We start from the raw sequence: 122,563 nt of genomic DNA, 5'->3' as shown, positions 1-122,563 counted from the left end.
GTGACTATAGGTCAATGGTTCTTAGCCCTGGCTGAACATTACAATCATATGAGGTCTTTTTAAAAATATCCAAAATGTGGGTCTGGCCCAGTGGTGTAGTGGTCAAGTTTGCATGCTCCACTTTGGTGGCCCAGGGTTCGCAGGTTCGGATCCTGGGTGCGGACCTATGCACCACTCATCAAGCCATGCTGTGGCGGCATCCCATATAAAGTAGAGGAAGATGGGCACGGATGTTAGCCCAGGGTCAGTCTTCCTTAGCAAAAAGAGGAGGATTGGCAACACATGTTAGCTTAGGGCTAATCTTCCTCACCAAAAAATATATATATATATCCAAAATGCCAGTGCTATAATTTGGTTTGTTCGGCAAATATTCACCCCCTCCCCCTGGAGGCAGAGTGCCCCGCCCCCTCACTCACTGAGATTAGACTTGGCCTTGTGACTTGCTCCGGCCAGTAACTGTTGGTGGACATGACAAAGCAGCCACTTGACATGGGCTTGTGCGGTGGGGCTGGCTTTGCCGTCATCGCCAAAGCAGAGCTCCCCCTGGAGCCACTGCCCTTTAGCTGCACCCCGGAGTAAACCCCCCTGGGGCAGTTCACAGAGTCCAGCTTGCACAGAGGAGCCCCACCCGGCAGGGCCTGCAGCCCGAAGCTGAGCAGAGCAGCCTGGGCTGGCCTCGATTAGCCTGTCTGCAGTCTTGCAGACCCAAAGCACAAGAGTAGGTGGTTATTTGGGGTGCTTTTTATGTAGCATTCCTGTGGCTCTAGTTAACTGATACCCTAAAGATTCGGCCAAGTACTTCACAAAGAGGACATCCGAATGGCCAATAACCAAATGGAAGGGCGCTTAACTTCGTAAGTGTCCGGGGGGAAATTCAAATTAAGACCCCCATGCAATACCACTATACACCCACCAGAACGGCTCAAGTGAAAAAGACGGGAAGTAGCAAGAACTGGGGAGGATGTGAGCGATTGGAATGCTCAGCACCGTTGGTAGGAGTGTGAAATGGTAAAACCGCTTTGGAAAATGAAAGGCATTCGCTAAAGCTAACATGCACATGCCCTGTGACCCAAGCGCCCACTCTTAGCTCTACGCGCAAAAGAATTGTGTACATATGCTCACCAAAGGGTAAGTTCAAGAATCATAACGGCGCCATTCATGGTAAACCCAAACGGACACTCCCCAACGTCTCTCGTGGATGACTACGTTGTGGTGTATTCACGGGATGATTAGCATGCTCTAGTGAAAGTGACAAACAGCCTCTACACACAACAGGATGCATGCCACCAACCACAGTGAGCACGTCAGATAATGAGAAACATGTATACTCAATTCCATTTATACAAAGTTCAAGAACAGGCAAAACTAAACTGTGCTGATAGAAGTCAGAACAGTTGTTCCCTTTGGGAGGAGACAGGAGGGAGATTCCAGGGAGCCGGTCATGCTGTGCTTCTCTTTTTGGTGAGGAAGCTTGGCCCTGAGCTAACATCCGTTGCCAATCTTCCTCTTTTTGGTGAGCAAGATTGGTCCTGAGCTAACATCTGTGCCCACCTTCCTCTATTTTGTATATGGGATGCCTCCACAGCGTGGCTTGATAAGCGGTGCGTCAGTCTGTGCCCAGGATCCGAACCCGCAAACCCTGGGCCAGCAAAGCGGAGCATGCGATCTTAACTGCTACACCACTGGGCTGGTCCCCATGCTGTGTTTCTTGAACTAAGTCGTTACACGGCTGGTTGGTTCCCTTTGTAAGACTCCCAGGAGCTGCCCAAGTTTGGCTTGTAGACTTCTCTGTGAGCACCTATACTGCAAACACAGCTACTTAAAAAGTGTATAAAATCAGCTCTAAACAGTATCAGTGTTTGGGCCCCACCTCTGACCAATTAAGTCAGGATCTCTGGGAGTGGGGCCGGTATCATACTTCTCTGAAGAGCCTGCCAGGTGGTCGGGAACCACCACTTTGGAGAATGACCAGCCATAAAGTACAAATAGAGGCGGGACAGCCATGGGGGGAGGGGACGAGGGGTGGCACCTGACACCGAGCTCTTGGTAGATATCCTTTTTTCCAATTCCTGTTACCACCCTAAGAGTAACAACTGTTGCTCTATGAAGCCCTAGCAAATGAGAGTTGTTACCATTAAACAAATGTGTATGTTTTCCTTTAGCAAATACCATCAATTTACCAAATACCACAGTGGTTTTGCCCTTCGAAATCTAGTCTTCGCCCTCCCTTCACCCTCTTCCTTCACACACCTGACATCCAGGTAAGGCGGGGACACACGTGTCCCCCAACCCCCCTGCGGTTCCCACTCCAGTGCCCTTGCTTGGGCTGTGCCTGACACATCTCCCTCCCTCCTGCACTCTTAGAACTCCTTCTCATCCCTCAAGGCCCAGAGCAAGTGCTTCCTCTTCCGGGAAGCCTACCCAGATTCTTTTAAGAAGTGTTTCGATGCTAGAACTTCTCCCTCTGGGCTGTGGTCAGTAGTCCATGTGTGGACATGACCCCAGATCCTCTTCACCAAGGCCAGTGTCTTATGCAAAGAGAATGCCCAGTTAAAGTCAACTGCACTGGTGGCCAAATGTCTCCATATGGTAGGGTGTGGCAGACTCTCTTGATGGCCCACCCAACAGCCATTTCCCCCATCTTCTCTGCCAGCAGAACCTGGCTTTGTTCAGGCAACAGTGTGCTCTCTCCCATGGCCAGTTGGGACAATCTTATCCCTTGGCCAGTGACTAGTTTAGGAGTGGACATATAGCGTAGTTTTGTCCAAAGAGACATAAAAGAAATTCTGCTGGGGTCTCCTAAGAAGGACTTTCCCTTTCCTAATAAAAGAGAAAGCAGTGAAGAAGTGACTCTGTGTCCACACTCCTGCTTTGTGCTTGGAGGACTTGATGCTTGGAGCAGCGGCAGCCATCTTGTAACCATGAGGGGGACAGTGTTGATACAATGAGTTTGACAGAGTGAATGATAGGTCTTCTGTGTCCTTCATTATATTGTTGAGCGGCCGAACCAATGCTGGGTCTGCCCCCAGGGCCTGCTTGCTAGGTAAAGCCTGAAGATCCTTATGGTTTCAGTCATTGTTAGTGGGGTTTTCTGTTATATGCAGTCAAAATCGTCTTAACACATGGTTCTCAGGCCTGGCAGAGAGTCTTGAAAACATGTCCCCCCAGACCATGAGCTCACAGTCTCCAGGGGTGAGGCCCAGGCACTGCTGTGTTGAAGGCTTCCCCGGCGATGTGAGTGTGTAGCCAGGTTGAGAACCACTGCCCTAGATCAGTACTCTGGCGGCTGCTCTGTGTTCCACTCTAGGGAGGGGAAAGGGGCACTGTGACCTCAAAGTCATTTTGTGCCTGATGTTTGGGGTGTTATCATTATTATTATTTTTGCAGCAGCAGCAGTAGCACCAACCTCAGTTTTGTTTATTATGAAAAGAGCCCAAGACTGGGAATCAAGAGACTTGGGTTCATGTCCCAACTCAGCCGCAGCACCTCTTCTCCTCTCTTGGGCCCTGGGTTTTCCATCTGTTAAATGGCAGGATGGTCTAGAGCCCATCCTCTGGCCCTCCCGTCCTGGCAGGGGGTGCTGTGCAGCCAGTTGGTCCCCACCCAGCTGGCCCAGCCTGGCTTCCTGCCCCGTCCCTGCTTCCCTGTGGCTGAGGTCCCTGCAGGGTCTGGTGGGCCCAGGTCGGCCTTCGGGGGTGTGGGGGAGGGGCTCTGCCCAGTGAGGAGTGACCCCCTCCGCTTCTCCAGGGCCAAGATCTGACTCTACCCCCAACCTGGCACAAGGCAGGGCTCAGTGTATGTGGTGCTACGCTGACCAGAGTGCTGGTGCCCAGTGCCCGGCCCAGCATTGAGCTGCTGCTGTTTGAGGGCATCTGCTCCAGGCCAGGGGGCAGGGGGACAAGCACTGGACTGAGAGTCAGAGACCTGGATTATAGTCTCCATGCTGATGCTAGAGTGCTGTGTGACCTCAGCCAAGTCCCTATCCCTCTCTGGGCCTTAGTTTTCCCATTGCAAAAGGAGGGTTTTGGCTAGAAGATTTCCAAGGCTCTTTCAGTTCTAAAGCTTCTACAGCTCAATGAGACGTCTGATTTAGCTCTGTGCTATTGAAACTCAAACTCTCTGTCCCTGGGGGTCCCCTATGGCCACCTCAACAGGTCAGCCATATGTAAAAAGCTTAGCATTGGTCACAGGGGAATAGGGAACCAGGTGAAGTGGAAGGATCTCAGATCCGGATGTCAGAACTCGAGGGTCTAATTTCAATTCTGCAACTTACTAGCTGTGTGACCTTGGTCAAGTCACTTCCCCTTCTGGGGCTTCGGTTCCTTTATCAGTAAAAGTAGGAAGGAGACAACCCACTTCACCATTTGTAGGAGCAACACACTAGCTGGGGCACGTGTGGGCGGCTTGTAAGGGGTGGAGTAAGCTTTTGACGGGGATCCCTCCAGCCCCTCACCCCAAGGCAGCTGTTGGCCCCGCAGCCTGGCACGGGCGATCAGAGACGTGTGGACAGCTCCTGGCCACTGTGCCCCTTCCCTGCCCAGGCGCCTATGGGAGGCGAGGGCAGCCAGGTGACGGTCGCCTGGAACCGCCCATCTCCTGCGGCTAACTCCACTCACCAGCCCTCCCCCACAGCTCGGACAGTGTCCAGAGACTTTTCCATTTGTCCCTTGTGTCATGGCATTGCCCTGACAACTGCCCTCGAAGGTCAGAACGTTTTTTGTTGAATTAACTTATTAATTCTTCAACACCCCTGCTCCTTTGAAAAGGGCTTGATGCCCCTACGTGATTCTCCCATTTCACAGATGAGAAAGTTAGGGTTCAGAGAGGGAAAGGGGAGGGTTTGCTTCACACTCATGGGTTCTGAGCAGGCGGGGGCAATATTGCTGTCCTCGTCCAGCCCGGGCACCTGGCCAGCCCCTGCGCAGTGGGCACCACACCAGGCCCTCGGCCCACACAGAGGAGGGTACACACAGATGGGCGAGGTGGGGGTTGACCTGGAAGGGACCTTGAGGGAGAGGATCCCTGCCTTTGAGAGGGCGAGCTCCCACCACACACTGTGAGCCCAGACATCTCTTGCTTTTCCCACTGAGATCCGCAGCCTTGGAGGGTCCTTGGGTAAGTTACTTGGCTCTAGAATCCTCAAGTGCAAAATGGGGACTCTAGTAAGTACTGTTATTAAGGGCGTGGTGGTGGAATCGAGAGGGCTCAAGCGTGGACACCTCAGCACTGGGCCTAGCCGTTAGCAAGCGTGTGATCCCAGGCTGCCTCAGGAAAGGGCTCTCCGTCCCGGGGCCTAGGCAGTTATAGGCTGGGATGCCTGCCGGGGACACTGGGGGCGTCTCCCCGGGGGCAGTCGGGGCTACTCAGCTGTAGCGTAGGGGGCAGTTACGAAGCAGCCGATGGGGTCGGCTTGACCAGGTTCAAACCACAGCTTTGCCAGCTGTTAGCTGTGTGACCTCCTAGAATCTCAATTTCTCCACCTGTAAAACGGACATGAAATGAATACCTATTTCATGGCAGAGTGAGGGTGGGGTTGGGGGAGATTCTGGGAGATGCCCTGCCCCCTTTTCACTTCGGTTTCCCCTCATTGTCCTGCCGCCCAGTTTGATTTCTGAGGCCTCTGCCTGGGGCTGGGCAACCTCCCAGGCCTGAGTCCTGGAGAAAGGCCAGCAGTCTCCAGGGACCCTCTGGGAGGCTGATTGGGACAAAACATAGCCCTTTCCCAGGGAAGGCGGGAGTGCAGTGGGCCTTGCCTGGTCAAGCCAGGGGCCTGCAGAGGGAGCGGTGTTCGAGGGTGGCCAAGCCAAGGCCAGCTTGGAATAGGGGAGACAGGGCCACCCCTGGGGTCTCCAGGGGCTCCTCTTTTGCCTCCTTTGCAGTGCCCCAAATATTGGCTCCAGGGGAGCCGCCACCTCTCCCAGGCGGCATCTGTGAAATGGGGATAACCGGCTGTGACAGCGTTCCTTGAGTTAACACACGCAAAGCACTGAGAACAGTGCCTGGCCCACCATAGCCAGTGTTCTTCTAAAGTGGGCCTCAGTTTCTACATCTGTGAAATGGGCACAGAAAAGTGGGCCCTTGCAGGCCTGTGGTGAGGATTAAATAACAGCATTTGGAAAGTGGTCCTTCTTCCCCCCGGTTCTTTCCCCTCCCCACAAATCCAGGCTCTCTGACAGCTAGGGTCTGCCTGGGAGCCAGCAGTGGGGGCGGGCTCCTGTGGATGGGGGGATCTCTGTGGCTGTTCGGGGGGCTGAGGTCGGGGGGGTGGCTCCCTGATTGTCTTATCAGAAAACCAGGAGTGGGGAGCAGGGCTGGGAAGGTGGGGGGCAAGAAGGAGGACTGGCAGCTGGCCTCCAGCACACCAGGCTCCCTTCAGCCGGGGACTTGGGTGGGGAGTGTGAGCCTGGACAAGCCGCTTCATCCTCCGATGAGTCAACACAGCCGCTCATCTGCCTTCCCTTCTCTGCCCCGTCACCTGGCTACTCATCCTTCCAGACACCGTTCATGCGTCTCCTCTACCGGGAAGCCTGCTGATCTGATGGCTGCAGCATCCTGAGCTGCCTCCAACGGCACCCCTCATCTTCCGTTGCTCTGACTGCCTGCTGTGGGCCTGTCTCCCTGTACAGTGCGGAAACTTCTGAAGAGCAGGACTGTGTCTTAACCCCGGGACAAACCCGAGGCCCGGTACACAGTAGATGTTTAACAAGTGCTGGATGGACAGGTGAATGAATGATAGGGTCAAACCTTGGAAGCACAGCTGTTACTGAGAGGATAACCGTGCGTGGTAGGTGGCGCGGCCGCTGGTCTCCGGCTGCCTGGGTTCAACCCCGGCTCTGCCACCTGCTGGCCGTGTGATGGGGAGCAGGCTACTGCCGCCCTTGGTGCCTCACTGCCCATCTGTAAAATGGAGGTAACAACGGCATCAGGCCCGTGGAGGTGCTGGCTGGTGAAATGAGGTTATGCATATAAACGTGGAGAGGGCACCCGGCACATAGCCAGCGGCCTGTGAAAATCTGCTCACGTTATTCTATGGCCCCCAAGGTGCTGCGGTTCTCTGCTCTGACCCATTCCTGCCAGGACACTGTGCACCTCGACCTTGTCCCCACTTGGCGGTTTCCAGGGAGCCCAGTCCGAGGGATGTGGATCCTCCCACACTCTCCTCCATTTAAAAAGAGCGAGAGTGAAAGTGACAGTGAGCTGGCCTGGTCTGGACAGCTGTGGTCAAGAGGTGAGGCTGCGCCATCAGCAGCCCAGAGGCCCCGTGGAGCTTCATGGGACCCTGCGGAGCCCCACTGGTCGGGCCCATGGGTCGGTCATGGGGCCGCAGCTTGGGAAGGAAGAAGATCTCCACGCCCTCCCCCAACCCAGCCTGGTGCAGGATGCGTTCTGCCCACTCATCCCCAATCCTCCATCCCCAGGGCCCCTCCTGCCCCCTCCTCCTCTCCTGTTCACACGACCTGCTGTCCTGGGAGTGTTGGATGGACCCACAGCCCGTTCCACTGCACTCCTCTTACTCCTGGGTCTGAATTTATGTAGACTACATAAATGACAATGACAACCGTGGATGTTCAGTGAACACTCGGTTCATTTAACAGTGCCGGGCACGTAGTGAGTGCCATATAAGTGTTCCAGCTAAGGTCTACTTGTGTCTTTTAGGTGTGACCGTGGAGCGTGGACTGTTTAATTTAGCTGTGATGCAGAGCACTACGGGTCAGGCCCCCCTGTCACTCAGGTCACTACAACAGGTGCTCGGAGAACCACCACCATGACGCACCCCCCTGCAGTTAATGCACGCTCTCACACACCTTGTCACTTTGAACTACACGATAAATCCATGATAAGGTATTGTTAGTCCCATTCTACAGATGAGGAAACTGAGGCACATGGGGAGAACCCAACGTGGAAGAGACTGGAGGCTGCATCTTCTGACTTCACACCTAGTCCTCATCCCACGTAACGAGCAGCAGCCTCCAGCCGTTTGTTAGCTTTGAGTAAAGGCCCGAGTTAAACTGAAGACGATACGTGTATATGTAAAAAGACTACGTATATGTGTGTATATATGTATCTATATTATACACGTATATATGTACGTATATAATACACTCTCTAACTCTCTGTTTCAGAAGTTTCAGGTTCTCCCAAATGTCACATGACCCTTAGCCTGAGGTCACGGCTACTTGGGCTAGCCTGGGGCCACGCAAGGAAGTAGGGAATTGACCTGGGCTGTTCCTTGGCCCCCAGGGTCCTCAACCCCATTCCTTGCAATGCCCGATAAGTTTATGTCAAAGCTTATCTTTCTGATGTGCCATTCCTCCTGGATGCAGATGGGTCCCGGGAAATCTGAGGAAGCACTTCCAGCTGGAGGGCTCGTGGCTGTGAACCACTGGAATGTTCTCTCCCCTTCTTGGGTCCTGTTGCTTTCAAACCTAACCATAAAAACTGCTGGAGCTTGTGGGTCCCTGTCCTGTCTCCCAGCTGCATTCATGCGCTGAGCCTTTCGACCTTCTCAATACCTGGGGGGAGTAGGATTGTCCCCATTGTGCAGACGGGGAGACTGAGGCTCAGATTGTAACTTGCAGGGGGGACTGGGACCAGGCCAGCCTGCCCTGCTTTTCATCAGATCCTCTGATCCTGAATATTTAGGGCAGCAGCCTGGGGTTAGTTACTCTGGAAGTTTCTCCTCTGGCTAAGGGGTGAGCCGGCCTTGGGGAGCAGGGGAGTGGGATCCAGGCCTCCTCACTTGGTCCCCTAGGAGGGGCCCAGGTCAGAGTCCCAGGGGGGGCCTTTGCACCGGGCAGTGCTGACAGGCCTCTGGCTGCTGGTGTCCAGGGCCTCACAGCTGCTGGGGGTTTGAGCCTTTTGTTCAGACTCTAAAGATCCTGAAAAGCTCCTCCCAGCTCCGCTAATCCCGGCTCCTTTGATGCTGGTTACAAGCTCCTGGCTTCCCTCAGGCGCCGGGCGGGACTTTAGGCTTCTGAGGTTGGACCAGGGTTGCTGGGGGTTACTGAGGGGATCTGCTCAGAGCTGCAGGTCTCCACTGACCCCACAATATGGGCTCCTCTCCCCGTTGTATGGAGAGGAAGCCGAGGACGGGGGGGGGGGGTGACTGGCCCAAGGTCACCCAGGTAGGAAGTGATGATTGGGCATTTGAAACTGTCCAAAGTCTGCTCTGCTCCCGCTCTACTATGCCCCCAGACACTGTGTGCCCATTGCACGGAGGGGCAGACTGAGGCTCCATCTGAAATGGAGGTGAGAGCCCTTGCCGACCTGAATTTGAGTGACTGTCTCCCAAGTGGTCTGGGACCCTGACGGCCAGTCTTGGTAGTTTATTTATTTATTGGTGTACACTGAGGAAGCCACCCAAACCATGAGGGGAGAAAGAGAGTGTGAGGAAGAGGGGGGAAAAAAACAAGGGGAAAAAAATCGCTTTCCTGTTTTTTGGTTGGAAACGTTCTGTATTCCGAGGAGAAGCGTAAATTCCACGCAGGCCCGAAGGCCCGCGGTCTGAGGCGGTGCCACGAGCACGAGCTAAGAAAAGCGTCAACGAATGCCAAGTTTCCATTTTATTTCTTTGGGTCCCAAAGCTATTGAGTCTCCAGGCCTGTGGGTCACCTTCACCTCAGCCTCCCAAGTGGAGGGCCCTTCTCTCGCCTCCAGGCCCTGCAGGGGGCTGGCCCCAGCACAGTTAGCCCCCTCCCACACCCCTCTTGGCCCATGTCCCTTTCCTTTTCCTGCTGCAGCCAGACCCATCAGCGAGGCTCGGCCACATACAGGTCTGGACATAGGATTCCAGGCCCCTGACCCAGTTTCTGCCCAGGGCTCAGCGAACGCCAGGCTCTGCCATCTGTGCCCGCAGCCTGGGGTGGGGGTGAGGCCAGCAGGGCTACAGATCCAGGTCTGAGCCTCCAACAGCTGCTGCCCCTGCCCCTCTGCAGCCTTACCCAGCCCAGTTCTGGGCACCTGGAGAACATGGACCCTCCCCTTGGGCCCTGGGTGACAGGGGGTTCTGGAAGCTCTAGCTCCAGCCTGCAGATGGGGAGGGCTCAGGAGGGACAGGGGTGCCCTCCCGGAACCCCCTTCTCACCCCAGCCCCCCTGCAGGCTGGCTGGAAATCTTTTAGTCAAGATCACACCAAATGAGCTAAGATCTTTCTCCTTTCTGTTTTTTTCCCTCTCCTGCCTTTATTTAAATCTTTTTCTTCTCCTCTCGCTGCTTTCCCCCCGTTTCCTCTCTTTTCCACCCCTCTCTTCTGTGTCCTTTTCTTTAAAAAATTCAGGCAGGTTAGGAATCACTTGACTTTTACATCACCAACACCTTCCCAAAACACTTCCCTTAACCACAAAGCCCTTGACGACTTCATTTGTATTCCTGGGCATTAATTTGTCCCAAAGAAGGTGCTAAGGATGAGAAGTAAAGATACAAACCAGTCTTGTGACAGCCGCCGCCTCCGGGCAGCCTGGCCCTCCGCAGCTCAGAAATGGAGGGAACGTTGGGCGGGTCCAGAGATATTTTTGTGCCTCCTTCGGGAAGATTCTCTTGGATCTAGCCTGTCCACAATATACGGGCACCTTATGATGCCTTGGCTGTGCCAGGACGGGTCTATTTACCGCTGTGCCGCTCCCCTGGGAGGCCACGGGAGGCTGCGGCTTTGACTGTGGGCGCTGGAGGCCGATAGGCCAAGAGGCCAGGGTTTGATTCCTCCACCACCTCCTAGCTGTCTGGTTTAGACAAGACCCTTAACCTCTAGAACTTCAGTTTCCACATCTGGAAAATGGGAGTAACGATCACCTCTTACAATGCCCTCCAGAAGAGGCAATGAGAGACATCGCCCCAAGCATCCAGCCGGTGGCTGGATAGTAAGCGCTCAGTGAACGCCCATGGATATTCATTGTGTTATTGTTAAGGTCATCATGAGTGGATTATATGAGGCCCCCACCCCAGGGAGGAGGAGGAGGAGGGTGCCCCCCCTCTCCCATGAGGCACTCGTGCCTGGCCTATTTGTGCAAGAATGGATGATGCAAACTAGAATGGTGCCAAGTGGAGGCCCCTGCCAGCTCCTCGAGGAGGCTGTGCTGTAAACAGGCCTGCCACCAGCTGTCGGGACCCATCCAACTGTTTTGGAAGTGACCGGAGCGTCTGCCACCGGCTGCCTCCCTGTGCTCTGCCCCAGGCCTCCGATGGCAGAAGTCGGGGGCTGTGGCTGGTGTGCTGGCCCCAGCTGGCTCTGCCTGGGCCCCACGAACTCCCTCAACTGCCTGCCTCACGCACGAGCCTCCCCTTGGCGAGGGGAGCTCTTTGGTCCTGTACAGGGGACTCCGCCTCCGCCCTGCCTCGGCTCCACCCTGTACCTGTCCTCCGTAAGAGTCCCTGCCTCCCAGCCTCCTCCTTCCAGGCCATTCCCCTGACCTCCTGAGGAGCTGCCTGTGGTCAGATCCCACTTGCCCCTCCTCTGCTCAAAAAAAAAAAAAACATTTGATGGAATGATCAGAAACTGTTCCATTGTCTTGCCTGGCCTGGCGGGAGCTGCATCTCCCTCCCGCTTCCCCTCCCAGCTTCCCCCCACTTCTAATCTTCAGGACGCCTTGTGGTAGCCACACTGCCCTTCCCACCCACACACCCCACACCCACCCTGACTGTCTGCCTTTGCCCGAGCTGCCCCTCCACCTGGAGGTCCCTGTCCCCCACCCCTCTGCTTGATGACATCCCATCCATCCTTTCAAAGACCATCGCCTCCTTGAATGTGTCCCCTGCTTACACACACACACACACACACACGAGGTATATTCTTCCATCTCTGCATGCCCACAGCGTTAAATCTCACATAACATTTGTCATTCTTTACGTTGAATCATACTTTTTGCTTGCAAATTCTATTTCCTCTCCTAAACTCCAAGCCTTGCAGGTACAACCCACAGCACCTCGACGGCTGTCGCCCCCCACAGTACTGCGCCCACATAGGCACTCCATAAATGTCCCATGAAATTGACGCCCCCGTGCACGAAAATATCCATCTATTCATTCAACCTAAAAGCATTTCTGAAAGGCACTTGTCTGACACAGATATTGCCGGAGGCCTATGGAACCAACAATAGCATCATTGATAACTGCTTTTCATTTCCATTTTTAGAAGTGCACAGCAGAGTGATATTCTGAGCGAGAGTCCTCTGGAAGGAAGGATAAGTACACGCAAACGGCTGATTCTGTGTCCCCCAAATCCAAAATGAAAGTCACCAGCATGCAGAGAGAATAGCAGAGACAGGGAGACGCAAGAAAGTAGTTTGACTATAAGAGATTACGAATAAGCCCGGCAGTGGGTTAAGTCCCAGCCAGACAACCTTCCTCCAGGTCTGTATAAGAAAGTTGAAAGCATGCGTTACCTGTCAGGCTCTGAAACAAGGGTACAATTCAGGGGTAATAGAAAAGATTTTCTTGAGAGTGTCTTAATTCAGAACATGCTCCCTGAGTTTTCCTTCTGCCCTGGCCCTGAGCTTCTGGTTGCTCTGCCAGGCAGTTCTGAAACACTCTCCTTTGAAGCAGGGAGTTTATTTCAGGCCCACCGCATGACCAGCGATGGCGAGCCAAACTATAAGATGTTATGAGTCTCAGATTTCCCGTTTGAAGGTTGCACCGAGGAAGCTGTGATCCTGCCTTCAGTTCCTCCGGGGTGCATCAATTCCAGACCTCACTTCAGAGAGCATCTCAGAGCTTGGGCCCTCAAGTGACGTCATCATTTGTGATCCTTGACATGGAGGCCATATATGGGTATGTTTCTGGAACTACCCAGGAGGGAGCAAGAGAGGAGAGAGATGCAGAGGGTGAGAGACAGAGAGATGGGGAAAGAGAGTGGAGAGACACAGAGCTGGGAGATAAAGAGACAAGAACGAGGGAGAAAGAAAGTGTGGGAGAGATGAGAGGGGAAAGAGAATGAAGGAAAAAGAGGAAAAATGGAAAGAGGTGATGGAGAGAAAGAAGGAAAAAGAACAGAGTGGAGAGGAGAGAGAGGATAAAGCATAAATGCAGAGAAGAAAGGAAAGAGGAAAAGAAAATTGGAAAAAACCAGAGAAGACAAAGGGGAGAGACACTGTGATAAACTAAGAGATGAAACGGGGAGAGAAAATGAAGTGGGCGAGAGAGAGAGACGGCATAGACTGGGAGAGAGAGAGAGGGAGGCTAATGAGAGAGGAGAGACGGAGGGACGAGAAATAAAGGAAAGGAGGGGAGACAGGGCGGGTGGGAAAGAGGAGAGAAGGAAGGGAGACTGAGAGCCCTCTGGAGAGAAAGAAAGAAAAGGAGGGAAGGTAGGAAGGAGGATGGAGTGAATGAGAGAGAAGGGAGGGGGGAGGGAGAGCGGGAGGAAGGGATTCCGTGGGAAGGCCTTTGCAGGAGCCACAGGGCATGCAGCAGGTGGCAGAGCCTGATGTTTGGAGGTACCAGGGATCCAGCTGCGGGATGCTGTGGGTGGGGCTGGAGCTACAAAGGGCAGGGGAACAAACAAACACATAAGCTTGTGGGCAAGCCCTGGGTAGAGGCGCACGGCGGGAGGGAGCCTTCCTCCAGGGCCAGGGAAGAACATCCCCTGTTCCTGGACTAGATCGAATGGCACAAAATGTCAGCATCAGGTGGCAAAGACAGCACACACACAGCCACATGCATTGAGCATCCAGGATGCTCCTGGCACACTGCCAGATGCTTACGTGCCCACATATGCGTTCAGATCTCAGGCTGCAGGGGTTGGGAAGGTCTCTTGCTCTATTCCTCTAAAGGGAAAAAAATGTCAATTTCAAGGGCCCATTCCCCTTGGAGGACATTGAATTTATGACCCCACTGCATGATTTTCTCCCTCCCCAGATGTGGCCTGGGAGGGGTGGGCCATGGCGGGCACGTGGCTTCTTCCTGGGTGGCCCTCTGCCTTGCCTCTCCCTCCTAGTCCAGACAAACCTCCTGTAGTCGAGAAAGCCGGAGAAACTCACTCCAAATCCTGCTGCCTTATGCCTGCACTCAGCTTTTGACAATCAACAGCCCAAATTGCGGGTGAAGAGTCACAGGGAAGAGAAAGCAGACTGGGGGTGGACAGCAGGGGAGGGGCTGGCCAGGCACACACGGACTAAGATGGGACAGCAGCCTGCTGCGCTCACACCACCGTCCCAGCCAGTGCTCTCATCACCCCGTCTCACAGAGGAGGAAACCGAGGCTCAGAGAGGTCGAGAGACTGTCCATAATCCCACAATTTACAAGGGATGGTTTAGCAGTCTGAACCAGATCTGCCTGACACAAAAGTCAATGCTTTTAGCCACAACTCTGTCCCCCACGTAATGGGGAATACAAATATTGGGGCAGAACAAGGAGCCCCACAAGGCTACCAATACGAACTGAGGAATATTTGTTTTTCCCCTGGTCCTTAGCTCATCGCAGTTGGGAGACTGCTGCGACTGGTAAAGGTCCACGAAGCCCGAGACAGACAGGTCGGCCTGTCTGTTGACGTCACAGGTCGCTCATGTCCAAACTGAACAAGTTGGGCTAACTCAGCAGGTCCCAACCCCAGCTGCACAATAGAAACCTATGAAACTTATCTATGCCTGCCTCTACCCCAGAGAGGACCGAACAGCACTGATACTTAAAACTTTTTATTAAAGTATAATATACCCACAGAAAAGTGCACATAAGTGTACAGCTCCATCGCATTTCACAAACTGAACACACCCAGCATTGACATCAAAGAGAGAATATCAGAAGCACCCTAGAAGCCTCTTTGCTCCCCACCCTCGTCTCTACACCACCGCCCACCACCTCCAGCCAAGGGTGGCCGCTCTCCTGACCTCTAGCGGCACAGGTTGTTCTGAATTCACGTGCATGGAGCCAGACCCGTTTCTTCCTTCATTCAACAGTATCTTGTGAGGTTCTTCCATATTGTTTCATGTAGTTATAGACTGTTCCTTCTCATTGCTGCATAGTATTCCATGCTATGAATACATCACAATTCATCCATTCTACTGTTGCTGGACATTTGGGTGGTTCCCAGTTTGGAGCAATTCTGTAGTGTAGCTATGAACATTCTAGTACGTGTCTTTTTGTGAATCTATGCACCCATTTCTGCTGGATATACACCTGAGATGGGAATCGCTGGGTCACAAGACAGGCGTATGCTCAACGGTAGTAAAACTGCCAAACAGTTCTCCAAAGGCGTTGTTGCAGTTTACATTCCCATCAGCCGTGGACAAGTTCCAGATGCTCCACATCCTCCCAGCACTTGGTGCGTTCCATCTTTTTTCATATTATCCGTTCCGATGGGCATTAATGATACCTCCTGCAGTTTTAATTTGCATGTCCCTGATGACAAATTATGTTAAGCATCTGAGAAGCCCTGGCCTCAGTGATCTCTGGAGCCCTTGTACAAGGCCCAGAAGTGGTCCTGAGGAATGGTCCTCCAGGGAGGCTTTTTATGGGGACAGAAAAGGGTAAGGGAGGGAAAGATGCAGAGGCAGAAACCAAACAACTGGTCACCCTGGAGGGGAGCAGGAAGCAGGATGTGACCACCCAGAGATAGCCCTCAGGGCTCACACAGGGCGCCAGGGGCGTTCTACTCTCCCAATCCTAAATAGACCCTCCCCTCCTCACTCTCTAGCCCCTCACCCTGCTTTATTTTTCTCCCTAGCCCTTATCACCCCCTTACCTGTTATATATTTGTTATTTGTTTATTACCTGTCTCTCCCATCTAGAATAGTCTTTCTGTTCACTGTTGTATGTCAGTGCCTACAACAGTGCCTGGCACATAGTAGGTGCTCATTAAATAGCTGTTGACTGTATGTGCTCACAGCTCCTGGGTCTGAATTGGGGAGGGCCATCACACTGCCTGCCAGCCTCAGCCTGGCTCTTGGCCACACACACACACACACATACACACACACACACACACACACACACACACACACGCACCAGGCCTCTCCCTTCCAAGCTTCCCTCCATGTTTATTTTAATCTGAATTCCCATGAATAAAGGTGTGTGTTTGTGCGTGTGTGTGTGTGTGTGCGCGCGCTGGGGAGGCATTCATGGTGCCCCACACTTCGTAAGGGCCAATACTAGCACATTTTCCTTACGACAATGACACCTCTTCCAGGAAGGAGAGAAAGAGAGAGGAGAGGAAGAGGCAGCCGAGAGAGGGAGGAGCTGGGATGTGGGCCAGCGCCAAGTCCTGGGACGGCTCCGACCGGGCGCTGGACCGGCACCTGCTAAAATCAGCGCCCGCGGCCTCGGCATCCCGGCCCCCCGCCTGGCTGCCTCCTGATATCAGTTTATTTTGGTTTCAAGAGATGAAGAGGAACAGATAAGAGTTGGATCTTCACCCAGGGCAGCGTTCTGGAGGGAGGTGGGCAGAGGCTGACGGCAGGGGTGGGGAGGGCCCACAGAGGCCCCAAGTCCCCAAAGGGAGGGAGGCGCATCTCCGGAAGGGAAAGAAGGAGCGAGGAGAGGGCAGAGAAGTTCCAGCCTCCCCTCCTCTCTTTAAAATGGGCGCTGTGCCCTGGAGGCTGGGCTGACTGAGTGCCTTTCCTCGGAGCAATCCAGATCCCCCTCAACCTCCCAGCTCAAGGGGCCAAAGCAAACCCCAGGGAGAGAAGACAGACAGTCTTCCCCATTCACAGGGAGCAGAGCTAGGGCATTACCCTCACCCCCAGATGGGAGAGAAGGGCAAGTCAGCCCCACGCGCTAGCAACAACTAGATGTGGGGCTGACACCAACTGGGGTGAGGCTCACGACCCAGCAGGGGCCCTACGGACTGGCGAAGGGCTGCCTGGTCCTGGTCCTGTTCTCTCCAACACCCCACATGCGTGTAAAGGGAGGAACAGTGGGATCTTATAAGGGTTTCCATCAAAATCAGCAGATCTGAGGTGCAAACTCAATTGTGGGACATTGGGCTGTCTGCAGCCACCTGGGGCCTTCCTGGGCCATGACTGACCCTTCAGACAAAAGTGGCCAGGACAGACCAGCAGGACAGCAAGAAATGGCAGAGCCACGGCCTCAGCCAGCCTCACAGCTCTAAACCCCACGCCCCCCTCATACAAATCATCAACCCTCCTCAGCCGGCAGCTGCTGAGTTATTCCCGCCCCAAGGCGGGGCATAGTAAGGTCATCTCGCTCCGCTCCTGGATTTCAGCCCTTGGGGAAGGAGCCATCTGCAGCAGAAACCCTGTAGCCCCGGTGCCATCTGTCTGTGAGCTTTGACTTTCTCCAATGGGAGTCTTGTCCCTGGAGGGTGTTCTGGGCGTGGTGGGGACATGCCTGGGGCATGCTGGGTCAGCCCTGTGCAGATGGTGTCTTCCTTGCTGGGAGATGCCATTCACGTGCTATCCCAGTTAGCACGGCCTCCTGGTTCCAGCATGGGCACTGGTGTCAGATAATCCCAGCCCATTCCTCACTTGCGGGACCCTGGCCGTGGCCCTGCTCCTTACTGCCTCTCAGTTTCATCTCCTGAGGATAGGGCAGCGACAGCTCCTCTCTCCCACGGCTGTAGGGGTTAAATGAGATCCCAGGGCTCCAACAGCCCCCCAGGGCCCCCACTCTCAGGAGATGGTCATCCATGGGCCTTCTTCCTCCGCCTGCCACCTGCAGGTGGGGCGGCATCTCCCATGGGCCAGGCGGGCTCCGGCGGCCGGTGAAACTTGGGCTGATCCGTGCTGGAGGCTGCTGGCTCTGTTGGCTGCCCAGGTCACTCGGCCTCTCCAGGGCTTGATCTCACTGTGCCTGGGTCACACTTGGGAACCTGGGAGCAAAGTTCAACCCAAGTTAGCTGCTGTCAACAGGTTTTCCACGAACAAAAATATGTTCAGAGCAGAGCTGGGAGCTTTCTAAGGCCCTGAGCAGGGGGGAAAGCCCTCTCCCAAGCAAGACTAGCACGCAGCAGGCCCGCCCTCCTTCCTGGGGACAGCCGCTGGCTGTGTTGGACACTGCACGTCCTGCTGGATGCAGCAGCTCCTGCCGGCCCCTCGCTATCCGGGTGGAGCTGGGACCAGGTCGGGGGCCCATTCCCTCCATTGCTGCGGTGGAGACGGGAAGCAGATGCCTCTCCAATGCAGGCCCTGGCCCAGCACTGCAGAGGCCCAGCTTGCAGGGAGCGAAGTGGCTACTCCAGGTATGCAGCTTTACCCATTTGGCAGCTCTGCAGGGGCAGCCAGTGGAGCGCAGCTGTCTGCTCTCAGGTTTCAGCTCTCACCTCGGCCTTGCTCTTGGGGGAATCCAAAGTGGCCAATGATGTGACATTGCAGGGTGTCAGCCAGCCCTGGCACTCTGGGGAAGCCCCTGGGCTTGCTCTGTGAAGAGGACCCAGGTTCTGAGTGTGGGGCAGGCCTGGGGACATAGGTGAGGGGACCAGGGATCCCGACATCCTGGGTGAGGGAGGGATGGGCAGACACCCCGACTTACCAGCCCTTCCTGGGGCCTGGACACTTGCATGGCCGTCCTGTGAGGGAGGCGTTATCGTCCTGCTGTGACAGATGGAGGAACTGAGGCCCTCCTGGGACTCGCCTGGGCTGGTGGTGGTGACACCTCCACTACAGCCTCTGTCCCACAGAGAACTGAAGGAGCAGACGAGCAAAGGACGTCAGAACTGAAGGTCCTCCAGGTTCCTCTGCGCCAGCATCCTTTTTCTGAGGAGGGGAAGCGGAGCCTGGAGAGTGAGAGGAGCTGTCAGGCTTTGCAGAAGCCATGGCTTCCAGAAATCTATTCAGGACTTTTCCGCAGCTCCTTCCCAAACTTACAGCGTGATAGGAGCAGTTGAAAATCACACCATGACCTAGACCCTAAAACCCAACTTACTGGGGTAACTGGCAGGAACCCCACCACACCAGAGGGGCACGAGCCCAGAGGGCAGGCCGGACTTCCTCAGGGACACATTTAAGATGCCTGCTGGCCCCTGGAGACTCCCAGAAATGCGTGGGGGTGGGGCCCCTGTGGTTTGCCACAGACCACAAGCCCCGGTGAGCAGCTACAGGCTTCAAGCACCGGCAATTTGAGTGTCCATGTCATTGTGCCTCCTTGTTCCCGCTCCAGGAGGTCAGGCTGGGGCCCCTCCCAGCACAGAATCGCTTGTAAAGTGTCTGCCCCAGATCTCCCTGCGGAGCCCAGTGGCTAAGTGCCCAGATTCTGGAGTCATCTGCCAGCTCCAATACTTGCTAGCTGTGTGATCTTGGACAACTGACTTAACTTCTCTGACTATTGGCTTCCTGATCTATAAAACGGAGGAAAAATGATTGTACCCATACCTCATAGGAAGGTAGCAAGGATTAAATTATATATATATCTTCCTTAGAATAAAGACTTATAAATGTTAGAGGTTGTTATCAGCTTAAACTTCCTGGTGGAGACAGAGGGGATGGTGGTTGGTTGCAAACAGTGGTTCTTGACTTGGGACACTTTCCCCCGGGGACTTTTGACGATTCCTGGAGACATTTTTGGTAGCCACAACTAAGGGTGGGGGGTTGCTACTGGCATCTAGTGGGTAGAGGGCAGGGATGCTTCTAAACACCCCACAATGCACAGGACAGCCTCCCCAACATAGAATTAATGGTCCAGATGTCCACGGTGCCGTGGTAGAGAAAGCCCGGCTGGAGGGGCGGCGCAGGGTGGGAAGGGGGCGTGTGGAGTAGAATGAGGTCTGCACTGAGGGGAGGAGGGGAAGGGGCAGGGGCCTCTCCCTTGATCCCTGAGGATGGCTTTGGATTTCAGGAACAGCTGCCATCAGGAGGGCCAGGCGTTTGGATTTCAAATGGCTTGGGCCGGCTCCGTGGCTTAGCGGTTAAGTGTGCGCGCTCTGATGCTGGCGGCCCGGGTTCGGATCCCGGGCGCGCACCAAGGCACCACTTCTCCGTCCAACGCGAGGCCGAGTCCCACGTACAGCAACTGGAAGGATGTGCACCTATGACATACAACTATCTACTGGGGCTTTGGGGGGAAAAAAATGAATAAATAAAATCTTTAAAAAAAAAAAAAAATGGCTTGTGACTGTTGTAGGGATGGCTCACTGAACGGGGCTTGTAAACCAGCCCTGAAGGTCACCGGCAGAGGGAAATGCAGCCTTTGTCTGAGTAATGCAGGAGGAAGGTGATCGCCATGAAGGTTGGGGTTTCTCCATTAAGCAGGAAAGGGGGCAGGGGCCTAGGTGGGTCTCAGCCCTGCTAGGGCCAACCCCCGCTGCTGGTGGCTGGTGCACTCAGACACACTCACACACGTGTACTGACCATGCTTAGCTCACACACTACACACACGGCTCACGTTCTTTAAGTGAAAACAAGAGGCGAATTTAATCCACCAGTTGGCAGGACAGTTGGCCAATGAAATAGTCTTATAAAAATATTAAGTAACAGGGAGGCCGGCCTGGTGGCATAGCAGTTAAGTTCACATGCTCCATTTCGGCAGCCCAGGGTTCGCAGGTTCGGATCCCGGGCGTGCACTGATGCACCACTTGTCAAGGCATGCTGGGGAGGCGTCCCATATAAAGTGGAGGAAGATGGGCACGGATGTTAGCCCAGAGCCAGTCTTCCTCAGCAAAAAGAGAAGAATTGGCGACGGATGTTAGTTCAGGGCTGATCTTCCTCACAAAAAGAAAACAACAAAACAAAACCAAAAAAAATACTAAGTAACTGTTGAAGTCTCTTGTTTTCTAAAAACACAGCTCTCCATCTCTTTCTTGGTGCACAGGTGTGTGTGCACATGTGGTGCAAGGCATCCGACACATTAGAAAGAGCTTGGGCCTAGCCACCAGAGTGCTGGTCTTGGCCTTTCTGGAAAGTTCTGCATGACTCTCTGCAAATCTTTCCCCTCTCTGAGAAGTGGAGGAAGAAGCTGCACTGTGGAGCTGTGAAGAATACAGGCCCCACCACGGGGCCGGCCCAGTGGCGCAGCGGTTAAGTGCGCCCGCTCTGCTTCAGCGGCCCGGAGTTCACCAGTTTGGATCCCGGGCGTGCACTGACGCCCCGATTGTCAAACCATGCTGTGGCGGCGTCCCATACAATGTAGAGGAAGATGGGCACGGATGTCAGCTCCTCAGCAAAAAAGAGGAGGATTGGCATCAGTTGTTAGCTCAGGGCTAATCTTCCTCACACACACACACAAAAAAAAGAATACAGGCCCCCCAAACTCTGAGTGCCTCTGAAACCAGAAGGAGTAGCTATAAGTTGTGCACCCACATATCTTTCTTTGTTCTCTGAGTATAAAAGTTCTAATTGTAAGTCAGTTGGAATTCAAATCAAGCCTACCTAAATATTTTCAAAATCAGAAATAAAAGGGGCCGGTCTTGTGGCTTACCAGTTAAGTTCAGCGTGCTCTGCTTTGGCAGCCCAGATTCGACTCCTACACGGCGCAGACCCACACCACTCATTGGTGGCCATGCTGTGGTGGCAACCCACATACAAAACAAAGGAAGATTGGCACGGATGTTAGCTCAGGGTGAATCTTCTTCAGCAAAAAAAAAAAAAAAAAAAAATTCAGACATGAAAAATGGGATAACAATGATTTTACAAGAATTTCTGAAGCCTGGGATTCAACTTTCTATCAAACGTAGTTTCAAAATAACTGGCTGTTGGGCAGAATTCAGTGAGTGTATGTATTTGCTGCTAATCTTTGTGCACAAGGACTCTCTCCTTACTCATGTGCACACATGTGGTCTTGTATGTGTCCCAGTGAGGCTGACCCTCCAGGAAGCCCTCAGGGACCCCTGGGGTGGGCTGACCCTGGAGTGAAGTAGACAAGACACTGTCCTGTGGGGTGGCTGTGGCTGTCTCCATTTCACAGCCCAGGAGATGGAGGCTCAGAGACTTTAAGACATATTTCCAAGTTCACTTGATTAATACAGGGTCCAGATTTTAAATTTTCTTCATCTCTGTTCTTGCCCTTCTTCCCTTCCTTCCCAATTTTCCTGGTGCCACTGAAGCCAGCAGCATCCGCTACGAACTGCACTGTCATAGCTCCTGGCCTGGTCCCCGACGAGCGTGTGACCCAGGCACACACGGCGCCTGCCAACCGCCCGGGCCATGCTCTGGGGGCGGATGTCCTGCTGCTCCTGGGCACTGCCAGCCTGGGCTCCGGGATGAGAGCTGAATGCGGGTGGGTGCAGGGCTTTTTTCGTGGCCCTTCCTGTCTGGCCAGCTGGCCTCTCAGTCTTTGCCCTTCTCTCAGGGCCTCTGGGCCTATATTTAGCAGCAATGCCTGGCCCAACGGGATCAGGTGTCTGTGGTGCCACACATCCCCAGAGTGGGACTGTTGGGGCCGAGAGGTAATCTCCAGGCTGCGGTGCCTGGTAGCCTGGTGTCTGACCCAGGCAGTCTGGTGCCTGTCGGGCTGAGGGCTCTGCGTCCCCTGGGGGAAGGTGGATCCCGGGAGAATCAACACAGGCTGCATGAGGCGTGTTGCCCAGTGGTCTTGGTAGGAGCTCCAAGTTTCTGTGGTCAGCCTCACACGCCTTCCACAGCCTCACTTCCACTCGGGGCCCGACCCTCACTCACCTGTCTGCACATTCGAGCCATTGGACCCCCTGGGACCTGGAATGCCCTTTTCCTCCACCCACTGGGCAGGTTCTGCGGAGCAGTGGGTGTGGGGTTGGAGTGGGTCCTGGCAGCCACTGGGCAGGTTACTTGGCCCATCTCCGCACCCCAGTTTCTCACCTGTAAGTCAAGAGACATAACCAGCGCCTTCCTCACGGGGCCAGTATAAGGCTTAAATGAGGTAACACACCAGGAAAGTCTAGGGCAGCGGCTGCTTGAGGCAAGTGCTCAATAAATGTAACTATTACTATTTTTATCCTCAAGGCACAAATTAAATGCCATGAGCCCAAGAGCCAGAAGCAGGGTCAGCTGCTGGTGTGTACAACCTCTACCCATGGGGAGGCACAGCCTCAGGGGCTGGGGAGGGAGTCAAGGGCCAGGGAGGAGGAGTGGGAGGAGGTGGGGGTCAGGGAGGAGGAATGAGGTCAGAGAGGAGTGGGCAGAGGGGTGGGGTCAGGGAGGAGGGGTGGGGTCGGGAAGGAGGCGTGGAGTCCGGGAGGAGGGTGGAGGGAGGGTGGGCTCAGGGAGGAGGGCGGAGGGAGGGTGGGCTCAGGGAGGAGGGCGGAGGGAGGGTGGGCTCAGGGAGGAGGGTGGAGGGAGGGTGGGCTCAGGGAGGAGGGTGGAGGAGGGTGGGCTCAGGGAGGAGGAGTAGAGGGAGGGTGGGCTCAGGGAGGAGGGTGGAGGGAGGGTGGGGTCAGGGAGGAGGGTGGAGGGAGGATGGGGTCAGGGAAGAGGGGAGGAGAGAGGGGTGGGCTCAGGGAGGAGGGCCGTAGGGAGGCTGGGGTCACGGAGGAGGGGCGGAGGGAGGTGTGGGGTCAAGGAGAGGCATGGGGTCAGGGTGGGGTTGGGTAGGCCTTCCAACGGAGGAGGCACAGGCCGCCCAGAGTTTTGGCAGATGCAGGTTGTCGAGGTGCACAGGTGGGTGCAGGGCATCCTGGGCAGAGGGTACAGCAGGAGCCAAGCCCTGCGACATTGAAGCCTGTGGCCCTGAAGCCTGGGGCCTTGAAGCCTGTGGCCAGTGGGCGACCACAGGAGATGGGTGTGGCCAGACCGCAGGGTGTGGGGAAGGGCAAAGTGGGGCTGGAGGAGTTGCCAGGCGCTGGATCAGGAGAGCTTTGCAGGTCATGCTAAGGCTTGGACTGTATGAGGTCGGCAATGGGGAGGGTTTTTTTTTTGCCTACAAAAGATTGACCTTTATTTCTCTCGTATATCAGTCCAAGATCAGCATCCAGGTCGGAGGGCAGCTCTGCTTTTCAGTCGTGACCCGGGTTCCCAGGTTGTGCTGTGGTTCCCTAAAGCCTTGTCATCCTCTGTTGGTTTGAGGCAGGGTTGCCACAGGTCCCAGGGTTCTGGAGTCTGGGAAGACCAGGATCAAGGTGCCAGCAGACCCGGTGTCTGGGAGGGCCCCTTCCTGGCTTGTGGATGGCTGTCTTCTCACTGTGTCCTCACATGGCAAAGAGCAGCCTGGGAGGTTTTCAAGCAGTTCAGAGGCACTCGGGGTGGGGTGGGGGGGAGGAAAGAGGGAGGGGGAGGGATAGAGGGAGTGAGGGAGGAAAAGAGAGAGAGAGACACAGCTGTCTTCGTTGGGAAATACTTGGATAAAAGTTGGGGGTGGCCGTGATTCCCACCTCATCCTGGGCCTTGAGAGGAGGGAGGCAGTTCTGCACAGCAGAGGGAGAGGAGCTTGAACCCAGGAGGGAGGGTAGTGGGAGTGGCCATTGTGGGGGCCAGCCCTGCACTCAGGTGGCCCTCCCACCCCGCCTGCACTTCCCAGGAAGCTCGGGCTCCTGAATTGTAGACAGCGAGCCTACCTTGGCAGGTGTCCAGCCTGAGAGCCAGCCTGGAGCAGGGCCCTGGGGGCAAGAGAACTGGGTAGAAATCTTGGGAGAGGCTTTGGACACAGAAGGGCCAGAGAACCCGACCAGGTTAGAGCCAATCAGAGCCACGTCTTGAGGGATGAGAGGCCCCCTGGCCATCTGGCCACATCTGCTTGGCCTCCACTCTGTGCCTCTTCCTGGAGGACTCTTAATGGAGCCTCTTAATGAAGAGTAGGTCTGTGTATGGCGTCGATGACTCAGCCCTCCATCCCCGCCTGCCTGGCAGGGAGAGTCCTCTGTAAGTATCATCAAGGGGAGTAAGAAAGCCTGGTTTCCTTTTTGACTGTGCTGGCTGCCCCATTTTCTGTCAGATCCCTGCTCTGCCCTTCTGTGCCGGGCTCTGTGCCTGGCAGACTGACCAGGACATCACCTAAGGTGTTTGCCCTCTGACTTTTGACTGGGTCCAGCCAAGGGGAGGCGCTGGTGGGTGAGACAAGAGAGAGAAGTCAGGATACTTATTTCTCCAGCTCCTCCTCTGCTTTGGGCCACGGTTCTGACTGTGACTCCATCCTCTGTCGCTACAGCTCCTGTCAGGCTCCAGGGTCATCATCCCCTCCCCTTGCCCCCTCGGCCCTGGGCGCTAACAGCCTCCCGTTGTTGCTGGATCTGGGTGCCTCGCTCTGTCTCGGTGCCCTTGACCGTGCCCACACCTCTGTCCCTTTATCGACTTCTCTTCAACCTTTCATATGTGCCTGCTGTGTCTTGCTAGGGTCATCAGATAAAATACAGGATGCCCAGTTAAATTTGAGTTTCGGATAAACAACAAATGCCCTTTACTATAAGTATGTCCCAAATATTGCAGGGGACATACTTATACTAAAGAGTTACTTGCTGTTTATCTGAAATTCAAATCTAACTGGGAGTCCTGTATTTTCATTTCTAAATCCGGCAATCCCACTGCAGCCCCCTGATTGATACGCTAATGTGTCCCTCGGGTCATGGGGCACGTCCAGCCGCCCCTGCCCAGAGGAATAGGTGGATTTGAAAGCCCTACACTGGAGAGATGGAGCAGGGGCTGCTGCTTTCTCCCGCTGAGGGCAGTGGGGGGCTTCCCTGGGGACAGGAGTCGTAGCCCAAAGATGAGGCGATGAGGGGATTGACCCAGACATCTCCCCAGGCGACTGGCATCATCCCCTAAAATGCCCCCAGGGCCACGGCAGAGACATTCCTTGTCCCTGCTCCCATAAGCAGGTCCTGGCCATTGGCAGTGATGTGTCGAAATCTCAGCATCAACTTTGAGGTCACAGCAGAGCCCTGGGGGTTGGCAACCAGGAGAAGGACATTTGGAGAAAGGGGGCATTAGAAGCATCAGAGCCGTTCTGTGGACTGTACGCTGGGTTTGGGGTGAGATTGAATTCCCTTTCTATCACCTCCTAGCCATGTAACTCTGGGCCTCAGTTTCCTCACCCATACAATGGGCACAGTGGTTCCTATAGGACAGTCTGCAGTGAGGTTAATTAATGACCCGCTCATGGCACTCAGACAATAAGGAACAGGGTCAGGACTGAACTGAGGTCTGCCCACCTCCAAGGCCCGGTCTCTTATCCTCTGAATTGGTAAAGATTTGCTGCTGTAACAAACCCCACAGCATACAACGGCTCAAACACAATAGTTTATTCCTCTCTCTTGAAAATCTACACACAGCCGGTATTCTTAATCAAGAAATGGCTCTCCTCCCAGTGGTGACTCAGGGACCTGGACTGCTTCCATGGGTGGCTCCACCATCTTATAAACGTGTGACTTCTGAGGTCTCCGTGTTCATCTGCGTTAAGGTGGAAGAGGAAAGAACGCGGAAATGACACATGGAAAGTTCTATCGGCTGTGCCTGGAAGTGGTGGATATTACTGACTCGCACATCATACTGGCTGGTACTCAGTCACCTGGCTACTTCCAACTTCAGACATGCTAAGAAATGTTTTCCAGCTCTGTTCCCGGGAAGAAGGGGAAGCCAGCAGCCTCGGCCACACTTCCTTGCCCCGAGAAATGAACCACCGATGACTCTCAGGAGAGCTTGCAAGGACGCCCCAGGAGAAGGGAGCTCTTGGTGGTCCCAAAGAAATGAGGCCATGATGCTTGGTTTGGGGCCCCAGGAGCAGACCCTGAGACCAGGGTTGGAGTTTACACTGCGTATGTGGGAGGAGCTCCCATCATACACAGCAGAGGAGGAGGGAGGTGAGGCAGAAGAGGGAAGTCAGCTAATAAAGGATGTGCTCTCAGGCCAGTTACCACTGTGGGCAGCTGAAGCTTAACCTTGCAGGGAACTCCAGGAGCCAGTGTGGAGCCACAGCCTCAGAGTTGTTCTATTAAAGGAGTGGGGGAGCTGGGGTATTTATACACCCCCATCAGTTGGTGGTTGAGGGCTGCTCCCGGGAGGTGTTAATTCCCTGGTAATATGGCCTCCATTGTTGCAAAAGGACATGTAGGTGGAAGCCTGGAGGTGTGCACCAAGTGGTCAGGGTGGGGACGTGAGCAGAGCCCCAGTGTCTGCTATACTCAGTGAATGCACAAGGGATGCTCAATTCCTTCTTGATTGGCCCCCTGAAGGGACAGGACAGGGGTCAACTCCCAGCCTGCAGCTGTGTCCATCACCTTCACCCCTGGTCCAAAGGCTCCTAGAAGCAGGGCCACAGAGCTTGGAGGCAGCTGCAGGGCCAAGGGGTGAGCACTTGACTCGGAGTCCACTGACCTGAGTTGGAGCCCAGGTCTGCCGCTTATTGGCTCGAGACCTTGGGCAAGTCAGTCATCTTCTCTTCCAAGCTCAGTCCACTCTCTGTTCATTTAACAACACTGACTGGGCACCCACTGAACACGTGGCTTGCACTGTGCCGGGCCCTGAGGACACAGCTGAGGACACAGTCACTGCTCAGCCCTCCTGGGCTCACAGGCAGTTCCAGCTCTGTGCCAGGGCTGCTTTGTGGGGAAAATAGTTGGGGTGGGGGTCTGAAAAGCAGAGAGGACTCCCAATCCAGTCTCGGGGGGCAAATTCAGTTCCTTTGCTGAGCATCTCTCCAGACCTCATGCCTGGTGCAGGGGTTCCTACACTGGAGGCGCCCACAGGTTCCTATCTGTAAAATGGGTGTGCTCACTACACCCTGCTGAGATTGTGGTGTGGGGGAGATGAGATTGGAACTGCCTACATGGCTTGCAGGGCCCCGTACAAAATGAAAATGCAAACCCCTGTCCAAAAATTATCAAGAGTTTCATGACAACAGCAGAGCTTGAGAACAAGCATTTCTGAGTACAGACCCGTGTGCCTGCACCTCCATGAGATCTTGCTGCGGAAAGGGCTTTATAAACTGTAAAGTGCAGAGCCCACATGAGAGATGGTGATTAGCTGAGAGCAGCGGGAGTCCAAATGAGCATGTGGGTAAATGGCACCCACTCTGTGTAAGGCCAGGCCCATCCTCTGGCCAGAGGCACTGAGTCAGACAGACTGTCCTCAAAAAAGGCCGGCTGGTCCCCTGACTTTGGCCGAGGCCCAGACACCCTGCCCCCAGGTCAGAGTGGGTGGCAGCTTCAGGACCCAGGATTGGAGGCACAGACTGTACGAGAACTGCAGGCTGTGCTGGGTGACGCACAATGATACCTGGTACCGGGAAGCCTGTCAGGGCCAGGGTACTGGCTGCCTGGTCCCACACCTCCCTCTGCTCAGGGCAAATGCTACTCAGAGTGTGGTGCCCCCAGCATGCTCAGCTGTGCCCCTGGGTGGCCCTCCTAGGAAGCCCTCAGGACTTCATCTGGATGCAAACACTCTCCTTAGAATAGGACTGGTGGAGTGATGGCCGTGAAAAGCACATTGACCTTGCTCCTCATGTCCATCCAGGTCCCTGGACCCCCCACGATCTAGCCCCGAATTCTTAGCCTGTCTCGTAAGGTCTTACCTGGCGCAGCCCAGAAGTTCTGTAGGTCAGAGGTCTGGGAGGGCTCGACTGGGTTCTCCTCTTAGGGTCTCCTGGGGCTGAAACCGAGGCCTGGGCTCTTCTCTGGGGCCCCTGGGGCAGACTCTGCTTCCAGACATGTCCAGGTTGTTGGTGGAGTTCAGCAACTTGCAGCCGCAGGACTGAGGTCCCCGTTTTCCTGCTGTTGGCTAGGGACCAATCTCAGCTCCCAGAGGCCCCTCAGGTCTTTGCCCCAAGACCCCTCCATCTCAGCCAGCTGGAACTGCCCTCACCTTGACTCCCTCTCACACTGTGAGGCTCTCAGACTCACTCTTCTGCTACCAGCCGGGGAAGACGCTCTGCTTTCCAGGGCCCGTGTGATCAGATCAGACCCACCACGTCATCTCCCTGTCTCGTGGTCCGCTGATCTGTAACCTTAGTTACAGCCGCAAAATCCCTTTTACCATGAAAGGTGACATAATCACAGGTGTGACCGCTGCTCGTATTCACATTTCCGGGGCCCGGGGGACTCTGGGGCAGGTTAGGATTTGGTGCGCCTCCTGACCCCGGCTCCCTGCCTTTCAGGACACCACACTCCCTGGCTTCTCCTCCTTCCTCACCTCCGCTCCTGCTCGGCCTCCTTCGCCGCATTCGCCCACCACCGCCAGCATTTTTAAGCACATCAGGACTCCCTGAAAAAAATGACAATAAAAAGCCGCTGGGTCCAGGCTGCCCAGGGAGCTGGCAGAAGCCACTCCAGCTGGGGACTCTCAGGCCCCCACTCAGGGCAGCTCGTGTCCCAGGGGCTGGGGCCTCGCCCTCCAAGCTCAGTGGATGGAGTGACTGCCCAGGGTCAGGTAACCCCCCGGGAGATTTTGGAAAGTGCTGAGTTGCCCTCTTGTCCACTATGGGGGGGCCCCTCTGGCAGCTGGGGGTGAAGGGGGGGTGGGTGACTTAGACAGAACTGGCCCATTTTCCAGCTTGGTGGAGAGTGTTCAGGAGGGGGCCTGGCCTTAGCTAGAAACGGCTGTGGACCCAAAAATGGCACAAATGCTGGATCGGGAGTGGACCCGCACCAGGCAGAGTTACAGTCATAATAGTGGCTTTTTTTTGAGCTCTTTCTATGTGCCAGGTGCTAAACTTGTGCATCAGCTAATTCAATCCCACAGCTACTTTTGAGGTGGGTACTATTGCTAACCCCATTTCACAGAGGAAGAAACTGAGGTCTGGCGAGATTAAGGGACTTGCCCAAGGCCAGGCAGCTCATGGCTGGAGAGCAGCTGCCGAGGGACGTCACATCTGCCTTTGGCGTTCCTGCCGTGCTGAAAAATGACTATCCATCTGTGCTCCAGCGTTAATAAGGTGGTTATTACAGCAACAGACTTTCTCTGGGGGGGTGGGGAGCAGTTGAAATAGGACTAAAGGAGGGACACTACAGGGAGACATATTTGGACTCAGGGTGAGGAAGGGCAGATGTTCTGGAGTCAGAGTGGTCCAGAGGTGGACAAGGCTACTTGGGAGGGAGGAAGCTACCTGTCGCTGAATATATGCAGGTGAAGAGGCCATTCATACTTTCTGAGGCCCTAGTAATAACAGACCCTGTACCGGGCACCTTACGTAGGTCGTCTTTAGGTCCTCACAGCTCTATCACATAGGCACTGTTGGACCCAATTTACAGATGAGGAAACTAAGCCTCAAAGAGATTAAGTGACTCATTGATGGTGTGCCAGTGGTTAGTGGGGGAGCCGTGACTCGAGCCCAAAGCTGTGTATCTGCTGGTACCACACCTCTCCTGAGCTCCCACTGTGTGTTCAGTTCTGTTCTTCTAGATGCTGAGACTCTAGCAGGGACAATGCAGTCCCAGTCCTTGCCCTCACGAGATCACATTCCAGGCGGGAGGAAGACAATCCAGGTTGATGAGGACTAAGTAATGAGTGCAGAAACAGTGGCTTTGCCCCTGCGCAGCAGGTGGGTGAACAGTGACCTGCACGGCACTGGTTTTAGGCAGGGAGATGGGGAGATTGGGTCTGCACTTTAAGGAGTGCTCTCTCCAGCTGCTGGGTGGAGAAGGGCCTGCAGGGGACGGAGAAGCAGGATGACCAGCGGGGAAGGCTGTTGCGTTGGTCCACGCTGGAGAGATGGGTGTGGACCAGGGTGGGCCAGAGGATGGATTTGAGAGACTCTGGAGGCAGAACCAAGGGGCCTTGCTGAGACGAGCCCCATGACTGAAGCTCAGAGTGCGGAGGTGACATGGCCAATGCCACACAGCTGGAACACAGAGGAGGTGTGATTTGAGCCCAGGTCTCTAGGCCCCTAAACCCATTCTATTCCCTACATCTCAATGCTTCCCCAAGTTGCCACGAAGATTATTCCTGGGGACCAAGAGGAAACAGTTAATGGCTGCCCCTCAGCCCTGTGGTCAGAGCAGCCTCTTCCCACCTCTTCTCAGGAGGGCAGTTCCTCCAAGATACTGCAGGATGGGAGTTGGGGGGAGCTGAGATGTCACCATCATAGACATTGGAAGGCCCAGCCCCCAGTGGGTGGACCCCGGAGCCATGGCTAATGCCTCTGTCCTCCCTTCTAGGAGGGCCCGAGGGCCCTACCTCTGGAGGGCTGCCCCAGACATGGCCTCAGAGGGTCCCAGGACCTGCTTGGGCGTATCCCCAGCTCTGGGACCTGGAACGTTCTCTGGTGCAGGGCAAATGAGGGTAAGAACAAGGGGCAGCTGACACTGGGGGCCTCAGAGGAGCAGCGGCCACAGCACAGCCTCCCGGGCCCTGGGCTGCTGTGGGTTGTGCGTCCTCTGTACCCGGGGTGGGAAGGAGGGGATAGAGATGGATCTCTGAGATTCTAGCTCAGTCAGGGAGGGAGGATGCAGTGCCAGGTCTCAGCACAGTTCCGGCAGATTCCACAGGGCTTGCTTGTCTTCCTGCACCCATTCGGCCCCCACCCCACCTCCGGGCTTCACAGGGTCCCCATCCTTCCCTGAAGCCACCGTCGCCAGCCAACCAAGAACCAAGGCTCCTCTACTTCCGCCTCTCCCTCTGTCACAACTCGCTCTCAGAAAAGGGTTCCGTGCTAGGGGATCACAGCCATTGCCATCTTCTGGAGGGAATGAGAGGGGAGGAGCAGGAGATAAAACTAAGGCTGACTGTGTGTCAGGCACTGTGCTGCCTGCTCTTCTCAAAGGGTTACGATCGTATACAAGTTTCCCCTCATCCTCTGCCCCCAAGATAAAGCCTACAAAATTTGTTCATACCCTTCTAGACTTTCTTCTATGCACACAGACACACAGGTTAATTTTAAAAAATGAGATGATGCTAAGTGTTCTACATGGATTATCTCATTTAATCCTAGGTGCTGTAATCTCCACTTGCGTTTCAGGAAACTGAGGCTCAGAGAGCTTATGTACTCCTCCGAAGGTCACACAGCTGGTAGCCCAGCCTGGCCCCTCAGCCTCGCTCTGCATTCTGAGCATCACCTATGGCTGGGGAAGGCTGGCCTTGTCCCTGGCGGGGGCATTTGGGGCTGCAAGGCAGGCGGGGTTGGAATTCTGGGCAGGAAGCCTGATCTGGCTCTCCTTTCTGCTGTGCTGTGTGACTCAAGCTCTGGGGTCAAATTCCAGCCCCACGAGTCCTTATTAAGGCTTAAAAAAAAAAGGGGCTCTATTGCCATTTAATTGTGGCTCTGCCCTTGAAGCAGGCTCCCAGCTCCCAAGGCTCCCAGCGGTCTGCAACAGCCTTGCCTTAGAGTTCTCGCGCCCAAAGCCAGGGGCTAGAGGCGGGCTGGGGGTCTGAGACCTGGGCCCCTCACCAGCTGCGTGACCTTGGCAGTTCCCTCCTCTCTCTCAGCCTTGGTCTTCTCCTCTCTTCTGAAGTTCCTTTCAGCCCCAGTGTAAACCCACGATTCTTCCCCTAATGGGGGAAGGGTGGGGCTGCAGCTTCCTGGGTGACGCTGGGAGTGGGAGAGGAGGAAGAGGAAGCACCAGAGCAGCGAAGAGGGCTCTGAGGCAGGTCGGTGGGTTTGGAAGGGAGGGGAGTTAAACAACATGTTCTGGAATCCCTAGATGTGGGTTCAAACCCCAGCTCAGGACCTATGCAGTTGTGTGGGGCCACACTCAGAAGACCCCATATTTTATGAGCCCACAAATTACGTAGCCAGCCCTGCAACCGGTTATCAGCCGTGTGCCGTGGCAAGTTACTTCACCTCATAGATCCTCAGTTTTCTCATCTGCAAAATGGAGCAATGCTTCCACCACTCTGAGGATTGTTCTGAGAATTAAATGAGAGACGTCAGGCAAAGAGCCAGGCAGCGGTAAAGCCATGGTGTCAATCCTGGTAATTATGGTGATCGCTCTACAGGGAGAAATACCTCAGGAGCAGCCGGTGTCTCCCCCAGCTTTGTCCCAGTGCTTTCTGGGCACTTCACAGGACGCTTCAGGACAAAAATAAAATCCTCATCGGGAAGCAAATCTTTCCACCATCGCACAGCCCCGCTGCCTGTGGCGACACTGGGTCAAGTGGTTTACGGCCTACACTACTGGGAGATTAGGTTGCGGGGATTTTGAGCCTGGGAAGAGAAGAGGGTCTGGCGAGGCTGCTCCAGGGTCCGCTTTCAGCCAGGGGAGGGTCGGTCGTCTGCCCTTCACAAATGAAGTCCCAACACCAGAGGTGCTAACGGAGCACCTCCCGGTTCTACCTTACGTCTTGTAGGACCCCCACTGGATCTGTTTCTAAGTGCCGGCAACCCACCCTCCCAGATGGTTCTGGAGTCCTGACCTCCCGGATTAACATCTCAGCTCAGCAACTTCCCCACAGTGAGACCTTGGGCAAGTTACTAAACCTCTCTGGGCCTCGGTTTCCCCATCTGTAAAATAACAGCTTTAACCTGGTGGGCGTGTCATATTTAGTTAACCCCTGCGTGGGAAGCGCCTAGCACTGTGCTGACGAACGTCAGCCACAACTGCTGGGCCTCCCTGCCTGACCTCCGCTCCCCGAGAGCACGCTCTCGCTGGCCTGGCTTACCTGAGCCTCCGCACGGTGAGCTCCTGCTCAGCACCCCTTTCCCCTTCTCCAGCCCACGGCCTCGGGATTTGCTCTGGGAAACCGCCAGCCCCCACTGCAGCCCCTGTGATGTGGCTGTCAGTCAAGCCCAGGGGCGGGCCTTGACCCGGGCTCAGCCAATTGGGCACCCTCTCTAAGGGCCTTGATTCTTGAGGGTGGAGAGGCGGATGGAAGGGGCTGGGGAGGGGTCATTTGGGGGGAGCCCCCTGCGTTCTTGCTGGCTGGATCCCCTGGGCTGCCCCGGGCCCCTGTCCTCTCTGAGCCTGGGTCTTTAGCTTTTCTTGGGATCCTGTGCCCCGCCTCATAGCCTTCCACTGACCCCCTCTTTGCCCAGAGTAGCCTGGTGGTTTCTGAAGCAGGCAACCAGAAAGCCTGGCCCGTACACTCTGGCTTCTGCTGACAGCTTCTCCTGAGTGCCTGAGCTGCAGACACCCAAAATCAGGTAGAAGGAGGTAAAAGGGGGAGTCCCAGGACACGCCAGTGGGATTTGGGCAGCCCACGAAGTGGGAGCATCAAGAATGACCCCCACCTCAACTACAGATGACCAGCCTTGAAAGAGGACACAAACAGCCCAAGTCTCCGCTGGGGTTGCCAACGCCTCTCCACCCTTCTCCTTGGGAGCTGAACCAGGGAGGCAGGGGTGGGGAGGGCCACTGGACCACGCAGAATCTGGCCCTCCACCCACAGGTGGCTCCTGCAGTGGACACGTCACGAGGACGGAAGCCAGCATTGTGATGTCGCAGCCTGGCTGTGGCTTTGTGCTCCTGGAGCTGTGAGTGAGTCAGCCGGGCCCCTTCCTCCTCCCCAGGCTCATGGACCCATGTCCGATGCTTGGGGCTGGAAAGGCTGACCATGTAGCCCCTCATCTTCTCTCCCTGCTCCTCCCATGTGCTGGGGCTGGCCCAGAAGATGGCCAATGAATGGCATGCCTAGGGAGACTTCCTTCTCCTTTTGGCCATAACTGGGAACCAGACTTAGGCGAGTGGCCCAGGAACTCTTTGCAAGGCTGTGTTGAAACTACCTGTTAACTAGGCCACCTTCCCAGTTTGACCATGAGCTCATTCGAAGCGTCTGTTTCGGTCTCCACTCTAGTGTCATAAGCTCGATATATGCTCGGAGGACATGATGTGGGTTCAATGCATAAAAGGGTGGAGGATGGGGGGTACAGATGGATGACAAAGGTGCCCCTCCCCGTATGGGCTGCTTTCTGAACCAGCCCCAGCTCTGACCCTGGGACTCCTTCCTGAGTGCTGTTGGAAGCCAGCACCTGTTGGAATTCCCAGGCATCTTGGTGCCCGTGGGACTTGGTGGTGATGGGCCATCCCAGTTATGGGGTGGCAAGGGCAATAATGCTGCTACAGAACATCACATTTGTTCCCTCTAGAGCAAAGGGTGCAGTTCAAAGACCCTAGACTTTGGACTTAATGAGCCCCAAGTCCAAATCCAGTCCTGCTGAATGTCCTTGAGCTGGTCGCAGACCCCTCTGAGCCTCTGTTTCCTTTTCTAAGAAGTGAGAATGTAACCTGGCTTCTGAGGACTGTCAGAGGATCAGAAGAGACAACTGCGGCCCTGATTGTGACTGTTGCCACCTGTCTTCTTCCTGCCTCATCACGTGGCCCTCGTCCTTCTGGGGTTCTGAGGGACAATGCCTGTGGCCGTGGTCACAGACCAGGCGGATGGCCCAAGCAATACTGGTGACAAGGATGGGGACCTGCAGGTGCTGTTACAGGAACTCTGCCAGCTCCAGGCCAAGTATGAATTGTCTCAGGCTCTTCTGTGCCCCTTGCCCCAGCCTCAGTGCCACCTGCAGTGGGCTAAGTGGCTGGGACTGAGCAAAAATGCCCGCGGAGGCCAGGCCAGGGAATGGACGAGGAGGAGAGTGATGCCTGGAAGTAAATTGGGAGGGGCAGCTGTGGTGAGGGGGATGGGGGCTGGGCTTCCACCCTTTGACCTCAGCCCCTGGGCCGTCCTGGCCCTGTGCAGGCTGTCTCCCATCACGAAGGCAGGGGGTGGGTGGCCATCTCTATGCATTGTCAGCTCAGCCCCTCTAAAATCAACCTGCGAGGCTGCCAACCTGGCTCTGGGTGGAGATCCTGGGTCCTTGCCTTTTGGGTGGCCCTTCGATTTCTAGCTCCCCACGAAAGTCTGAATTGGATGCAAAAGGATGTGTCTCTGAGCAATTTTATGGAGAAAAGGGCCAATTCTTCCATCAGATTCTGTAAGGGCTTCTGATCCCAGTAAGGTTTAGCACCACTGTGGCTCATAGGGCCCCACGTGGTATTTGTGTGGAAAGACAATCTTTGTCCACATTTTTCAAGATTGTATGGATGATAAAATGGGGCCCGAGAGGCAGAGTGGCTTGCCCTATGTCACTCAGCGGTCACTCAGAGATACCCACCACAGCCCCAGCCTCAGCCAGCTGGCCAGGGCAGGCCCACTCTCCCCCCTGCCCTTGATCGCAGACCTTGACTGGGCCCAGAGCAGGCGACCTATTGGAGACTCATCCTGCTTGGGGGTTCCCCCAGGAGTCAGGCATGACGGGGCAGCGGCACGCAGCCATCTCCCCTCTGGGGGCTGCTGGGGCTCCGACCTCAGACTGAGTGCTCCCAATGTGCTGGGCACCCCAGGCGTGGTCCCGGCCAGCCTGTGAGGGAGGGTCTCTCATTACCCCTGTTACAGGTGGGCTACCCAGGCACAGAGAGGTGAAGCACCTGGCCAGGTCACCAGCTAGCAGGGGCTCACGCCACCCACCACCTGCTCAGCCTCAGGAGAGGCTCCACAGACCCCCACGCCAGCAAGGCCTGGCTTCACTCTCCCCCGTGCCCCTTCCTCACGGCCCGACACTGGCATCTCTGTGACCTGTTTGTGGCTCAGTTTGCTGAGCAGTAACATGGGGGTGGGAGGCTGAAGTCAGCGGCCCACTCATGGTGGGGTTGGACCCACTGGCCCGGCGCAGGTCTGAGTAGGAGACCCACAGAGAGTGGCCTCATGAGGGGTCCTGACCTGGGAGCCTCTAAACCACGTTCTCACGTCTGGCTCTCGCCATCTCTGAACTGTCCCTACAGGCAGAGGAAGCTGAAGAGACAGGTCAAGGAGCACAAGCATTTTGAAGACTACCTGATCAAGGTCCTCGAGGAAACCCCCAAGGTTCATATGCAGCTTCCTCAGAAAGCCTGTCGCCGCAGCCCAGTCCCGGCCTGGGCCTGGGGCCTGGTGGGTGACCTCACTGAGCCTCAAGCATATCTACTATTATTTTGTCTTTACCTTTGGCTTTTGTTTTGCTATTTTTTCCAGTTTTATTGAGATATAGTTGACATACAGCACCGTGTGAGTTAAGGTGTACAGCATAATGACTTGACTTGCATATGTTGTGAAATGGTTACAATAAGTTTGGTTAACATCCATCATCTCATATAGAGACAGAAAAAAAGAAAAAAAATTTTTTTTCCTTGTAGTGAGAACTCTTAGGATCTACTCTTTTAACAACTTTCAAATACACCACACAGCAGTGTTAGCTGTAGTTCTCAGGTTGTACGTTACATCCCCAGTACTTCTTTATCTTATAACTGGAAATTTGTACCTTTTCCTCCAATTCCCCCTCCCCCAACCCCCTGCCCCCAGTGACCACAAATCTGATCTCTTTTTCTATGAGTTTGGTGGTTTGTTTATTTTTAGATTCCACATATAAGTGAGATCATACAGTATTTGTCTTTCTCCATCTGACTTATTTCAATGAGCATAATGCCCTCCAGGTTCGTCTGTGGTGTCACAAATGGTGCAGGATTTCCTTCTTTTTATGGCTGAATGATATTCCAGTGTATATATACACCACAACTTCTTTATCCCTTCATCTGTCGATGGGCACTTAGGTTGTTTCCACGTCTTGGTGTTTTGCTGTTATTAACTGAGATTACGCCAACATCTGAAATGGGTTTTTGTGTTTTATTTTGTTTTGTCATGATATGTACCAGAGTCCACTTTTATAAGTGCTGGAAGGAAACCTGTTAGGAAAGGGAGAGGGAGACACACGTATGTATTTTTATCATCATCATCATTATCTCAACATCATCAATAATAACAATAACTATTACCATTTACTAAATATTGACTCTGTGCTAAGCTCTTTAGTAAATCTTTTCTACACCTCCTTATGAACTTCTGAGAAATGTTTTACGCAGGCTCAGAGAGGTTGAGGAACTTGCTCAAGGTCGCCCAGCTGGGAAGCGGTGGGGCTGGGTCTCAGACTCTGGTCTGACTTCATTGCCTCTGCTCTAAGTGCTATGGAGCCGTGGGAGCCCCGAGAACTCTGCCCTGGAGGTCAGGGAAGGCTTCACGGAGGAGGCGGCCTCTCGTGGGGCTCAAGTGAGTTCAGCAGAGGGGAACGGCATTGCAGGCAGAGGGAACAGGCTGGAGCCACGGCCTTGCATGGTGGGGTGCGTTCCAGTGTGCTCGAGCGCCAGAACCTGGCAGGGGCTGCTGGGAGATGTGTCTGGAAGGTTGAGCAGCACCAAAGTGCCTTGAGCACTGAGCCAAGGAGGGCTGCAGGGCTCCGGGTCAAGCATGGGGCTTGAAGCAGACCCCACACCCAGTGCTGCTTCTGGCAGCTTCCTGGCTTGGGGCCCTCCTAATTCAGCACCTCACCCTGTTCATCCCATCCAGAATGAGTCACCCCAGATCTGGGACCCCGTCACTCAGGACAGCAACAATTCCTGTCCTCTCTTGCAGGCTCCCCCAGTCAGCCGTTTGTCCCCAGGGGCAGTCTCCTGCCCCACTGGGCAGTCTCCATCCAGAATCCGTGTTCTCAGCTGATAGGCAGTCTTTGGCGTATAGAGGCTTCTCCTGAAGAGGCGGGAGGTGGGTGACGGGGCCGGACGCGGCAGGACCTGTCCCACTGTCTTGGAGTGAGCCCTGCGTGGATCGTCTGGCCCCTCTCAACTTTGGGGCTCCAGCCAGAATTCTGGGGCAGCAGCAGTAGCCGCATCCACGTTGTTAGCGTCACCCGCTGCAGGGGGCAGGTGAGGGCTGGGCTCTGTCTGCCCACCCCCCCTGCCACGGCTCTGTCTCCACAGGCTACAACAAAGAGGAGGAGCAGGAGGAGGCCCTGGTGGATGCTGTGGTAGAGCACTCCGGGAAGCTCTTCACAGTCAGCCAGGACGTCCAGAAGCATCTGGAGGCCTTCTCCGGGACGAACCAGGCTGTCCACCAGAGCCTGGAGTCTCTAGAGGAGGGCCACAGGGCTCTCATCCCGGTAACAACTGCCTGCAGCCTGGCCCATTCCCCTTGGCCCAGAGAATTGGGGGCATAGGGGTCCCCTTCCCTCCATACCCCGGGGGAGGCCTGGAGCAGTGGGGGGCCGCTGAGAGGGTCTGCATGGGGCTGTCACTCCAGAGTGGAGTGTGCTGTATCCCTTTCTCTCCCTTCTGCTGGCTGACTCAGGGCTTCCCCTGAGTGAGGCTCAGCTTATGCCTAAAAGGTGTTCTTCATGGCAGAAAAGACACGAGTTCTGGATTCAGACAGACTGGGCTTCAAATTCCAGCTCAGCCCCTGACTAGCTGCATGACCCTGGGCGAGTCTGTACCCTCTCTGAGCCTCAGTTTCTTCATCTGTCAAATGGAGGCAATGCAACCATGCTAGTAGGTTGTTGTGAGACACCGAACACAAACTGTCTCAACGTACGTGTCCCAAGAAAACATCTCTCTCTCTTTCCTTTTTGGTTAATTTGTAATAAGAACTTTCGCCAGGAGGGATGGGCACCCTGTGCAGAAGAAAGTGCCCCTGCAAAGGCCCGGCATGATGAATTTGAGTGCTACAGCTGCGGTCTGGGGACATGGAGGGGAAGGGGAGACGGAGGAGAAGGGGACACAGAAGAAGGCTGACTGGTGGGTTGATTCTTGCAAAGGACCATTGTGTGGCTTTTGCAGCCAGTCTCTGCCCCCTAGTGGCAGCACTGAGAACTACACATTTCGTACTTTTTTTTCCTTTGGAGAACAGGGATCCTTTATGGTTGGGGCACGTGAGAAGCATTTTACACGCTTTACCTCATTTAAATCTCACCCCAGCACCTCGAGGTAGGTGCTTTTATTCCTAAGTCTGAGACTAGGGGAGGTAAGTGAGGTGAGCATACAAGTGCAGGGTTGGATGTCATCTTTATTCAAAATTTTAATATTTTGTCCATCATGGATATTTTTTGGTGTTAACTTTGATTTTAAAAACACATTACATTAAAATATTATTTATCTTAATTCCTGAATTTTTTGACTTCCCCTTAAATTTTGCACCTTAGTCCCAGCCATGTTATTCTTCCCATTTTCGAGGTGAGGGAACTAAGACTCAGAGAAGTGAGGACACTGTGTATGTCCTGTCTCCAGACACATCCCCCAGGGCCTGGCGGGGAGTGTGCCCAGCGCAGCCCTGTGCCTCGCCCGCCTGGGCCATAGAGGGCCTCTCACAGCCTTGCTCCCCAGTGTCCTCCCAGCAGCCCCCGGGGCCAGAAGGGCACAGACTGGCGGCTCTGGTTATGGTGAGGAACACAGAGCTCCGGGGGCTGAGTTGGGATTCAAACCCCAGGCAGCCTGGACACGCCCTTTCCTGGGTCTCCTGGTGCCTTGAATAGCCCCGACCACCCAGAACTTTCCCCTCCTCCCACCCCCATTACCGCTCAGACCACCCTGAGCAGTGAGCTCCTCGGGACCAGGCCCAGTGCAGATGCCTGGGAGGGTTTGCGGCACTGAGGTGACCCAGCCCCTGTCCCCGCAGAGCCTCAAGACCCAGCTGTGTCCACTGCAGAGGAGGTGTTACCGCAAGCAGGAGCAGCGGTGGCGGTTGGAACACGGTGTCACCGACCAGAAGGACACGGGCAGCTGTAATGTGAGTCCAGTCGGCTGGCCAGGGGGTGGGGGTTGGGGCAGGGGCTGCGGGCTACTGTCTCCTCAATAATCATCAGCCCCCAACACACACACACACACATGCCCCACTTACCCACTCACCTCTCCTTGGCGGTGGTTAGCTTTCCAAGGGCTTCTCTAAGATGGGGCAGATGTTACTGTTCTATTCAGATGGGAAAACTGAAGCCACAGATAGTTGAGGACCGAGCTTACCAAGAACCAGAGCTGGGATCCCCGGGCCCAGTCCCAGGGCCTGGCATGTGCACTCTTGAATATTGGTTGATTCTTACCCATACCTATTTCACAGATGAGAAAAGTGATGCTCAGAAAGAGAAGTCATGGCCGAAGTCCGTGACCAGGGGCCAGGATTTCTGGGCTTACTCTCTTGAGCTGCTCCTCACTGGCCTTGGTGATGTGGACTAGTTACACTTTGGACCCCTGAGTCCTCCCCATAACCAGAGTCTGTGCCCTGCTGGCCTCAGGGGCTGCTGGGAGGACACTGGGAGCAAGGCCTGGGGCACAGGGCTGTGCCGGGCACACTCCACCTGGGCAGGGTGCGGCCAGTGAGTGTGGGACCTTCTCAGGCCTGGTGGGATCCTAGTTGGAGGACATGAGTTTGGAGTCTGTAGGCTGCAGACCTCCCACCAAGGAACTTAGAGGAGGAGCTGGACTGGAGTTTATAGAGCCCCTTCTGGGCCTTTCTCTTTAAGGTGGGAAGCAAGGCTGCTGAAGCTGACCGCAGCCCTTGAGGCCTGAAATCCAGGACTCGGGCGCTGCCCCAAATGAGCAGCACTGAGTTCCTCCATGCCCCTTCCTGGCCCCCACCCCAGGTGTGGACCACAGATGTCTCCAGCCAGGAAGTTAGTCTGTCCAGCGTCCCTCTTTGCAGGGGAAGACGCTCAGGCCCTGAGGTGGGGAGGGACTCGCCCAAGCCCCTGTGGGAGTGGAGCACAGACCAGGATGAGAAGGTGGCTCCTGGCTCCAGGACGCTTCTCTGGCCTGAGTGAGCTGGGGGCGGGGGCTGGGGGATGCTGGGAGAGGGCCTGAGCCTCCCCCTCCCCCTCTTGCGGAACCAGCTGCTCAGCTGCATGCAAACAGCCATCAACAACGTGGCCCAGCAGTGCCGCTCCTCTGCCCACGGCGTGCCCGAGAGCTGGGCCTCGTCGCCAGGCTCGACCTGATCCAGGTGAAGACTCCCCGCTCCCCAGGCCGGTCTCCAACCTGAGCCTGTCCTGGGCCTCGGCTCAGGGTGCATTCGTGGCTAGCCGCCCCCATTAGCCTCTCCCTCCGTGGCTCCATGGGCCCCTTGTGCAGTAGGTCTCGGGGTCTCTATTAGTCTCTCGACAGACTTATAATGAGCACCCATTAGGTGCAGGGTCAGAGGGGGTTGTAAAGGAACTTCTTCCCAGCCTGGTCTTCATGTGTAGCCCCACCCTGGCACATCACACACACAAACACACACACACACGGTGTGCACACTCATACAGACATTCACATGTGCTCTCTGCACACCTAACAATACACACGAAACATACAAGATACACTTGACAACAAACACGCCAAGATGCACACAGTTGTGGTCACACATTTACACACACATGCGCGTGCTGGGCGGGGGCGTTTCAGTGACGGAGGGAGCCTCTGCACAGGGTCCTCCGTTTACACTTCAGAGTCTCGGTCAAGTCCACCGAGCTTCCCCTTCTCACGGCCCCCACCAGGACCAAACCCCATCAGTCCTGATGCTGGTGCTGCGGTGACAGAGAACGCGCGAGCAGATTGGCTTCCAGCAACAACAGATCACGTCTGTGTGATTAAAATTAAAATTAAAAATTAAAAAATTTTTAACAATAGCTTTATTGAGATATAATTCACATGCGATAACATTTACCCTTGTAAAGCAGACACTGCAGTGTTTTCAGTAAAGTCAGAATTGCACAACCCTTGTTAGTATCTAACTCCTGCACATTTTCATCACCCCCAAAAATACATTTTGCATCTGGCTCTTTCACTTAGCATGTCTCCAAGGTTCATACATGTTGTAGCATGAATCAGTACTTCATCCTTTTTATGACTGACTAGTATTCCATTGTGTGGATGGAGCCCATTTTATTTATCCGTTTGTCAATTGATGGACATTTAGGTTGTTTCCATTTTTTGGCTATTATGAATAATGCTGCTATGAACATTTATGCACATGTTTTTGCATGGACATATCTTTTCAATTATCTTGAGTATATACTTCAGAGTGGAATTTCTGAATCACTTGGTAACTTGATGTTTAACATTTTGAGGAACTGCCAAACTGTTTTCCAAAGTGGCTGCATAATTTTACACTCCCATGTTCAGCGTATGAGGGTTCTAATTTCTCCATAACCCTGTTAACACTTGATATGTCTATCTTTTGTAATTTAGCCATCCTGGTGGGTGTGAACTGGTATCTCATTGTGGTTTTGATTTGCATTTCCCTGATGATTAGTGATGTTGAGCATCTTTTCATGTGCTTATTGCTATTTGTGTATATTCTTTTTTTTTTTTTTTGAGGAAGATCAGCCCTGAGCTAACATCCATGCCAATCCTCCTCTTCTTTTTGCAGAGGAAGACTGGCCCTGGGCTAACATCCGTGCCCATCTTCCTCCGCTTTATATGGGACGCCGCCACACATGGCTTGCCAAGCAGCGTGTCGGTGCGCGCCCGGGATCCGAACCTGCAAACCCTCGGGCCACCGAAGCAGAGCGCGCACTTAACTGCTGCACCACCGGGCCGCCCCCATTTGTGCATATTCTTTGGGAAAATGTCTATGCAGCTCCTTTGCCCATTTTTTAATTGAATTGTTTGTCTTTTTACTGTTGAGTTGTAAGATTTCTATATATACTCTCAATTCAAGTCTCTTATCAAATATATGATTTGAAAATATTTTCGCCCATTCTGTGGGTTGTCTTTTCACTTTCTTGATGGTGTCCTTTGAAGTATAAAAGTTTTTAATTTCGATGAAATCCAATTTAGCTATTTTTTCTTTGGCTATTTGTGCTTTAGGTGTCATATTTAATCCAGGGTCATGAAGATTTACACCTAAATTTTCTTGTAAGAACTTTATAGTTTTTGCTCTAATATTTAGGTTTATGATTCATTTTTGCTTAATTTTTGTATATAGTACGAGATCCTTTTGCATAAGGATCTTCAGTTGTCCCAATATCAGTTGTTGAAAAAATGATTCTTTCCCCATGGAATTGTCTCCTCACCCTTGTCAAAAATCAATTGGCTGCAAATGTGAAGGTCTATTACTAGACTTGTGGTTCTCTTCCATTGATCTGTATGTCTGTCCTTACGCCAGGACCACACTGTCTTGATTACTACAGCTTTGTAGTATATTTTGAAATTGGGGAGTGTGTCCTCCAACCTTGTTCTTTTTTGAGGTGGTTTGCCTCTTCTAACAGGCGTATCTTGCATCATAAGTAAAAGTTCAGTCGCTGGGTGGGTTTCAGGCATGGTGTGACTCAAGACTCAGTGGCACCACCAAGGATCTGTCCTTTCCACCCACTCCTGTCTGCCGTCTTCAGTACTGGCTTCATCATAGGACGTAACTTCCTTCCTCACTTGAGGCAGGTTCAGTGGAGATGGTCAAAGCCAGGATTCTTGGCTCCTCTGGAATACTGAGGAGGAGGCCCCTTCTCCAAAGTTGTCCAGTAGCAACAGTCAACAGCGGGTGAGCCTGCGTCTTAGCTGATAAGGACTTCTTACAAGAATCTCACAGGCAGTATCAGGGCTGCACCGTGGCACAGCTCCAGGGGCACCATTCACGTTGAAGGCCATAAAATTGACATCCCTGGGGCATATCCTTCACGTTGTGATATGAGTGATGTAATTTTGAATAAGAGCACATTTGTCTAAATAGTCACAGGGTATTAATTTCATCTTCTTCCCCAGAGAAAGGAAGAAATTACACAGTGATGTCAGGGGGTCCCAAGGGTCCCCCGCAACAATCACGCACCCGAGACTCACTGAGTCACCTGCCTGTGCTGGGCACTGTGCTAGGTAAAGAGTTGGAGGTGGGAGGAGGTCACCTGGTCCTTAAGAAATGAATGCCTCTCAGAGAGAGAGGCTGGGGGCAGTCGGGGTGGGCTTCCTGGAGGAAGCAGTGAGAAGAGGCAGGCAACCACATTCAGGAAACCACACGAGGACCTGGACTCTGAGTCGTCCAGCTCTGCTGCCACTGGGCTGTGCAGCTTCAGGCAAGTCACTTAATCTCTCTGAGCCTCGGTTTGATCATTTGCCAATTGGCATTGATACCACATCCTTAGCAGGGCCCTTGTGAGAGGAGATGTCAGTACCTTTGATGGTGCTTCGGTACCTGGGAAATGGTATCCAGGGGCCAAACCCCTGTCAAGTAAGAGAGATTTCTTTTTCCTCCCAGGACTTTATGTTGGACAAAACGGAGACTGTGAGATTTATCTCACTGCTCATGGAACCCAGAGTGTGCTGGTCAGGGGACAGCCTTGGGGACCAGGGGCTCAAAAGGTACCCCAGACCCTTCAGAAAATGTCCAAGGAGTCCAGCTTCGACCTCCAGGACCCCCCTTTCCCAGCACCCAAACATCACAGTGCTCCAGCCTGTACTGACCCCTCTGTGGCCACGCGAGCCCTGACAGCATCACGACCATCTCCTTACCTGCTCAGCCTCCTTTTCTTACCACCACCCCCGAGTGGGTGGGAGCCGGCCTGGGGCAGTGAGAGGGTGGGCAGGGTCCTGGGGCCAGCAGGGGGTAGGGAGTTGCTGTTCCCCATATTGGGGGATTGGCAGGCATCACGGAGAGGCCTGCCTGGGACCGTGGGAGAGAGAGACGGAGGTTCCCGAGGTGGAGGCAGCAGCCGGGTGGGAAGTCCAGGTTGGGGATCTGCACCCGGGAGCTGGGGCTGCATTTCTCACTGTCAGCGGTGGGTTCGTCTGAGACGGAGGAGTGTTGGGTAGATGCCTGGCTATTGGGAATGTCCAAGTCGTAGGAACTCTCGTAAAGAGCGACCCAGAGCCAAAGGATGCACGGGAGCTTGCCTGGCCCACAGCACACTGGTGGCACAGCAGACAGGGAGTACTGCATTTGTAGGGTGGCATCTCATCACTGGTTCCCAGAAGCTGAATGCCACTCAGTGCCTTCTGCCCACCCCAAGGGTCCCCAGAGTTACCTGGAATGAATGCTGCTGTCAGGGAGACCTTGGCAAGGCAAAGCCCCTCCCTGGGCTGGTTTCCCCCCTATAAAGTTGGGTGAGAGGCTGTCTAAGGGAGTCCCCTCTCCAGTCTGACGTTCTTAGGTCAAGGTTGGAAAACCTTTGTCTGCATGGAAGGCACTGGCTTGGTTTTATTGTACCACTCAGGTAAAATCATCCTAGTAACCCCCAAAAAGAATTCACCTCTGGAGGTCACTGATGTTAACTGATTTACGAAAAAGTTAAGAGCAAATGATGAGCTGTGAATAGTGGTGAGTCACCAAATTAACTTTCAAAGAGGAGTTTCAGAAAAGATGCTACTATTCAGTCAACAAATGTGGAGGGTCTGCTGTATTCTAGGTGCTGTTGGGAGAGGGCGACAGGAGGCTCAGAGGGAGGGAGGGAGGGTGGGGGCTGAGTAAGACTTGGCCACTGAGTTAATTAGGGAAGCTAAATATAATAAAGAAGGCTGAGTGTGGTCAGGTCTTAAGAGCAGTTTGAACAAAGGGGAGCTGAGGAGGGGCATCTCAGGTAAGGCTTGAGTCAGACTTCAGGAGGGAGAGGTTGGGAGAGGCTGAAGAAAGGGAAGGAAACACAAGGGTAGGACTTCCAGTTTGGCTGGAGCATGAAGAACCTGATGGGCACTCTGAGAAGGTGGGCTGGGGAGCCATCATGGGGTCCCACAGGCCAGCCAGAGGCCACACGTGGGGGTGTCTTAGACCATTCGGGCTGCTGTGACAAAATACCGTAGACCAGGGGGCTTAAACAGCAGTTTATTTCTCACAGTTCTGGAGGCTGGACGTCCAAGATCATGGCACCAGCACGTTTGGCGTCTCGTGAGAGCTCGCTTCCTGGTTCATAGACGGCCATCCTCTCTCTGTGTCCTCACGTGGTAGAAGGGGCGAGGGAGCTCTCTGGGGTCTCTTTCATAAGGACGCTAATCCCATTCCTGAGGCTCCACCCTCATGACCTAATCACCTCCCAGAGGCCCGCCCCACCTCTAAAAACCATCACATTGGGGGTTAGGTTTCAACATATGAATTTTGGGGGGAGACAGACATTCCATTGCAGAGAGCCTCTCACAGTCACACGTCTCAGTTCTCTTTCTCTACCCACAACATCCACTTTCCAGAGAGATCTAAAGCATCCCATTACTCTCCTTGTAATGCGGGCACACGTCAGGCGACTGAGCCTTAGACTTGAACGTTCATCAGGCAGGTTTGTTACAGCACAGACTGTGGGCCCGACCCCCAGAGCATCTGATCCAGCAGGTCTGGGGTGGAGAGACCTTAGAATCTGCATATCTAACTAGTTCCCAGGAGATGCTGATGCTGCTGGTCCCAGGACCACACTCTGAGAGCAATGTCAAACCCTAAATGTCTAAGCTGGCTCTGCTCCAACTGCCTGGACTAGGGTTTCCCATCTGCATGATGGGCCAGGCATGATGGGGACCTGGCATTCTGGGAGGGCCACCCCCACCCCGTCTAGCCTCCTGGGTGGTACTGGACATAATAGCCTCTTACAGGCCCCGGGCATGGTCTCCTGGCTTTGTGGCTTTGCCTGCTAGGGCTCTGTGGCGAGCCGCTGTCTCTGTGCCCTACCATCTGCCTGCTGTGCACCTGATGTGCATTTGTGGGTCTAGTTCAGATGTTTTGTCACACTCCTTGGGGAAGAGGACAATCAGAACAGATGCCTGGTGTGGCCATGGCCTGGCCATCAGTCTAACTTTGCAGCCGGCATCCGAGTCCTTTAGGAGCTCCCAGCCTGCCCTGGGTCATGGGTCATGAAATCGACTGAGGGGCACTGCGCGTAGGGGCGCTGCTCTCTCAGCCTGCTGGCGTTACTAGAACGCTGGCATTTATCCTTTCTGACTTTTTTTTTTTTGTCAGACAGAGAGCTCTCTCAGCCCTGCTCCTGCACTTTTAAAGCACTTTCCTCTTGGGTTCCATATGAGCTGGTGAAAGTCCTTCAAGTGCACTTGGAGAAAAAAGCAGTGGTTCAGGTACCTTATGGAACATCATTTCGTCTGACCACCCATCCAGACCCTGAGACCCAAGACACCAGGCAGGCCAGGGCTTGGACAGTTTCTGAAACTGAGAGCTCATTACCTGCCAACCAATTCCAGCTTTAAGCAACTTCAAGTGTGAGAAAATTCTTCCTATAGATCATCCTAAAAGAGTTGGGTTATTAGCAAATGGCTGATGCTCAGAAAATTGGCTGTTTGACAGGAAAATCAAATTATGTCCTTTTTTTACACCATACACGGTAGTATATTCTAATTCCTTTGAGTGGTGATTTTCCAACTTTATTGTTCATGAAAACCACCTGTGACACTTACTAAACATGGAGATACCTAGGGCTTATTCTCAGAGGTTCTGATTCTGGGGTGGGGTCTCCAAATCTGAATTTTTAACAAGCTTCCAGGTGGTTCTGATGGAGATGGCTCTCCAATCACAGAGTGAGAAACACTGGGTGTCTACATGTCAAAAAGAAGAAAATCTGGTCCACATTTAGCTGCTTGTCAGTCGGGAAGGACTTTGGAAGCATAAAAGCAAGAGAAGTGACGCAAAATAATTTGACCACATAAAAGTTAAAAATACATCTACCTCAGAACACATCAAAATATTTGCAGACAATAAAATGGGGGAAAATGTTGAGAAATTTGAAAAAGGATCAATGTTTTTGATATTTAAAGAATGCTTACAAAGTGAAAAAAAAAATTGACACGGATTGTTCATATTCAGAAAATCACAAAATAAATAAAAATGGCCTATAAACATGAAAAATATTTCACCTTACTAAAAATAAATAAAAATAAAGTAAAACCATGTAATTTCTGCCCATCAAAAAATTTTAAGCTAGGGGCCGGCCCGGTGGTGTAGCAGTTTAAGTTCACGTGTTCCGCTTCGGTGGCCCGGGGTTCACTGGTTTGGATCCTGGGCCCAGACCTACTCACTACTCATCAAGCCAGGCTGAGGTGGCATCCCACATAGAAAAGCTACAACTCTACAACTATGACACACAACTATGTACTGGGGCTTTGAGGAGGAAAAAGAAAAAGAGGAAGATTGGCAACAGAAGTTAGCTCAGGGCCAGTCTCCCTCAAAAAAAAAAAATTTTTTTTTTTTAAGCTAATACACTGTTTGTAAGCTAAGCTCTCCAGCATTGCCATACTGTTTACACAAACTCTCTGGAAAGCAATTTGATAAAAGGTCTCAAGAGACTTAAAAAATGTTTATGTCCTTTGGCTCAGTAATTCTAGGTCAAGAAATTTAAGTGAATAAAACCAGAGTTATTTGGTTTAAAGTGACAGGACACCCAATTCAACTTGGCTGAAGCCAAAAAGAGAATGCATTGGCCAATAAAACCAAAAGACTGAGGACTCCAACTTCAGGCACAGCTTAATCAGAAAGTCAATGTCAACAGAATCCAGTCTCTCTGTCTCTGGGCTCTGCTCTCCTACGTGCTGGCTTCATTCTCAGGCTCAGTGTAAACAAGATGGCTGCCAACAACCTCGGCCCAGCATCCTCTAAAGGTGAAGTCAGAGGAAAAGAGAGAATGTCTCTTCCCAGTCACTCTGATTGGTTCACTCTGATTGCATCACCTTAGGTCATGTGCCTCTCTTTAAACAAATCCCTGATTGGCGAGGCCCAGGCCGTGTGTCCATCCTGAACTAATCTCTGTAACGAGAGGGGATTCCATACTTTGATTGGCCAGGCCTGGGTCAAGTTTTTGTTTGAGTTTTAGTGAGGTGGAGTCTCTTTCGTAGCTAGAGGCCATTCCCCTGGGCTCAGCCACATGAACTGAAAGAAGGGGACAGGTGGATTCCCAAAGGAAATCAGGTGACTGTCATCACAGGGACCTGGCACTGGGCAAGCAAAAGCCAGCAATGCCCATTACAGGTGCCAACAAAGTGTCTGTACAAAGATGTTCGCCGCAGTGTTATTTATAGTAGCCAAATTGGAAACAGTGTAACTATCCCACAGGAAGAGTTCATAAATGATGTCAAAACTTTATGATTTTATAATTCTGCAGTCATCGAATTACATGGTTTCAAAAATATCTAATGTAAGGAAAAATACCTATGGGGTGTAAAGTTAAGTGAAAAAAGCAGCGATAAAAAAAAGTAGAATATAAACCCAATTTAGTAAAAATGATAGATAAAAAAGAAGGAAATAGACTCAAGTAGTGGTCCTGAGTGGGAGGATCCTGATCATGGGGAGAGTGGGAGATTGAATTAGTGGTCCCAAGTCTCCCCACTCCCAGTGGTGGTGTCTACACCCATACTCTTGTTGAGGCTCATGGCAGCAGAGTATTCATCTCTACCTCTTGACCTTGGCTTGACCATATGACTTGCTTCGGCCAATAGGATGTCAGTGGATTATGACACGAGCAAAGGCTTAAAACATGATTGTGCAATGGGGCTTACCACCCCGGAGCTTTGCCATGAAGAGATCGTGTCTTGGGCGGCCCTCTGGTTCCAGGGGGATGAGAGCCATGTGGAGCAGACGTAGACCCAACCCACAGCTTGGATCTACCAAAATCATTCAATCCTCAGCCAACCCATAGACCCCTGAGAGAGAAATAAATGCTTATGATGGTAAGCCAGTGAAGTTTGAGGTTTGTTACACAGGATTATAGCAATAGCTGTCTGATACACCTACACACTTCAAATTCCATGCTCCCTCCTACCCAAGAATCACCCCAGTGGGGGCCACCTGATGGGCATGAATTGTGTCCCGGAGGAACGCTGGGACATAGAAAAGTGGTGAAGAACTTTGTTCTGCCATGTTAACAGTGGTTAGCTTTGGATCGTGGGATTCTAATTTTTAATTTTCTTCTTTATACTTTTGTATATATTCCAAAGTTTCTGCAAGGAGCATGGTTAACCTTTATAATGAGAAAAAAAAATGCTTTATTCAAAAATTGTAAAAATTAATTGGAAACCCACTCTTCTTGGCATCTCACTGATCCTAACTATTGGTGTCCCCAAAAACAAGGCTAATTGTCAAGTCCTTTGCCACAGGATTTTCTTCAAGGCTCTGAAGATGGGGTTCTTAGCCCCCTGCATATTGTCTTTTCTCCATTTTATCAACTCTGGTTTCTTGAATGTGGCTCTGCTCTCTGAATGGGTTCCCCTTGGTCTCTAGCCTTAAAATGTGGTGTCCCAATCTGAGTTCCACTCTCCAAGTAAGGAAGTTGGGCAGATGGGGATGACAGGAAACATCCGGAAGAGACTTCCTTCCCAGCTGTCAAGGGGCTGAGCACTCCAGCCTTCACTCCCAGCCCTTCCCCCTGGGGGCTGCCCTGCCCAGCCCTGCTCTTGGCTCAGGAACGGCAGGCTACTTTGAGGCTTGTGCTCCGAGGCTGTAAGTGCCAGCCAGCCCATGAGAACGTCTCAAACATCTTACAACCCAGCTGCCTGGCCCCAGCACGTCCCCATTGCTCTTACTAGGCATCTCCAGAAGATGCCGCACTGTTTCTTGCCTTTTGGTGCTGAAGCTCACTGTCTCTGGCTGCCAGCTGCTCGGGTTCCCTGCATGATTTAGGACTGTGTGAGTCGCTGCATTCAGGTCTGCATTCAGGTCCAGAGGGAGGGAGCCCTGGACCCTCCACTGCTCTCCAGCGCTGTGGAAGGGGGGGTGTGAGGGCTGGAGCTGCGTCTCCTTCACCTCTAACTCTCCGTGCTGTGCAGGGCCTGCAGCAGAGCAGGTGTTCAGTGTTGGACGAGCAGGTGTGTGTGAGTGAATCGAGAGGGGCTCCTGATAGCTCTCCCCACGGTGAGCACTTCCCAATGGGGTTCCAGAATGCTGCTTACAGGCCGCTGTGGCTCACTGAGTCATCCCCACAACCCGTGAGCTAGAAAGCGTCGGTTTCCTAGCTCCATTTTACAGGGGGGAAGCTGCAGCTCAGCGTGGTTATGTGGCTTGTCCAAGGTCTCACAGCCGCTCGGTGGTTGAGCCGGGACATTAACTCTTCCATCAGGTCCAAAGAGAACAACTGTCACTGTCACTGGAAACAGTTTTGTATTAAAAAGAACTATAAGAACAAAAGCTAACATGCACGTTACGAAGCTCATCATCACTCATGCAGCCCTCATACTAACCCTGCGAGAGAGACTATCCCCATTTTACAGATGAGAAATAGAGGCTTAGAGAGGTTGAAGAGGCTCCAGGTTGCACAGCCCAGGGGATGGGCGCTGTGTCTGTCTCCTTTCAGAGTTGGTGCTACCGGCTGAAGGGAGCACAGGCATGAATCATGAACTAGAGGCAAGAGACAATGGGTCGAGTTCAAATCTGGGTACCAGTTCCCAGATGGGATCAAGGGAGAGTGCTACTGCAGATCCCTGCTACTCAGAGTGTGGTCCAGGGGCCTGCATCGTGGGTGTTACCTGGGAGCTTGTGAGAGGCAGAGTCTGCATTGTAACAAGATCCCCAGGGATCTGGGTGCACAATGAAGCGCCGGTCTCATGTGCTCTGCGGTAAGCCTGGCATTGCCCTCAGGTGACAGTGTGACTCCTGAGGATGCCACCAGCTCTCAGCATCCGGGGTGCTGCTGGGAGGGGCTGGGAACTGGGTGCAGCGATGTCTCCGACAGCCACTCAGCCACTGAGCTCCCACTGAGCACTGTGCCTGGGCCTGTGTGTGCTTCAAGGGAGGTTCTTCCCGCCCGGACTGCCCCCTCCCAGCACCCCCCTTCCGAGGCCACTTCCAGCCTCACCTCCTCCGTGAAGCCTCCCCAGCTGGCCCTGCCCCAGGCAGAGAGAGTACAGCCCACTCTGGGCTGCCAGCCCCTTTTACAAGGCTCTCGGGAGCACCTGCCTCCTCATAGGTGTGACTTGGTTGTTCACATTTCTCTCCCCCACTGGAAGAAGTTCTCAAGAGGAAAGGCTGTGTGTTAACCACATGTCCAGCACCCAGTGTGGAGCCCAGTATGGAACAGGCCCTCAGAAAATATGTGCTGGGTGAATGCATCCTTATATCCTCAGAGTAAATGAAGAATGAATGAACGAATGAACAAATGAACGAAAGTCTTGAGCAAAGGAGTGAATCTCTAAGTGGAAATTCTAAGGAACATATAGAGGCCCAAAGTGAGGGATATTTGGGGAGCAGAGTAATCTTGGTTACCACTTGGCCCTCCAGGTCATCTGTGTCCCATGCACAGGTGCCGATGGATTCCTGGGGCCATGCCACCTCCCAGGATGAGCTGTCTCCCAGCGGTCACCCAGGGTGAGCCTTACTAAACCAGGCAAGGGTTTATGAGTTCTCCTGGGGAATTACTAGGGGAAGAACTCCCTCTCTCCACAACATCATAAATCATAGGAATGCTGTAGCCAGTCACCCTGGGTTGTTCCAAGGAATGAGGGAGGAGGGGCTTCAGGACAGCCAGTGCCCCACCCAAGCCAGGGACAGCGCCCATCTCTCCAGAGCCAGCAGAGCCCTGCTCTGGGGTGAGCGAAGCCACGCAGGGCCACGGGCCCTTCCACGCCTCTCAGTCCTCGCTGGTCTTCAACTTGTGGAGTTGGGATGGGTGGGATGGGAAGGGAATAGAAAAACAGGACGGGCTGTGTGTGTGTGTACATTTCTGTCTGTTTCTACTTTACTCACAAGTGGCTGGATAGATTATCACCAACTCTGGAGGATGGATTTGGGAAGATCCGACTAAAAATAAGATCTCATGATATGTATAGAATTGGCTGATGGGGCAGTCGGGGGCTCTCAAATTTTCTTCTTTTCCTTTCATACAAGATAGAGTAGCACATCACTTAAAAGGTTTTAAAGAGTTGATCTAAGACCTTTATACAATTTGAATTTTACTATCAAGTCCTGCATAAGATATGGTGGGGGCAGTGGGGACCACCCATGGTTATTTATTCCTGCAACGACTGATTTTCATTTTTCTATTTCCTGTGATCTCACATAAGAAAGTGTTCTAGGCAAGATGCTGCCATCTAGAAGATGAACAAATTTTAATTCTCCTTTAGCAAGTGGTAAAAGGTGAGAATTGTGAGAATCCAAAAGCCAATCTGAGAGGAACGACTGCTCAGAGTCCTCCTGGGAGTGGCAGGGTCTTTCAAGGGCAACCAAGACCGATGCCTCAGCTCAGAGAGGCGCAATAACTCACTCAGGGTCACACAGCAAACAGGTGGCAGAGCCCAAGTCTGGCTGACCTCAAAGCAAGGGCACTTTTCCTAAGCTTCTAGAACTTTCCTCAAATGTCTCTAATGGCAGAGGAGAGTGAACTCAGACTTTCAGGGGCATGGTGCTCAGGCCTGAGGGGAACTGAATATCTTTGGACTTTTGTGTTTCATCTGAAAACGTTATATAGGCGAATTCACATTCTATTTCACAATACATTGTTCTCGTACGAAAAAAATCATGTTTTCTCCCTGTAAAAATCTTTGAGGAAAATAGATGATCCAGGAAGCCACTCTGTGTTTATGTGCCTGGGGCGGGGATCTAGCACTTACCGCACACCACCTCCATTATCTGTGAATACAGGCTCGAGTTTCCAGAAGCTTTCACCAACCCCCCCAATGCCAGGCTTCTGCGCACTGGGCTCTCTGGGGGCCTAGCAAGTTCCCGGGGATCACAGAGCTCTGAGCTTTCCCATTTCTCAGGTCCTGGGGGATGGGGAGTGGTATCTGGGGGATTCACTCAGGCACTGAGCTCTGCTCCATCTAATCGAGGCTGTGCTGGCCTGCTGCCGGCTCAACCATCACCCGGCCGGGCGGGCGGAACCTCAGCCTCTTCCTGGACCCTCCCTCTCCCGCCGCCCCACATCCAGCCCACCGCCAGGCCCTGTCCACGTCACCCTCTGCTCTTGGATACCGTCCGCTTCCCCCATCTCTGCGCCCACCCTAGTCCCCGGCCCTCACCCCTCTGGCCTGTGTGACTACAGCAGCCTCCTTCGGGTATTCTGCTTCTACCTTGCCCTCTCAGGCCCATTCTTCTCACAGCAGCCACAGGGATCTCTCAGAAACGAGATCGCAGGGGCCGGCCCGGTGGCGCAAGCTGTTAAGTGCGCGCGCTCCGCTGTGGCAGCCCGGGATTCGCAAGTTCGGATCCCGGGCACGCACCGACGCACCACTTGTCAAGCCATGCTGTGGCGGCATCCCATATAAAGTGGAGGAAGATGGGCACAGATGTTAGCCCAAGGCCAGTCTTCCTCAGCAAAAAAAAAAAAAAAAAAAGAGGGGTATTGGCAGATGTTAGCTCAGGGCTGATCTTCCTCACACAGAAACGAGATCGCATCCGCCCTCCCTCCTGCCCCATCCTAGGCTCCCTATTGCCCTTAAGATAAACCTCTCCCCAAGGCTTCAAGGCCTACATGTCCTGGCCCTGGCCCTGGCCCCTCTCCACCCTGATCTTGAACCACTCTCCCTTCTTTCCTGGCCAGCCTGGGCCCTCCCAGCTCCGAGAACTCACTCCTCTTTCAGAATCTTCACCAATGCCATCCCCTCTAACTCTAAAGCTTTGCCCCCTCAGTCTTTGCTTACACCTACTCATTCATTTGGTGCATTTTTCTTGAGTACCTACTATATACCAGGTACCGGTATACTGGGGTGACCCAGTCCCCGCCCTCTCGGAGCTCACCCAAGGCAGGTACACATGAATAGTTATGAGCTGTGATAAATGCTGGGACGGGAAATCACAGAGTGCTGAGAAAGACTTACAGGGTGGGGACAGGGGCCAGAAGGACAAATGAAACCTCCTCCAACTCGTCCTTCAGACCTCAGCTCAAAGTTCACCTCCTCTGAGAAGCGTTCTCCCCAGACAAGGCCGGGGCCCTTGGTTACCTGCTCCCACAATATCCTGTTCTCTTCCTTCCCAGCACTTGCCATAGTTTGCAGTTAGGCATTAATTTGTGTGACTAAAGCAGTAGTAAGGAACAGTGCTGTGGAACATCCACTCTGCTTCTAGTGGGAGCTTGAGGAGGTGACCCCCAGAGCTGGGTTCACCCAAACAATTACCCAGAGATGTGAGTATCATTCACCCCCATTTACAGAGGAGCAGACCGAGGCTGAGAGCAGGAGTTACTAGTCATCTAATGCTGTGTAGCAATCACCCCAAACCTTGGCAGCTTGAAACAATGAACATCTATTATCTCCTTACTATTCCTGTGGGTCAGGAGTCTGGGCCTGGCTTTGCTGGCGCCTCTGGCTCAGGGTATCTCCACAGGGCTTCAATCCAGCCATCCACCAGGGCAGGGGTTTCATCTGAAGGCTCGACTGGAGGAGAATCAGCTTCCAAGCTCACTCAGGCAGCTGTGGACAGAGGAAGTTCCTCACAGGCTGTCAGGCTGAGGGCCTTGGTTCTTCGTTGGCTCTTGGCTGAGGGTCTCTCTCAGCTCCTGGACCTATGGGGCAGCTCATAATGTGGCAAGTGAGAGAGAAGAGAGAGCAAGCAAGACAGTAGCCACCATCTTTGGGTCTTTGGGTAACCTAATCTCAGAAAGGGCATCCCATCGCTCTTTTTTTTTTTTCTTTTTCTTTTTGTGAGGAAGACTGGCCCTGAGCTAATATCCATTGCCAATCCTCTTTTTTTTGCTGAGGAAGATTAGCCCTGAGCTAACATCCATGCCCATCTTCCTCTGTTTTGTATGCGGGATGCCGCCACAGCACGGCCGGACAAGTGGTGCCTTGGTCTGCGCCCGGGATCCAAACCTGAGAACCCAGGGCTGCCGAAGTGGAGTGCGTGAACTTAACCACTACGCCACCAGGCCGGCCTATCCCATCACTCTTGTACTTTGTCACAAGTAAGTCACTAGGTCCAGCCCACACTCAAGGGAAGGGGAATACACAAGGGCTTGAACACAGGCGACAGGGTCATTGGGGGCCCTTAGGGGCTGCCTATCACAGAGGTCATGTAACCTGCCCCCGGTCTCATAGCCAGGACACCCTCCAGCCTCCTTCAGGAGCTGGGCTCTCTGCCCCACCTCAGGGAGGTAAGGCCGGGGCTGGGACAGGCAGGCCCCCAACCACCACTGGCCTCGGCTTTCTATAAACCCCACCCAGTGCTTTCTCCTCCCATGAAAGCCTCAGAGTGTTCCCTGCTCAGCCCAGGAGGCTGCATGGGGTACAGCACTTGCTGTCTGAGCTGCAGCAATGTTAGCTTTCAAACCTCAGGCCCAGGGGAGCCCACAGATGGGCAGTTGGCTGGAAAATCAGCCCATCTGTTACCCTCCTGGGGCTGTGGGTCATGTTTACACCAAAAAGTGAGCTGTGACATGGTAGAACTGAGCCTTGTAAAATGATTTCTCTCCCAGATTTTCTTGTCTCACATTTGAAAAGCCGGAGCAGCCTGTCGTGCGACTGGCTCTCCGGGGCCCTCTCTGAGGGTACAAGAAATACCACATTCCTTTTGTTTTTCTGCTAAAATGATTTCTCACTGTGTCCCATCTCCCTGGGCTGGCAGAAAATTGAATCATTTGGAGGGCTCCCTCCCTGTCCTTCCCCTGCCCTATGGGGGTTGTGTGGTCCTAGGCAACCGATCTAGTGCAGAGTACCGGGGTTACTTCCCCACCAGAACAGAAGCTGAGCGAGGGCAGCAGTTTTTGCCAGGCTCGTGCACAGATGTGCATGGTCAGCGCCCGTCACACGGTAGGCGTGCAGGACATCTTTGTCGCATGTTGAATGAACCATCTTTGGTCCTATTGCTACACTCCTCACCCAAACACATATGGAGTCTTGAAGGGAGGGACAAAAGGGGTCTTCGCCAGCCAGGCCAGGGTCCTGATTCCCTCCAGCAGTACAGGCCTTTCCTTTCAGGTTCAACAGGTGATGCTCTAGTGAGAAGGAACACTAGGAGTGCCCCCTGTTCTGGGACACTTGCTTCCACCCCTTCTCTGCTCCAGAAAGTTCTCCCCATTCAGCCAGATTCACCTCCCCATTCTCCAATCCCCCAAATTCCATTGTTCTTCCTGGAAAGATCTTTTCTCAAAAATAAAAGCCTCTTTCTCAACTTTGCCCCTGGGGGTGGGAGCCAGGGCAGCCCACTGACTCCAGGGCTGGCCCACAGCTCTGCTCCCTGGGGAGGTGGGGGGGTGGGCGAAGTGACGAGGCGCTCACTCTAATTCTTTCTGATCTTCCCCAGCAGTGAAACAAACACGAATTTGTATCTCAACAAGTTTTCCAGCTCAAGGCTGCAGGCTCTGATGCGCGGGGTGGGGGCAGCCAGGAGGACGGTGTTAGCATCCTGCAGGAAGGTGCACAATGTAAAGAGAACCAGGAAAACGGGCCGGCATTAAACCGCTCCTGCCAACATGGGTATGGCTGCCTGAGATCCCTCCATCACAGCTTTCTGTTATTGATTAGGGAGAGGGCAGATGACCCCCCTTTCAGGCATGCAGATGCAAACCTCCTTGGGGTTCCTCCCTGCCACGTGCAAATCCCCACCTGTCCTCTTTAGGCTTAGTCACAAGGATGAACAAGACTCAGGGCCCAGTAGCCACCATGCAAAGTGCACATGTATTGGGCACTTGACAGACACCAAGTACAGTGTCAAGTGCTTTTCATGATCATTTCATTTAGTCTTCCCGACTGCCCTTTGAGGTAAGTATGAATATCCCCACGTTCCAGATGAGGAAACTGAGGCTCAGAGAGGGATGACTTGCTTGAGGAGTGATGCCATGGGAATCCTGACATGACTATACTTGATGCCATTGCCCACCCTGGTAATTACCATGTCCTGCCACCTCCTCCAAATCACAGTCGCAAGGGATCAGCACCATGGAAAGACAGATGGTATGGTGGAAATTCAGAGGAATTCATGACCAGCCCAGCCATCTGGGGAGGCTTCATAGAGGAGGAGCCAGAATGGGAAGGATGGGTGGGATGTGACAAGTGGAGCCTGTGAAACGGGCCTTCCAGGAGGAGCAAAGGCCGAGAGGAGGGGCAGCATGGGAAGGGCGCTTGAAGCCATCCTCTTAGGCTCATGTATCGTGGATGTTGGGAAGTGAGGGAGAGAGAGTACGAGAAAAGTGGGCTGGGGCCACATGGTAGAGAGTGAGGTGGGGTCCACCTGGGCCAGCTCTGGGTCTGACCAGCCTGAAAAAGACCAGACCACGAGTCACATGGGCCACAAAGCTGGGTGTCCATCACCCAGGTGCGCAGATCCTTTGCTGGAGGACAAGATATTGTTCTCTGAACCTGTGAGGCCACAGCAGCCGTGCCCTGACCCCTCTACCCAGACACCTGGACGCCAGGTAGAGGCAGTGCAGGAAGAGGAGAGCCAATGCATTCCAGACAGAACACGTTTACCCCCAGCCATGGGGCGGCCCCTAAAGTGACCGCTCACATTTTCAACTTTGACCCAGCTTGAAAACCAGCTGGCCTTTCCGTAAACTTCTTTTCTCTTCTAACCAGCCTCTTGAGAGCTCAAGAAGAAGCCTGATGAGTTACAGACTAAAGAGATTACGTTTTCCCCACTCAGACGAGTTGCTGTTGAGGACAGATTCCGTTACACATATACTGAGATGCTGGGTGAGATTGTGTTTTTGTTTAAAGGCTTCACTACTAAAAATATTTTTAAAATATCTTTTTTTAATGGCCCAGATTGTCCAACTCTCTCATTGAGTGAGGAATCAGAGGCCCAGAGAGGGCCTGGAAGTCACCTGAGGCCACACAGCAGTGAGTGGCAGAGTCTAGAGCCAGCCTGGGGCCCAGGATTCCTCGTGAACTCCAGTCCAGTGCTCCTTCCACACGCCAGTGCTGGCTCAGTTTGGAGCTGCCATGGCCTGGGGAGGGGAGGGGAGTGGGCCAAGGGCTCAGGGTTTATTGCAGCCCAGAACGACAGCTGCTAGAAACCTCAGTTTGCTCAAGGTCTTCCTCCTGAAGGCCCCAAATGCCCCGGATGTGGGCTTGACCAGGGCTGAGCCTGAGACCCGCAGGCCCCTCCCTCCTCTCCTCAGCAAGACTCCTCACCGCATGGAGCGCACCCCGCTCAATCATTCCTCTGTTGAGTGAAGCCTAACACAGCCTGGAATGAGCACTGGAGGAGGAGTCAGAAGTCTGGGGATCCAGACCAGCTGTGCCACTTCCTAGCTGAGAAGCACTGGGCTGCTCCTGTCACCTCTCTGGCTTCCTTGGCTGTAAAAAACAAAGAACAGAAACCACCCAGAAAGCAAATAGGGGCATGGGAGTACACGGCTGGCAATCACGCACAGTTCCTGAGCAGAGTGAATTCAAAACCGGCTCTGGAGTCAGGCTGCCTGGGATTGAACCCCACTGTGTGGTCTGTGAATTTGCGCAAGTAGCTTAATTTCCCTGTGCCTCAGTTTCCTCATCTGTAAAATAGGGATAATAGGACCTACCCCCCATAAACTAGTTGTGAGAAGATTAAGATAACATAGGTTGAGAGTTTAGGACAGTGCCCGATAGATACACAGTAAGTGTTGAGTAAAAATTCGTAATTATTGTTACTGCTCCTTGAGCCTTTACTGACCCCACACTCCCCTCCTAGTAAATGATACGCACTTGGAAGACGGATGTTTGTTTCCCTGAGAGCCTAGCCTGGTGCCAGGGGCAGGGGAGTGCGAGTGCGGTGGGGAATTGCTTAATACATGCACCTGGAAGTATCAATACTTGTAAAACGGGCGCACGCAATGCTTTGCAGCCTCCTTCCCCACAAACCCTCACCCACCCAAAGCACCTTCCCCAGGGGTCGAGGGCTGGTGAATGAATCTCTGAATGATACGTATTCCTCTGTTTGATGTTCAGTAATAATGAGCTTGTATGCAGAGTGAGTCACGAAACCTGGTTCACCGTCTGCGCCTCATACATAGCCATACAATTCCAGAGGCACAGCATCAACGATCCTGGAAATTCATTCCTTCAACAAAACATTAATTGGGTAGTTGGCAATCTACTGATTCATGAGTTGGAAGGGGGTAAATTATTATTTAGAAGCTACACAAGGGCAGGCGGGTAACAATGTTATTGGACGTGTATTTCCCTAAGCACCTGTCCTCTGATCTTGAGCAAACTACATTTATGCCATCTTGTTTAGGAATTAATGAGGGCCAGCTAATCTTTCAGAAGACCTCAATTTGCAGTTTTGGTCAAAAGCCCTTCAGCCTTTACAAATGAAGACCTGTCTTTCTGGGTTGGGCTAACTCCTTTGCTAGTTAAAAGCTTTCTGTGTCTTTAAAAGGGGGCGGTACCCTGTCAAACGGACCCTAAAGCATAGGCTGAAGGCACGTGAAGTCCCACCCACTTTCTGTGACGTCCTGTGCCCCGGCTTCTGATTGCCCGCTTCAGACGTCAATCGCGGGGCGTCTGTCTTGCTGGGACACAGTGGTGGTCTAACCTCTGGTTTGCGGAGCGGTCGGGTGTATTCTGCGCTCGCCCCCACGCCCTCGAGGCCCCCGCCGCCCAACCCAACAGCGGAGCCAGCCAGTGGCTCCCGCGGCGCCCTCCCGCACCGGATCGCTCCTCGCTGGGGCGGGACCTGGCCCGACAGCTCGGGTCACTATGGTCAGTGGTCGTGGGGGGAAGGAGGAGGGGGAGTGGGAAGGGGGACGCGGTGGGCGGGGGTCGCCGCCGGCGCGCATGTGCACTCGCGGGACGGGGGTCGGGCGCAAGGCTCCTCCTCCAGCGCCCGGCCCGCGGCGTTCGGACCCCCGGGAGTACTGAGTCCGCCCGCATGCTGGGGTCCCGGTCTTTCCTCGGAATGCCCTGCAGGGCCCGGGGCGCGCCCCGCCGTCCCCTGAGGACGCACAGCGGAGAGGACCCAGCCCAGCCCCCCGCCCCGGGCGCGCTCGTCCCCGGTGTCCCCGACGGTGCCGCCCCGACGGCGCAAGGTAGGCGCCCTCGACGGGAGCGGGGACAGGGAGGCTCCAGGGCTTAAGGTCGCCCCCTCTTTGTTAAGTAGCCTTCCACTCGGCAGCTCACGGGCCCACCTACCCGAGGGCTCAGCCATCAGAGACCCCCTCCAAGCCCCACGAGTGGACCTAGGGGGTGGCGGGGTGGCCGGGTCGCTGGACATTCTCTCTGTGCCGCACGTCAACAGAAGGTGTTTGGAGTTAGGTCCCACATGGAGAGGCTGTCTCAAGTTGTGAGGCACGTAAATTAGGGGTCCAGGCAAAGCAAAGATTAGAAGAACCCCTGATTCAGAAGAGTCCTGTCTGAGCAGAAAGGGCCCCAGAGACCCCCTGAGCCAGGCCAAACCCTGGGCGTGGCCAGGTGGGGAAACTGAGGCCCAGACAGGGAAGGGACTGGGACTGGTTGTGGTGGACCTGGGACTTGAACTCGAGGCTCTGGACTCCCAGTCCAGTGCTCTTTGTGTTAGGTCAGTCTACCTTCCAGGTTGCAGGGGAGGGGGTCAGGCAATCTGCAGGAAACTGGAGTGATGACCGCCTAAAACCCTTCACCCTAAAAGCCCCGTGCTCCGGGGAGCCTAGAGAGTGTAAGGGGTGGTGCCTGGCTTGTGGTCTCACCCCCTTGAGTTCAAATCTCACCTCCGCCCCGTGGACAGCTGAGAGGCTCTGGGTGGTCCCTTCCCCTCCCCACCTGTTTTGCACATCTGCACAGTGGGCTGCTGTGAGGACCACATGAGATGATGTGTGTGGAGTGCTTGGCCGTGGCTTTTCCTGTGATAACAGAGCCCTGGGAATGGGTGTGCACAGGGGCCTGGTTCTTCACGCTTGGCCTCCTCCCTCCCATGTCTAGGCCGGGAAATGGGTCACCACTGCAGGGTGCTGCTGGCCTGGGGCGTGGGTCAAAGCCTGCTCATGGCCTGGCACATTGTGAGGGTGACGTGGGCAGCCAGGTCATCCGAGCCGAGCTGTCCTGGACAAACCAGCCCGCTGCTGGGGCGTGGCTGAGGGCCTCCCGGGCATCTGGAAGCTCCAGCTTCCTGCTTCTTCCCAGTGCCCAAGGGTTTACCTGGCTCTGCTGCTCCTGGAAGGGGGCCCAGGTGTTTCTGCGTGCCTCACTAGGGAGTGGCAGGAGCTGGGCTGATAATGTGTTTAGCAGCCCTGAGCTGAGGCTGTCACGCCTTCCCGCCACCGCTGGGTCACTGAGAGCATGGCAGGGGCGGTGGGGGCTGGGACCTGAACTTTCAGCCTCTGTGCTGCCCAGTGAGGCCTCTGGCTCCACCTTCCCGTCTGCCCTGGACTCATGAGACTGGAAGTTAGGGGGCAGATGGGGTCAAAACACCAAGCCCTCACCCCGTCAGGGGAGGCTGGCGTGCCTAGGAGAGGGTGAAGGGGTTAACCCACTAAAGAGGATGTCTGCCTGGGAATCATGGGGGAGGCGGCGGCTGTGCAGCGTCTGTTCTCTTCCAGTCACCCAGCATTTATTGAGCACCTACTGTTTGCCATGGAACCGTGCTGGGCCCCGGGCTGTGTGGTGGTTTCTTGTGTTGAGTCTGCGTGGTGTGGATGGTGGTGACTGGGTGTGTGGCGGGCAGAAGAGAGCGTCCACAGAAAATACAGCGTCTCCTTTCCTTTCCCATTTTAAAGTCGCTGGGCTAAGTGTGGGGAAGGGTCCCAGGTAGCAGACACAGAGCCCCGTGGGAAGCAGAGGCTAGGACGAGGACCGGGCCTGGGGCCCCCACTGGCGGGGGCCATGGGTAGGGAGTGGTCTCGTGCTCACTCAAAGTGCGTTTAACATTCGGTGAATGAATGAGTGTCAGGTGTGAACAGGAAAACCGCAGGACCCTTCTGGGTGGCTCTTTTATTTGTCAGACAAGCCCCCAGCAGGCACCCTTGTCGGCCCTGTACAGGACGCTGATGAGAAAGACAAGGAGCCTGTCCTCTTTTAGGAGCTCACTGCCTGTTGTCAAGACAGAGCTGGACACAAGCAATTCCTGAGCTACTGGTCAGGGCCTAAGAGGCCTGCCCAAGGGCTTTGGAAGCACAGCAGGAAGTCAGTGTACTCTGAGGGTGTAGGGAATGTCAGGAAGGCTTCCCAAGGGAGTTTTTTGAATGGGGTGTTGAAGGATATATAAGAGTGGTCAGGGAGGATTTGGGGAAGAGTACATTCTAGGTTGGGACAGCATGCTTAAAGCCATGGAAACATGGTTAAGAATGGGATATTCTGGGAAAGGAGAGCATCTGTGTGGATGCAGGGAGCTTGAGGGAGGGAGGAGACAAGTCTAGTAGGTGAGGTCAGAATGTGCTGTGAAGGGCTTCATGTGCTGCGCTGTGGGGTTTGAGTTTTATTCTGCCAGTGGGGGGAACCGTAACATTTTTTTGACAAGTAAGATGGTTGGCTTGGATGATCTCTCTGTTGATGGAGTGGACACAGAGCTGGAGGTGGCAGGCTGGAGTCCGAGACCGGCTCATCCATTTTTCCACTCATCCACTCAGGATGCATTTTTGAAGCATTACTGTGTGCCAGGCACTGGGGAACTGGTGGTGACAGGCAGGCAAGGTCCCTGTGCTCATGGCGTTGACATTCTAGTGGAGGGAGGCAGACAGAATGCAAGTAAACGAGTGAACCTACATGTCAGAGAATGTGCTGGAGAATAAAACAAGTCAAGGCAATAGGGTGGGGGAGGGGCAGCTTTAGACAGGGTGGTCAGGGAAGGCTTCTCTGAGGAGGTGACATCATGTGAGTCATGTGAAGAGCCAGAGGAGCATTCCAGACAGCAGGAACAGCATGTGCAAAGGCCCTGAGGTAGAAATGGGTGTGTCTTGTTGGAGGAAGACAGAGAGGGTCATTGTGGCTGGAGCTCAGAGAGAGTGAGGTGAGCAAGGCTGGACAGCATAGGACCTGGGAGGTTGTCATCAAAGGTTGGGTCTTTTCCTAAGTGAGGGCAGCCACTGGAAGGAATTGAGGGAGGGCGTGCCCTGGTCTAGTTTACATGTTAACCAGCCTGCGCTGGCTGCTGGGGAGGAGGGTGAGGATGGGGACAGGAGTGGAGCTGGGAAGTCAGTTGGGCAGACACTGTTGCAGCCTCCCTGGGGGCCGATGGTGGCAGCTCAGGTTGGACCCAGGAACAGAGCCGTCGGGGGAAGAGAGCAGTGGAAGAGGACTCCCGGGGCTTTGTCGTGATCTCTGGCTGGATGGAGGGGCCTTTTGGGGGGCTGGAGACACCTGGGCAGGTGGAGCGAGAGAGCAGTTAGGGGCAGTAATTCGGGGATGCTGGTCAGACATCCTGGTGGCTGGTGGCAGCTTGAGGCCAGAGCTCCAGGGGAGGTCAGGGCCGGAAAGGAGCTGAGGGTCCATTAGGAGGACGTTGTATGGGTCCAGGTGTCAGTGGGAGGGGCCGGCGTCTGAGTTCAGGGTCTCTACAAGGCCAGCCAACAACTGGGACGCAAGGGGGGGTGGGGGCCCAGATGCAGGTTCTTCCGCATTTCCTGAGCTGAGCAGCAGAGAAGGGGCATGTGGGTGGCTGAGTGATGGCCCCCAACGATGTCCACGTCCTAATCCCCAGAACCTGTGACTGGAGTACCTCACATGGCAACAGGGACTTTGCAGGTGTGACAAAGTTCAGGGATGTGAGAAGGGAGATTCCCCAGGTGAGCTAATGATGTGATCGCAAGGGTCCTTATAAGGGGGAGGCAGGAGGGTCAGAGAGACCAGGAGACGCGACAGTGAAGGAAGGGATCCTGAGCCTAGGAATGCAGGTAGCTTCTAGAAACTGAAAAAGGTACGGAGATGGGTTCTCCCCTCGGGCCTCCAGAAACGCACGGTAATAGATCTGTGTTGTTTTAAGTCACTGAGTTTGTTATGGCAACAGGAGGAAACTGATTCAGGGCACTAGGTCTCCCCTAGATCTTTGGCCTCCAGACATTTTCAATCAGTCATCAATAAAACATTTTTGATCGTTCCACATATTCATATATTTTACATCATACCCTAGGGTAGACATTTAAAAGGGCATTTCCCTCCAGCCCCTGCAACAGCCGGCTGTGGGGGCCTCCGGAAGGGACGAGGACCTTCTGAGAGGGGAGGTTGGCCGGTTTCTGGACCCTGTGCTGCTGGCGGGTGAGCCTCTGCTGAAGGAGTCCAGCCAGCGGGGAGTTGTGGCTTTCGGGGGGCTGGGCCTGGTTAACAAGGCTGACTCAGCTGGGGTCAGCCCTGCCAGGAGAGGGAGCTCGGGCTGGCCGAGGGCCGGCATTGCCCGCTGGGGCCCGGGGGGCCTGTGAGAGGCCCGTCAGCACCTCAGAGCCCGGCCCAGGGGGTGTGCACAGATGCGCTGAGGGGTACGTTGAAGCGGGGTTTGCAGGCAGAGCCATGAGCCCGAAGCCTGGCTGTTGAGTCATCAGGAAGTGACAGTAGGGCACAGGCGAGGGCAGGGTGGATTCTCTTGGTGGAGGGTGAGTGGGTGCAGAATACCTTTGATGTGCTGGGTGACCAGGGTCCAAGCCCCTGCCTGAGATTGCCTCACTGTGTGACCTCGGGCAAGTGGCTTGACTTCTCTGCGCCTCAGTTTCCATTGGTAAAGCAGAAATATTGCGAGGCTGAAGTGAGATAGTCCGCAGCACCTGGCCTCCAGGACGTGCCCAGCAGAGGGGGCTGCGTTCAGTCGACGAGCGAGTACTGAGCGCCTGCTGGGCGCCAGCTGCTGTTCCCGGCGCTGGGGGTGCCCCCGTGGACGGAAGTGACAAGGGACCTGTGCTTGCGGAGCTTCATCCTCCTGATATTTCTCGTCACATGAAAGCCCGGAGAGGCTGGGTTCACGCCCCGAGCGGTCCCTGTCAGGAGGGCCCACCGAGAGCTCACGGGAGGGGCAGGGATCTGGCTTGGGGTCCCACGTCGTGTGATGGGACAGGCCTTGAGCCGCCAGAGCCCACTGCGTTCAGCTTGGCCCCTCCCCGTCCTGCAGCTCCTTGTCACCCCCCCGGCCCCGTCTCCTGGGGGTACCTGGGGATCCTTGCACGGTGCTGGCACGTGGGGTTCCCACGGGTGGGGGCGCAGCAGCCGTGGGACGGGAGCTCCTGCGTCTCCCTGGCGTGGCACCGCTCCCCGGCTCCGCTTGGAGACATCCTTACCGGAAGCTTCAGGGCTTCGAACCAATGTGGCTGGACCTCTGTGGACCAGTGTGGCTGCCAACGAGGACTCAGACCTGGTCTGAACCCCAAGTCCACTAGTTAGTGCATCGGGCTAGTCCCCAGGGTCGCTGAGGAAGAGCCAGTGATTGAAGAAATGTCCTTTTCTCACCTTGAAATATATTCCTCCACTTAACCTGCTAGAAGCTGTTTCCAAACAGAGGTGCTACCTGCCTGACTTAATTAATTAGCATCTATTTGCAAACCAGCAATTAAAGGCTAAAATCCTTTCAGGTGGCTTGAGTAGGGCTGACAGGGCATTGTCAAATGTGGCCTGTCTGTCCTTTCCCCATAATATCCTGGAAATTTTCAGCCATAATTTAAAAAACAAACCACCAGTTAGAGTCAGCAAGATCAAACCCAGAGCATTGTTCCTGATTTGTGGCTGGTAAATTGAGGCCGTGCCCAGGTTCTCCCCGGAGCTGGAGACTCTAGTATTTCCCCGGGGTGTGACCAGGGCCCTGCTGGTGGGGAGGGGGGTGGGGACCACCTCTGGCTGACTTGGTTCACTCTGGAGGCGGGTCAGCAAGGGACTTGAAGGGGCCAAGGTAGAAAGCCACTTGGCTCCCAGGTGCCTGATAAACACACCTGCGACCACTGGGGGGCGCTGGAGCCGACCCAAGGCTCCATCACCTGGGGGTGGAGGAAGCCGACCCCGATCCATATGTCAGGAGGGGTAGATCTTAAAGAGTCGTGAGTAAAGGGAAAAAAAACCTTGATATCTATAGAATAACAAGTGTGCACATTTAAAACACATGCAGATGTAAAATAACTATTTTTAGAAAGACAAATACGTTGCACTTAGGTGAGGTCCCTAGGATAGGCAAATTCGTAGAGACGGAAAGTAGAAGCCTGGTTGCCCCTGGCGGGGGGGGGGGGGGAGAGGAAATGGGGAGTTAGTGTTCACCGGGTAGTTTCCGTTGGGGATGATGAAACAGTTCTGGGGTGGCTGGTGGTGATGGTTGCACAACAATGTGAATGTACTTAATGCCACTGAACTCACTGAACTTACACTTAAAACGGTTAAGGTGGTATACTTTGTTATGTATATTTTACCACAATAAAAAAAAAGATACATATGGAAAGCCATACTATGGGCACTACGTGTAGAGGGTGGGGGATGGAGGGGTGGGAACAGGGATGGAGGGTAAAAGTGGACGGAATACCTTGCAGAGGCTGCTGCTAGCAGCGGGTCCCGTGAACCACCCTCACCAGCTGAGAGGCCCCTTGAGTGCTGTTTAGTATATTTCCTTTAAATTGACTGTTTTAAATAGCATAAGTAAATTCATCCAAAATGCCAAGTTTGGGCCGGCCCGGTGGCACAGTGGTTAAAAAGTGCGCGTGCTCCGCTGCGGCGGCCCTGGGTTCGCAGGTTCGGATCCCGGGTGTGCACGGATTCACTGCTTGTCAAGCCATGCTGTGGCGGCATCCCATATAAAGTGGAGGAAGATGGGCATGGATGTTAGCCTAGGGCCAGTCTTCCTCAAGGAAAAAAAGGGGAGGATTGGCATCGGATGTTAGCTCGGGGCTAGTCCTCCTCACAAAAAAAAAAAAAAGGCCAAGTTGGTCTTCCGAGGGCTCGTGGAGAACCGAGACATGCTTCCCTGACAAATGGCGCGTTCCCCCTTCCTCATCCCCCTTTAATATTCTCTCTGTGGCTGTGGATGGTGGTCTTCTGCACTGAAGAACTTATCTCTGCATATTGAAGATTAATTCCTTAAACTCCCTTCTACTCCTCTGCTGACATCATCTCAGAAACTGCTCATTAAATGAAACTGACTTTCTGCCCTTCTCTGGGCCGCACCCTCCCCCCGCCCCCGCCCCGCCCCGTGGCATCCCCCATTTTCTTGTTTTCTGCTTGGGGCCATCCAAGCACGAGCAGCATTAAATACAATTGTACTACTACTGAGTCCATCGTTTAAAAAGACCCGAGCCATCATTTTAAGTCAGCTGTCTGTGAAAACAAGACTTTTTGTTAGTGAGCTGAATGAGGGGACTTGGGAATGAGATGAGACCGGGAATGAAGGAGTGAGAAGGATGTCGTAGGGCGGGTACACCTGCTGTTTTTAAATATTATCTGTTTGTCATCTTGCCGTCCCCTCAAGGCAGAGAGGAGGATTTTTAATTCTGAAACATGGGGGGTCCCTGGATATCTGCTTTATTAGCACGCAGTATGAGTGCAAAATTAACCGTACACCAGCAATTGTTACTTATGTCAATGATGTAAATCTCCCATGATTTAGAATAGATCAAAACGTGTTAACTTTTTATAAGTATGCCACTGAAGTGAATAAAGCTGGCTCGTTTGAAGTTAAAAAAAATGCAAATGAAAATGGATCACTTGTAGTCTCCAAGTCCGAGGACTGTTCACTGCTCAAAAGAGACCAGCGAAGTGGAAAGGAGTCAGAGGTACACGCGAAGCCGACTCTGTCCTTGGCACGATTAGTAGGCTTGAAGGAAATTGAAAAGAGAATAACTTTCCCTCCAGCTGTTGCTGATGTCTTTTAACCATGTCCGGACATCACCTATAAATCGTCTCTCGTTCCACGTGTGACGAGCGTCTCTCAGACTGGGGCGCTGCTGTGGGCGCTGAGCCCTGAGCTGGATGGGGGCCCGCTGTCTGCTGGCTGGGGGGAGCTGCAGGGTGGGAGGCTGGGACCCAGCCTGATGGTGAGAAGGCCCCAGACTGCCCTGCACACAGTGTTCCTGTGAGGTCTAGCAGCCTTGGTCCCTCAAGAGCTCCTGGACTCTGAGCCCTGTCTGCCTAGCAGTTTGGCTTGATAGAATTTCCACAGGCTTCAGAGTCGGACAGATCAGCATTAAATCACTTCCTGGCACGAGAGACCTGACCTTGTCAGTAGAATGGGTATGATAGTTGTTAGTGAGGATTAAATGAGGTCATGGGGATATGTAAGCCTCTGTCCAGAGCTGGCACATAGTAGGTGCACAGTAATGACCCTTGCTGTTATTTCACACCTCTTGGGCTTAGGGTTGCAGCAGATCATCAACCATCGTCATTGTGTTGGCTTTCAACCTCATAGTCACAGGATGGCTGCTGTAATGTAGACACTGCATCTGCATTAAAGGCAGGAAGGGGGAGGAAGGAATAGGACATGCCGTCTCTGTTAGTTTTATCCAAAACCAAAGCCTTCCCAGAAGTTCCCAGCAGACTTTTCATGGATCTGGTTGGCCAGCCCTGGTCAGTTGGCTGCCCATAGCTGCAAGGGAGGCTAGGAAAATCATGGAGGAAGAGGTTAGGCTTGTCATGACTTAACCAGGGCGTTTTTCGTTGTGTTGCCTGGAGTACAGTAGGAACTCCTTAAGTAGGGAAGATATGGGTAGTGGCTGATGGGAAAGCAGCCCACAGCGTCTGCCCCAGAACGGTTGTTTGATTCCTCCCGATGGTTTCCCACTGTTCTGCCAGCCTGCCACTGTAGTGTCAGATTGGGAGTGGGGAAGGAACCTGAGGCTGACTTAATTTTGCAAAGGAAGAAGGGTAGGTATAGGATGGAAGCTTCCAGAAGCAAACCTTGGAATCCTTTCCCCCACCCCCAAGCATTTGCATGCTCTGTTCCCTCTTTTAGAAACACTTTTCCTCCTGTTCTTTGGAACAGCAAAGTCATCCTTCTTCACTCCTAGGCTTTCCTCTGAGAAGTTGCCCTGATCCCCCGAATCCAGGGAGGGCATGATTGGGACCACCAGGCAGGGAGAAAAGAAATAAAGTATGAGTTCAAGAGAGAGCCCAAGCCTGACTCAGATGGGGTGAGGAAACCAAGGAGGTTTCATGGAGGAGGTGGCTTTTATTCATTCATTTAACAAACATCTCATTGCTTGCTCTGTTCTAGGCCCTGTGATGGGCCTGGGGGAATCAGACTGGTGAATGGAAGGTCTCGGATGGTTAGACAAGCTGTCCTGTGCCAAGGGAGGCCTTTGTGGCTTTGGAGACTTTGATGGGTAGGGGCATCCAGACTCCCCAGAAATGCCCCTTCCCAGTCGCAGTGCCTGTCCTCTGTGCTGGATGCTGGGTGTGGGAATCGGGGCCAGAGAGGCTCACTGTCAGAAGTTTGGAGTCTGTCCCATGTGGAGCTGCTTCCACCTCATCGTGTGATCTCGTGGCCCCGTGCTCTCCCTCTGGCGCTGGGCTTTGGAGAAATCTAATCATTAAAATCCAGACGTTTCTCCAGATGGAAGGGGGTTTGTGACATCAGATGGCATTGGGTCGAGGTCATTATCTAGTCAGTGCAGAGGCTGAGAGGCCCCCGGGAGAGGCCCTGCGGTCGCAGGCATAAAGTGAAAGTGGCGAGCTCTGGTGACAGCTCTGTCAAAGGTGACAGCAGTAAACTCATGGAAAATTAGGTTTCCATTTACGAAAACCCCAGTTACTGTCACCTTTCAGCTGTGCACTCTTGCATAAAAACTGTCTCCTTGGGTTGTGTGCAGGTACCCGGGCCACTTATTTTAGACTATAAACTCCAAGTGGCTTTAACACCGATTTCTCTTACACTATTTTCCTGCTGAAATCAGAGCTGCTCCGGGGGCGGGTTGGAGGCAGGGGTCCGTTCCCCAGTTGTCTGAGCCCTGAGTCTGGCAGGAAAAGCACAGGGCAGAGACGGGGCCGCAGGGAGCTGGCTGTCGGAGCAGAGCTGGCTCCTGCGCCTTCCTGGAGCTTCCCCTGCCACTCCTCCTCCCTGCCAGATGATTCCTCTTCAGCCCCCCAGAGGCCCTGACTCGGGGTCAGAACTGACCTGGGCTGGAGCTGGGCTGCAGTGTGAACTTGCACCAGTAGGCGGGGCGGGAAGGCGCCGCCCCACCCTGCCTGCTCCGTGACCTCGGGTCGTGAGACCTTCCCTGGCACCCCCGGACCACCGTAGGGGGCCTCACCCCATGTCCTGCACGGTGTGGCCTCTTCTGATGACCCCGCGTCATTACAGTCTCCCCCCAGACTGTGAGCCCTGCTAGGGGGCAGATGTTCTGGCCTCTGTTTCCAGCACGTAACAGTGCTTGGCGCGCGTGGGACGTTTGGTAATTGTTGGATGAATAAAAGAAGGAACGATGGGTGAGATGGGAAGGACAGACGGAGATAAAGGGACATATCGTACCCCAGCAGAAGGTCCACTAAGTGTGAGGTATATTCTATAAAACGAATCTGTTCGGAAGTTACAAGATGACACCCCCACAGGACGGGGCCCGCCCTGACCCCCTGTGCGGGGAACCTGGCACCCAGGACGCCGGTAACGTACTCCCACATGCCTTTGGGGGAAGGTGACATTCACTGTGTCGTGTAGCTAGCAGTTCAGAGGCTTTCTACGTGGTGAAACCCGTCAGTTGCTTTTGAAATTGTCACAGCTTTGCTTCTTTCTATCTTTTAGAGTGAAACATCTTTCAATCTAATATCAGAAAAATGTGACATTCTCTCAATTCTCCGGGATCATCCTGAAAACAGGATTTACCAGAGGAAAATCCAGGTGAGGCAGGGGGCAGGGAGGAGAGGACCCTCGATTTAACGGGCTAGAGCTGGGAGCGGAGAAGACGGTGCCGTGTTGAAGGCACAAAAATGGCTTAGGGCTTGGACCAGGTTCCTGGGCAAGTTGAAGGGCTCCCCGAATGTTTTGATGTTAGGCATTTGCTTTAGTGAGAAATCCTTTAGATGCAAAAAAAAATAGCAATTTTTTTTAAAGCTAGGCACTAAGGGCTTTATTGACTCACAGACACCTCATTACAACACGGCAAGGTCGGTACTTTTATTACCCACATTTTATGCCTGAGGAAACCGAGGCGCGGAAATGAAATGGCAGGCCCACAGTCCTACAGCTGGTGCAGGGCCGAGCTGGGGTTTGGACCGGCAGCGTGATCCCGTGAGCTGCCTGTGTGACCACGCTGCCAGGGCGCCTCTCAGGAGGGAAGGCCGCTCCCGCTGGGCTCCGGAAAGGGGATTTTGCCGGCAGGAGGCAGGAGGAGCCTGGGCACGCCCCATCTCCGGGGCAGCACGCCTCTGCCTGTCTCTGCTCCTTGGCAGGACTGCCTGTCCCCCGTGGCTGCAGGGAGCACTTCCTGGGGCAGGAGCCGCGGCTGGGCGGCACAGTGACCCTCGTGTCCCCTGAGCCCTCTCGGGAGATGAGAGCAGGGTTTCCGAGGAGCACGTCCTTTCCTGCCTGCCTGGGCTGGGCCCGGTCAGCTACGAGCCTTTTGTTGCTGGTGGTGGGAGTGGGGACTCCCGACCCCGTGAAAACCAGGCTCTGCCGTCAAAACCCTGACTGTAACCCCATGAGGCAGCAGAGGGGACTCCGGGCCGTTTCAGAGGGAAATCGATAGCTAGGAGCCGAGCCTGAGGGCCGGTGTGGGGAGGGCCACGCCTTTTGAGAAACGTGTGAAGGACTGGCTAGACTGCGTGGTGGCGCCCCTTCCCAACTCTGCAGCCCCTGGCCCTCCGCCCAGCCACACCCCCTCACACGCCGCTTCTCCTCTCAGCACTGTTCCTCCAGGAAGCCTTCCCGGGCTTCTGAAGCCTGGTGTGAACATCCTTGCTCCGCGGCACCACAGCTTCCCCGTCCTCCTGTCCCCGTCGCCCCACTGTCTATCTGCCCCCCAGACTGTAGGCTGCTTGAGGGCAGGGCCGTGGTCCCATCACCACTGACCCTCAGTGCCGGACACACAGGTCACACTCGGCGTATTTTTATTTTTGTGGGACAAATGAGAGTCGGGAGACTGTGAAGGGGCAGCCAGTCTGAGAGGAGGGAGGAGTGTTACCTGGGGGAGGTGGGCCCGGCCCTGACAGGACACGACACGACACAGAGGGGGCGTTGCTGTCACAGACGTCCACGTTCCCTTCTCTCCCCCGCAGGAACTCAGCAAAAGGTTCACTGCCATCCGCAAGACCAAGGGGGACGGGAACTGCTTCTACCGGGCCCTGGGCTACGCCTACCTGGAGTCGCTGCTGGGGAAGAGCAGAGAGATCCTCAGGTGAGTGGGGCTGCGGGCCGAGGGCCGCCGGGCGGACTCCCTGGCTCCGAGGCTGTGTTCTCTGCTGCGGTGGCCCTGGCTCTCCCTGGGGTCTTTCCTCGGCATGGCCTGCCTAACTGGGGGAGGGGGCTGGAGAGCTGCCCGGCCGCGGCACTGATGTGGGGGATGCCAGCTGCCTGCTGTGGTGGAGTTGGGGGCAGCCAAGGGGCCGGGGATGGAACCAGTGCCCTTCCAGGCTTTCCAGCCCCCTGGTCTGCGTTAGCCTGGGCGGGGCACAGTGGGTGCATTCGTGAAGACACGCTCCAAAAAGAAAACAGACGAAGGAAGAAGCTCTGCCCGCTTGTTCTGAGTCATTTCAGCCGGCCTTGGTCATTTCAGCCGGCCTTGGTTTTGAGTGTGAGTAACCCAGGTGTGTGCCTGGTCAGGCCTGGATCTCAGGGTCAGTGCCGGAGGAGATCTCGTCCAGCAGCTGCTCCCCATGGCGATCCTCCATTAGGCCTTCGTGTTTTGGCTTGGTTCAGGGTTGCTCGTACTTTACCATTTGTACAAAGCATCTGGGATCTTGTTAAGATGCACATTCCGACTCAGTCGGTCTAGGCGGGGCCTGAGATTCTGCATTTCTCTCAAGCTCCCAGGAGATGCCCCCACTGCTGCTGGGCCTCAGCACACACTTTGAGTAGCAGGGAGCTGAGAGACCTGCTTCTTAACTTGGGGGTCTCACAGCCCTTAGAGGATTTGATGAAGGCCACGGGCTTCCTTGTCAGAGACACACGCCCCACGCACACTCCGAGAACGGTGCAGAGTGGCCACGGGTCACAGGGCACTTGGGGTTGATCATGGTCCCTGGGCCAGAAACCCTTTGCCAAGGCAGATTTCTCAACAGCAGCGCTGCTGACCTTCTGGGCTGCGTCTTCTCGTTGGGGGGCTGTCCTGTGCATTGCAGGTGTTTAGCAGCATCCCTGCCTCCACTCCCTAGATGCCAGTAGCACCCCTCCCCAAGTCATGACCGTCAAAAGTGTCTCCAGACACTGCCAAGTGTCTCCTTGGGGTAAAAACGTCAGCCCTGCTTGAGAACCACTAGGTGGGGGCCATCATCTCCTCTCAAAATTAGCCTCCCTCAGAGCGGGTAGAGATTATGCCACCTGTTCCTGATTTTGAATGAGCCATTTGTATCATTTCCTGAGTGACAAACTGGCTGAGCCCCTTTTGACCGAGACTCAGTATCTCAAGTCACTCTCCTCCCCACAGCCCTTGGGGATCAAGACAGTACGGTGCAGTTGCCCGCCACCGTTGTCCCCCAGAGTTGTGCCACACAGAGGCCCTGGGCTCTGAGGTCAGACCTCACTCTCTTGCTTATTTGCTGTGTGACCTTGGGCAAGTGACTAGACCTCTCTGAGCCTCAGTTTCCACGTCTGTGGAAGGTGGATAATTTTGCATGGCTCAGGGGGTTGTCATGCGGACTCAGCAACGTGATGCTAGCAAAGCCCAGACCCTGTCTCTGTACCAGCCCAGCAAGCTCTGTTCTCACCTTCACCCCTACCCTCCGTCCCTCCATCCAGCCCTCACCCAGCCCGGTGCCACACGCAGACCATGTTGTAGGCCCTGAGGATGCAGCAGTGAACAAGAGACAAATCTCCGCCCGGGGAGCCTGCATCCTGACGGGAGAAATGGACAGGACATATGAACAGTGTTTGATGTGCCCGATGGTACCAAGTGTTGTGGGGAACAACCAGGCAGGGCGGAGGCCAGGCTGTGCAGGGGTCGGGGGGGTGCGGTTTTAAGTAAGGGCTGGAGAGGTAAGGGGGCAGGTCATGTAGGGCCTCGTAGGCCTTTATAGGGACCTTGAATTTCATCCCGAATGAGATGGAGCCACAGAGGGTGTGAGCAGAGCAAGGGGCCTGACCTGCTGGCTGCCGCGTGGGGGATGGGCCGGGCGGGAGCAGCAGGGACGCGCTCGGAAGGGACCCAGGGGAGAGAAACCATGATGGCGGCCTGAGCAGGTGGAGGGACGTGGTCGGATTCCAGACACCTGGGGCGGTGGCGTGGACAGGATTGGCACGCTCGGGTGTGGTGCGCGGTGCACGAGTGTGAGCAAGAGAGGAGGCCAGGATGACTGCCGGGTGTTGGCCCGAGTTCTCAGGACGGAGAAGCCACTCGCTGCAGAGCGGGGCAGGGAAGATCGGGAGCTCCATTTGGCGATGCTGAGTCTGAAATGTCTGGGAGCACCCGAGCGGGGGTGTCTGGTGGGCATGGGATGTACGAGGCTGGTGTTACCCCCATTTTACAGTTGGGCAAACTGAGCCCGGAGAAGGTTATACGACCTGCCCGAGGTCGCACTAAAACTGGTGTGCAGCCGAGAGAGCCTGCGCTCCGAGTCCTGATGCCGCCCTCCTTCCCTCCCTCGCCTCGTGGGGTGTGAGTCCTGGGTGTTTGCCCCTACTTGGCTGGGCCTGTGGTCACTCTTTCTGTGTCCCCGGTGCCGGGCACAGCGGGGTCAGCAGTCACTGGGGAGGAGTGAATGTGGGAATGCGGTGGAGGTTCAGGGGCGGGTGGCGGGGGAGGAAGAGGGGTAGGGCAGGAGAGCCAGGGGCAGAGCTGTGCACATCACAGCCTCACACGGAGAAAGTGAGCAGAGGGGCCCTCACGGCACCCCCATGGAGGTGTGTTACCATCACCCACACTGCGTGGACGGGGGCCAGCGGCCCAAAGCCGGAAACGAATTAACAGCAGGGCTGCGACTCCCAGCACAGTGCTCATTCCCACACCTGCCCTAGCCAGGTCGGACTGAGATACAGCTGGGCCCAGCCAGAGGGCAGGTTGCCCTCCAGCAAAAAACGCCCCACCTTCTGGTTTAGGAGATGTTTCCACTCCACAGACCCTCCCTGTCCACCTCTCTGTCTTCCACAAGGTCTCTAAGCCTCTTCAGGCCTCTCGTGGGGCCATAGTCCCTTGTGAAAACCCCCTCGTGTGTCCTTGGAGTCTGGTCTCCCTTCCCTGGGGAGGGGCTGCAGTTCTGCCCATGCTGGTTGGTCCCCCAGAGCCTCTCCATCTGGTCCTTCTCGTGTGGGTGCATCCCTCCCTCCATGGACCAGTCACTTGGTCTGTGTCTGGTCTCTGCTCCTAAATTGTGCCCTGGGGCCGGGGGCCGCGTGGGGCTCCTCACTGTGCCCCCTAAGAGTACCAGGACACGCCCCAGAATGGGGCCGTGCCATTAGGGGGCCTGCAGTGGGCGCAGAGAGGGGCGATCCAGCACTGACCAGGCAAGGGCACTGGACGAGGTCTTGAAGGGTGTCAGTGCCAGCAAAGGTTTAACGGCCGCGGGGTGGGAGGCCTGGTGTGTGGTGTTAGCCGATTTCTGTGAGATAAATACTCCCGTCGTGACTGATTTTCAAGCTACATCCTGGGGTCACTGAGCAGGGAGCTGGGAACAGACACAACACACGCTGTAGTCCAGATTGTATTTCCTCCATCCACACACAGTAGACACAGATAATCTCAAGAGCGTGGATACAAGTAATTAGGAAATGATGAGTTTTGAATATTCATTATCTTTGTTTTTAGTAAATTTATGTAGTTGTAAATTTACATAACTTGTTTTTTAAATAATGGCTGTGTCGAACACCTGGCTGGCAAAATTCTTGAGAATTTAACAATTAAGTAGCTCTTGTGAGCGGGTACAGACTGGCACCAGCACACTACAGAGAAGAGCATCCCTGGCCGAGGGGATGTTGGGTGCTAATGGATGGAATGGCTGTGGGGCAGGAGGGGGCTGTGAGACTGGACTAGAGATGAGGTTGGTGAGCTCAGCAGGGACCCCCGCCCCGGGCGTCTGTGCTGAGGAGCTGTATCCTGAGAAAGAAGGCTGTGGTAGGTCACTCCGGACGACCCTGTGGAGAAGGGACCAGAAGCGAGGGCAGGCCAGAACCCTGGGGACAGGAAGGAGGGACAGAGTCAAGAGACCTTTGAAAGTCAGAATCAACATGTCTGGGAGTGGGTGGTGATTACCTCTATTTCCTCGTTTGTGAAATGGGTGTAATACCCGCCTGCTGGGATTATACACCATAGGGAGGACAGAACAAGTCAGGTGTGGTCCAGGCGGCAGTGCTTTGAAAGGTAGGAAAGTCCTTCACCTGTTAGTGACACCCACTGTCTCAGGTGTGTAGAGGGCAGTGGGTGAGAGTGGGGTGAGAGTTGACAGTCGCTGCGGCGCCCCCTGTATTTCCCTGGAAGCCTCAGTCTACTCTCTTTAGGTTCAAAGAGTGTGTACTGCAGACCCCAAATGACCTTCTGGCTGCTGGCTTTGAGGAGCACAAGTTCCGAAACTTCTTTAACGCTGTGAGTTGGCCGGGGCACGATGGCTGAGGGATGGACCAGGTCCTTTGCTGCTGGCAGGGCGGACAGGAGTGGGCGCTGGCCGGAGCCCCCTCCCAGCCTGCTGCTCTGGGGTTGTGCCCCTCTTGCTCCCTCCAGCTGCGGAAGGACTGAGGGTTGCTTCCTGCTTGTGGGGACCTGAGGGCACAGGGAGCCCAGGGCCCTGCCCTCCCTCTGGGAGGAGGCACCTCCTTTGGGGCAGCAGCTCTCAGGCTGGGAACTTCCCCAGCCTCCTTCCCCCCTTCCCTCTCCACCCCTGTCCCCTGGATCCCATTAGTGAAGGGGGTGGGGTTGGAGGACGCTCAGTTCTAAATCTGTAAGAATCGCAGCCACGCCAGTGAGGGAGGGAGGCCCCAGCTGCGTTTCCCTAGACAGGACTCCGGGCTGAGGTACTCATTACAGAGTACTTCTAACCCTGTTCCTTAGCTTTGGTGGGTGGCAGATTGATAGATTCTGGTGTCTCGACTTGAGGATTTAAAAGTGAGCGTGCACGTGGCGGGACTCCTGTGGCGGGCGGGCGGGTCTGGCCTACGCCTGGCCTGGCTGACGCCGGTGGCCCAGTTTTACAGTGTGGTGGAGCTGGTGGAGAAGGACGGCTCGGTGTCCAGCCTGCTGAAGGTGTTCAACGACCAGAGCTCCTCGGACCGAATCGTGCAGTTCTTGCGTCTGCTCGCCTCGGCCTTCATCAGGAACCGTGCAGACTTCTTCCGCCACTTCATCGACGAGGAGATGGACCTCAAAGACTTCTGCGCTCACGTAGGTCCTTGGGGTCTGAGGTTTTGGGGACTCAGCCCCAGTCCAGGGCTCTGTTCTCATCCCTCTCTCCTTAGGAGACTTGAGCACCAGCAACCCCAGCGGGGGGCACTTGGGTGTCGTGTCCGCATTTGCAATTCAAAGAGCACTAGATTAGCAAGCCAGAAACAGATCCTCCTGCAGCTGCCTGAACTGTGTGGCTTTGGGCAAGTCTGTTTCCCTCTCTGGGCCTCAGATTTCCCATCTGAGAAATAAGGGCTTTGGACTGGACTGTTGACAGAATTGCAGAGAAGCAGCCCGGGAGTCACATCTGCCTCAGACGTGTTTTGTGTATGATGTATGGTATTTACCCGGAAGAGCTGCCAACGTTTACACTTTGGGCAATTCGCATGTGAATGTCTGGATTTCTCTGGAACAGTCAGAAGATCCAGCTCCCCAGGCCTTATACCTGCAGGGCAACGATCAGCAGGAGCTAAGTGGCGGCTGCCCTAGTTGGATGGGACACACTTGTCAGCTTGCCACCATCGCTGTCTCTTCAGCATCCTGCCTCACTCACTCACTCGCCTGGCCCCCTGTACGCACTGAAGCTGGAAATCCCTTGATGACTGAGTCCCTTTCTGTTTGGAGATTCTTGGATTATGTGTATTAGGAAGCCCAAGCTGAAAAATTCCTGCCCCACTTTCCAGACTCCTCAAAGTAGTGTCTTCTTCTTAGATATAGCTAAAGGATCTGGAATCAGTAAGATCTAGATTTAAGCCTTGCAGTTCTAGCGATTTCCAGCTGTTCCTTCCTTACTGCACCCCACTTCCTCCTCTGTAGTGGGTTGTTGTGAGGCTCTGACCTGGGACCCTGGAAGCCAGGGTTGGCCGTCTCACTTGTCCTCTGCCAGGCCTCCTTCCTAAACTGGGTCTGTTTTTTCACTTTGGCCTTTGCAGGAAGTGGAGCCCATGGCCATGGAGTGCGACCACATCCAGATCACAGCCCTGTCGCAGGCACTGAACATCGCCCTGCAGGTGGAGTACGTGGACGAGATGGACACGGCCCTGAACCACCACGTGTTCCCCGAGGCGGCCATCCCTTCCGTTTACCTGCTCTATAAAACATCCCACTACAACATCCTTTATGCAGCCGATAAACGTTGATTAATTTTAGGCCATGCAGTGGAGCCTGTCACCTAACGAGACTGCATCCTGAACGGACCATTCCGGCTTTTCAATTTTTTAAGCGATTTAGACTGTAGTTAAAAAAATGTACAGCCTTTTGGGCAAAGTCACTGGAAATGAGGCCTACCCATTATGGACTGTGGTAACTTGGCGATATTTTTAGTATTTATTTTCATGGAGGATCAAATGCTTTCTAACTCGGGACTAGGTAGTCAGGACCCCTGGCTCTGCTCCCCGTTCCCTGTGACCTTGGGTAGGTCACCTCTCCTCTCTGGGCCTGTTTCTTCATCTGGAGGAGGTTCCTGCCAGTGTTGACACTCTATTGTATAACAGTGAGGTCCTCTGGTTTCTTTTCACAGGGGCAGTGCCTCTGTAGGGGAGGAAAAGCTCAAGGTCAACTGTCTTGGACTGAGCAGCGCTATAAAACAGAATCAAGTCCAGGCAGCTGTTGGACTGGACTCTGGGGGATGCAGACTGAAGCGTGGGCCAGTTGAGACCCACTTGAATGTGAGGGCTTCAGTGTGGTTCCAAAGATTCACGATGGGAGTGTTTTCTTACCCTTAACTTGAGGAAAAAGGCTTTTATGCCAAAGTCTGGAAAGGGGCCTTCAGCCTTCAGCATGAAGCTCAAGTTGTTGGGGCTCCCTCTACCTCTCTCAGGGCCAGGACTGCCTGCCTTTTGGAGGGCAGGCCCTTCAGGGTTCTGCCACCAGCCCCACCTGGACAGAGGCTCGAGAAGGACTAGGAAGGACCAGGACTAGAAGGACCAGGAAGCTCTTAATCTCCAACACTTCCTGGAAGTAGAATTTAGATATTCAGCCATAGACTCCAGCTGAGCAAAGCAGACAAGTTTTGCATGGCTGTCTTCAGCTTCTTTCCCCTTCTGCTGGGTTTCTGGCCGGTGAGAGGTTAGGTGGGAAAGAATAGACGCAAGCCGAGGAAATTGGCAGTGGGGGAGATTTCCGTTGTGGAAACTGCCTGGTGGCCAAGAGCCCTGGCTGGCAGCTTTCGTGCATCCACCTGGGCATGCCCCTTCATACCCTCCTCACCTTGCTGCCTCAGGACCTCGGGGCCCTGGTTGGGCCAGGGCACTGCTAGCAAGCTCTCTCCCTCTGCGGGAGGAAATGGAGAATGCAGGGGTGAGGAGTTGCCCTTTAGGGTACTTCCTTAATTGAAGGCCTTCTTGTCATCACAGTTCCATTCTGCAGGGACTTATTAGAATCTGTTGGTGTTGCAACGTGAGTCTGCCGACAGCCAGACTGTGCACGGGGAGGACTGGGTGCAGATTGCTCTGAGTCCTTGTACACAAACACTGGATTTGTATCCCTCTTCTGCCTTTGTGAAGACAGATGTCAGGGTGCTCTAATTCCAGGCAGGGACCCAGGTTCCCATACTGCCCTCAGCTGGAATTTGGACCCAAGGGATCAAGCTAAGTGATTGTCACTTTTCCACAGGAATGTCAACCTGACCCTGATCTCTGAATTGGTTCAGTGTCCCTGCTCAGGGTAGGAGTGCTGGGGTTGTGACAAGTGCACTGGAAGAGTGGGAGGACCATGTTAACGTCGTTTGTGAATATCACGATCTCCATTTCCAAACTGAAGGGCGTGAACACAGCGCCGGGCTAACCAGAACATGGGTCCTGGGCCTCCGGCAGGGCTCTCGAGCACAATATCAGCAGCACTGGCTGCCACCACACTACATTTGTGGCTTGTGTGGTGTTCACAAAAGCAGAGCTTTCTCTTGGGCAGACTGGCTGGAGAAATTCCCTGAGACTTGCCTGTGCTGTGCGTCCAGGCCTGAGAGCCCACCCGTGCTCACATGGGACCCTCTTCCAGGAGAGGTCCTATCAGTTTAGCATCAGGGTGCCCAAGAGAGGCAAGCCAAGTTATTTTCGTGGTCTTACCCTCTGCTTTCCCTTTTCACAAAGCCATTGGCCAAATCCAAACCATCACTCTCTTCCCTTCACACCTGCCCTCAGATCTTGCCTCTGAGGGAGAGCACTGTGGAGAAAAAGGAGTGGCAGAATCAGTGCAATTAACTTGTTAAAATCCAGTCATCTGTGGAAGTCACCTTGCTTGTCTATAGCAACTGGTGGTGCTGGCAATCACACTTCCTGGATAATTCTCCCCCCCACCCCCAGCCATCTCTTTCTAGACCAAAAGCTGGAAGGAAAGTTGCTTTGAGAGTTTGTCTTTATAACTGCACATTTGTTACTTTCTTTCCAAAGGAAACTTTATAAATCAATGGGAATATTTAGCAACGAAAAGACCAAACTGTCGTTACTTTTGACTGGGTTGTATTTTAAGCACCAAGGGCTCTGGAGCCACACTGCCTGGGTTTGAATCTCAACTTTGTCACTTACTAGCTATGTGACCTTAGCCAAGTCACTTCATCTCTCTGAGCCCCAATTCCCATATTAGTGAAATGGAGACAGTACCTATGCGTCACAGGATTATGGGTTAAAGTGGAATGGGACTGTGTGTGTGAAAACAGCTGCGAGACCTGACACACAGTGCTCAGAAATGGGTTGCTCCCCACCCTACCCTTCCCAATGGGGAGCAGAACACTGCCAGATGGGGAACATCCCACCTTGGCAGTGGCGCTGTGGCTTCCGAAACAGAAGTTTGGGAACCATTAGACCAGTCTAAGAACCATCCCAAACACATTCCCACACTGAGCAGAAATGGGGGCGTGGGCTATGGCTCAGTGAGTGGCTGCCCAGGGGCCCCAGGTCCTGTGGGAGGTGGGCCAGGCCCTACAGCTCCCCTGGACAGTGGGTGAAAACATTTTCCTAGCATTAAAATGGTTTCCATAGCAACTGTTTTCCTGGCTTCTTAGTATTTGGTACCTGGCATGCACCGAACATCAACACTACTCTCCCATGGGGCCCATGTGTGTGAGGGAGTGGATTTGTGGGGGAGGTGAGGGTGCTTCTTGTTTAGCAGAAGATCCAGACGCTCAGGAAGTTCTGCCCTCGGGCTGGAGGCACCAAAGGAACCACAGGCCTCACCAAAGCTTTACCTCATCAGGTCAGAGAGAACTGCCTGCGAGGCTGGCCTTATCTTTTAAAACCTACCCTCTTAACACATTACCCCACCAAAAATAGAGGGCAAGGGCAAGATGTCACCAGACATCAGTGGATCTGTTTGGCCTGTGACAAGTGGCCTCATGCCTCTCATGGCTCAGATACTAAGGGACCTTGAGCCTGCTTAAAGCTCCACTGCATCATTTGGGAAATGGAGAGTCCCCCTGCCATCCTCTGATAGCTGTCACTCAGGCGCTGACCTCACAGACGAGGGCTGTTCTCTTCTGCATTCTCCTTTCCAGGTCACTGGTGACACTGGGGTGACTTTCCTTGGCAACACTGCTGTCTTTTAAGACCAAAGCAGTTTTCTGAACTTGCCCTGGGCCCAAAGGAAATACCCAGGGTTCTAATCCCAGCTCTGCCACTTGGCTTTGTGTGATCCTAAACAAGTCTTAACCACTGTCAGCTTTCTCAACTATAAAAAGGTACTAAGGTTTATGTCTTAGGGCCTTCATGGAAACGAAATAATTAAAGTGCCTGACAGTGCCTGGGACTTGGTCAACACTCAGTGATACCTGAATCTGAGTTTAGGCAAACTCTCCTCTTGCTGAGAGAATACTGCTGCTATCCCGCCAACCTTGCCAACCGTGAGGCTGAAGGAACATCTGTTTAGAAGTCCAGATTTAGCTGTGCAGATATCTGTGCTTCTCCCATGACTGTGGCAATTGTAGCTACTCACCCCGACCAACCCAGAGACAGCTGGGCTGACACCAGGAGGTCACTGGTTCCCTCAGCACATATGTACACCATGCCCTCACCTAAGCCCAAAGGCTGCAAGGGATAATAAAGCAGCCTCTGCTCTCATGGATCTCAGCAAAGGTAATACAGTGTGCCAAGTGCTGTGAAGAGGGTAAGCATGGGCACTACAGGAGCCCAGAGGAGGAACACTTCACTCTCCTGGGGGTTCAGGGACCTAGAGAACATGCAGCAGTGCTCTAGGATTGGAAAGGCAATCAGGCCAAGGGGAAAGCTTGAGCAAAGGCTCAGGACAAGAGGGCACATGGGACTGGGACTGTGAGCAGCAACCAGTTCTATCACACAGAGGAGGGGAGAGGAGAAACGAGGCTGGAGAAATTGGCTAGGGCCAGATTCTAATTCCCCCCCACGCCAGACTTGGCATACTGGCTTCCCCACAAGCGGTTCTGTGGTGTTAAGGAAGCTTGTGTTCTTTTGGAACCCAAGGATGGCAACCCTTCCCTGCCCACCTCCCAGGGTGGCTCAGCAAGACAATAGCTGTGAGCAAGTGATAGAGAGATGAGGAGCTGTTAGGATTCCGCTGTGGGGAAAAGCAGAACACAGGCTGAGGATCCAGGCAGAGACGATTTTATAGTCATCTGCACAACTCTCAGGCCTCATGCTCCATCCACACTGTCCAGCGGGGTGAGACACTCCACGTGTATCCTGCAGCCAGAGGACTATGACAGTGTCCCCCATATTCTGGTTAAAAACTCAGAATGACATGCTGGTTCTGACTATTGTTTTTAATTCTGGAAATCAAGTTGAACATACAAGAAGCCTGTAAACACTGAAACAGAGAAATATGTAAGCTGCTGCACAGAATTCTTACTCCAAAACAACACAAATCTGCATGAGGTCTCTCCCGCTATGGGGGTGGCACGGAAGAGAGGGAAATTTTTATAACTGGAGTTGAGAGTGGAGTGAAGTGAAAGGTGGGAAGGTTTTCCATATAACGAGAGAACACAGACACGACGTGCGGTCACCAAGACCCTGACCTGGGGGCAGTTAACTTGCACTTGTACTTGGCTGCAGCTGTCTCTGCTGCTGCTCTTTTGGCTGCTGCTTCTTCCTCTTCTGTTTGGAGAGGCAGCTCAAAGCAGACTCAGCATTTCTCGGAGCAGACACGAGCACGGGCAGCCTGCCAGACTGAGTTGGATATTTGGTTTTCAGGCCATCTTGAAACAACGGCTGGGAGAGTAAATGGCGCAGCTCCTTCTTCAGGACCTTCATCTGCTTTTGTCTCCGACGTTCTTCTTGCTGGTCAGCTTTTCCTCCTTGAAACACAATACAAAATAGATCATATTGACTGAGATTTGTAGAAGCATTTTGTTTCCCTTGGTGGATAATACTTGTGATGAAAAATATTCTGGAAGTCTTTTGGGGAGGCAGGGCTCAAACGTTCTCTGCGGAAGCCAGTGTTGCCTAACTTATAACACAATTTAGGAGGGATACTCAGGGATACTCTGTCCTTTACTCCTCACAAAAACCCTCTAAGACAGGAATTATCTTCATTTTACAGTTGAGGAAACTCAGGTCACTTCCTGAAGGTCACAGAGCTAGCTGTCAAACTGAGATCAGAACCCAAGCCTCCTGACCTGAAGATCAGTTTTCTTTTTACGACCCACCCACTTGTTGCCTGGGGTTTGCTGACTCGATAGCTACAAACCCCTCAGGAGACAGTGAACACAGTCTACGCAGCCCAGCTCTCCACCTGTGGAGGTGGGCACAGCCAAAGGGCTCCATGCCAGCCTGTCCTCAGGAAGGGAAGCTAGGGCCTTGTGCATGCACAGCCCAAGCCCCAAGCCCCAAGCTCGAGCTACCAGGAGGATCACCTCACAGTCATCAGTTCCACTGGTTTGGTTCCTAGCTTCCATGCTAGGCAGACACCAGTAAGTCTGCCTCTGAATTTGTTGGCTTTGGCACTAGAGACCAACACCTCAGCTGCGCTGCCCTCTTGTGGGGTAGAAAGAGCACTGGACCTGACTCTGGGGTTGTCAGTTCTAGATATGGTTCTACCACTTCTGAGACTCAGGAGCTTTCCTGGAGCAGGGACCACACAGATTCATCCCTGAATCCTTAGCCTCTGGCCCAGGTCAGAGCAGGGGCTCAGGAAATGCCTGGTGGTGGTGGTGTTTAACCACACAAATCACTTCTCCTCTATGAGCCTCCAGTTCCCATATGTAAAAGGATAATGATTCCTGCCCTGCTTGTCATGAGACAGCGGAGAAGATCAGATGAGATGATGACCAAACTGCTTTGTCAGCTTGGAAGGCAGGTTAACATAACGATAATGAAAACAAATAGTAACCTGAAATGTATCACATACTTTCTATTTGCCAGGCACTGTTGTAAGCTCTTGACACTCAATTCAAGCCATCTTCGCGTTAACAATTCCATGAGATAGGTTCTTTATGACCTGTGCTTTATAAGTGAGGACAGCCTGGGTACCACAGAGAGGTTAAGGAACTTGACCTGGTCACAAAGCCAGGTAAGGGAATGGGCCAGCACTCACACACGGGCAGTCTGGCTGCAGAGCAGGCCCCCGACATCACGGTACTCCACTGCCTCTCCACATGAGGGAGGCAGCTGAGGGGTCCAAACAGGAGAGAGGGAACAAAGGCCAAGGGCTTTAGGCTGATCTGGGACCAGGGCCTGTCACAAAGAAGAAAAAGGCATCTTGCTGATTTTGTCGGGACTCATGGTAGTGGGGAGGTTCCAACAAAACAAAAGTTGCAGGGAAAAACAAAGAAAAGAAAGAAGCTGAATGTACCCTTGCTCAAGTCCCATCCAGCCCACTCACCCTTATACATCTCTTCTTCCAGCTCAATCTCAAGGGCAGCTGCTGCCTGCTCAATCCAAGAGTTGTGTAGACAAGCCTGGAAGTTCCGATACTCGGCTTTCTCAATCTGTCGAGCTAAATGGATCCGCTCCTGGGGGAAAGGAACAGGAAGTGTTCATCTGACAGAAGGTTCAGGCCTCTGGGAAGCAAGGTCTAATTTAAGCTGTATTTTAGAAAAGCTTTTGAGATCAGTGTTCAGTGAGAGGCAGCTCAGCTCCCATCAAAACGCATCTCTCCTGGTTCCTGATAAAAGCACAGAGGGCAATCATTACACCTGAGTGTGTACAACTGCAATCACAAGAGCCGGCTTTCCAAACAACAAACCTGAACAGCCTCACCCCTTGGAAGCCCACCTCAGTTGGACTGACAATCTATAGGTGTCCAAAGGGAATGCTTCTCCCCAGATACCACAGCTGGCTTCCACAGCTGAGCCGGGACCCTGAAACACCCCAACAGTGCTGAATTAGGGCCCAGTTCTCAATCCCAGGGACAACAAACTCAGAGAACTGCCTTCCCTCTCTTCCATGTCAGATCTTGTGATGTGGGGGAAAGGAGTCACGGGAAGCCAGGGTGGCTCCTAATCCTTACTATGATTCTCTGTAATCTCCACCTTTCCATCCTCATCTCCCACCATATTTCCCCACATGGCTAACTTTCTCTCAAGCCAGAAGAACCAACAGTCCTTGTTCCACGCTTTTGCTCCCTCAACTCCTGGAATTCCACCTCCTTTTCACCTCTCCACATCTCTGCCTGCAGGAGGCACAGAGGAACCCTCACCTCCTACCTATATAATCACAGGCCCACCAGTCCTACAGTGCTCCATAAAGTCCTCACTTTAGCATGGCTCGGCCTGCCTCACGAGCCAGTGGATCTCTATGGAGAAGAACCCGTCCTGCTCTGGTACCTGACACTCTGTTGCCCATAGTAAGCAGCACTGCTCAGTGAATGCCTATTGAGTTAAAATAAAACCCCAAAGGTAGGAGTTACCAGCATCTGCTAGAGATGCGACAAACCTTTAGTATCTGCCTCAGCAAGTCATATTGAGCTCACTTCCCTACAAGCATCCAATGGGATGTCCAGGCAGCTGTGCTTACTGCCCTTGTCCAATGGAGGGGAGTGGTGGTGGACGCTTCAGCGGCAGACAGTGAAGAAAGGGTGCAGGAAGAAAATTCCTCACACTTTTGGCCACTCATCCTTTCTCCCTTCTGTCTGGTAAAATGCCATTCCTTTTTTTACAAATTGCCCTGTTTAGCTGTTGGCAGAACCATTACTTAGTTTCCAAGAGTTATACCACCAGAGTCTCACAGCAAGGTGAGGGAGGAGCACGATCCCTCCCTCATCAGCACTGGGCTTTTAACTTATCTTTTTACCTTGACTGCGTCCATGTACTTTGTCTGCACAGGGAACAGTGGGATGTCCTCATCTTTCTTGAGGGTTTTATAAATTTTCTTAAAGTTGATCACGTCCTCAGGCCCAATCAACATCAGGCTGAGGCCTTCGCTGGTAGCACGAGCAGTTCGACCACTTCGGTGGACATAAATCTCCGAGGTGCGAGGAACCTGCCAGAGGAGGAACTGGGAGGTCAACACATGGCCATCACCAAACACTGCTCTTCCCCTCAGGGCAAGCAATCCAATACTGAACCTTCCTCCGTCCTAGCCAGGCACCTAGAAACCTCTCCATCATTGTGGACAGATCCAGCCCTTCTCCCTTAGTCCCACATTCAAAGTGTCCCCAGGTTTTGCCTGTTCACTGTGCAGGCTGTGCCCTCCCATGCCCCCTGCACCGGTTGAGGCCCTCATGACCACTCAACTGGACATGGGCAGTCACTTCTTATTTGGCCTCTAGTCCTCCCCACTCCATCTGACCCAGCCCAGGCTGTCAGTGTCATCTCCCTGAGTCACAGCTCTGACCATAATACCCACTCTAACTAAAGAAACTCCACTGGTTCTCCATTAACTCTGCACGGATGACTGATGATGGTAGTCATAACCAACATTTACTGAGTGATTACAAGGTATCAGGCAATTCTAAGCACTCTGCACGTATTATCCCACGTATTCCTCACAATAATAACATGAAATAGATGCTTTTATGATTAGCCATATTATACACCAGGAAACTGAAAACCACACATTAAGCAGTGCTCCCTAAGTTATCCAATTAAGTGGTGGAGCCGGGATTTGAACTGAAGCCAGTACAGCTCAAAGACCATGCTAATCCCTCGACCACACTGCCTCTACTCCAATATATATTGGAAATATTATCCACAGAGAGGGTAGCATGGGGGCTGACAATCCCTGCCTCCCCTACTCCCCTGGCACACACCACTAATCAAGGAGTCTTCTCCACTGAGCCCAGATAACACTCATGTCTTCCAATGCAGTGCTCTGAGCACAACGATCTGCTCATAATGGTGCTAGAAATGAGATCTATTTGCCTTTCTTCACATTCCTCTCCCAACATACCCCCTCTTCTCACTCTCAGCCAACTGCCCACTTCCACATGTTCTTTACTCATTCCTTGCCTACCCTACATGCGCAAGTCCTCTCCATCCTTAAATGCCAAGCATCTTCAGAAAGCACTTTCCAACCTCCCAAACGAGAAGTTACCTCTCTCTCCCATTATATTTTGTAACTTCCTGATATCTTCTGTCTTAAATTATGGCTGTGGTCGTCTCATCTCCTCTAGCGGATTTGATACTTCTTAGGGGCTAGGACTATATTTTGTCCATCTGGATATCTCCCATAAAAACTGACCCAGCCTCATCCTCAAAAAGAGGAAGAATAAAGATTTGCTAAACTGAACTGGCACCCCAAAAGATTTTTAAAAGCACAGGATTAAAAAGGAGAAATAATGCCAGAATACCTACCATTTATTGAGTACCCACACTGAGCTAGGTGCTTCCTCAGCATTAGCTCATTCAATTCTTCTGAGAAGCCTATGTGGCAGGTAGCATTATTACTCCCAGTTTACAAACAACGACACTGAAACTGCAGATGCTAAGTAACACACCCAAAGCTAACAAACTATGAAGCAGCTGACAAGCATTCAAACTCTGGAAATGTGGCTCGAGCCTACATTCCTAACCACCACTCTAAGCTATTTACTAGTGGCCTGCACTATTATTAATGTCAGTATCAACAGCAGCTAATATTTAGTGAGTGCTTACAGTGTGCCATGTGGCTTTCCAAGCTATTCACACATAATAACTTATCTTACTTTAATAAGAGAAGTAGAGATTGTAATAACTGCCATTTAACAAATGAGAAAACTGAGGTACAAACAGACTAAATAACTTGCTCAAGGTTATCGAGCTGGGATTTAAGCCCAGGCAGGTCTTCAGTACCACATTCTTCTACTTCTCTTCACCAAGGTAACCACTTTACATGCTAAACTTATTATGCCCATTTCATGGAAGAAACCATGACTCTAACCTGCCAATATCAAGTAGTCAGTTTGCCCAAGTTTGCCCAAGTCAAAGAGAGAGGGGCTATCTGACATCAGACAATACCAAGAGGTTTTGCGAATAAATCTCACCACAATGTTCCAAAAGTGGCAGCAGCTGCTCGGTCACTAGATGCCAGTGGTATTTTCTGTGGCACCAGGACTTGGGACCAACAATTTGCTTTAAAAATTCCAAGCTTTGCTTTAAAAATTCCCCATTCAATGCTGGGAGATGCCTACAAATTCCCTGATGCCCCTACCTGGTAATGGATGACATGCTGGACTTTAGGAATATCCAGGCCCCGAGCTGCCACATCTGTTGCCAGGAGAACACAACTGTGGTGGAGAGAGAAAGCTCATTAATAATAACTAATAGCTATCATTAATGAATTCTTACTACCTGCTTAGTACTGCAAACACTACAATCCTTACAAATACTCTACAACATACTACTATTATCTCCCATTTACAGATGAGGAAACTGAGACTCAGAGAGATTCACTTCCCAAGGTACATACATGGCTATTCAGCTGTGAAGCCAGGATCCAAACCTGGGTCTCAATGACCACAGTCAATAAGCCACACTCGGCAATAATAAAAGACCACCTCAAGTGAATTAAATGAGGCCACACACATTCTAGATCAGTGACCTCATCTATCACCCTCCCACTCACTTCCCTCCAGTCACACAGACATTCTTGCTCTCTCTGCTCTTCCTCAAACATGCCAAACGTGCTCTCGCCTCCAAGCCTTTGCACTTGCTACATCCTAGGCCTTAAAAGGTCTTCCTCAGCTATTCACATTTCCTTACTTCCCTCTGCTCTCTGCTCAAATCTCACCTTATCAGAGAAGCCTTCCTGACCACATGCCCACAGTCTGCACAACTCTACACAACTTTACTTCTCAGCACTTATCACCACATGACAAACTTTTCAATTTATTATCTCCCTCCACTGGAAGGTAAGCTCCATGAGAGCAAGGACTTTGCATTATTCACTATTCTATTACCAACCCCTAAAACAGCCCAACTCATAGTAAGCACTTGGTAGTATGTGTTGGGTGATGTTTCTTAATGTATGTGTAGTTTGAGGAAAGTCAAAAGCACTTGAGGTATGTCTTAAAAACTTAAGATTCTGGGCCCTCCAGGGTCCTCACTCTCTGTTTCTCTGAGGTAGGGCTTAGGATTGGGAATATGATGTAAACTCAAGTTCATAAAACATGAAACCACTGCTCTGAGTCAAGGTCAGCAAATTTTTTCTGTAAAGCGCCAGATAATAAATTATTTTTGGCTTTGCAGGTGATAGTCTCTGTTGAAACTACTTAATTCTGCTGTTACGATGCAAAAGCAGCCACAGGCGATACATAGATGGGCCTGGCTGTATTCCAATAAAACTTTACTTATAAAAACAGGCAATGAGCTGGATTTGGCCCGTGGGCCATAGTTGGCCAACCCGATTCAGTACACCACTACCTACCTACTAACATTCAAAGGTAAACCATTTATTACAGAAATTACTCACCCTGCAACCTGATAAAACACTATGGGCAAAAGGCAATTTAGAGCTGGCCTCAACTTCCCAGGCCCTCATCTTGACAATCTGCACCCTGCTGCTTGAGCATCAGTCCGGCCCAAAAGCAGACGGACAATGACAGCATGGCAGGACACAGCATGGGCTCCAGGATCTGCTTGTCTGAGGCCCAGCTCTGCCACTTCCAGGCTGAGAAATCTTGGGCAAGCTGATCAGCTTTTCTAAACCTCCCTTTTTAATCTATAAAATGTGAATAATGATAATAAAGATAAGTGGTAAGCATTAAAGCTAACATTTAGCAAGTACATACTAAGTGCCAGAGACTGTTCTAAACATAAATTCACTTAATCCTTGGAACAACCCTCTGAGGTAGCTTCTCCTATTACACCAACTATGAAGAACTGAAACACAGAGAAGTAATTTGACCAGCTAGAAGTAGCACAGCCAGGATTTGATCTCAGGCAGTCTGGTCCTAGTCTGTGCTCTTAACCAAGAATCTATTCTGCTTCTTCTCAAGATGTTAGAAGTGAAGGAATGTGATAATGTAACTAAAATGCTGGCATGGTACTTAATCTATTGTGAAGTGTTCACTAACGGTAGGTATTATTGTCACCGTTACTCACTATTAAGGAAGTTTCTGTTGGGCTTTACCAGCAACCAAATGTACTAAGATGATGGTGAGTCTGCCTCGTGCTGTGCAAAAAAAGGCTACCTTCTACTGATAAGGCCCCCGTGACACAAGGTAGCTTCCTACCAATCTCTCCACTACCCTGGGAACCTTGACCCAATGGCTAGGTGTTGGGCTTTGGGGCCAGGCGTGACTTACTCTTCCAGGCGGGCAAACTGCTCCAGGTTTCTGAGCCTCTGCTTCTGGTGCATGCAGGCATGCAGGGTCAGTGGCATGACATCCAGGACTTTGAGAAGCCCAGAGAGGCGTTTGATGCAAGAGATACTGTTGGCAAACACTAAGGTGCGGCCTGGATACTGCATCAGGAAGTAGTACAGATATAAGTCTTTCTCATCTGTCTCACAATGAATCTTGGTTTCTGTCAGTGTCTCCACCGTGGCCTCACTTCTTGTGAGGTCAATGACCTTGGGCTTGCCCCTCATGCCAATTTTCTGCATGAGGAGGTCAAGTTTGGCAGTTTTGTCAATTTTCTTAGTGTGCTTTTTGTGAAGGACTCGAGCAGGAGCTTGATGTACCAGGGTCAGTGTGGCAGAAAAAACAAGCGTCTGTCTCTTTGGGTTGTATTGAGAGTCACTGAGCATCTCCAGCAGTTGTGAGAGCTCAGCAAAGTGGCCTTTCTCAACCATCCGGTCAGCCTCATCGACCACCAGGCACCTGCAGATCCAGAGAGACCCACATATCCTGGTTAGTAGCAGGTAAGAGGAGTCATCTACAGCACACTTTACCCCCACCCCCACCCTCGATGCACAAATACACACCAGGACCTCAACTAATCTCCCTCATGCATGGTTTTCTTTTTGGTGAGAAAGAGTGGCCCTGAGCTAACATCTGTTGCCAATCTTCCTCTTTTTGCTTGAGGAAGATTGTCCCTGAACCAACATCTGTGCCAGTCTTTCTCAATTTTGTATGTGGGATGCCACCACAGCATGGCTTGATGAGCGGTGTGTAGGTCCGCACCCGGGATCCAAACTAGCGAACCCGGGGCTGCTGAAGTGGAGTGTGTGAACTTAACCACTACGTCACCAGTCCAGACCCCATGCTGGGTTTTCTAAAGGCCAAGGTCTGGCTGGTACCACACCATGGCACTTTGTGTCAGGGAGAAGGCAGTGCACACACTCCCATGTCACCTCAGGCCCACTTCAGAAGAGAGGGTGAGGGTGAGGGGAGAGCTCCCCTTTCTCACCTGAGCTGCCGAAGGTTGCTCAAATGAGGGTGCTTTTCTTTAACTAGTTCCCACAGCCGGCCAGGAGTGGCGATCACAATCTCAGGCTGGCGGTTCAGCATCCTCTGCTGTTTCTGTGTGGACATTCCACCAACCAAAATAGCAGTTTTAATTCCTATGGTACACAAAACATACAGGATACTGTTAATCAGTCTGGCTGCTTATTTTCTTTCACTGCTGACACAGGCACCCCCAAATTAGCAGATGCAGTCAGTTACCAGCATAGCTCCCCTCTCCAGGGGGGAGCTAAAAGAGCTGGCCTGGCCCGACTGTTGGCGCCACTCCTAGAGGGCTCACCAAGTCTTCTATGATCTGGGCCTTGCCTACTCCCCCAACTTCATTTCTTTCTACTCCGTCCCCTTCAACCACAACAGAAGGGCTGGATCTGACCTCAGGCATGCTTACATCCAAAGCTCTGGAAAAACTGAGCAGTGGTGCACCACAATGCTGGGAATAATGTTATCTGCAGCTGTGAAAACACCACCCCTAGGAAACCCTGCTCACTGCCCTCAATTAGAATTAATCTGAATCTCCTCTAATGCTGTGTTCTGTTCTCCTCTATCGTGGAGGACTTCTCAAGGTATCCAGTATGGAAGGAACATACAGGATCTTGCAGGCAAAGTGCTTAGCAATGTTTCTTGCATATACTAAGAGCCTGGTAAGTAACTGGTGCTTTTATTATAAAATTAAAATTCCCACTGTGCAGCCCTTACCAAAAGGAATTCCCTGAGAGACTTAAGTTCTAATGCCCTAAGGCAGAGGTCAGCAAACTTTTTCTTAAAGGGTGGATAGCAAACATTCTTGGCCTTGTGGGGTAAATGGTCTCTGTTACAACTACTAACTCTACTCCACTCTGCCTTGGTAGTGAAAAAGCAGCCACAGACAATATGTCAACAAAAAGGTGTGGCCACCTATTTACAAAAACAGGTAGTTTGCTAGCCCCTACCCTAAGCATCCATTGTAACCAATAAGTTAACTTATCTCCTATCCATCTAGAATGGCATTAGCTATGTGTCATTGGGAGAATTGAGAAAGTGTCACTCAAATAATTTTCTGTATGGCTTAATTCTCTGGCAGATGACAAAGGTTTCCCCCAGAGGGCAGGAGCCACAGCTCCTTCACTTTTGCCACCCCAGCATCCAGGATCCTGTCAGGAAACATTTATTAAATGGAACCTAACCCTCACCAGTAAACTTGGCCACAGCATCAATATGTTGTTTGACCTGGACGGCTAGCTCTCGAGTGGGAGTCAGAACCAGTCCAAGCAGAGGATGCTTTGGATGTGCATTACACGTGGCAATTTTGCCACCCAACTCTTGTTTTAACTTTCCAGTCTGCTCTTCACCAACTTTGTCCTCTTTGTCTTCATCCCATTCGGGGACAGGCTTCTCTCTGATCAGGGAAGAAGGTCCTTCCCCAGCATCATCATCACAGAGGGGCAGCACCTGGTCTGGGATGGTAGCTCCAGTGTTGGCTCTAGCCTTCGCTCCAGCCTCACTGGGCAGCGCTTCACTCTCAATTCCAATCTCATCAGGCAAAGCTCCAGACTCAGTTCCACCACCGTTTGGTGATCTAGTCTCGGCTCCAGCCTCGGTTCTGGTCTCGCCAGATGGCGGTCCTGTGTTACTTAGAGCTGGGGTAGGCTGTTTCTTCACCTGCCACTGCAGCACTGAATGAATCATGGGAATGGCAAAGGCAAGAGTTTTCCCACTTCCTTAGAAGTAAAACAAAACAAACAAACAAAACAGTGTGAATCAACAGATGCACACACTTTTTACACAGAATAAGAACCCTGAAATAGTCAGGTATCACTCTGACCAACCCAAAGCTTGTCCACCCTGCACAGGTTCCCCTACAGCACTGCAACCAGAGGACACCTATAATTAGGAGCCAGAGGAGAAGTCTGGCAGACTGGCATTGAGGCCTGAGGTCACCAATAATGAACTACAGACAAATGTCCAACCAATGAAATCCTAAGAGATGGGCAAGTTTGTTGTGTATTTTGTTGTCGTTGTGAAGGAGCAACAACACATTGGTGGGTGGGGAAAGAAAATCTATATAATACTTTCCCAAGACCTTTCTTTGGTGGGGAAGGAGGGAGTAAAAAAAAATTTTCTTAGTTTTTGGGAAAATTTTAAAATAGCACACTTTTGTCTATGTGTGAATATTTTCAAACTGGCCTTTGAATGTATATGGAGCCCAAATTCACGTCATCTAAGTGGTCAAAACAAACAAAACAAAACACCTCAAGCTGAGAATTTAAAGTAGTTCTCAAGTTATAATTCCCCAAACAAAAGCAAATAAATGATCTCTGGAGGAAGAACCTTTATCATAGGCCTCAAAGAATTCTCACAAATAATTTTCGAAGGAAAATGAGCAGCTAGCTCTCAGTAAAAAATAACCCACAAGGAAACAAAGTACTGTAAGAGAAAAAGAGTGAAAACAGACCCATAAAACTTCAGCTAAGAAAAACAGCACTTTTCATCAGAAACAACGAAAGCTAGAAGACAGTGTAACATCTTTATTTGAAGACACGAAAAAGAAATCTGACAATCTAGAACTCTACACTCAGCAAAAATCTCTTTCAAAACAAATGCAAAATACTTTTTTAGGCATATAAAAGCTGAAATAATTTATCATCAGCAGACCTGGACTACAAGAAATATTAAAGGAAGTCTTTCTAGAAGAAAATATGATATTGGATGAAAATCTGGATCTACACAAAGGCATGAAGAGTACCAGAAATGGTAATATGGGTAAATATAAAAAAAAGTCTTTTTCTTATTTAAACTTTTTTAAAAAACAATTGATCATTTAAAGCAAAAATAATAAAAATGTGTTTTGGGATTTCTACCAAATATAAAGTATAAAACAAAAAGCACAAACCAAGAGGAAAAATGGAAATACACTCTTGTAAGGTTCTTGTACTACAGCAGTCCTCCCTTATCCGTGGGGGATTTGTTCCAAGACCACCAGTGGATGCCTGAAACTGTGGATACTACCGAACCCTATACATACTATGTTTTTTCCTATACATACAATACCTATGATAAAGTTTAATTTAGAAATTAGGCACAGTCAGAGATTAAAGGCACTTTAGGGCTATTATTAAGTAAAATTAGGGTTACTTGATACAAGCACTGTGATACCATGACAGCAGATCTGTTAACCAAAAAGGCTACTAAGCCATTAACGGGCAGGTAGCATATACGCTAGATATGAACACAAAGGGATGATTCACATCTCAGGCAGAACAGAGTGGGATGGCATGAGATTTCATCACACTACTTAGAATGGCACACAATTTAAAACTTGCAAACTGTTTATTTCTGGAATTTTCCACTTAATATTTTTGAACCAAGGTTGACTGTGGGTAACTGAAACCATGGAAAGCGAAAGTACAGATAAGGGGGGACTACTGTATATGTAAAGCAGTATATTATCATTTGAAGGTAGACTACGATATATTAAAGATACATACTATGAACCCAAAAGCAACCACTAAAAGGACATAATAGTTATAGCTAATAAGACAATAAAAGAGATAAAATGGTATCACAAAAAAATATTCAACCCAAAAGAAGGTAGAAGAGGAAAGAACAAAGAATAGCTGGGAGAAATAGGAAAACAAATAGCAAAATAACTGATTAAAACCCAACCAGGACCAACAATCACATTAAATGTAAATGACCTCAACACCACAATTTAAAGACAGAGATTGTCAGATTACATGGCAAGACCCAATTATATGCTCCCTACAAGAAAATAGGTCAAAAGTACAAGTATGGAAAAAGACACATCATGCTAACATTAATCAAAATAAAGCTGGAAAATCTACATTAATAGCAGACAAAGGAGATTTTAAAACAAAGAATACTTTAGGGATAAAGAGAGCCATTTCATAATGAAAAGGAGTGAATTCATTCAGAGGATATAACAGTTCTACACATTTATGCACCTAAGAACAGAGCTTCAAAATACACAAAACAAAAACTAATTGAAGTGTAAGTAGAAAACTATCACTCAAGAAAAAATAACACAAATATTTCTAATATATTAAAGCAATTGATTATGTAGTTAAAAACCATCCTACAAAGAAAAGCGCAGGCACAGACGAATTTTACCAAATATTTAAGGAAGAAAAAAATACTAATTCTATAAAAATCTTTCAGAAAATTGAAGAGAATGCTTCGAATATCATTCTGAGGCCTGCATTACTCTGATTCCAAACCAGTCAAAGACATTACAAGAAAAGAAAGCTACAAACCAATATCCCATGAACAGAAATTCAAAAATCATCAACAAAATTTTACCAGATCAAAATCTAACAATATATAAATGGAATAATACATTGTGACCAAGTTCAATTTATCCCAGGAATGTAAGTTTAGTATTTGAAAATCAATCAGTGTAAATTACTTTCATCAACAGACTAAAAATGAAAAATAACATATCTCAACATATGCAGAAAGTGTTGGAAAAAATCCAACAACCACTTCTGATAAAAACTTTCAGCAAATCAGAAACAGAAGAGAATTTTCTCAACCTGATAAAGGGCATCTACAAAAAATCTACAGCTAACATCATACTTAATGGTGAAAGACTGCATGTTTTCTCCCAAAGATCAGGAACAAAGCAATGATGCCCATGACACCAATTCAATTCAAAATTGTACTGGAAGTTTTAGCCAGTGCAATAAGACAAAAATAAAAGGCATCCAGACGGGACGACATAATCATCTTTATGGAAAATTCCACATAATCTTCAAGAAACTATTTGATGGTAACAAGTTGCGAGATAACAAGATCAATATACAAATCCATCATATTCTTATTTATTGGCAACAATCAGAAGTAGAAAATTTCACGTGACCATTTACAATAGCATCAAAACGTGAAATACTTAAGGATAAATCTAACAATAGATGGGCATACTCTGAAAACTACAAAGCATTGCTAACAAAAATTCAAGACCTAAAAAGAATCAGAGATAAACCACATTCATGGAATGGAAAATTCTACATTGTCCAGATGTCAATTGTCCTCAGTTTGTTCTATAATCAACTCAATCCCAATCCAAATACCAGATGGCTTTTTTGTAGAAATTGACAAGCTGACTTTATTATTCATATGGAAATGCAAAGGGCCTAGAATAGCCAAAATAACTTTTAAAAAGAACAAAGCTGGAGGACTTACACTACCTGATTTTAAGACTTATGCTAAAGCTACCATATCCAAGACAGTTAGGTATTAGTGTAAAGATAAACAAGTAGATCAACGGAAAAGAAAAGACTCCAGAAATAGACAAACAGACCCACACCTATATGGTCACTGATTTTCAAAGAAGATGCAAAGGCAATTCAGTGGAGAAAGGATAGTTTTTCAACAAATGGTGTTGGAGTAATTAGATATCCCTATGGGAAAAAAAACATAAGAACTTAGATCCATACTTCTCATCATAAACAAGGGTTAACCCAATAAGTATCACAGACTGAAATATAAAACCTAAAACTAGTAACACTTCTAGAAAAAAATCATAGGAGAAAATCTTTGTGATCTTGCGTTAGGCAAAGGGTTCTTAGATAAGCACATCTGAAAAAAGAAAAAGTGATAATCTGAACTTCATCAACATAAAAAACTCCTGCTCTGAAAGACTGTCAAGTGAATGAAAAGACAAGCCACAGACTGGGAGAAAAAAAAATGCAACTCAGATAGCTGAAAAAGGAGTGTATCTAGAATATACAATGAACTCCATTAATAGGAAAACAACCACTCAATTAAAAAATGGCTAAAGAACTGAACAGACACCACCAAAGATAATATGGATGAGAAACAGGCACTTGAAAAGATGCTCAACTAGTCACTAGGGAAATGCCAATTAAAGCTACAAGGAATTTTAACTCTAAATTTTAAGACTAAAATAAAGTTAAAAACTGACCATATCAAGCACTGGCAAAGACATGGACCCAGTCGAACTCTCCTAACCTGATGGGTATGTAAAATGGTATCATCACTTCGCAAAACTCCTGAAAAGTTACATTTACCTTAAGCCTTAACCACTGCACACCGAGGTATTTATTTACCAAAAAGAAATTAAAGCACACATCCATAGAATGACTGATACACCAATACTTATAATAGTTTTATTTGTAACAGCCAAAAACTAGAAAGAACAGAAATATCCATTAACAGATGGATAAACAAATTGTGCTATATCCATACATTGGAATACTACTCATCAATAAAAAGGAACGAACTATTGGTAACTGCAATAACATGGTTGAATTTCAAAGTATGCTGAGTAAAAGAGCAGACATCCCCCTCCTCAAAGTACATACTGTATGATTCCATTATATAAAATTCTGGAAAATGCAAACTAATCTATAGTGATAGAAAGCCTATCAAAGGTTGCCTGGGAATGAACGAGGAGGGGGGCCCAGTGAAGGAGGGATTACAAAGGGGCCCAAAGCATCTTTTGGGGATGACGGATATACCCATTGTCTGCATGGGCAACAGTCTGTCCACAGCCCCAAAAGTCTTTCTGAATCTAGGACCTGCAGATTTACGGCATTCCACGGTGGTAGCCTGAAAGGAGCTGTGGTATGAATCCAAAGGTCAGGCACTAGCCACAGCGGCTCAGACGACCTTGCCTCTGCCTTCCAGAAACCTACTTGAGGCCTCTGCACACACCCAAGCAGTGCAGCAGAACGATTAACAGCACACAGACCTACTCTAGAACCCAGGCACTGCTACTTACAGCCGTGCAGTTTCAAGGACGCTGACTACCCTGTGTGAGGATACTTTCCTCATCAGTAAGATGGGAATAATACATAATGCACTTAACACTGCACGACACATTTTAAATGCTAAGTAAATGTTCTAAGTTATTATTATTACCTCCATTCTCCTTTCCTGGGGTTTCTTTGCTCTTCCCTCTACATGACTCTTCTACAGGACCTCACCCCAAGTTTCCTGACCACCTTTCCAGAAACCCAAGGCACAAAGTGTCTAGATGGGGGCCGGCCCGGGGGCACAGTGGTTAAGTGCGCGCTCTGCTTTGGCGGCACGGGGTCCGCAGGTTCGGATCCCGGACGCACACCGACACACTGCTTGTCAGGCCATGCTGTGGCGGCGTCCCATATAAAGTGGAGGAAGATGGGCACGGATGTTAGCCCAGGGCCAGTCTTCCTCAGCAAAAAAGGGGAGGATTGGCAGATGTTAGCTCAGGGCTGATCTTCCTCACATACACACACACACACACACACACACACAAACAAAGTGTTTAGATGGTCTAGTCCTATGCAATACAATATAGTAGCCACTAGCCACATATAGCTACTGAGCACTTAAAATGTGGTTACTCTAAATTGAGATGTGCTACAAGTTCAAAATATACATCAGATTTTGAAAACTTACTATAAAAATAAGAATGTAAAATATCTCAATAATTTTACATTAATTACCTGTTAAAATATTTTTTATATAATTTGTTAAATCAATATATTGTTAAAATTAATTTTCACCTGTTTTTTACCTTTTTTTAATATGGCTCCTAGGAAATTTAATTCTATCTATATATTCTACTGCTGGTCTAGTTGGACTATCAGTTCCAAGCAGTACAAGCTCCTCCCCCCAGTCAGCAGTTTGGTTTACCCAGGGTGAGTGAACCTGTCATCGCTTTACAAAGTCTTAGAAGGCCCAGGGAATGAGGGAACTTTAAACAATGCCTAGTCCCAACAGTCACCTCATGCCCAAATCTGCCTACAAAATCCACCCGACGATTCCCTACCACACACTCAAATCCTTCCAATGACAATGAACACACCAACTCCCAAAGCAGCCCTTTTTATCTTGGGACAACTCTTGAGAATTAGACACTTTTTCCTTATACTAATGGAGATCTACCTGTCCAGAGGGCTGATCTTAGCCTTACTTTACCCCTCTGAGACATTGAGAAAAGGCTCACTTACAACATATTGTGTAAACTTTAGTTTACTGTAGCATTTACATTTAACCCACATAGCAAAACTAGGTACTGCTATTATCTCCATTTTATAACGGACACCTTAGAGCTCAGAGAGAGAAAGTGACCTGCCTAGGGTACCAACCTGGAAGTGACAGATTTCAACCCAGAGCTAGCTAACTTCTAAACACCTTCATTCAACACCGCTTTTATGGTTATGTTCCCAACATTCTCCTCTTTCCCAGCCAGCCAGCCTGCTAGCAGCCACAGGCTCAATCCAGAAGCAATCTAGCCCTGGCCAGATAAGGATACCCCTACCTGTCTCAGCAGCCCCAAGGATGTCCAGTTTGTCACGGATGGCAGGTGCCAAGGTCAGAGCTTGGATTGGTGTAGGCGCAGAGAAGCCTAGGAAGCTGAGTGCTCGGAGAACTGGCTTGGGTACAAACAGGTCCTTCCAAGCTGATACGTCTGCCTTCTGGTCATGCATTTCAGGCATCCACGTCTTCGCTTTTTTGGGCAGCTTTGGAGTAGTACCTTGGGAAGGCTCCAAGTTTTTTTTCCCTTTCTTTTTCTTCTTTTTTGGAATAGTCTGGGCTGGGCTTTCTGACGCCATCTCCCCTACCTCTGGATCAGGACAAACTGCGCCATCTCCCTGGGCCTCTGGCTCAGCATCTTTGACCTTAAACTCTTTCTGGGTACTGGTTCCTTCCGTTTCCACATCTTTACTCTTCTTCAACTTCATCTTTTTCTTTGAGGAGCTAGACTCTCCCTCCTCCTCTCCTTCTGAAAGAGCTTGTGCCTTTCTCTTTTTGGGCTTCTCCTTCGAGAAGAGACTGGAAGAATTCTTGGCAGCAGAAACCAACCGGTAATCTGTCAGCTCCTCAAAGCACACCAAGTCATCCATCTGTCCGTCTGCAAACATATTTGGGTCAATTTTCACCTGCTTCCATGTTCCCACAACTTTGATTCCCTTTGTTTGAAATTTGCCATAGCTTGGCGGCTTTGGCCTTGATTTTTTCTCCTTCAACTTCATGGTTGCTGAAAAGAAAAGAAATGTTCCATTAGGTTGGCAAAAGAGAAGCACAGGGTTTTGAGGCAACAAATATCTTCCAAGCAGCCTAGAGAGTATCAGGCCCTGCAAACAAGCGAGGACACAAAGACGGCTCCAACACTGATGCTTCCAGCTAAAGAGGATCAAAGAGGGAAGGATAGACACCCACAGAGCAGGCAGCCTGGCCTGGAACAGAGCGGACGCAGGAGATGGAGCAAAGATACACGAGACAGAACTGGGGTGCACTACAGATCCAACACTTACTTCTTGTGTGCCCCTGGACAGTCCCGCTGAAAGCTCTCCAACCTCAGCGTTCTCATCTTCTAAAAAGGGGGAGGGGCCTAATAATATCTAAGTCACAAAAATGTTTTGTGCAAATAAAGAAAATTATGTAAAGCCTGTCGCACCCAAGCCATTCTGAAGGCAGAATAAGAATCCGGGATTTTTTTGGGCGGTGGGGGCCTGAGGGGGCCAGCTTTACTAAAAGTGCACACAGCTTCCCTCCTTCTCAAGCCTCGCCCCAAGAGGGCAAATGCCCGTCCCACCATCCTGACCTGTGCAACATGGCTTAAAACCCGCCCAGCTTTTCATTACGTTTTAAGTGATTTGAAAACCATTTAAGCAAAAACTGAGTGGTCCGCGATCCATGTTCTCCCTCTGCAGAAAGGCCTAGAAAATAAGAGATCCTGGGGAAAAGATAGAGGTAAACCCTGGTTCAAATCCGGACCCCTGGTGGCCAGCTCCGGGTCGGCGGTGGATATATTAATCCCTGTGACCCTCGGTTTCCCCGTGTGTGAAATGGGGGTGACTTTGAGGCTGTGTGTCTCACTGGATCGTTACGCGGATACCCAAAGGTGACGCAGGTCCCAAACCGCTTAGATGGCGCCTCCCGAGGTGAGCACCTCAGACGCGGGAAGGTTCGCCCACCGCCCCGGCTGCGCCACGACCACCAACAACCGGGCTCAACCCTGAGAGGGGCGGTAGTCGGGCACACGGGGGCCAGGACGCGGAGCGCGGCCTGAGGAGCGAGCGGGTCCCTCCTCGTGGCGCCCGCCCGCGACCGGCGCTCGGCCCCGTCTCAGGCCCGAACGCGCGCACGAAGCGGAGAAGCCGAGGCCGCCGGGCTCCGACGAACACAGAAGGGGCCCCGGCGCGGGCCCGCGCAAACTGCCTGACTGGGCCGGGGGCCGCCCTCTCCGGACCGAGAACTGGGCGCCCTGCAGAGGCCCGCGATGGGAGCCCGGGAGCCCCCCCGCCTCCAGCTCCGGGACTCACCGCGTGGAGACGCCGGCCAGCCGCCTCAGAAACCTCCGCAGCAACCCCTCAGCTGCAGCGCTGCCCGCAGTTCCGGGGCGGGGCTTGCACTCACGCACGCGTGTGCGCTGCAGAAGGAAGTCCCGCCCCCACCCTAGACTCCGCGACCTGATTCGCTGCCGCGCGGGATCACGGAGAGCCGCGGTGCGGGGGCGGAGTGCGCGGAGGGGTGGTGGGCGGGGCTTGGTCGCGCGGCGCTCCTCCCCGGTTTAGGGCGCAGACGGAACCCTGGAAGCGCGCTGCGTCCAGCCTGGGAGGCTCTGCGCCGGCTCACGGACGGGAACGCGAGTTTTCTTGTCTTCTTTGTAAGTTTTTAGTGCAGTGCTTGTCCGCTTATTGAGTACCTACTGTGTGTCTGAAGCCTTGCAAACATTTTAGCGTTTCATTTACAACCTGCACCTGTTTGGAGGTGCTATTTTCCCCGGTGTTTTTATGCTTGGCCTGTTCACTGATGGTTGGGGTAGGTCGGCCTGACTCCAGACCCCACGCTTTAATCAAGCTAAACTGGCTTCTTTGATGCGTGCAGAGAAATCAGCTTCACAATAGATAATCACTTTTTCCATGTGGGTATCACCTGACCATCTGGGACACCTTTCCCATATGCTGTCTCTGTGTCTGGTGACCGTGGGAAGTGCTAAAGGACAATGGCGGGATTCACCAAGCTGAGGTCAAGTGAGCGTCCCCACTCTCCGTGGAGCCACCATGGGACAGAGCTTAACTCATATCTTGGGGGAACTTGCCAGTGTGTCACCAAGAGTCTGGGTGGCATAAAGCCTGTGCCCAAGTGTACGTGACAGGAGACTGGAGCTGTCCCTGATGACAGAGTGAGGAGGAAGGCTGCATATCCCTCCGTGGCGGGACAAAGGTTCCTGTCTCTTCTGGGGGGGTTACACACCTTCGAGGGTTGCAGGGTTGGTGTGTGGCTGCATGCCCAGTTGGGTGAGCAGTGTAGGATAGGTTGTGGAGAGACCAAAGAAAAGACCCGGAGATGGCAAACCAGACATAGAGGTTTATTGGGAGTTACTTACAGGGAGGTCCGGTGGTGGCCAACCGGACAGGAACGTGCACCCGCCACCGCGGGCGGGGAGGGGGTTGCTTATATAGGCAGGGGACACAAAGCCTATATGCTTGCAAAGGGGTTGTCCCTGGTATGATCAGCGTTCCCAGGAACAGTAGCTCACGTGGAGGGGCTCTGTGCCTCTTTAAGACGGGGTGTTCTTTAAGTGAGATAAGGTAAGATTAAGTGAGATAAGGTAAGATCCGGGGCTGCACAGGCCCTGGATTGTTACAGATCCCAGCAGCTGGGCGTCCTGCCCAGAAGGAGCCAGAAGGACACATGGTTGCAATGGGCTTGTGGGCTCTTGCTGAGCAAGCAAGGCCCAGGCCCTGCAGTTGTCTTGACAGAACCTCTCCTACGGGGGCTGTTTAGTGGGAAAAGGGACCTCACCAGAGAGAGGCTGGAAGTAGGGCCCCTGAAGTGGGACTTGGGGACCATCTTGAGGGGTCAAAATGGTGCACGGTGGAGATTCTCAGTAGAGGTCTCTGAAAAACTGACAAAAGCATCTTTATTAGTCAGGGTTCTCCAGAGAAATAGAACCAACAGGGTATGTACATAATGTGAGCACATGGCCAGAATTGCTCCCAGGGTCTTGGAAGGAGCCGGTACAAGCAAGGGTCCCTTAACTCAGGCTTCTTTCGCTTCGTGGTAGACCTGCCTTTGCCTCTATCATCAGTGGCTACATAGGATTCTAGTATGTGGAGGTATAAAACTTTGTGTACTCGATTTCCTGTTGATTCAAACTTGTTGTCATTAGAAACACCATGATAATCATTCACGTGCTGTTTTTGTGCACTTTTGATTCTTTCCTTACAATGAATTCCAAGAAGCAAAATTTCTGAGTCAAATGGAATGAAAGCTTTTACTGCATGTTTCTGTGTCACTGACCAGAAAGTATGTGTCAGAACACACTCCCCCCAGCAGGATATAGGAGTCACCTTTCCTCATCATGCAAATACTGGGTGTTTTTGGGTTATTTACTTCTTGGAGTAGATACTGAGTGATACTCACTCAGCTCTGTTTCATCGCCTGCTGTGAACCCTCCACAATAGAGAGCTAATGACCTCATTCCCCAGAGTCTCTCATAGCACCCGTTCTGCAAATGACCTGGATTGTGCCAAGCAGACCTCCCGTCCCAGAACTGGAAGGTGCGGGACTTGGTTTTCAGCAGCAACAGTAGACAGTCCCAAGATCCAGTTCTTACCTTATCGAGATGCATCATTTTACTGGCATAGGTGACATCCGAGGCAGTTCAGTCTCAGAGCCAACAAGTGGGATAGTGGCTTCCTGATACCCCAGTTTCTTGACCATGGCAGTGGTCACTGCATCGTTGGGGGCCCAGTTCTTCAGTGTCATTTTTTTTTTGTGAGGCAGATCAGCTCTGAGCTAACATCCGTGCCAAGCCTCCTCTTTTTGCTGAGGAAGACTGGTCCTGGGCTAACATCCGTGCCCATCTTCCTCCACTTTGTGTGGGACACCGCCACAGCATGGCTTGCCAAGCGGTGCGTTAGTGCGTGACCAGGATCTGAACCCGGGCCGCCAGCAGCCGAGCGCGCGCACTCAACCACTACGGCCACGGGGCCAACTCCTTCAGTGTCATTCTGAGGAGAGTGTCATTCCTGGAACCTCAGCCTAGAACTTCCTCCTCCAATCCTGGAACAATTTTGTAGGCACCTAATTCCCTGTGTTAAAACCCATTCTGCTTAAGTTAGCTGGAGTGATTTCTGTTACCTGCGGCCAAACCCTGGCTGATAGATGTGTCACACGCGCGTGCGTGCACAGACATACAATATCTCCTTTAAAAAATTATTTTCCTATTAACGAGATTGAACATCTTTTCAAATATTTATTGGCCACATGTAATTCTCTCTTTAGGAACTACCTCTTTTAGTCTTAGCATTCCTTTTTAAAGACAGTTCTTTTCAAAAATTTTTCCATAAGAAGTCTCTTTACATTGGGGATACTAATGGTGAGACTGTTTTGGGTTTTTCTCCCCCAGTAGATCACTTGTCTCTTAACTTTGTACATGGTGTTTTTAATGTCACACGTGGTCTGATGGTATCATTCTTTTCTGTCCCACAAGTTGTCTTTCTAGCTGTCTTCTAGTGACAGGAAATTCAGAGAATGTCTCTGTTTCTCCGGGTGGGGGATGTCCTTGCAGCCTCGAGTTCTGCTGGGAAGGAGAGCGGATACCAACTGATACGGAGGAGGGGCTCCTGCAACCCGGCTCTGAAAACCTCCCCCCTGCTTGTGCCAGGGACAGTGCTCAGGCAGGAGCCCAGAGAAGCTGGAGCAGGGGAGGCTGAACTGGTTGGGTTGTTGTTCCAAAGCTAAACGAAGCTGGGGGCTGGGGGACGGGCGGGGCTGTGGGCTGGCCACCTCGTCTCCTCGTCTCGCGTGAGAGGCAAAGCCTCATTGCTCAGGCCGTTCAAGGATATCCCAAGCAGAGGCCCCTCCCGCCCTTGATTCTGCCCCTTCTTTCGTTTCCTGCCCCTCCTTTCTTCCCCAACTTCACCCTGCGATTCTCACTTTCCTCTCTCCTCCTTATTCTTTCTTTCATTCAAAACATATTTACTCAGTACTGAGTACTGACCCAAGAGAAAAAGACAGACCAATCTATACTTTCATGAGACTTATTCTGCAAAGGGCAAGGGACAGAAACAAGTAAATGTCATAAGTGTATTTTCTGAGTGCCTGCGTTTCTCCAAACTAATACGGCAGGCACATCAAGGTTAATGAACTTGCCCAAGGTCACACTAGTTGTTAATGAACAATCCAGGCCACTGGTCAGATATCATGCTGTTAACCCCCAGCCCGCGCTGCATCCCTGATTATTACAGATATGGGCTTAGGGCTCTAAGCCATTTGTCGGCAAATGTAAAATGTTTTGTACTGTAAATTTGTACATCTTGGGGGCACAGGGGAGAGATGACCTCATACAAAATGAAGTTCGTAAGATGTGCGGTCACAGTGTAGTGAAAAGGAGGACTAGGGATTTCTCACAGATCCAAGAAGGGGATTTTGAGAGGGAAACTAATGCTCCTGGCATTGGGGTATGTTGGAATTAGGTTATCCTGAAGACCAGCCCACACTCGTTCCATCCTTAGGTTAGCAACGCAAAAGTGAGGTCTAACTGGCACCAAGCCTGGGATGAGAATGACTCACCTGTGGGGCTAATGTCACCCAGGGTGGGACTGTTTAGCTGGCTGGAGTCCTTAGCAGCCTCACCAAGCACAGGACTTCAGACACTGCTCTGCGTTCTCAGGCAGTTACCTCCCAAGGTAGACAGGAGCCTGGGAAGTGGGGAAGTCGGGGGGAGGGCATCCCTCTTTGCCTCCGTCCAGGCTGCTGTGATCCGAGGTGAGTGTCTGCTGGGAAGGGACTTGAACCCACCTTTCCCCTGAGTCTTTGAGAGCTACCAGTGTGTCCCAACCCAGGTTACTCTTAAGCTCTAAGACTTAGGCTGGGTGGGGGGCGGTGGGCGGGGGACAGAGATGGGATATTAACGATGAACAGAACCCTGGAGATCAGAGAGCCAAGCAAAGTCACTAACTTTAAAAGCTGTGGTCGGGGCCGGGCCGGTGGCACAGTGGTTAAGTGTGTGCGCTCTGCTTCTGCGGCCCGGGGTTCGCAGGTTCGTATCCCGGGCACGCACCAGCGCACCGCTCGTCAAGCCATGCTGTGGCGGCGTCCCATATAAAGTAGTGGAAGATGGGCCAATCTTCCTCAGCAAAGAAAAAAAAAAAAGAGGAGGTTTGGCATCCGATGTTAGCTCAGGGCTGATCTTCCTCACAAAAAATAAATGAATAAATAAAAGCTGTGGTCTGCAGATTTGGGGAGCATGCTGGAAGTAGCCCACAGACTGCCATAGGACAGAGGGCAGGGCTTGGGCCAACAGAGAGGTGCTCCGTCCCTACCCTGGTCCATCACGGATCAGGCAGGGCACTTCCAGTTTTCACACTCTGTTTCTGGGAAAGACAGTGGTGACCGTAGGCTCTGCACCTGGTGTTCCCACATTGCCACCAAGATGTCAGCTAAAGCCATAGAGAATGGAGAAGGAGTAGCTGCTGACCCCCTTTTGCAGAATGGTGAGTGCCCTTGGGGACGCCCTGGAGGAGGAGGTGGCCCAGGGTTTGGGATGTGTGGCCTGGGGCAGAGGGGCTCTGGGTTCTGGCCTGGAGCTGCCGCTAAGGTGCACTGTGTCTGAGCAAGTATCTTTCCTCCTGGGCGTCAGCCTCCTCCTCTGTGAAGTGAGGGACCTGCCAGCTCTCGGTTGGTGGCGGGGTCTCTCTTTCTCTGTCTTCTCCTTGGGTTCACTTCCAAGCGTTCCCATCACCCCTGAGCGCAGCTGCTACTGAGGTCCCCTCCCCACATCAGAATTCTTGGGAGCTTCAGGAAATGGCAGAGGGTGCTGTGTGGGGCCTCTGGGCCTCATGCTCTCCTCAGGGGCCTGGGGCCTCTGGTCCCACAGCTGCCCACCCTACTGTGGACTCCCCCTCTCCTTTTCCAGAGGAGGATGAACCTTCCCAGTCATCCAACGTGGTCGAGGCCGCAGCTGGTTCTACACCTGGGGGGCCACCGCAGGGGCCAGATGCCCCAGGTGGTTCTACTCCTGGAGGGCCACTGCAGGGGCCGGATGGACCAGCTGGTTCTACTCCTGGGGGACCACCGCAGGGGCCGGATGCCCCAGGTGGTTCTACTCCTGGGGGGCCACCGCAGGGGCCGGATGCCCCAGGTGGTTCTACTCCTGGGGGGCCACCGCAGGGGCCGGATGGATCAGCTGGTTCTACTCCTGGGGGGCCACCACAGGGGCCGGATGGAACAGCTGGTTCTACTCCTGGGGGACCACCACAGGGGCCGGATGGACCTGACTCTGACCCCACAGACGCACCGCAGGACAAAGGCAGGAATTTCTTCTCCACTGCAGGTAACTGGTCCCTGGGCACCAATCCACCAGAACTCTCCCCACCCCCACTGCTCAGCTCAACCTTCTAAGTTGTCAGTATTATGGTACATGTCCCTGATGGAATCTCTACTAGACCCACATTGTCAGGAAAGGGACACAGTGTACATGAGAGATGAAATAAATGATGCTCTACAATCAGAGGGACCGCACTTCAAGTCTAGGCTCTGCCGCTGACTTGCTGAGTGACCCAGAGCCAGCAACATGCCGTCTCTGGGGCTTGAGTGGTTTGTGTCTAAGTGCAGAGGTAGGATTTGGTCACTTTCAAGGGTCTCCCAGAGACAGATTGTATCCAATTAGGTGGTATAGGGATCCTTCACACTGGCCTTATGCTCTTCACGAAGGTCTGCTGCCCAGGATCCTGGTCAGCCAGCAGGCATAGGCTCAGGCCCAGATATTTGCCAAAAGTCCACTGCCAGTGCGCTGATCTATTAGCCCCATAGCACCAAAGGCCTGGGTAAGTTTCATTTCTCCAGTTGTGCTCCTCCTTTGATGCCCTGGGAGGAGCCTGGAGGGCCTGGTTACTAATGTCCTCCCAGGACACACCCTTGCAGAGCAGTCTCACTTCTAAGGTGGGGCCAGCCCCGGGGCAGGGCAAAGAAGTACACTCTGTTTTTTCAATTGTGCAGAATACACATCACGAAAATTTACCAACTTACCCATTTTTAAGTGTACAGTTCAATAGTGTTAAGTATATCCGCATTGTTGTGCAACCCATCTGCAGAACTCTTTTCATCTCACAAAACTGAAACTCTGTACACATTAAACATTGACTCCCTGTTCGCTTCTCCCGCCAGCTCCTGGCAACCATCCTACTTCCTGTCTCTGTGAATTTGACTACTCTAGGAACCTCATATAAGTGGAATTGTACAGTACTTATCTTTTTATGACTGGCTTATTTCACTTAGCACAATGTCTTCGAGGTTCACCTGTGTGTCAGAATTTCCTTACTTTTTAAGGCTGGGTAATATTCCATTGTATGTATATACGTACTACATTTTGTTTATCCATTCATCCATCAGTGGACACTTGGGTTGCTTCCACCCCCTAGCTATTGTGCATAATGCTTCTATGAACACAGGTGTGCAAATATCTCTTCAAGACCCTGCTTTCAATTTCTTTGGGTATATACCCAGCAGTGGGATTGCTGGATCATATGATATTCTAGTTTTAATTTTTTGAGAAACTGACGTACAGTAGTCCCCCTTTATCTGTGGTTTCATCTTCTGCAGTTTCAATTATTGGCAGTCAACCGTGGTCCAGAAGCAGATGATTCTCCTGACATATCATCAGAAGGTCAATAGTAGCCTAACACCATGTCACAATGCCTACGTCATTGACCTCACTTCATCTCGTCATGTAGGCATTGTATCACCTCACATCATCACAAGAAGAAGGGTGAATACAGTACACTAAGATATTTTGTGAGAGAGAGAGAGACCACATTCACCTAACTTTTACTATAGTAGATTGTTATAATTGTCCTATTTTAATATTAGTTACTGTTGTTAATCTCTTACTGTGCCTACTTTATAAATTAAACTTTATCATAGTATGTATGTATAGGAAAAAAACGTCATATATGTAGGGTTCAGTAGTATCCGCGGTTTCAGGCATCCACTGGGGGTCTTGGAACAAATCCCCCATGGATAAGGGGGGACTACTGTACTGTTTTCCATAGCTGCTGCATCATTTTATATTCCCACCAACAGTGCACAAAGGTTCCAATTGCTCCACATCCTCACCAACACTTGCTGTTTTCTGTTTTTTTTTTTTTACAGTAGCCATCCTAATGGGTGTGAAATGAAATCTCCTTCTGGTTTTGATTTGCATTTCCCTAATGATTAGTGATGTTGAGCATCTTTTCATATGCTTGTTGGCCACTTGTATATCTTTGGAGAAATGTCTATTCAAATTCTTTGCCTGTTTTTCAGTCGGGTTATTTGGTTTTTTTTTGTTGTGGTTGTAGGAATTCTTTATATATTCTGAATATTAATGCCTTACCAGATATATGATTTGCAAGTATTTTCTCCCCTTCTGTAGGTTGCTTTTCCACTCTTTTTGTGTCCTGTCTTAGTTGGTTAGAGCTGCCTTGACCAAATGCTGTAGACTGGGTGGCTTATAAACAATGGAAGTTTATTTCTCACAGTTCTGGAGGGTGGACGTCTAAGATCAAGGCACCAGCAGATGCAGCATCTGGTGAGATCTTGTTTCCTAGATAGCCACCTTTTCTTTGTAACTTCTCATGGCGGAGGGAACAAGGAGCTCTCTGGGGTCTCTTTTATAAGGGCACCAAGCCCATTCATCAGGGCTCTGCCCTCATGACCTAATCACCTCCCAAAGGCTCCACCTCCTAATACCATCACATTGGGCACTAGGTTTCAAGATGAATTTTGGGGGATCACAAACATTCAGACCACAGCATGCCCTTTGATGCACAGAGGTACACTCTTGATCCATACTTCTTTCTCTGAAACACTCCCTCAGTGCCTCCTTGCTCCTAGGCCTGTCCCTGGCACTGGGAGAGGCAGCAGTGAAGGAAGTTTGGCCCTTGACCTTGGAGAGCTCAAAATCCACATTGCCTTGTGGGAAATTCTGTGGCAGAAGGAGCACAGTAGACTCATACCTGAGTCTATAGGTGAAGGTGGCTGAGGAAGATTGGGAATGTGTGGTCAGGGCAGTTTCCTGGAGGATGTGTCAGATGGCAGAGTCCTGAAAATTTGCCTGCATTTGGCATGCAAAAGATCAGAAGTCAAGGGGCAGCGAGTGGCTTCTGTTCCCTAAGACAGAAGCACAGCAATGAGTTTGAGGAGGGCAGCAGAAGCCAGGTCATGGGGGGCTCGCTCATCCTCATTAAAGAGCTTGTGCTTTAACCTGTGGGCTACCAGGGACCACTGAGGGATTTCAACCCCCTTGCTCTTCGCTGTACCCTGGAAGCCAGCAGATAGGTTGAATTCTGTGTACTGTCCATGTCCCTGATCGCAGACAATGAGAGGCGATGGTGACTAGCATGGCAGTGGTGGAGGTATTAAGGAGTGGTCAGATTCTGGACATGTTTTAAAGGCAAAGTCAACAGGAGTTGCTAACAGACTGGATATGGAATGAGGTAAGAAGAGAGGAATCCAGGGTGACTCCAAGGTTTTGGCTACTGAGAGAATGGTGACAGGCTGAACAGAAACTCAGGGGCCAGAGCAGAGGCAGAGAGACAGTTAGGAAGCGGCTGTAGTAATCCTGGAGAGAGATGCTGGTGGCTTGGCCCACAGTGGGAGGGGCAGAGGTATAAAGAAGGCTCAGACGGTGGATATTGCTGAAGGTGAATCAGCAGGATCTGCTGATTGGTGTGGAAGGAGGGAAACCACGAGCAGTCAAGGTCTCCCAGCTGCTTGGCCTGAGCTGCTGGAAGAAGGGAGCAGCCGTTCACTGGGACTGGACGACTCTTGGAGGAACAGCTTTGGAAGGGGACATGAAAGTCCAGCTTGTGACATGTTAAGTTTGAGGTGCTTCTCAGACACCCAGGGGGACATGTTGAATAGGTCTGGGTTGGACGTAGCAATCTACAAGTCATCAGAATACAGGTGGTTCTTAAAGCTGTGGGGCTGGGTGAGGTCACCCCAGGACTGGAGCTAAAGCAGAGAAGGGGTCTGAAGACTGAGCGCTGGACATGCCAACATTCATCAGAGATCAGGGAGAGGAGAAGAAAGGAGACCAAGCAGGAGAGGCAAGTGTGGTAGGAAGAGAAGTGAGAAAGAATGATTTCCTGAAGGCCAGGTGAGGAAAATGTGTCCTAGGCTTGCCGTGAACAAACTAGGTGGCTTAAAACACCAGAAATTTATTCTCCCACAGTTCTTGGAGGCTAGAAATCCAAAATCATTGTATCCACAGGGCTGGGCTCCTTCTGAAGGCTCTAGGGGAGAACCTATTCCATGCCTCTTCCTAGCTTCTGGTGGCCGCCAGCAGTCCTTGAGGTTCCTTGGCTTGTGGCCGCATCCCTCCAGTCTCTGCCTTCAGCTTCACGTGCCCTTCTCTCCTGTGTGTCTCTGGGTCTCTGTGTCTCTTCTCTTCGTATAGGGACACCAGTCATATTGGTTAAGGGCCCATCCTACTCCAATATGACCTCATTTAACTTACATCTTAATTACATCTGCAAAGACCTTATTTCCAAATAAAGTCACATTCACAGGTACCAGGGGTTAGGAGTTAAATGTATCTTTTTGGGGGACACAGTTCAACCCACAACAGAGACGTTTTGGGGAAGAGGGAGTCACCACCTGGGTCAGACACTGCTGAGAGCCAAGTAAGGTGGGGACTGACGAGGAGCTCCCTGAGTAGGCATCATCGAGGTCAGTGATGACTTTAATGAGTCTGCTTTCACAGGGGCCAGGGGGCCAGGGAGGCTGATTAGTGTGGGCTTGACAGAGAATGAAGAGAGAGGTGGTGAATATGCTTGTGCTCACGGATCGAGGACTTCCTGATGCTCTAAGTGCTTTATATGTTTCTTTCATTAGATCCTCACACCTGTGAGGTAGGTACTACCATCACCTTACACATTTTATAGAGAGGACAAGGAAAGTTAGATAACTGCTTAAGGTCACGCAGCTGTCAAACCTGGGTGCCTAACCATGGTGCCATGCTGCCTCTCCCTAAATGTAGGAATCTATCGCGAGGACCTTTGCTGTAAGGAATGGAGTCAAGTGAGGTGGCAGCAGGAGGCCGATGTGGTATGCAGGGAGGGGCTGCCTTTGTTTTCCAGGTTGGGGGTGGTAGAGCCTGGTTGGATGCTATTGGGAACAACGCTCCAGGAGAGAGGGAGACTTTGATGATGCAGAAGTGAGGGAGGAACAGTGCAGGAGCATGTCCTTGAGTCGGAAGAGCAGGTGGGCCCAGGACACAGGTAGGCCCAGCACACAAGTGGGCAGGAGCAGGCACTGCTCATCACAGAAGCAGGAAGGCAGGGGGAAGGGAGGGAGCAGAGGCTGTGGGGGGTGGGTAGACTCAGTGGTAGGAGCACATGGAAGATCTCTTCTGGTTGCCTTCATTTTCTTAGGGAAATAGGAAGCCGAGGGAGGCAAGAGTGGGGAGGTGCGGTAGGTTTGAAGATCGGGGAGAAGTTGTGAATTCTGAGTGCTCAGAGAGTGGGGGACTGAAGAGAACAGGAAGACTTGGTGGGGTTGAGCATGAGAGAGGGAGAGGAGGGGAGAGAGGTAGAAGGTCTGCGAGGGCCACATGTAATGAGTGGGTATGGAATCAATATGGGTGAGGTAGGTAGGAAGGACATGGGATGAGTGAGGGACGGTGTTGTGGGTTATATTGTGTGCCCCTAAAAAGATCTATGCAGGTACCTCCGGTACCTGTGCGTGAGGTCATACTGGAGTAGGGTGGGCCTTTAGTCTAATATGACTGGTGTCCTTATAAGAAGAGGAGAAGAGACCCAGAGACCCACAGGGACAAGGCTATGTGAAGACGGAGACAGAGATGGGAGTGATGCAGCTACAAGCCACGGACCACCAGAAGCTGGGAAGAAGCAAGGAAAGACCTTCCCCAGAGCCTTCAGAGAGCATGGCCCTGCCAACACCTTGATGTTGGACTTCTAGCCTCCAAAACTATGACAGAATATGAGAGAATAAACACCTAGCTTGTGGTAATTGATTGCAGCAGCCACGGAAAACTAATACAGAGATTGAAAATGCCGGTGTGACTGAAGAATTGTTCAAGGCTGTGTTAGAGTCAGAATCTATAAAGGGAGGAGGTGGGGGGTCTCTAGGGGGTTTCTGGATGTTAGTCATAGGCAGGGGGCAGTTTTTGTTAATAACAAAGTCTAGGGCAGCACTGTCCAACAGAACTTTCTGTGATGTTGAGCATGTTCTCCGTGTGGTCCAATATGGTAGCCACTAGCCACATGTGACTAGTGAGCACTTGAGATGTGGCTAGTGCAGCTGCGGAACTGAGTTTTTCATTTTATTTCATTTTAATTAACTAAGATTGAAATAGCCACACATGGCTAGTGGTTACCATAGTGGGCAGCATGAGACTAGAGTATGAGCGTTGGTGTGTGCGGCATAGAGTCCAAGATCTTTGGAAATGAGGAAGCGAGAACTGAAAGACTGGTTTGTTGAAAGTATCGTCAATGGAAAAATGGAAACCATCAAGACAGGCCAGGAGGAGTGATGGAGAGAGGTGATGATGGGCCACGAGCTACAATCTGCAAGAAATGGCTGGGTGTGATCTGGAGGCCTGAGGCTGAGTTTGCGCCTTCTCTCCCTTGACTGGGACCAAGACTCCTCTTGGCGGAGAGCTGGCTGACTCACTCCTGCCGGTCCTGAAATCCCCAGAACTCATGGTCCCAGCTGCCCAAGCACTCCAGTCCCTGTCCCGGTCAGATGTCCCCGCTGGCCCCAGGGGCTGTAAGCAGTTCAAGATGGTCCAGGTGTGCTCTGCCCAGTGCTGCAAGGGGCTCTCGCCACAAGACAGGACACACAGGAAGCAGGGTGACTTCAGATGGGGGACTTGGGGAGGCCTCCTGCAGAAGGTGACAAGGAATCTGAGCCCTGGAGGATGGCTGGCTTTTACTCCAACATGTGGCCTGGGATGGGGATAGAGTTTCTGGAAGAGGGAGAGAAGGGAACAGTTTAGTTTATTCCACTGCAAATAAGAACAGCATGTTTTCTTGCTTTTTTTGTTTTTGTTTTGTTGAGAAAATGATAGCAAATGTATTGGCTTTAAGAGCAGCGTGGAGCTTTGTCAAGGCAGGTGCCCTTCCCCGTCTGGAGCGTCCAGAGCTCCGGACATCCTCCATCCACCTCTGCATTCTCAGTAAGTCAGACTTCTCTGGAGAAGCAGAATGAGGCCAGGCAGGGGCCGTTCTCTCCTCTGATTCCAACTCCAGAGGACCCTCCCTGCTGAGGGCAGCAGCCAGGAACGCAGGGGGAGGCCAGTGCGGGGGCGCTCACCGAGGGTCCTTTTGTCTCCAGGCAGGGTTGCTGCTGGAGCCGTGATCGGAGGAGGTGAGTCTCTTTGGGAAGGAGCTCAAGCCCCATCTGCCCCTGGCCCTGGGCCTCTGGGAGCAACCGGCCTTGACCAAGCCCAGGATTCCCTCAAGCCCCAAGACGTGGGTGGGTAGGGGTGGAGTGGGGAGGGGACAGCAGTGGGATACTCAAGGTGAAGAGAACCTTGAAGCACAGGAACCAAAGCAAAGCCATTAACAGCATCCCAGGCCCAATCTCAGCTTCTCCCAAGTGCAAACCACGCAATTCTGGGCGAGCCATGGATCTGTCTGAGCCCATGATTCCTCGCCTAGGAAGCAGGGCCGGTGAGATCCTCCAGAGGGCTGTAGGGAACGTGTAAGCTGAGCCGTGTCTGGTTCCTCAGAACTTATTACAAACCCAGGGAGCTCATGCAGTGAGCCCAGAGGTTTCCAGCTGTGCTCTTGACCAGCGTCCTCCAACAGGGTGGCCAGAATTGAAGACAATAAAAACGTTTCTGTCACACTAGCCACATCTCAAGTGCTCAGTAGCACATGTGGCCACCATATTGGATGGTGCAGACACAGAACACTTCCATCGTTGTGGAAAGTTCTATGACTGCACTGCTCTGTAGATGTAAGGAGCCCTGGGGAGACCCCCACATGCCGCTGCGGGGCCCCCAGGGGCAGAGGGCAGAAGTCCCAGCCCATCACCTCTTCAGAGGAGCAGCTCTGATGTGATCTTCTGTTGACCCTGTGCTTGAGGGAGAGAGACTGTTTTCCCTGCCAAAAGGAGAAGTCTGAAGACCACTGCGTGTTTCAACCTAATTTAGTTCACACGGGGGGAACTGAGGCCCAGGGAGGGTGGGTGAGCCTCCCAGGGTCACAGCAAAAAAGAGGCACGAAACAGAACTGGGGTCCAGGTTCTCCTGTGAGCCCGTCCCCTCGCTTGTGTCCACATCTACAGCCTTCCTTTGCCTCAGGCCCACATTCCTGCCCCATGACTCTCACAAGAGCAAAGCAGACCCCCCACTTCATCCCCCTGGGGAAATGTCAGGGAGATCTGGGGAGTCCGTCTCACAGGGCCAACCTGAAAGCTCCCCTTCCCTGCAGTTGTGGCCGTGGCGGCTGTGCCCGTGGTGCTGGGCGCCATGGGCTTCACCGGGGCAGGAATCGCCGCCGGCTCCATAGCAGCCAAGATGATGTCTGCAGCTGCCATCGCCAACGGGGGCGGAGTTGCCGCAGGCAGCCTGGTGGCTACTCTACAGTCAGTGGGTAAGTGCCCCGAGGGGGAGGGCCAGAGCCAGGGCGGGATTCAGCCCAGAGGCTAAGCCTGAGGGAGGGTCCATCCTCGCCCTCCAGTTCCCTGGTCCTCAGCATCACTGGTCCTTTCTCTCCCTCACTATCCTCTTTCTGGCTCCTTCTGAGTGAGTTTTCGGGTGGGAGTGGAGGGGTGAGGGGTTCTGAGAGGGAGAAGAGGAAAGGAGCCCAGGGCTCTGGGTCCAGCCCTCCCAAATCTGACACCTGGGTGGTCTAGACAGGGCCCCTTCCCTCTCTGGGCCTCAGTGGCCTCCTGAGTAAGGTGAGAGGAACTGTAGCTCTTGGGGTCTGTCGCTGACTCCTCTGCCTCTCACTCCCCATGCGTTCACCCGTCTCTTCTCTCTCTCAGCCGCCCCCAGCATCCTCTGCCCGAAGCGGAGCCCTGGGGGTTTCAGGACCTGGAGGAGGGCTCCAGGTGGGATCTCTGGGCCTCAGGCCTCCTGAGGGCCTGGGCCACTGACCACTGCACGTTCCCTGTGCCCACCCTCTGTCTCTTCCCCAGGGGCAGCGGGACTCTCCGCGTCATCCAGCGTCCTCCTGGGCTTCGCTGGGTCAGCTGTTGGGGCCCTTGCTGGGAGGTTCACAAAAGGCCGCCCAAAAGGTGGACCCAAGGCTGAAGGCGACCAGCCAGGAGAAAATGCATCCCAAGGTGAACCTCCAAAACCCCCACTCAGGTCAGAGAAGCCTGAGAAATAAAGATCATGGCAGATGCACCTCCCTGTCTTTGCTCCTTGCAGCCCGGTTGGGGGGTTCCCAGTTCTCCCCATTCCCCCAGCCTGCCTTGTGGAGGGGCAGTGGGAGGGGGCAGGCTGAACAAGCACAGAATCAGTGGGCAGGAGGCTTTGGTTGGTCCTAGTCTTACAAGGGATGGGCTGTATAAGCCAAGGCCATTCTTGGGCCTTCTGTGGGCCTCAGTTTACCCCTCGTTCAACAATGGGTTTGACAGAGGTTCCTGTTAGGAGGCTGAGGTCTGGGGTACAGGATACATATTGAGCCACTGAGCCCAGAGCCCTTTGCCCTTCCTCATGAAGGGGCACTAGACATGCAGAGATGAGCAAGATACCCACCTTTCCCTGCTGGCCTCCAAGTCCTGTGGGGAGGCTGACGAGCAAACACCAGGACAGTACAGGATGCCCAGTGTTGCAGTGGGGCTCCGGCACTTCACGGAGAGGAGACGGAGTCAGGAACAGTCACTACGCCATGTCTGGGTAAATTCACCAGTTCCCACACTGGTGACAAGCACTCTGGGTGTCCCCTCAGTCTCCATTCACCTCCAGGGTGAGGGCTCACTTCCTGTCAGAGAGGTCTCATTCTCTGGAGTTTCTTTTAAGGACAAGATATAAAACAAAAAGAAATAGAAGTTCTACAACTTCTGCTTACACCTCAATAGAGAGTCTTGAGGAGGCCTCCAGGTGCACACGCTGCATTTTGTAGACCACTCATCGACATGTCGAGAAGGAAGGGCTGCTTAGGATGTAGAAAGTGGAGAGAGCGTCACTCCCACCCAACACCAAGAAAAAGCCAGATGACCTACAAAATCATTAACTTCTCTTGAAACCCTGAGAGAGCTGAAGTGCAAGGCCAATAGATGTCCCGAACTCTCGGGAAGGTCAAGTGCCTCCACGGACAGCTCTGAGCCACCTGGGGCAGAGCGTGGAGGGGGATGGGGCCGCAGTGCCAGCAGGTGAGAATTCAGCTTCAAGTCTTCCCTGAGGGCCCGGCCCGGTGTTGGTGGCGTAGCGGTTAAGTTTGCGCGCTCTGCTTTGGCGGCCCGGGGTTTGCAGGTTCGGATCCCAGGCACGGACCCATGCACTGCTCATCAAGCCATGCTGTGGTGGCATCCCACATACAAAATGGAGGGAGATGGGCACAGATGTTGGCTCAGAGACCATCTTCCTCAGCAAAAAGAGGAAGATTAGCAACAGATGTTAGCTCAGGGCCAATCTTTCTCACCAAAACAAAATATTAAATAAAAATAGATAAAATAAAATGTGGAAACCATTAAAAAAAAGTCTTAACTGAGAGCTCAAGGGCAAGTATGGGCCTGCGTGAGCGAGCGTAGAACCCGGGGAGCTATAGACACAAGGATGGTTCAGGCCAACCTGCAGCTTCTCCAAGGACCGCTGGGAGCTCCCAAGGAAGACTGCGGGCAGGCAGAAACCCAGAGAAGACTTCCCTCACTGAGCAAGCCTGGAGGAGGGGAGCTGCAGCCCCCCACCTTCCTTCTCCCCTTACACTGCTGGGGAGGCGCAGGAAACCTTGTAGCCCCCAGGGCGCGGGAGAAGATCACGGTAGATGGGACAGAAAAAGAGAAAAAACCTCTGCCGCTCAGGTTGGGGTGCTAAACCTTCCTGGGCCCAGACAGATGGAACCCACCCACCGCGAGGGGAGGGGCGGGGCTTTGAGAAGACCCCACCCCCAGGCCCAGGCCCCCAAGACCTGCCCAGACTGAGGCTGGAAGGGACCACAGAGAACCCTATTGCCCCCGCCGTCAGGCCAGCAAGTAACAAGCAACAGATGTCTACACCGCGGGAGGAGCAGGTGCCAGAGGGACCTTCTCCAAGATGCACACAGCACACGGAAGTCTGAACTGAGGCTGGAGCACACACAGAAAATCCCGCCTCCACCAGAAGCACGAGGTAGCGCCACTGTGAAGCTGGGGGAGCACAGGCAGCAGCCGCAGCAACAAAGCCCAGACCCAGCTCAACTCCTGAGAAGACCGACCTCCCGCTACAGGCCACGGAGGAGGGTACCTGATTCCCGGCGTAAGTTCCGTCCCCTGTGTCTCTCCTGAGCTGCTGCAGCGATGCTGTAGGAGCCGTGTCCATATCCCCGGCACTCAGTCTCCCAGTGCCTGCCTGGGGCGCCTACTGCCAGCACCTGTGACTGTCCCTCCCAGGGCCCGCCCCTGACGCCCACAAGGCAGGCTGGAAGTGTCGGGGTGTGGGTCCCCCCAGAATGGCCCTCAGCCAATGATGGATTTTAGTTGCGGATACACACCCCTGAGGGGGACAACTCTGAGGCCTGCCCCACACTGTCTCCCGGGGTCTCCAACAGGATTGAGCCTCAGAGGCCCACAGTGCAAACTCAATCATTGCTGGCCCTTTCCTGGCTGCCTGTCCTTCCCTGTCTCATCTCCCATTCTCCTGTAGGTGCTCCCTGGGGTCACCTCCCACTCAAATCCTTGTCGCGGGGTCTCAGCCTAAGACGGCTTCCTGCCCTCCCCTCAGGCCCCACTCAGGAGCCCACGGGGCTGAGCCCGAGACAGCCAGCACTCTAGCAGATGGTTCCTGAAATCTGGCTGTGTCCGGCCTTATCCATCCCTTTCCGTCAGGATGAGGCTCAGACTGGGGGCCCCACAGTCTGTCTCATAGTGACCCACCTGCCAGGACCCCAGACAGGCCCAGGTCTGTCGGAATCCCAGCAGAGAACACAGCTCAGCTTTGGGGCCGGCCCCCCAACCAGGCTACCCGGGACAATGCCACGAGCCAAGAGTCAGAGGGTAAATCTCTCAAACCAGTGGAGGGTCCCTAAGTCTTTGCAATCTGTCAGGGAAAGCCTGGCACAATTTCAGTTTGAAAAATGTTCCTTCTCAGTTACTTTTTCCTCTAGAAAATCCCTGTTATCAAAGACACTCAAGAGAGCCTGGCTGGGCTGGCCCGAAGATGCCGGAACCTGTTGAAGTACTCCACCTCCCCGCGCCGCCACCCCAGCCTGAATCTCTTCATCAATTTGAAGTTGTGTGATTCATTATGAAAATAATTTTATGTCCCCAAACACAGGTTGGTTGCTTGAGGAGGCAGCTGGGAAGGAGCTGGTGGGCAGGGAGCCAGTTTAAGGGCCCAGGTCTCCTGGAAATAACCCACAAGTCGACCATCCTCAGCCTGTGGAAAGATGCCCATCATCAGTAGCAGCAGGAGTCAGGGACTTGGATCACTTCTTCCAGGTTCTTCTAACAACAGCTACAAGAGAGGGGCGCAGCACGGCCTGTGCTGGGGTGCTGTGCGCGTTTTATGTGATGATCACGGGCAGTGTCTTGACTGCAGTGGATCCATGTTTCATGTTATTTGTGTTGATCCTCTTGTTCCAGCGCTTTTAGATCGCTCTGTGGGTGTCTAGGGAGCCCCAGGGATGTCTCAGAAGTTGTTGTGGGGTCTCCAGAGGACAGAGGGCAGGGCTCCTAGGAAACAGAAGCCCTTTCTTCTCTCCTCCAGTAGGTGCCATGGAAGTCACAACCCCTCCATCCACATTCCTCCTGAGGTACACTCCCCTCACCTCAGGACCCCTGTCTGGACCCACTGTTGTCCTCAATCTCAGCCCAGCCTCTGTGTCCCCCTCAGGTCGTCTAGTCTCCTGGCGTGGGGTGGGGGCAAGCCAGTGATGAAGCTGCACTTCTGTCAGAGGGTGAGTGTCCAGAGCTGGGGGTGACAGGAGGGAGCAGAACAGAGATATGAGGGGCTACATCTCTCCCCTTTCATGTCTGAGCCTTCACAGATGCCCTATGACAGGCTCTGCCACAGGAGGGGCTCTTGTCAACTCAGGGACCTACTGTCATCTGGCTGAGCCTTTCAACAGGCACCCCCCTCCCCAGGTGTCAGCATGTGAGCATTTCTTTTCTTGGGCTGGTAAGAGTCCTAAGAAGAATCTTCTTCTCCCATTCTGGATGTTATACAGGGCTGCCTGCCTTCTGGGTGCCTGTCGATGAAGACTGAGGG

At 52.4% G+C, this 122,563-nt stretch overlaps 4 protein-coding genes and 1 long non-coding RNA gene across 6 annotated transcripts; 3 read left to right on the top strand and 2 right to left on the bottom strand.

Moving 5' to 3' along the window:
• Positions 1–26,005: 26,005 nt before the first annotated feature.
• LOC147913887 (uncharacterized) lies at positions 26,006–28,974 on the bottom strand. Of its 2 annotated transcripts, XR_015556012.1 has the most exons (3): positions 28,905–28,974; positions 28,288–28,410; positions 26,006–26,168 (listed from the first exon to the last, which is right to left on the bottom strand). It is a non-coding gene; the product is annotated as an uncharacterized LOC147913887 (long non-coding RNA). The 2 variants fall into 2 exon arrangements; XR_015556011.1 differs by lacking the exon at positions 28,905–28,974 and having other exon boundaries at positions 28,288–28,888.
• Positions 28,975–34,931: 5,957 nt separating this feature from the next.
• Positions 34,932–44,847, top strand: CCDC197 (coiled-coil domain containing 197). The gene is given in 10 exon segments (XM_087448550.1): positions 34,932–35,099; positions 36,413–36,564; positions 37,624–37,709; positions 38,007–38,088; positions 38,417–38,595; positions 40,104–40,203; positions 41,270–41,383; positions 41,386–41,417; positions 44,643–44,801; positions 44,803–44,847. Coding segments are annotated over 10 exon segments (1,056 nt in total). The 5' UTR covers positions 34,932–34,992.
• Positions 44,848–57,693: 12,846 nt separating this feature from the next.
• Positions 57,694–82,493, top strand: OTUB2 (OTU deubiquitinase, ubiquitin aldehyde binding 2). Its single transcript, XM_087448549.1, has 8 exons — positions 57,694–57,697; positions 60,689–60,904; positions 61,142–61,230; positions 71,799–71,894; positions 73,271–73,389; positions 77,640–77,724; positions 78,322–78,516; positions 79,449–82,493. Exons 1-8 carry the CDS (start codon positions 57,694–57,696, stop codon positions 79,653–79,655), a joined length of 1,011 nt encoding a protein of 336 aa, XP_087304675.1. The 3' UTR covers positions 79,656–82,493.
• A 1,733-nt stretch (positions 82,494–84,226) lies between these two features.
• Positions 84,227–103,587, bottom strand: DDX24 (DEAD-box helicase 24). The gene is made up of 9 exons (XM_014790514.2): positions 103,512–103,587; positions 101,504–102,223; positions 94,410–94,937; positions 93,185–93,338; positions 92,140–92,655; positions 90,045–90,120; positions 87,708–87,896; positions 86,299–86,428; positions 84,227–84,772 (listed from the first exon to the last, which is right to left on the bottom strand). The coding sequence occupies exons 2-9, from the start codon at positions 102,216–102,218 to the stop codon at positions 84,504–84,506; spliced, it is 2,577 nt and encodes an 858-aa protein (XP_014646000.2). The 5' UTR covers positions 102,219–102,223; positions 103,512–103,587; the 3' UTR covers positions 84,227–84,503.
• LOC147913886 (uncharacterized) lies at positions 103,116–122,182 on the top strand. Its single transcript, XM_087448548.1, has 10 exons — positions 103,116–103,153; positions 103,319–103,588; positions 103,764–103,855; positions 108,585–108,695; positions 109,118–109,534; positions 116,539–116,571; positions 117,642–117,803; positions 118,351–118,497; positions 120,344–120,613; positions 121,238–122,182. The coding sequence occupies exons 1-10, from the start codon at positions 103,116–103,118 to the stop codon at positions 121,528–121,530; spliced, it is 1,833 nt and encodes a 610-aa protein (XP_087304674.1). The 3' UTR covers positions 121,531–122,182.
• Positions 122,183–122,563: the final 381 nt, after the last annotated feature.

This window comes from Ceratotherium simum, chromosome 24, assembly GCF_057802395.1.
Source record: "Ceratotherium simum simum isolate JZ-2026a chromosome 24, ASM5780239v1, whole genome shotgun sequence".
Classification (NCBI taxonomy): Eukaryota; Metazoa; Chordata; class Mammalia; order Perissodactyla; family Rhinocerotidae; genus Ceratotherium; species Ceratotherium simum.
The sequence above is the reverse complement of the archived record's forward strand: the minus strand, read 5'-3'. Positions and strand labels throughout refer to the sequence as shown.

Excerpts from the sequence above, each read along its gene's own strand:
- OTUB2 (XM_087448549.1), top strand. Across the intron at positions 61,231-71,798 it reads TGCCGCCCCGACGGCGCAAG|AGTGAAACATCTTTCAATCT; the intron begins GTAGGCGCCCTC and ends TCTATCTTTTAG. Across the intron at positions 71,895-73,270 it reads TTTACCAGAGGAAAATCCAG|GAACTCAGCAAAAGGTTCAC; the intron begins GTGAGGCAGGGG and ends TCTCCCCCGCAG.
- LOC147913886 (XM_087448548.1), top strand. The coding sequence starts at position 103,116 with ATGGCGCCTCCCGAGGTGAGCACCTCAGACGCGGGAAG. Across the intron at positions 103,154-103,318 it reads AGCACCTCAGACGCGGGAAG|GCCCGAACGCGCGCACGAAG; the intron begins GTTCGCCCACCG and ends GCCCCGTCTCAG. Across the intron at positions 103,589-103,763 it reads GCGCTGCCCGCAGTTCCGGG|GGCGCAGACGGAACCCTGGA; the intron begins GCGGGGCTTGCA and ends TCCCCGGTTTAG.
- DDX24 (XM_014790514.2), bottom strand. The coding sequence starts at position 102,218 with ATGAAGTTGAAGGAGAAAAAATCAAGGCCAAAGCCGCCAAGCTATGGC. Across the intron at positions 93,339-94,409 it reads TGCTGTGGCCAAGTTTACTG|GAATTAAAACTGCTATTTTG; the intron begins GTGAGGGTTAGG and ends TGTGTACCATAG. Across the intron at positions 86,429-87,707 it reads AGTACATGGACGCAGTCAAG|GAGCGGATCCATTTAGCTCG; the intron begins GTAAAAAGATAA and ends CCTTTCCCCCAG.